The sequence below is a fragment of the Mytilus galloprovincialis genome, chromosome 2, assembly GCF_965363235.1.
Source record: "Mytilus galloprovincialis chromosome 2, xbMytGall1.hap1.1, whole genome shotgun sequence".
NCBI lineage: Eukaryota > Metazoa > Mollusca > Bivalvia > Mytilida > Mytilidae > Mytilus > Mytilus galloprovincialis.
Window position 1 is genome coordinate 68468800 of NC_134839.1, and position 109562 is coordinate 68578361.

At 31.6% G+C, this 109562-nt stretch overlaps 3 protein-coding genes across 5 annotated transcripts; all 3 read right to left on the reverse strand.

The window, feature by feature from the left end:
- Positions 1–9622: 9622 nt before the first annotated feature.
- LOC143064227 (uncharacterized) lies at positions 9623–13855 on the reverse strand. Its single transcript, XM_076236892.1, has 7 exons — positions 13701–13855; positions 13255–13297; positions 12826–13012; positions 12259–12412; positions 11867–12075; positions 10976–11130; positions 9623–9833 (listed from the first exon to the last, which is right to left on the reverse strand). Exons 1-7 carry the CDS (start codon positions 13747–13749, stop codon positions 9689–9691), a joined length of 942 nt encoding a protein of 313 aa, XP_076093007.1. The 5' UTR covers positions 13750–13855; the 3' UTR covers positions 9623–9688.
- Positions 13856–22602: 8747 nt separating this feature from the next.
- On the reverse strand, positions 22603–41641 carry LOC143064228 (sodium/glucose cotransporter 4-like). 2 transcript variants are annotated; one of them, XM_076236893.1, is made up of 15 exons: positions 41468–41641; positions 40181–40252; positions 39208–39312; positions 38473–38532; positions 37781–37885; positions 37158–37263; positions 35515–35595; positions 34938–35143; positions 32599–32734; positions 29093–29200; positions 28077–28227; positions 27282–27450; positions 25710–25925; positions 25307–25394; positions 22603–23046 (listed from the first exon to the last, which is right to left on the reverse strand). In XM_076236893.1, exons 1-15 carry the CDS (start codon positions 41552–41554, stop codon positions 22829–22831), a joined length of 1908 nt encoding a protein of 635 aa, XP_076093008.1. In that variant the 5' UTR covers positions 41555–41641; the 3' UTR covers positions 22603–22828. The 2 variants fall into 2 exon arrangements, with proteins under 2 accessions (XP_076093008.1, XP_076093009.1); XM_076236894.1 differs by lacking the exons at positions 40181–40252; positions 41468–41641 and adding an exon at positions 39604–39622.
- Positions 41642–57967: 16326 nt separating this feature from the next.
- On the reverse strand, positions 57968–90313 carry LOC143062380 (uncharacterized). 2 transcript variants are annotated; one of them, XM_076234088.1, is made up of 5 exons: positions 90157–90313; positions 61876–61972; positions 59714–59783; positions 59253–59360; positions 57968–58276 (listed from the first exon to the last, which is right to left on the reverse strand). In XM_076234088.1, exons 2-5 carry the CDS (start codon positions 61964–61966, stop codon positions 58054–58056), a joined length of 492 nt encoding a protein of 163 aa, XP_076090203.1. In that variant the 5' UTR covers positions 61967–61972; positions 90157–90313; the 3' UTR covers positions 57968–58053. The 2 variants fall into 2 exon arrangements, with proteins under 2 accessions (XP_076090203.1, XP_076090205.1); XM_076234090.1 differs by having other exon boundaries at positions 59277–59360; positions 90157–90312.
- Positions 90314–109562: the final 19249 nt, after the last annotated feature.

The following is a 109562-nucleotide window of genomic DNA, read 5'->3' on the forward strand; positions in this document are numbered from 1 at the left end:
TTTATAAGTAAAATACGGAAAAAAATAGAATTTTATTTTTACAAAATTTACTTCTGGATACTATCTTATGATCATTAGTATCTTGTAGAGAGTTGTCTTATTAACAATTATACCACATCTTAAGAGCAAATGGTAACTTTTAGAAATTTCTTTATAGTTAACCAACAACATTCAAACTTGATCTCTGTTTAGTGGTAATAAGCATTGTGTATACATGTTTCATAAGATTTGATTGAGGCAAACTATAATTGCAAAATAGAAACCAACTTTGTGACGACTAATGAACTGACGGACATGGATTAAACCTACTACAACGCCCCCTCCCCCCTCCCAAATTGCGGCGCGGCCATAAAAGTGTTTATTTTAGTTTTTGCCATTGTACCTTGAATCGATCAAATGTGTGCACAACGCGTGGGACATCGGAAATTTATTCTTTTTTTACACATGGGACACTAAAGTCTTGTATTCATGAATGATTACAACTTGTTGGGACTAGAAAACATTGATAATGACAAAGAAAAATAGCATTGGTATGTACTGCGCTGTTTCTAGTGTTGCATTTAATTAAATAAGACCATGTAAGGAATTTGTCTTCAAATTATTACTGTTATTAATCTTGCATTTATGCAAATATTCTCAGCTTAGTGGTTTCATTCCAAATCTCGGGATTAATGCAGTCTTTTATAAAGGTTACAGAGACAGATACAGAAAATAGGGGCGTAATTCATGTAAAGGTTAAAAAAACGTTGAGAATAACAAAATATTTTTTTTGAAATTTGAAACAAAAACAAGATGCTCCGCAGGGAGCAGCTTTATATGACCGCAGAGTTCGAAACCCTGAACATTGGGGCAAGTATGGACACAACATTCAAGCTTGATACAGCTCTGAATTTGGATTGTGATTAAATAGTTGACACAACAAAGGTTTCTGACACATAATGAATGTGGTCTCAGAACTTGAACTTAAAAGCTTTAAATTTTAAATTGGACATTACCTATTATGGTCCAATATCCAAAATCAAAATACATGGTTAGATTCAGCATATCAAAGAACCCCAAGAATTCAATTTTTTATGAAATCAAATAAAGTTCAATTTTGGACCCTTTAGACCTCAATGTGGACCAATTTGATAACCGGTCCCAAACATCAAAAATCTAAATACATGATTAGAGTAAGCATATATCAAAGAACCCCAAATATACAATTTTGTTGAAATCAAACAAAGTTTAATTTTGAACCCCAATTTGGACCAACTTGAAAACTGGGCCTATAATCAAAAATCTAAGTACATGTTTAGATTCAGCATATCAAAGAACCACAAGGATTCAATTTTTGTTGATATCAAACAAAGTTAAATTTTGGACAACAATTTGGACAAACTTGAAAACTGGGCCCGTAATGAAAAATCTAAGTACATGTTTTTACATAATTATCAAAGAACCCCAAGGATTCAATTTTTGTTAAAATCAAACTTAGTTTAATTTTGGATCCTTTGGACCTTAATGTAGATCAATTTGAAAACGGGACCAAAAATTAAGAATCTACATACACAGTTAGATTCGGCATATCAAAGAACCCCAATTATTCAATTTTTGTTGAAATCAAACAAAGTTTGATTTTGGACCCTTTGGGCCCCTTATTCCTAACCCGTTTGGACCAAAACTCCCAAAATCAATCCCAACCTTCCTTTTATGGTCATAAACATTGTGTTTAAATTTCATAGATTTCTATTTACTTATACTGAAGTTAGGGTGCGAAAACCAAGAAAAATGCTTATTTGGGCCCCTCTTTGGTCCCTTATTCCTAAACTGTTGGGACCTCAACTCCCAAAATCAATCCCAACCTTCCTTTTGTGGTCATAAACCTTGCGTTTAAGTTTTATTGATTTCTATTCACTTATACTATTATTATTATGCGTAAACCAAGAACAATGCTTATTTGGGCCCTTTTTTGGCCCCTAATTCCTAAACTGTTGGAACCAAAACTCCCTAAATCAATCCCAACCTTTCTTTTGTGGTCACAAACTTTGTGTAAAAACTTCATAGATTTCTATTTACTTAAACTAAAGTTATAGTGCGAAAACCAAGAAAATGCTTATTTGGGCCCTTTTTTGGCCCCTAATTTCTAAACTGTTGTGACCAACACTCCAAAAATCAATCCCAACCTTCCTTTTGACACACACACACACACACAAAACAAGATATAATGTTATCGGAATCTTGAACTTATGAGATGTATGTAGAACGACGCATAGTAAGGAATAATTCATAATTGATAAAATTATTTTGCTTGATAATTTTGATATGATAATCTTGCCGGTAATAGCATTATTATTTTACCGGGATTAGCACAATTCCAACTTAGCAGATGTATTCTATTTGTCTATCTCGGAGATCCTGAATTTTAATTGCGGGATAGTAGTACAACAAAAGAGTTATTAATGATATATTAATAGCTACATGTATATTTAAAGAGGATTCCATTATACTGGACTTCTGATATTAGCGATCAACAATTGACTATTATTATTTTTTTTAAGTCACCACCAACTTAAAATGTGTTCAATTTGCCTGTCCGTCTATCCATCCGTCCATCACACTTAAGTTTCAGTTTAGAAATGCTTTGACCAAATGATTCTATTATTGGTTTGTTAATATAATGTTACAGGTCAATTTTGTGATTTATGCTGGAATAACATCTTAGACCGGTGTGTGCCATAAGAAATTAAGAATTTTCTTACAATTGTTAGGGCCATATCTATCTTGCCTTGCCATATGCCAGGTTGGCCCAGTTATTGTAAACCCATGAAGTTCATCATCTGCTAACTTCCAAAAATTGATAATCAGATGATGAACTCGGAACAAAGTCAGACCAAATGCAATTATCTTTTTAAGTATCTACTTGTATGCAATATTTAAAAAAATCAACATACCCCATATCCCCCCTCCAACCCCAATGTTACATTATATATCACATTTATTGAAAAATCTGAAGGAAAAAAAACCAAGACAAGACTGTGAGTGAAGCAAAGAATGAAGCCATATTCCAATTTGAAAATAAAGACCCTCTATTTATGTATTTTTTTACATAAATTTCTATTTTTGCAGTTTTTAAGTGGATGTTGCTATGGATAATATGTGTTTCCGTGGTAACAATTGAAGTCAACAACACTTGACGATAGTAATTTAAAGTTTGAGTTGGCTTTTATGTATTTTCTTATTGGTTATAAAACAATTCAGGACATTTAAGCTCTAAAACTGCAATATTCTGCAAATAAAAACTGTTTCCAAGGAAAAAATCGGTTGCTATGGTGATAAAATTAAAAAAAATCCCACTCATTTTTCTATTTGATTTGGTAAAGTAGTATCCAAACTTCATTACTACAGTGCTAACTATTCTGCACACATTTGCACTTTTTTTAAAAACACCTGAGAAAATTTGATAATTTCGAAAAAATCCCAATTTCAGAAATGTTGAAAATATGCATTTTTTCGCAAAATTTAAAAAAAAATATACAAACTTGGTTGACATGCAATCTTCACTAAAATGAAGCTTAAACCAAGTTGTATAAATGTTACATATGAACATTAATGAAAAATGCATGATTCTATTCATAATCAGGGCCCGTATGCATAAAACATCTTAACTTAAGTATTCCTTAGACTAAGATTTCACTAAGAATTCCCTTAGTTAAGTAAAAATCTTAAGTCGTATGCATAAACTTACGTAAGTCTTCATTTAACTAAGGAATACTTAAATCGGAACCTTTCTTTAATTACCGTATGATATATACATGTATGAGTATATTTAGCTCATCGCTTGAACTGATCATCCGTGTAAAAGTTTGTTATGAATATTTACATTGATTGATCAATACATACTTTTATTAAGAGCTGGGTCAAATGGATGTCGGTATGTTAAACAATTCAATAACTAAAAACGGATGAAACATTAATGCATAAGAGAAACGATTTACGTTTTGATGTTTCCAAAACTTAAAACTACTCAATCTTTAAATTAATGCATCCTTCATGGATGTTATATTTTCTAGAGACAACAATATTATTTAAACTCTAACAAAACTTGCATGATAAAGGTTCCAATGGCGTATTACTCAATTTATTTCACTTGACTGGGCGGAGTTTAACCGATTCGCTCACAATAAACCAGTCCATCTATAGATAGGTGTTTTAGGATAAACTCATCAATGAAGTGTCCAGTCATTGTTTTTTTTGTTTTTTTTAAATTCCTTTGATGACACTGATAGGTGATCTGTTAGAAATCAGTAATAATTATAACGGCTATCATCCTTATCACACACATCTTCAAATAGACTGTCCTTATGCAAATTAAAACGTAAGCTCCGCCCGATCAGTTGAAATGACATTGGTAATAGCACTAGTGTAGCATTGTAAGCAAGTGCTTACAAATAAATTAATAAAACTTTTTTTAAATAAAACATTCAGCTGCTTTTGGACTGTCGTCCCCCCTTTCAGACCTCCTTCTTACTTTTTATTTATTGGTTTAAAAAAATCTATTTCGATTTGAAATAAATAGTTTTATCATTTTCTTTTTACAAAAAAAAAAAAGAGAAGGATCAATTTTCCACGAATCCATATAAAAACGAGGGCATTTTCAAAAAAGGTCCTACAATCTTAACTAAGACACATGATTAGATTGATATATTCACAGCAAGGTATTATCAACATCTAAGTGCAATTATTAATATTTTCGTTAACAGCAACTTATCACTGCATATATAAGGAAACATGAAAAATACGGTTAAGGTACCATAAATACGTTATATAAACGTCGATTCGCATGGCAGTGGCGGATCGAGGGGGTCATTGGGTTGGAACCCCCCTTTTTTCGACGATCAATTTATGTGCATGGGAACAAATTTAATAGTTGGAACCCCATTTATTCTGGGTTACGAACCCAATTGTAAAAATGGCTGGATCCGACCCTGCATGGGTTAGCAGTGGCGGATCCATAAATTTTCATAAAGGGGGGGGGGGGGGGGGCACTGACTGCCATAAGAGCTCCAATGATTTCCTAAATTATAAACCAAATTGTTCCTCAAAAGGGATGTTCGTACCCCCCCCCCTTTAAATGCACCACTGGCTATGGGTAGGTCTTAAAACTTTCCGATTTGTAAGTGTAACAAATTCTGGGAAAAATTTGCCTTAAATCTTTAGAATGAAACTAAATAATGGAAAATTTAACCGATGCCGCTCATACACACACGCATACAGAAAACAAGGTTTGGCATGCATGCAGTCTTCATCTTTCTTTCTTTTCATACTGTTTTTTTTTTTTTACTAACGGTTACAATTGATGCCACGAGGTGTACTTAAAACAGATTAACGTTATAAGTTATGTGTGTAAAAATGCACGTACAGAGTAAACAAAAGAAAATAATTTATTATAGCATGAAGTCCATGCGTTTAAAAACTGAGTACTCTTCGGTATAGAAAACAACGACATTGAGAAATAATGGTATGATGAAATTATATATCTACCCTCTGTTATCACTTGATTTGTTTATTATACGTGATTTTAAGAAAACTACGATGATCGTTAATATTAAGCGAATTATTAGTATTTTATTACTGATATTATTATTTAATCAATTAAATTTTATCTATGCTATTAATGATTTGCAAAAAAAATATTCTTTCAAATGATTTTAACTATTTCTGAAAATTTAAGGTAGCTCTATAGGTACCTTAGACGTAAGTTAATTGTTAAGCGTTTTCTTAGTATAAGGGGTTTTATGCATAACACTTAAGTTTTGTGGGCGGGACTTAAAATAACTAAGATTTTACTAAGGAAATACTTAGTTTAAGATTTTTTATGCATACCACTTAGATAAAAAGGGCGGAGTTTCCTTAACTTAAGTGTTTACTAAGGAAAATCTTAACTTAAGTAGCTTTATGCATACGGGCCCAGGCTCTAAAATGTGGTGATTTAGCTGATTTTTTATGATTTTACAATGCTTAACAACCCAAAAATAGTGTGTCCGTTACCATGGCAACCACTCATATTTTCACACTCAAAATTATTTTTTGAGCTTTATTCATTTATTGCTTTTATTAGTCCAATTATAGATAAAATCTGGAAACCCCCCATATATCACATGTATATGACACTCTGCCTGGTTCTTATAAAGAGCTGTACTTAAAAAGATATATAAAAAAATTATATATATGAGGAACAAATACCTCAATGACAGTGTTTTTCTGTTTTTTTATTTATTTTTGGTGCTTTGTGCCGATCTAAAGTCGTCTTTTCCAACAGAATGATTTTCCAGTTTGCTATTTTTGTGTACTTTTACATAACTTTCTACGTGAATGGGATGGCCACAGCTTGTGCCTGTCGTAATTGTGCCGGTTGTTATTTTGTGTAAATTTGATGAACTAATATCTCATGATTGGAGGTTTATTTTTTTGGTAATAATTATTTTGTTGCTTTGTGCCGATTTTAAAGTCATCTTTTTCAACTGATTTTTTCAGTTATTTTTGTGGGTGTGCTATAATAAAATTTAGATGGGAAATGGGGAATGTGTCAAAGAGACAACAACCCGACCAAATAAAAAAAAACAACAGCAGAAGGTCACCAACACTATATATAACACTACTTTGTCTAAAATCATAGTTTATTGTACGGCCTGGGTTTTTGCTCATTGTTGAATGCTGTATGGTGACCTCAAATTATAACACTTTAGTAAATTATCAAAAATGTATTTATCTCATCGGTAATCATATCACATCATCTTATTTTTATATCAGCAAGGTGCATTTTGAGGTACTGTAAATGACCACTACAATTTGGGTGCGTTTATTCTTCCACTGTCAAAACCACAGGTAGGCGATACAACTTGAATTAGATGGAAGTAAAGGAAGTCATACAGCACAGATGAAAATCTATTATAACAAAAACCAGAAAGACCATATAAAATATACTAGTACCAACGCACAGGAGTCATTTTCTTTTTGTTAACGATCGGCCTTTATCATGAAAAAAGTAAACAAATAAGTAATTTTAAATGAATGAAAGAAATGCTACCTTTCTCAGTTAGCGAAAGAGACAAAATTTAAAAGATAATAAATAGTTTTATTAATTCAGGTAGTCTGAAATCTTTGTAGCTACCCTTTTGCAGGCAGTTACACGAGGTTTTCCGTATGTGTTTTTCTCAGCCAGCACTAGTCTAATGCCATTGTCTGTATCTCTTCTTTTGGCCAATTGCAGTTGGAATAAATCCAGACCACTATCTGATATCTTTTTTTCCATTGCTGCTGAAATTACGTTTCTCTCTGTTAAAGGCTTTAAGGTAAACAGTCTTGCCTTGGATACCGTGCTTTGTTTTTATCAGAACCAACTATGCTCCGCTTCTTGCCGTCATAACACCTTTTTGATATAGGACACATTTCGTACCGAAGCTTTTCATGAAGATTGAACAAAAGCTATCATTATCCTTTAACTTCACGTTCCACATTATAGAAATTGTCCTTTCATTCAATAATTTATAGTTTGGTGTCTGTTAAACTTATATATCCCATCGAACTTGTCATATTGTCATTGCTGTATATAAGCTGTTTACGAATCTAAAATTCAACAAAGGATGCTCTACTCTAGGAATAGATTACCGTAGCTGTCTGTATTTGGCAACACTTTTTGGGTCATCAAATCACTTAAACTTCATAATTTATTTGGGTGTATAACTTTTTTGCTTAGAGCTGAACTAATGAGTCTTACATATGACAGATTAATCTTCTGTAGACGAAACACGAGACGTGAGGACATTTTAAAATTCTTTGTTGAATTTAATGTAATAAAGAATACCACAGATACAGATAAGTATGCTTCTTATCCTGACATTCATCTAAAAAATAAAGAAAAGAGTAGTCGACAAAACAAACTTTGCGACACTGAGAATGATGATATCAGCTTTTCTTGATAGAGGGTTACTGCTCACAAGGAAACTATTAAACCAAGAGTTCCAAATGGTGAAGTTGAAATCATCCCTTCGTAAATTTTACGGACGCCATCACGAGTTGGTTGACCGTTATGGAATAACCGTTTAACAAATGATATCGGATATGTTCCTTACGTCCCTCTTTTCTTTTGTTAACTTTCATTTCTATGTAGTAACATGCTAAAAGCTCCTGCAATTGGAGTGTCTATCTCCAAGTTGATAAGATATTCCAGATAATTCATTTCATCCAGGTTTAACTCACCAAAAAGGAAAATACCTATTTTAAGTCAGATATATGGCATTTGTATTTTATTTCTCTCCGTAAGTTGCTATAGTCTAACATTTTGTTTTGTCAGGTTATATGGATATCACTTTACAGTTCGGTACTTTTGTTAATTCTATTTTCCTCTCATGGTTTCATTATGAGACGGTTGCTATTACAATTAATCTAATAGACAATTGGTATGTAGTGGTAACGTTGTATTAATCCTTTCGAATGTTCTTCTTGGACTCCACCATAAAAAATATGTGTCATATATAGGTTACAGATGATATACTAGTATTTTGACATCATCGTTCAATTGAGAATTATCTCCTATTGAAAACTATTACCGATTTATACTTGACAACAGTAGCAAAAAGGATGCAAACTATGCAGCAGGATCAGTTTTTGCTTTCGAAGCACACGGTTTGTGTGTTTATGTTGCTTGAAGTCTTTGTTAATCTTTATAATGTTTGCGATTTTCTGTTCGTCGGTTTTTCATTTTTTTTACCATTCTCTCATTGGATAACGTTGAAAGAAACTGTTGAATGAACAAGTTCGATCGATTGACATTGCAGTAAGCAATCGATGTTACAAACTATTACTTCTGGGTGACTTACTATATATTGAAGTGAAATTTGATTCGTATTTAACCATCTAAAATACGAATACGGAAATACGGAAAGTATCTTGACAAGCTCATGCATTTAACGTTATTTTATCATTTTATTATATAATGATAATGGCATGTCACTCAATCAATCATCTACAAGCATGGCCTTGCATCTTGTATATCTTTGACATTAGCGATACTTTCAATAGTTTTTGCTTCTTCGTAATCTCATCGCAAGGCGTTAAGAGCAAATTGTTATATTTACAAATAACGAGTGGTTGTATGATTTCCAAGGACACAAATATCCACCATAGATCTAATGATGTCGCAGTTAACAACTTAAAGTCACCATGTACGGCCTTCAACAGTTAGCAAAACGCATACCGTATAGTCAGCTATTAACGACCCCGACATAACAAAGTGTAAATTTATTCAAACGAGAAAACCGTCAACATTAACAAGTACAAAACAATGATTGAAAACAAAGGATGAAATATAAGGTAAAAAAACCACCTCTGAATTACAGGCTCCTGGCGGGGTTTAACAACTCTGCCACTCATCTTGCAAGGTAATGTCTCGAAAACGACATAAGAACAAACTATTAAAACCTCGCAATGGTAGTAATATTTTATTTTAGTATTTGCAGTTAAGTAAAGTTTCAGTACACCAGAATGAAATAGGCCAGCTTCCAATTTTCATCCTTTGTGGATAGTTGTTTCATTGGCAATCATACCACAAGTTCATAATTTTATAAGCAGAAAGCACAAATTTGTTTATAATTTTATATCTTAATACGTTTTGAAAGTTTCATATAATTTATTATGATTCAGTTATTTACATGCACACTCTTAGACCACTAGGTGTTGATGGTCGGTTATTAGTGTAAACTTTCACCAACAAGTTATACAGCCATACATCGTGAGTCTTTATCCATTGTCTGTTTTCACTTTCTGATCTACATACGTGATTAAAACTACACCTGAAACAATCGAATATTTCACTAAATTACATTTATTCTTCGATCATAATGACACAGGACCAATTAAGAGGGGACGAAGAACGTATCAATTAGTCTTCACATGAACCTGAAGGGTCGAGTAAACATTAATGTGCTGTCATTAAAATCTCAAAGGAGAAACAAATCTTCAGTTTGTTCTTTGGCAACGAGACATTTCCACTCGTAGAATCAGTACTAAGTATTAAGTTTTGCCATTACTTAAGAGCAGTATGCGATGTTTGCTGTTTTTCGTACACTTGCATTTCTGAGTGACATGCAAATGAAAAAGCGAAATTGGCTATTTAATTAAATATGCTCATTGAGGAACACTCATAAAAAAGGTACACATTTTAAAAGAATGAAGCATTGAATACTGATATGATCATTAGTGACAGATTCTGCTGTGTTTAGCGTTTGCTGCAAATAATATTTTGATGTCTTATTTCTATGTTTGATTTGTAATTCAATGCCGTTTTTATAGTTTTCGAAAAAGTATCTGAACGAATTGTATGGCCCTATTAACAGGCTTGTTTTATACTAAAAATTCTTACAATACATTCTGTAACACAATACGAAAAACCAATATTTAACGTAAAGATTATCAAATGTTCATATTGTTGATTCTTTTGTACTTTTGTGGTAGTACGGAAATTATGTTTCAATGAGTTTATACATATTTCAGGTAATTAAAGTTGAGAGAACTATACCGACAGGATTGTCTGCTTCAAACTCGTTGATAAGAATAGCAATCTCAGTTTACTGTTATCAACTACCCATTCAGAAACGAAATTACTTGCCACAAATCAAGGGGTTTACATTTCTCAGTCGACACACACAATTTCAGAAGATGATATTACAGTTGGGCTTTTACTTACATATGATACAGTCAAAATGCAAAACAACACAATCTACGATAATCTACAACTGGTGGAGAAAAACCTTAGTGTTAAAACATTAGTATCGCTACTGACACAAACACAAGTTTCTTCATGAGAGAAATGTACGCATCAGGTCTCCAGAGACCTTGTGATTCCGATTATGTTCACTTCCTTCCTTTTCTGCTAATAATTTAATTTATTAGGTTTCAAATTAATTCAATGCATGTACCCATTTTAAAAACTTACTCATCCATTCCTACAGCTGGACTATGATAGCCACTTCGTAATACTGTATGGAAGAAAGACGATGATGCTTCAGCCCAGTACTCAGCTGAGTTAGCCGTACCATATCCATCTTTCCACACATGACGTTGTTTAATGTAATTAAAGATATACTGTAACTGCAATATAAAGTTTTTTTTTTAATTTTTTACCTTAACCGTAATGTACTCATTTTGATGTACTTGTCATTCTTAAAGGTTTGATGCCCTTTGATTTGTAAACGGAAACAGTAAAATATTATCAGTTTTAGAACGCCAGGCAAGACAACATAATCACTAAATTTTTTTTTAACTCTAACAACAAAACACAAAATGACATATAAGGGACCCTCTATGACGGGTTCAATGGTTTTTTTTTTTGCAAATTGTTACCGAATTTGTGCTTAAAATTTGATTGCATTACCTAATGTGATAAACAATCACTGTCGTTAACTGCTTATGTATCGTACAAGATATTTCTATAATTTCATTATTATGTGACCAAACATTAAAACAATCGTAGAGTGTAAAGTGTACCGCTACTTGCATTTATATCTGCAACACCTTATATTTCTTTTTAAAGGGAAAACGTTTTGGAGAATGTAATGTATATACATTTGACACTATCCGAACGATACACAATATTGAATTAAGTCAAGAGCAGCCTGAAAGGGACATTTGTAAACTAAAAAAACCTTTACAAGCAGGATAAAACAAGAAACACACATAAAGACAGGCACATTAGTTCATTTGAAAACTCATTTGCTCTTGGAAGGTTAACAATTATTCTTCCTCATAGAATCTCGATTTACTAGCCAGAGTTTATTATACCTTAAACACGCAAATGTACATTTGTTAAATTATTCATCATACGTACCCTGTTCCTGTCTGTTGTTGACATATATTTATGGACTTGGTGGGAAAATTCATGAACTAGAACATTTTCTTTGTGTCCATAAGGATCTTGGGCATTACAAACAATATTATCATCCAATACAACAGATCTTGTATTTGTCAGACCAGCGATGGAGTCATACTTTCTTCCATCAAACGTACAAGTATGTTGACATGAACCGCTACATGTACCTGTAAAAGACGAAAGAAGATATATATTTAGAAGGGTTGTGAAGGTAAATGAAAACTAATTTATGAAGTTGTTTTAGATGTATTGCAACTTCGTAAATTATTCCAAATAAAATCATTAAATTATCTTCCAAAAAAATATTTTAGAGAAAAAACATTAAAACTAAACTGAGTTCGTTAACCTACCACGACATTGTGCAGTATCTCTCAGGTTGGCGTTTTCAGGATAAACTCCCATTCCCTCTGACTTTGAAAAAATACCGACACCATGTGCTCTGGAAACAAGACTAAAGGTTGATGATGACATATGTCTGGTCATCAGGGCAATGATTGTACATGCCTGAAAAAGAATCAGGTCACTAAATTTTATCCTTTTATACATGTACTTTACTACTGACAACATCGAACCCAGAACTGAATATTCTCGGGAATATCAGAAAAATTTTCGACACATGCTTTGATTAAAACCGATCTTATTTATTAATTGAATAAAAAAAATATAAAATTTCAGTGTTAGATCATCTATAAATTTTTTTAATAAGCATATATTATGGGTTTTGTCTTCACTAAATGGAAATGCATATCAAACAAAGCAGTTATACAATGACATAATATAGGAACGATGTAAAATTCATAATTAAAACCGCAGTTACAAAACCCTTAACTGTTGAAGTCACTTACTTTTTCATAGGTCATTCATTTTCATTTGATATCTCGCGTGAATCTCAGCTTATAAAATATAAGGTGTCTTACCTTAGAAAGAGCTAAATCACTAACTGTTGTTGTTGCATCTACCGTTATACTGGCCCCAGAAGGTCTAGTTGCATGGATACGTCCAGCATGGTCCACATAGCGACTTTTGAATCCTACACGTGTGTGATGTTGTTGAAGTGAATGCGACGGTAGTAAAAACTGAACCTGAAGGTCAGGTGACAAACGGCTACAAATATACAAAAACATCTTGTTTTGTGTAATATTATGATACTATAACAAAGGCATTTGGAATTAAATAATTTTATTAAAAGCTCTTACAGTTTGTTCACAATGCCAATAAGAATACTAGCTTTATAACACAGAAAAAATTTATTTGTAGGATTTTCAATATCTAATTCGAAATTAAAAAGTTCACCATGAATTATCAAGTTTTTATTGTATAAATGTGATAATAAGGATAATACCGACCTAATCTCTTCATCTGACAATGGAGGCGAAGAACTCTGTACTCCTAAAAACAAAACAAATTTACATCAGAATATCAAATACTACAGTAAAAGTCAGTGTGTAATAAGTTAAGAGTACAATGCATTTCGATACTTTCAAATTCATATCAAAACATCGTTAGTTGGACAACTTCGAAAACGCACTATATAATATAAGGGCAAAAGATATAAAACTATTTTTCCGTATTAAAGTAATTGTTATTTTTTTATAACATACATAATGATTTTTTTTCTTTACGTTTATGTTTACAGTCATTTCTCAAAGAAGAATTGTTTTGATTTATATAACTTTATTCAACATAGAAAAAGCAAGAGAAAAAAAGATAAATTCACGTCAATATTTTAAAACAAATTTGTAAAAATGTAAAAGAAATTACATAGACAAATTATTGATAAACACTGACATACCAATTAGAGTACATAACGTAAGAATCAAAACACCTAACTGGACCACCATAGCGTTAGAAAAACCCTACCACGTCCCTTGAGTGCTCAGGTAAACAGAAAATTAGACACTAGTATGTCAATGGTTTTATATCTTGAACTACCTCTGTACTAAAATGTAGACATGTGAACTCAATAATATTCACCAATTCTTTATCTTAAGCGTGACCCGCGAATAATGGTACAGTACAGTTGATGACCGGAATAGAAAACAGTCAAATTTATTGAACATCATAGGATATCTGGAAAAGTACCCAGGCCAGCCAGGCTGGGATATATACAATTTAAGAGTCATTTAAGGTGAATCTTCAAGTGCAAATTCTATGGTTAAATGAAGAGATGAAAGATACAAAATGAATGTCTCTCAGATTGTTAAAGTTGATAAAGAAAAATGACTCGTTATCGATTTCCATTTGAGATTAATATCATACTGGTTGCATGCAAAGAAAAAACATTCTAGATACTGGATGTTTCCCAGCATTAAATGTTGGAAAAGAGCTCATATGGCAAAGTTTAATTGTAAAACTCTGACGAATTTAGATATGATGCTCCTGTGGAATGTAAAATAAAATGTTTGTCATGGAAACAGTTATACTTTTGTAAAGCTATTACTTTATCATTTTTATTTCAGATAGTTCAAAACATAATTGAAAAGCTTCGCGAACTGAAATATCGCACAGCCCTTGTTTTTGCTTTTTCATTAATAAAGATATGATGCCTAGCTTAACCTTTAATGTATTTTATTCCTGTAAAATGCAAAATTATAACGGTTGTGTAGCAGACATAACAGATAGATGAAGTCAAGATAGTTGTAGTACTGACATGCATACCATATCTTTTTCATTTTGAACCATAAACTCAAAATTTTAACACAATCTTTAAAGGATTTTTTTTTTCTTAAATCATTTCTTCGATTTCTAACCAGATTAAATCTTGACCTCATTTTTTATTACAGATATCCAAAACATAATCAATCTAAAATTGTTGAGAGAAATTGGTATTCGAAAAATACGGAAAGTGTGTTAATAAACACATTTGTTCCATCAGTATATTCATACGTTTCAAACGATATTTTGGTAAAAAAAATTTGAATCACGCAAGATTAAATAAATAAGAAAAGTAACAGTTTATTAAACCTGTTGAATATATGGTCAAATTTCTACTTCAAAGATCCACAACATTTTTCTAGTCAAGACCGGTTTGCTTTGCATTCCAAAATTATCCATATGTAGATAAAGTCATGATACTATATTTAATTTGTTCCATTGACCCTGTCTTATCTATTGGAACCGTTGCCATTTCCCTGTGAGGTAACATACAGTAGCTTTCACATGGATGATCCATGGGGAATTGCCTTTAGCTTGGTCTTTGAGCTCGTTTATCAAACTAGAGGCTCTTAAGAGCCTGTGTCGCTCATCTTGTTTTATGTGCATGTTAAACAAAGGACACAGATGGATTCATGACAAAATTGTGTTTTGGTGATGGTGATGTGTTTGTAGATCTTACTTTGCTGAACATTCTTGCTTTCTACAATTATCTCAATTTATAATGAACTTGGCCCAATAGTTACAGAGGAAAATATTTTGTTAAAATTTATAAAAATTTAAAAAATTAAAAAAATTATTAAAAATTGACTATAATGGGCAATAATTCAACTGACCTTTTTGAGCATGTTGACTTATTTGTGGATCTTACTTTGCTGAACATTATTGCTGTTTACAGTTTATCATTATCTATAATAATATTCAAGATAATAACCAAAAACAGCAAAATTTCCTTAAAAATTACCAATTCAGGAGCAGCAACCCAACAGCCGGTTGTTGGAATCATCTGAAAATTTCAGGGCAGATATATCCAGACTTGCAAAACAATTTAACCCCATGTCTGAATTGCTCTTTATGCTTTGGTTTCAGAGTTATAAGCCAACATCTACATTTTACCCCTATGTTCTATTTTTAGCCATGGCGGCCATCTTGGTTGGTTGGCAGGGTCACCGCACACATTTTTTAAAACTAGATACCTTATTGATGATTATGGCCAAGTATGGTTAAATTTGGACCAGTAGTTTAAGAGAAGATTTTTGTAAAAGAATACAAAAAATTACGAAAAATTGGTAAAAAATGACTATAAAGGGCAATAACTCCTTAAGGGGTCAACTGACCATTTTAGTCATTTACCTTATTTGTAGATCTTACTTTGCTGTACATTATTGCTGTTTACAATTTATCTCTATCTATAATAATATTCAAGATAATGGCCAAACAACGGTATAATTTCCTTAAAATTGCCAATTCAGGAGCAGCAACCCAACAACTGGTTGTCCGATTCGTCTGAAAATTTCAGGGCAGATAGATCTTGACCTGATAAACATTTTTACTCCCATGTCAGATTTGCTCTAAATGCTTTGGTTTCAGAGTTATAAGCCAAAATCTACATTTTACCCCTATGTTCTATTTTTAGCCATGGTGGCCATCTTGGTTAGTTGGCCGGGTCACGCCACAAATTTTTTAAACTAGATACCCCAATGATGATTGTGGCCAAGTTTGGTTAAATTTGGCCCAGTAGTTACAGAGGAGAAGATTTTTGTTAAAGTTAACGACGACGGACGACGACGCCGGACGCCGGACGCAAAGTGATGAGAAAAGGAGGTTTGAATCATGAAGTTAAAATTAATTTGTGTACTTCCTTTAAACATTTCAATGTAAAATGGATATTGATAATTGTTTGTCTCGTATCGATAATTATTCCTTTACGAAACAGACTATCAAAAGCTTAATAGAATTAGTCAAGACGTAGTAATTCTATGTAAGACATACTAATTAAAAATCCAACATGTTTAAAATAATGGTGGGTTCGAATAGAAAAATTTATAGAAATCACCGAAGAAATTCTACTTAAACTAAACTTTTTAAAAGCTTTTTGAAGATAGAAACTGTGGTTTCAAAATATTGATAAATATACTACATTTACCTATCATAGTCTATGATTTAAAGATCTTGAGTGGTACCAAATCGGAAACTGATGAAACACTGATATTTCACCCTAAGAGAATGAGCATATTAGTTTGAAACTCAAGTTAAGACATATATAACAAAAATAGCTTGATTTTTGAATTATGCACCACATCATTTTTCTTAGTTTTTTTGTTGTAAAAGAAAGACCACTCTTATATTAAACTAACTACAAGTTTATTATAAAAATTTCACATTTTCAAATTGTGTTGCATCATTTATGTTCTATGGTAACACATTTTCTGATGACTAATTTAATAATACATTCACATAAGCATTGAATTTGTAGTACTCTAAACTGCACAATTTGGGTATCAACCGACGAACCCATGCACAATTTAAGTTTAAACGTGTCTAAGAAAACATTCTTTAAATTTTGAAAATTTTTGTTTTAGAGTAGTGACTTAGTACAAAAAGACTCAGAATATCATGTCTAAATAATAACTAGACTTGGACACCTACCAGTCCTACATTATACACTTGTATGTATGTAAACTGCATTTTCATCATACGAATGATGCATCTTCGTGTGAAACATCTCTTGTTTTAAGTTTTTTTTCGCCTATCATAGATACACATTTTTACATGCATGAAATAGACCTGAAAGGTAGCACATGGATATTACAACTAGAAGTTGTGAACAAACAGACATTGCCTTGGCAAAAACAGGCAAACGAACAAAAGACAAACAAAAGTTTACAAAAGTTATTTTTCTCTTATAGTTGATGTGTTTCCCTCGTTTTTAGTTTGTTTTCTCTCAATCGATTGACGACTTTTAAACAGCAATATACTACTGTTGCCTTTATTTTACAAAACACAACATAGAAAACTAAATACAAATCAACACGAATTCCCACAAAAAAACAACCCAAAACACAAGTGATTTCAAGTGCCGATCTACATATGTCGCACATCCGTCGTGGTTCTGATATAAGTACAAACCGGGTGATAAGTATTTTTCGATATATCACATTCTAGAAAAAGGAGATAGCACTATGGTAATGACAACTGGAACGATTATTCTATTGTTTACTTTTTATACATTGTGACTGAGATAGAGAGGTTTTTTTATTTCTTTTCATACCACATCTTCTTATTCATATATCAGTCGCCATCTAAGAAACAGATATTGCATCATAGTCAAACAACTCGCGATGGCGTGCGTAAAATTTTTCTAATGGTTGATTTCAACTTCACAGCTAGAAAATCTTGGTTCAGTAGCTTTCTTGAAATCAGCAATCTTCTATCAATGAATTCATGTTGGGCAATGGAAGCTCGGGAATATCGTATCACTTGGAAAATATAAACTCCATATGTAGAAACTAGTGTGATGCTACACAGAAATTAAAAGTCACAATCTGAAATCCTCTCTTTTGTCGTTAAGTTTTGTTCTCAACCAAATCTCATTTTTGACTTCTAGTGGGTAGTCAAGATATGAGGCTGACTTAACTGTATCTGTATGAAATGGCAAAATCAAAAGCTCATACATATCAAACGAATGGAAAACAACTGTCATATTCCGATAGATGCGTTCAACAGTCACACCACTTTGAATAATGTAGTGAAAGAACTTCATCTATATAGGATTACATGAAGGTTAAGTAAATCATCATCTTTATTTCATTTTTACTAAGAAGCTACTGTATGCCTCTGTTTTTTTTATGAAACAAAACAGGACCTTTATTTATATTTGTCTTTTTGCTTAAACTGGGGTCTGCTTGTGTAAAGAATAGAAAAGTAAAATGTTCAGTACTGTTGCAAAAGGAAAGAGACTTAGATTGTATGCACATTCACATATCTTTGGATGTCTTAAAGCCCTAAAGAACGTAGTGTCTAAATAACTATTTTAACAACCCGGTTAGATTGATAATAAAATTAATGTTAATAATTTAGAAAAAGGTTTCGAGTAGCAATATGCGAACCAATATAACAATGCAAGGCCGTAACTACCCTTGAGGCAAGTGAGGCAATTGCCTCACTAAAATTTCGACACTGATTATTTTTTTTATACATATATATAAATATAATAGTCATTTGTTGTTCTGTCTCAACCTTAATTGCTATAACTTGTCATCATTCCTTTTAAACTATTCTTTCTGGATATAACTCAGCATCTCAACGGATGATGTTTCTCGATTACACTTTAACCTAGTAATAATCATCATGGATCTTTAGTTAAAAACAGGCTCTTGCAGAAAAAGGAAAAGCGACACTGAAGGTAAAGAAGGAATAATTCTAGTAAACTAGGTTTTTTTTGTGAACAGAGTCTGAGTATTGCATATAACTTCATTGGAACAATCCAAAAACGTTAGTAGACTGACAAATCAAGTACTGGTCTTCGGAAGGGGGCAGTCCTGTCTGCGTATTCACTTCTCCGTTTCACCAACTTTTGACAAATCAAGTACTGGGCATCGCAAGGGGGCAGTCCTATCTGCGTATTCATTTCACGAACTTTAAGCTTTCTCTTTACAGATAAATAAAATATAAATAATATGAAACATGAATGCATGGATTAGTTTTTACCCATGTTTCTTTAACCTTAAAAATTGAAAAAAATATCCCATATTCCAATTTGATATTATTGAGGAATGGTAGAACCTTTAACACAGGATTTTGTCTTTACATATTCGGGACCACGGAATTTCGTTTCTTTATATTCGGGGTTTCGGAATCGGACACCTCCAACCCCTAACCCCTAAATTTATAGATTCTGGAACTAAAATACCACCAACTATTTCCAGAAATAATTTGAAATTACGGAACTACATGTAAACGTCAAAAACTCCATTCCAATTCCCCTGTACCCATATCATATATACTTACTCTATAAATAGAATCATATACATGTATGTTATCTCATTCTATCCCTAGTTTGTCTACTCTTTGTCAGCATAAAAGCGAGTTTAATATTTTGTAACTGCGACTGTATGATGGTGCTTACGGGAAAGCTTAATTCCCTTTTGCAAACAAAAGCTGCTATCGAATTGCTGATGGAGACAAGGAATTGGAAGAAGACATTGATCATTGTGTTGATGATAATGTGCTACCTTTAGAAACACAGACTGCCCTGAAACGACTGAAAACTTGGAAAAGAGCATACATGAGTGGCGAGAGATTGTGCGGTCTTGCCATGCTCCATGTTCATCGCGATAAGGATATCAGCAGACCAAATCATGATTCTGAAACGATTTGACTGAACCGGCCATAGAAAAATGTGGCAAACTCTACTGAATCGATGTTTGTTTTATGTTCTGGCAGCAGACTCAAATCAGTGATATTTGGATGATTAACTTACATATAAATTTAAATAAAGTTGTTAAAAATCTGGTTTAGTAAAAGTCTTAAAATATGAAAAATTTATATAAAAAGTGTACAAATTCAAAACATTATCAAACTCTCTAAAAATGCCTAGAATGCAGGATTTTGCACCATTCAGTTCATACCCTCCAAAAAAAAATTTCGCCTCGCTTTGCTCGGCTCAATTATTTTGCCTCACTAAAATAAGATGCCTAGTTACGGCCTTGCAATGTTTGTAAGAACACTAATGTCATTTCAAATACAGAGAATGAAGATCCAGTTCTAAATCTTTGGTTGCAATTCACAAGGAACATATATCAGACCTATGATAGTTCAGGATTTCATCTTTGATAAGTGTAGTAGATGGTATATGTTGAGTTTCCAAGTGAATTGTGAATACCTCATTCTTTTTCCAAGCAGTAGATGTAAAAAGGCAAAAAAAAAAAAAAAAGACGTTGTTTGGGGATTTATCTGCGAGGACAATACCATATTTGTCATGGAGGTAAGAGAGATGCTTAGCAATATTTGGGTCGCTGAGATTGATTTAGCATGTGTATTCATTGACCCATTAAGTTTTTTCAACTCTAAGATCCGTGAACGACTTCATAGCTTTAACTAATTTGAAAGAGCATCTGCGTCTTGTTTTTTTTTTTTGGAATAAGCCCATTGCCTGGCATAATCCTTGACAGATAAGGTTAAGTGTGTGTGTGTGTGGACTATCCCGGAAATATCGTCATTTCATCAATAAAATTGAGTGAAGTTTAAGAAATAAAAAGTAAAATAACAAAATTACCGAACTCCAAGGAAAAGTCAGAAAAAACAAAAAAGTCTGTAATCAAATGGCAAAATCAAAAGCTTCAACACATCAAACAAATGAAAAACAACTGTCATAATCCTGACTTGGTACATGCATTTTCTTATGTATATAATGGTGGATTAAACCTGGTTTTATAGCTTACTTGCATTAAATTCCATAATATTGACAACGATGTGTGAACAAAACGAACAAACATTATCGGTAAAAATGTCACAATGCGGGTAAAGCAGTCAACATTGTGTTATATTCTTAATCACTGTAAAAACGAGAAAAAAATGTAATAAAGACACACAAAAAGGCATACTGACAAGGCACATTAGGTCTTTGTACCTTTTTGTTAACTCTGGTTTATCAGCTTTCTATTCAGACACTGATGACGTTTTACAAAGTATGAGAAGCAGTTACAAACTCTTCAATATCGATTAAGTTGAGAAATATATATCCCATATGCAGGTGAAGATGCTATATTGCTACTATTGTTGGGGAAATTGTTAATTTCAAAATTAAAATCGTCATGTTTGTCATAGATTATAGTTCAAATTAAAGCGACAGTACTTTACTGGTGTATAAATCTCAAAACTAATTTATAAACGGAAATTTATGAAAATGAATCAATTCAAAATAAGCGAGACCATGGACGTCGGCAGGGTGAGTGTCTCCAAATACACACAGAGTCAAAATGTAACAATCAGGAATAAACTCAACCGATAAACCGATAAAAACACAAACTAATCGACTTAATCCTATATCTGAAGATCTAAGATAGCTAAACACATGTCATTTTGTAGTTGAGACACTATCGTGTCGGTCAAACAATTTCGGATTGTAACCAAAAAAACCTTAAGTTGTGTTGATTTTAGTTATTCTTTGAATAACTCTGTTGGAGCAGTTTCTGTGTAAAGAGCACACCTTTGATAATGAAGTCCATTTTAAAATATACTATCACATGGTTTAACTTCTCAACAAAATGTGCATGTTAGAAGTCAAAGATCTTCTCTGAAATTGTCTTTGGTAATATCTTAAATTCTTTTAGACCGGAATTGACACGTGGTATACTTAGATTTTGTGATTTGTATTTACCTAAAATACCGTGTTATATTTTGCTTATGAAGCTTGGATCCAGCTGTTCAGGCTTTACTTTTACTTTTTTTTGCGTGTTTGAAATAATATAGAAGTGATGATTTATTAAATTATTTTTTTTCAGTTTGTCTAGAATAATTGTCGGAGATGCCTTTCTTTTTATGAATTTGTTCATGTTTGTCTAGAATGATATGATGAGGCATTTATTCTTTTTTTATTCTTTCCGATATCTCTAGAATGATTTAGGAGTGGTTTTCTCATTTTTGATTCTTTCAGTTATGGCTGGAATTTTAAGGAGAAATTTTTCACTTATTGTGTTTCAGTATGTATGAGATAATAAAGGAGTTTTTTTTTGCTTTTAATCCTTTTGATGTCTTTTGAATGATACAAGAAAGACTTTTCTTGTGTGTGTGTTTTTTTTTTGTTGCCAGTATGCCTGGAATGATGTTAGAGTGGCTTTTTCTTGTTGATTTTTTTCTTGTGTGTCCAACTCGAAATACATTTGTATTATCATTTCTAATTTGCAGTATTAAAAAAAATTAAAGATTTCAGTTCAGTAGTTAGTCCTTTTTGAATTGAGATACTTGATAAAATTAACATAATGCATACATATATATTTAAATATAAAAATACTTTACTGATAATTGACAAAACTAGAGCCTTGTTGATAATAAGTCATTCAGTTTTTATTTTGTATACTTAAAACAATCAAGATATATCCTTATTTTTTATTTTAAATACGTATTTCTGAAAGGTAACTATTCACTGTGAAATGTAAAGAAAACATATTCCTTTTGATTCGTTTTACTTCAAATTTTACAGGACATATACTTTTTAAATATTGTCAACAGCAACAGAACAATGAAAATTAAACAAAGCAATACAATTTAGTGATAAAATCCGCAGAGAAATGCAATTATGGCAATCAGAAATACAGCAAGCAGGTTAAGAAATATTTTCCATAGTCTTTTCTCTTGTAGAAATGTTTTTCTATCAGCTACTTGTATTTCTTGGGTCAGATGAGAATCGATGCTCCCAAACAGGAATACCACGAAACGTGAACACAACCCTCCAGAATGACGTTGATCACTGCTGTAGCATTCTTCTGTGATAAATAAAAATTGTGTACAGTAAATCATTAATACGATAAAAGATATTCTCTCTGTCTGTCGTGCATTTATATTTATAATAAACAGAAATCACAAAAATAGAACCTGTTTCAATACCAAAAGGGCTGAAATGTGTAGTGTTTACCAAGGGATAGCTTGATGCTCTATGCGTTAAAAAACTATGACTTGTTATTGCAGAGGAAAGTAATAATAAGAAAATTGAAAGTACAGAAGAGAAGACGGATCTTAACTAGAAAACTATACCTTCTATGAAAAGGTTGTTTGCTATAATACAGTAACACAAATTTACTACACTAGATTGTGTTTTTTTTTTTTTTTTTTTTTTATCAGAAACACTTATTCTAAGAAGTTTGGACAGACAAATCCATTCAAAAAATTTAGAGTGAAATGACCAAAACAAACAGACGAATACTCTTTGGTAGTAAGTAATCTGAATATTACATAATTTATAACAGACAATGGCCAATCCTAATGCACCATTCAATTAACTCGAAAACTGAAGCTTTATCAATTGTAAAAGCATACTTTGTTATAATAGTGCATATGTTCGGCTTTGCTTTCATGTTGTTTGCGTATATTTTGAAAGAAACGGGACATGTGGGGAGGAAAAACGGGGAAGAATGAGGTTTAAGTTACCACACTAAAAAAAAAACAATCTATAAATCTGAAAATATTTAACGCTCACCTTTACAATGTTCACAGACTCGATATCAATATGTTTTAGACACGCAAACCAATATAATTAATTTATGTCTACATATACATAAAAGACTAAAAATACACGTCAGAGGTCATTATGTAACTAATTAAACCTTATGTAAGAATGCTGGGTTTTCAATGGTTGATAGCCAGTGTATTTTTCACCAATTTACTGTTATCAAATAAATATCGTTTACTTTTTAACGACGCCGGGGTATATGCAAAAAGGATATGCCTTTTTTACCCTCTCTGCCGTGGTATTTGCCAAAAAATACTCTTTCCGACTGGACGCTTGTAACGTCACGATCATCAATGCGTTTTTGAAAGTTTACATTCGGTGTTATTAAACAGATATAGCATGTTCTTGAGGGGTATTTGCGAAAAATACCAGTCTTGAGCATGAATTTCCCTCGACTTACCGCTCGAGAAATTTAACATTCTCTCGACTGGTATTTTTCGCAAATACCCCTCCATAACATGATATATCTGTTTAAGATTCATTATCACTGTTTGATTAAAAACAAACCAAAAATAAATCCAAAATACCAAAAGTTTAAAATAAAACAATTCACAATACATTTCATCCGTCGAGGTCACTTCTGAATACTACCGATATTCACTTGACTTGACAATATAAACATAATTAATAATAAAAATAGATGGAGAAGCAGATGGAATTGTTCATGTGCAAAGTTGCCAGTTCCATTTGATTTCATGTCATAGATATAAAATAAGTAAATTATCATTTTAACTGTAAATTCAAGATTTCTTGTAGGCCGACCAGTAAAAGAAAAGTATTTTTTTTAATTTTAATGATGGCTTCCTTTATTCACTTTTCAATGTTGTTTTTTTTTTCTTTTTTCAGTTAACTTGATTAGGGCATGAGTAATCCATCTTCAGCGGAGGGTGAAGCTAGGTTACAACAATACAGAATCAAAGGAAGTTAAATTTTTTACTTGCAAGCCAATAAAACATTTGCAATGTTGGTTTTTTTTTTGTTTTTTTTTAATATCTTATTTTGACGAAATTGAACCAAAAACAGACTGTTAAAACGAAATATTCTTTCAATATTCTGCTTTTATAAATTTTTGAAGAAAAAACCGTATTTCATTTTTATTCTTAATCGCAACTTATTTCAGTTTAAGACTTGTCTTCAATACCGATATTTACAATTTTTCGATATAAATTATATAAATTCATATTTCATTTTGATATCTTCTTTAACACATTGTAATCCAACGTCATACCAATGGTTATCATGATAATTATGTGCTTTCCTATTACATATTATATAGTCAGAGAAACAGCAGAAATAATTAAGCAAATATGAGGCCTCAATGACAAAAAACAGAGAAATATACATACCCCCTGGGTCATTAAGCAGATAATCTAACCTGTAAATGCTATGATTTTATTATTATAAAGGGTCCTCTGTTTATAAAACAATAACACGCTTTCAAGTTTATTAACCTGATAAAAGCAATAGTCCATGCAAACGTACGTACATACATCTGAAAAATAATGTCTTTTAAATACCTTTTATTGTGATATGGTCTCCACCAACTTTGTCTTTTCGATTGACTGTATACGGGTCATATCGAGTCCACCACGTCACACCTACTAACTAAAATTGATTTACTTATAGCTTTTATATTGCAATCATTTTTACTTTCTTAAAGACTTCTAAAAAAGATGATAATTTTGCGTTCGTTGAAAAGAACTACTAGTACTTTTTACATTTTTGATTTTCTAACATCTATCGTGACACATTGATTAATACATGTAGTTCATGACGAAATGAGACTATAAACCTATAACTTTATCACCTTTCATATGAATATAATTTATATGAATTTGAAACTCATAACTGTTTTATAAAAATAAAATGACATAGTAGAAAAAGACGATTTATTGAATTCTGTGTTAAATTTGTATCTACCTCAGCTTCGGTTCTTTTAGTGGTAAACATGCTGATAACGACTATTGCGACTGCAGTCAATACCAATTGTAGCGGAATGAAATACATGGAGTGCAACTTGTATAAAACCTCTGGTCGGGTTTCTTGTTCGCCACATGCTGGGGCAGGATAAACAAATTCTAGTATAAGCCGAGTGCCGCCAACTACATGCCCTATCAATAATCCCCAGAAAGATCCCTAAAATATAAAATTTACTATAAACAAGAATAATTTTCTATTTCTTACAATATTTAATACTAATTGATGTTTCAAAACTAAATGTAGAACATTTGAGTCACATATCACTTACATAAAGTAACTGTTCGTCCTATCCCGGCATGGTCGTGGCTTATTTCCTTTTGCAAAACGCAAGCAATTATGATGTAACACATTTCGGCCAAAGGGTTCATTATCTTTCTAATTTAAGTCCTATCATTTTGCACTGGTTAACTGTTTCGATCGGTTTTTGTATTTAACCCAGGTTTGTTTTTCTCAATCAAATGTATGACTTTTGAACACCGGTCTACTACTATTGCCTTTAATTCTATTTGATAATTAGGTGGGGTTTTTTTTGGCTCTTAATAATTTTCTTCTTTTTATGTCATATTTTTTCTGTCCTCCTTTGTTTTACGAATTCTATTGATATTAGATTGTTTTAGAGCTAAACATACAAAACGCTAGGGACAATAATAATAATAAAAAAAAAACTAGGGACAAAAAAACACAAAACTCAATAGTAATTCATATATATGAAAATAGCGGAATTAGAAAAATAATTTTTAATGCAACTTATCTAACATACGGCTAAATCATATACCATTCCAAAGCATATCTGTACTATCTGTTCTTCCCAAGTTTTCAATATTTTATACGATGCAATATCAGCAAATCGAGACCAAAGGCCATGTATGGATACATTTTTGGCAACATATTTACCGATGTTCAAATCCTATAAATCGAATCAGAATACCACAGGATATAACATAAAAAAATAACAATTCACCTGAACTAAAAAAAGAACTTTATGGATTCTCCCGCTATTCATGTATCATTTGTTATGAGAATCGACACTTAATCGATCTAAGAAGATTTCGTATAAAATCTGCTTCATATATAAGTACAAAGACTATAGTTATCAATGGTACCAGGATTATAATTTAGTACGCCAGACGCGAGTTTCGTCTTCATAAGTCTCATCAGTGACGATCAGATAAAAATAGTTATAAAGCCAAACAAGTGCAAAGTTGAAGAGCATTGATGACCCAAAATTCCAAAAGGTTGCGCCAAATATGGCTAAGGTAATCTATTCATGGGAAAAGAAAATCCTTAGTTTTACGAAAAATTCAAAGTTTTGTAAACAGGAAATTTATAAAAATGACCACATTATTGATATTCATGTCAGCACCGAAGTGTTGACTACTGGGCTGGTGATACTCTCGGGGACGAAACGTCCATCATCAGAGGCATTGACCCAGTGGTGTAAAAAGTTATCAAAGAATAGCGACTACATATAAATATATAGTATGATGATTCAAATACATATGATTAATGTACCGCTTCAGTTGTCCCTTTCCAGAAAATAGATGTTAGAAACAAAACCCCAAGTGGCGATCCTAGATATCCTTCCACAACTACCATGTAAGTAAACAGTTTTCCTCCTTGTGCTGTTTTAACCAATGGTATCCATAGAATGCTTAAGGTACACATCAGAACAATAAATAATCTGACAAAAAATGAAGCATAAATATAGATTAGATTTGGTCACGTATGTTGGCTCTATAACTTTGCAATATAATAAATTAATCATGCAAAAATTGACAAAAACAAAACTAAAATCCACTAGTGTGATTCAATCTTATTTCGCTGTCGTTGAATGTAATTGAACTCAAAATCAAACAATGACTCACATAAAAAAGAGACTAAAATAACATCACAAAATCATTGGATATGAAAGATGTCTTTAGACAAATTGCTAACTTGAGATATTTCAAATTTCTTGAAACTATCTTTAAAAATCCACATTTGCCACAAGATATCTCAAGTTACTGATGTTATTGTAATGTTTGATATTTAGTATTTATTTATTTGTGTATTTAGAAATGTCTCGTGTTAAAACTATATATACATTGCTTCAATGTATCCTCTTTTGCAGCTATCCTACTTTAAAATTGAATGATTAATCCAACAATTGGTGATCACTTTACTTCTTACAATACTTACAATTTTTCAACAGACGGATTATTACTTTCAAAGAGACTTAAGTTTGATAAAATGTTTTACACACAAACAACGTCCATATAAACTCTAATTATTAATTATAATACGTTTTCATTAGTCATTTTTATTTACCTTCCAACTATCAACAATTCCTTCTGGGTAGATTTTGTCCTTACCCTTCTCCAAATATCCATAGTAAACACTGTACTAGCACTATTGAATATAGATGTCAGGGAACTCATAATTGCTGACATCATAGCTGCTATCATGAAACCTCTTAATCCTTTAAATTAGAACTGTACATTTGGACATAACGTAAATAATACGGAAACTTCCAGACCGAATTGCCCTTGTTTTTATACATTTTTATCATATCTCGATTTATAGATAAGTAAGGAATATGAAATGAAAATAGTAAACCATTCGTTTGATGACTTTAAACTTTTGATTTTGCCATTTGATTACGGACCATCCGTTTTGAATTTTCCCTGGAATTCATTATTTTTGTGATTTTCCTTTTTTAAGAGAATGTACAGTGTAACTTTATAAACCTGGTACATTGTATCTTTAATAAATTATTTAAAACTCTATTTAAAAGCATATGTAGATATCCTCACTAAGTAACTGGATTTATGAGGTTATGTGTAATCTTCTACTTCTCGTATATTTATTCCAAACAAGGACAAATTTATAGTCCCTTTTTACGTACAAAAAGGATCATTAAATTCGTTCAGTTCAAAAAATGAGAACATGAAAAATAAATTGTAAATCTGGAATATTTATATATGAGAAAGTTAAGTAGAATGAAAACTGATTCCAGTTCAACTATGAACTACAGAAATCGAAATTATGTATAAGTGTACTGTTTACAAATTTTTGAATTTTTTGAAATACTAAGGCTTTTCTACCTCAGGCATAGATTACTTTAGCTGTATTTGGCAAAACTTTTAGGAATGTTGGTCCTCAATGCTCTTCAACTTAGTACTTTATTTGGCCTTTTTAACATTTTGGGTTCGAGCGTCACTGATGAGTCTTTTGTAGACGAAACGCGCGTCTGGCGTATATACTAAATTTAGTCCTGGTATCTATGATGAGTTTAATTATTACACACAAAATAAATTAGAATAAATTATAAAAAAGATTTTTACCGACAGGCATCAGCTCCATTACTAGTTTTGGATATGCAATATTAGAACATCCAGATGGATTATCGCACACTTTCATACATACGTCAGGGTCCACACAAGCAACTTCATCTGAATAGGATAAAACATAATATATATATTATTCTTAACTTATATCTGATTTTGTATTCTTAACAATAAGTCCATTGTTAATTGTCGGAGGCAACTACATTAAGAATCTCAGTGAAAATTCGTATTGTTTTGGTGTAATTACACAATAACTTAAACAATTCTATATTAATATTCTTGTAATTGTTATAAAATACATCACATAACACCATTACAAACTTAATCCCTATTTATATTCAACTGTGATGTTACTTTTTGTGGCGTCGTCGATAAATTCGTGTGACACTGTGACAGTTCCTCACTTTATTATGCTGTTGTTTTTTTTTGTGTACTGTCGTAAAGTAATTTTAGGTGTTCATTGTTTTTCTGTGGTTACATGTCGAAAAATACTATTATATTATTAATTTGTGTATTTGTTCAGAGTGTTTTTGCATTTATTTGTACTGTATTCCTGTCATGTAATGTTGCCATTTAGCACGAGGTTTGGCTAGCCATAAAACCTGATTCAACCACCCATTTTTTCTTAAAATGTCCTGTACAAGTCAGGAATATGGCAGTTGTTACAAATAATTCGTTCTTTGTTTACGTTAAACTATGTTATGTTCAAGACATTTTAAGTCCATTGTTTTTTTAATTGATTTTGATGACGCATATTTGTTGACAGAGGCGAAATGTCAGAAACAACCTTAAAACATTATTTTTCTATTCGTAAAATTACAATTGTTTGTACTGTTTGGCTATCTCGTACTAATATGGAAAGTTGTTTCTTCAAAAAATGTGGCACATCTTTTTCTGTTCCTAACTATGAGTACGTATTTTCTTTACAACCTTTTGTGAATGTGAATGTACAATTAAACCCCTATTCTAACCTAGTACAGTGGTAACAGCAAAACATAAGAACACATTGAATAACAGTTTGAAACGATTATACTTATTAGACCAGTACAAACCACAAAACAAATAACAAAAAGACAAAAGGTGCAAAGCACCCTTGTACGAGTATACTCGCATTTACTAAATTCAAATTCAAAGCAAATTTCAACTTGTAAGTAAACTGAGTTTTCTATGACAACTTACCAAAGCAGAACACAGATTAAGTGTAAAGAAGTCATTCACAGTATGATAAACGCATGACTTTGTACAATATTCAATTACTATCGACAAGATAGTGTTAATAACTGTAAAACCTTAATATTAAGTTATGCTTGAATTCGTAAAAATGGTCTGTACTAATAAAAACATTTCTCACGGATCTTTCTATAGTACTTTTATTGATAACACCGAAGAGTAGGTTAATTCAAACGGGGCCATTTAGTCTTCTCGGGTGTAAACTAAATTTACAGCTGTTTAAGCAATACCCTTACATAAATAGAATATCATATACATTATAACGTATATAACAAGGTGTCTAACGATACAGGCATAGTATCAATATCTGTGAAAAACCTTAAGGTTAAGGTTGGTGTAGTACAGAAGTTTATTGGAAGTTTAAACTCTTGGAACTTTGGGGCCATATAAACGTTTAAAAATATGCCGCACACCCCTATATTTTGACCCTATGAAAAAAATAGTAAGGCAAATGAACTTTCCATTCTAGGATATATTTTTTTTCGAAACTTCATAGTACAAGTTGTACAGTTTTAGTTGTAAAAGGAGTTCATATGATAAATTGCATTGTCGATATTTAAAGAAATGCAACCTATATAGACACTGGCATAACAAACGTGCAGTCAGGATTCTACTTCGTCAAAATGATCTCCCCATTACGCCAGTTTATTTTTACAATCGTAGAAATGGAAGCCGTTGTAGGGATGACGCGCTGCTAATTTTGCTCTTGAAAACCGATAAATTTAGCACCATTACGATCCTTATATGTCATATAGATATAGGAAGATGTGGTGTGAGTGCCAATGAGACAACTCTCCATCCAAATAACAATTTTAAAAAAGTAAACAATTATAGGTCGATGTACGGCCTTCAACACGGAGCCTTGGCTCACACCGAACAACAAGCTATAAAGGGCCCAAAAATTACTAGTGTAAAACCAGTCAAACGGGAAAACCAACGGTCTAACCTATATAAAATAAAAAAACGAGAAACGAGAAACACGTATAAATTACATAAACAAACGACAACTAGTTGTATTTTAAAAGACAAATGTATCTAGTAGCTAATGAGCATCGGTTAATGATCTTGTCTGCATTGATTTCACTTAAAACTATTGTCTGATCGGTGAAATTTTCGAAAATTCATAAACATTTAAAAAAAAATTAATTAAATATTTCGTTGAAGGGCAGACTAAAAAAATTTCGGTGGTTGAAGACTATAAACCCTATTTATCACACACAAAAATTCTTTTTTTTTCGAAGATATGCATTTTCATCATCCAACTTAAAAGACTGTCGTCAAGTATTTTTAGTAAAAATAGCTACTCTGTTTTTGTGATTCATTAGAAAGGTATTTCACTTTTAGAACTGTGATTTTTTTATGTTATAAAGTCAATCTGTAGCTTTGATATATAAAAATAATAGAATCTGAAGCGAGATGATGTATCAAATATTCTTGCTTTGTACGTTTTAAAGACAAAATATTCAACTCAAACACGCCCTAACATAAAAAGGTGCACTCGATTTTCTCTTTTTGATACAATTGTTACCCATTTTTGGGTATTTTTCTTGAGTCACATAATGGAATGGCAGACACGAAAATTACTAAACTAATAGATTGATATGTTCTCCGTCTGTGGTAATTTTAAAAAAAATCGAAGGTTATGCATTTTCTACATCCAACTTGATAGATACCCGTGTCGTCGACTTGATATCTAATTGTTCTGCTTGAGTATGTAATAGATAAATTGAAAACTTATGGAAATGGTGTTTTTAAAATAAAACGCTTCGTAATTGAGAAGAAAATTGTCATTTTATTTGTTTCTATTAACTTTTAATTTTTTTGTTAACAGTAAGCATTTATCGCCTTCTCTAACAAAGAGCTTCGGTTCTTTTGTTTTATTTCAATCGGGTTTCAGCCTGCTTGTTCAGAGTTACACTGTAAGAGAGAGCCCAATGGATAATTAACAATAGGAAATAAAAAAATCCGTCTTATGTCGTAAAAATTTGCATAAATGTCTCCGTGCGAAAGATTAGGAGACACATTACGGTCTATGTTAAGACTTTTTTCAATTTCCTTTTGGGTATTCTGTATATCTACCTAACTGATATATTTCTTATACAGTAATTAAAATTCTCTAAAACATGTTTTTGCTGTTACTTGTTACAGTATAGAGGATCTAAATTATAGGTAGATTAAAAAAACGACATATTCTATATGTATTATCTTTATACTTTGATACCATCATACTAGTAATAATTTTTGTTTTAATTTCAAAATATTTGTTTATTTACCTGGGTATAGAATTCTGCTGATCATTCCAGGAAACATCAGTAAGAATAACGGCAAAAGTTTCAAGTATCCCGCTACAAGTGATCCTCCCTTTGCATGTGAACAACTTTTGGCAGCTAATGATCGCTGGACTATAACCTTCAGGTAAATAAATACTTTTTTTATAAACGAACATTTTTTATTTATTTTTCTGAAACTGGGTTAGAGTTTTTGATTTCTTACTTATGAGTAATGCTTTTCCTTATAAATAAATTCATCACAGATACAAGGATTAAAATTTTGTATTTTCGCCAGACGCGCATTTCGTCGACAAAAGACTTATTAGACGCTGGAATAAAATAAAGAACGAAGTTGAACAGTATTGAGGACTGAAGATTTCCTAGTGGTTTCGAAAAATACAGCTAAGGTATTCTATTCCTAAGGTAGAAAAAAAATTCAAAGTTTTGTAAACAGATAATTTATAAGTATGACCATATCCATGACAGTTCATGTCAACACATAAGTGCTGACTACTGGGCTGGTGATACCGTTGGTGAATATAAACTCCAACAGTAGTGGTGTCGAGCAGTGGTTGTAAATAAATCAATCACAGATATCAGGATTGAAATTTTGTTTTTGCGCCCGACGAAAAATGCGTGTTCTAAATAAAAGACCGACGAGCATTTATACATATGTAGGACTCTAAAGTGCGATGGTACTCTAAAGTGCGATAGTCACGCTAAAGTGCGATGGTCTACGCTAAAATACGATGGTGTCTCACGCTAAAGTGTGATGGTTGTTTGTTCGCTAAAGTACGATGGTATATCACGCTAAGCTAAAGTGCGATGGAACAAAAAGTTAAGATTAGAGGGATCAAAACATCGAGGTTTAAACATAGTTTTTGTTTTTGCAAAAGCTAGTATGCTAAGGTATAACATATGTGATAGGCTTCATAATTTACCGATAGGCTAAAGTGATTGTTTCTAAATTAAAGTCATAAGAAACCTCAAATTAAAAAAAAATATGCATATGTTTTTTTTATAAATAAATGGATAGTTTTCATTTTACAACTTATGTACATATACTTTTTTCTGAGGAAAATTCTTTAATTTGTCCACATTTAGAAGCAGTTTACTTAGTTTTGATTGCTTGCTTCCAGGAAGCAATTCGCCGACATATTTTCCGTATGCATAGTGACCTGAGCGTAACCCTCCTCGTAAAAATCCGGTGGTCGCAATACGCATGGATCTGTCATTAAAATAAACAATTATGTGATTGTACATGTTAAACATGTGCTCAATACCCATGTTTTTTGTTATTTGTTTACTATAAAGTGACAATCGTTAAACTTCGGCTTCAAAACACGGCATTTAATGAGCAGCCATATTTGTTAAATCATAACAGACAGAGAGAGAAAAAAAATTGACGATTATACGATATATTTGCGTAAAAAATTATAAAATCGTGCACAGAGGACTAAGTTTATGATATATACATGCATTGGTTCATGAATTAGATAAACATTATTTTTCACCACTCTCTCGTTTCATATGACTTTAAAAAGACTGACCAAAGTACGAAACAATTGCTGAAAAGGTAATTTATGTGTCGCAAAATATTATATTTTATGTAAAATGAAGCGTATTGAATATTTGGATAATTGGTGTAGATTGCCGTTACACTAATGGGAACACGTCCTCTTACAATCGTCCGTTTTACATTACAGATACAAAATTCGATTATTGTCGGAATATGTAACATTTATTTGTTTAATTTAAATGAGAGGGAAAAGCGATGTTTGCCGAGCTTAATGTTCTCCGTTTTTTGTAGCGACTATACACCCATGTTATATTTTCCTGCAATGTACAAACTAGACATTTGGATGAAAACTTGAAGTTCTTATGAATCAAATATTTGTTAGTTGTCTTCCGGCGTGTTCATTTTTAGTTTGTATAAACGACTGTTAACGTCATAATCCATGTGCGTTTCTTACGTCTATACTTTCGCAGAACATCGGACTTTAGCATATGGAGGAACCGCACTTTAGCGTAGACCATCGCACTTTAGCGTGACCATCGTACTTTAGCGTCCCCATCGCACTTTAGAGTCCTACATATATATATCTTCATTTTATAGTAAGCATACATGAGAATGTAAAATTATATTAGTTTAGTTTATCTAAGTTTTTTCTCTTATTTTTTGGTTTAAAAAATCACTCCTAATTTTTTTTTATTTATAGTTGGAATTTTGGCCTTATACAGTAATGTTTTTGTTGTTCTTAAATGTTTACAGAAAATATTATTTTTTATGTTTCAAACCCAAATGAAAAAGTAATATCATAATCAAATTAACTAATACACACTTGATCACAACACCAGTACCATAAACAACCAACGGATGCCTGAAACACAAGTCCTGGCCAAGGGTTTTCCTGTCCCGCAGCATCGAGAAAGATATGGAACGCATCTTTCCGTGGTAACCCACAAGTCGTGTTCAAATCACGAGTGAATGGAAGTGCTTCCATGTATTTCTCTTTCATTGCATTATAACCTCCAACATGAGTAAAACCTAAAAACAGGAAAATTAATTAAACATGATTTAAAATGTACTAAGTTTTATATTTACATATGCTATCATTTATAAATAGTTTTTTGCATACATCAAGCATACTCTTGAATCGATATGTATATACAATTGCTCTTTATGTAAAAGAATAGAAAACTGAATAAAAATGTATATAACAGTTTTATTAAACTATCTTAGATACTCTAGAGAGCAAAAGATGAATAAGGTTGAATTGAAATTATAAGGCAAAAATATATGAATTGTAATTAGACTTTTATAGTAAGGACGGAAGGCGGGTATTGATATCTATCACAGCAGTTATCATCTTACATAACTATCTAATGGATATTTTTAGTCTGATAACTCTCACTTACTTATTCCCATAACTATGATGGCTCCAATAGTCATGATTGATGTTTGTAGTGTATCTGTATACATAACTGCTGTAAGTCCACCTGCACATGATACAAAAGTACATTATTGCATTAATAGGAGAGAGCAGGGTTTGGCTTTCATATAAATTGCTGTTCAATGCGTTATTTTATCTAGAAATCACTGGCTCAGTAAGCCATTGCTCTATCAACTGGGCTAAAGCGGTTATCCACTAGCACAGCTATTTGCCGACTTGTTTCTTTATTATTATGAGGCTGACTTCATACAGGAACTTCTTAGGAAGAAAGATAAGAAGTTAGCAATATCCTTTAACTTTACTTTCCGCTATATAGATGAAGTTCTTTCACTAAATAATACAAAATTTGGTGACTATGTTGGACGCATCTATCCCATCGAACTAGAAATAAAGGATACAATAGATACAGTTAAGTCGGCCTCATATCTTGACTTACATCTAGAAATTGACAATGAGGGTCGGTTGAAAACAAAACTTTACGACAAAAGAGATGATTTCAGCTTTCCAATTGTTAACTTTCCATTTCTAAGTATCCACATTCCAGCAGCACCTACATACAGGGTATATATCTCCCAATTGATATGATATTCCCGTGTTTTCATTTCTTATCATGATTTTCTTGATAGAGGGTTGCTGCTCACAAGGAATCTATTAAACTAAGAGTTCCAAATGGTGAAGTTGAAATCATCTCGTTAATTTTACGAACGCCATCACGAGTTGGTTGACCGTTATGGAATAACCGTTTCACAAATTATATCGGATATGTTCCTTACGTCGTAACTACAATCCCTTTCCCGTTCATGAATGTGACCTACCGAATTAGACTATTTGACGGGTTTGTTATAACATAAGCAACACGACGGGTGCCACATGTGGAGCTGGATCTGCTTACCTTACCAGAGCACCTGAGATCACCCCTAGTTTTTGGTGGGGTTAGTGTTGCTTATTCTTTAGTTTTCTGTGTTGTGTCACGTGTTATACTGTTTGTCTGTTCGTCTTTTTTTCATTTTTAGGCAGGCATTGTCAGTTTATTTTCGATTTATGGGTTTGACTGTCCCTCTAGAATCTTTTGTCCCTCTTTTTTCTAGATTAGAGGAAACACCGCTACACATGCATGTTTGAATGTGTATTTGTTCAACAGTAAACTCACAATTGTTAAATAGATTCAACTCATTTAGTTGAATTTATATTGCCGACCATTCGTTGAATTGTATTAGATTATTATGTGGAAATGATCTTCACCTAAGCCGGCATGTACAACAGAGGAATAAACAGGGGCGTATTATATACAAAATGACTGATTGCGTGTAAATATGTTATTAGGTAATTATAAAAACATAATCATGTGTTTAATTTGTTTTTTTACATTACATTCAATTACATAATATTACAAACTTATTGAGGTAAAAAAAAAACAACGTGTTACATGCAATATTAGGCGAAGAGATTGTCTGCGCATGCTGTAAAATTATTATTGCAACTAACTCCTAGAGAACTGTAAGTTGGGATTTTTATGAAATTGATTACAAAAATACAAACAGTTGTCCTCAAATATATATTAAATTATTAGTAATTTTACAATGACATGTTATCCTATAGTTTATATACCTAAAACTGTGTACAGTCCGGTAATAAATAACAATATAGCAATCGATATATACATGTCCCATCCTAAAGCCATCTGTATGAACAGGGATCCGGCAAAAATACTGACCTAAAAATGAAATGTACAATAATATTTGTCTTTAAATTTTCATATACATGTGTAATAATTCATTTATTTTTCTTGCTATAAAATGAATTTAATGTTCTCACTGCGACTGGATCCTAGACTAGACTATTCAGGGGCGGATGCAGGAATTTTCGAAAGGGGGGGTGCTAACCCAGGGCAAAGGGGGGGTGCAAAACATATGTCCCGATACAAATGCATTGATCGGCAAAAATAAAGGGGGGGTGCGCACCCCCGGAACCCCCCCCCCCCCCCCCCCCGGATCCGCCACTGCTATTTCAATCGAAAGGTCGATGTCTGGACTTTTAACAACTGTCGAAAACTTTAATTCTTTGTGTAAAATAAAATACATTTATGTATTATACATTAAATGATTGACTCATTTTATTTTTGAATTGATATAAAAAAAATACATCCAACATATCAATGCATTTATATGTATTATTGTATTATTGTATGAATATGTCTAGTAACTTTGTATCTCACTTTTAAACACACTTACGGCAAGTTTAGTTAGAATATACAAAATGAGAGATAAAACACTAAGGTATGTCCGCATCCTTTGTCCCCCATGGCGTTTCTGTATGTACTCCGGTAGAGTATACACCTTTAATAACAAAAACAGTGACTATAGATTAACTTTACACAGAGAAATTCACATAAATATTACTTAAAAAAACAAGAGAAAAATGATATATGACAACCATTAAAATGTGCTTTGTATGTGCTTTTTAATAGCTATTTAAAATTCTCCTGGTAAAGTTGAAGTAATTCCTTCGACGAAATTTCGACAGTCGCCGACATGAACTGGTTCTCTTTCATGAAGTATCTGTCACAAATGACCACGGCTAAATTGTGGTATACCTGATTTTTCTTCACTTTGTTACTTATCATGAGCAATAAGAAGAAAGCCACGCGTAAAGCAGGATCTGTATAACCTTTGCAGTATATGAGGTGACTTCTATATTTTCGGAGGGATAAGTTTGCCCTATAGTATGTTGTCTACCTAGTGTTATATTAGGATGGTGTTTTGTCTCTAAGTTGTTTTTAATCCTAAAACGTCGTGAAATTATAAAAAAAAGTTGACTCCTTTAGAATCTTGTAATTTAAACCAGTTGACGTCTTTGAAATCTTGGGTTTTTTTTTAAACCTTGAACTTTTACACAAACATTTGACATATTTCATACAACCTACCCCAGCTGAAACGTAAACTGGTATAAATATCCATCCTAACGCCAAGATAAGAAAAATCACCTAAAAGATGGTAAAACAATTTATACTATTTTAATAAAATAAGAAAATGCTTTAATATAGGTTAGATCTACTTCGTTGTGTGGTTGTTGTTTGTTCATCATATTTGTTTTTCGTTTACTGTCTTGTGTTCTTTTTGTGTGCTGTAACACCACTGTCCCAGGTTTGTGGAAGATTTTGCGCCATCTAAATAGTTTAACCCCGCCAAATTCTGTATGTGATTGTCCCAATTCTAGAGCCTGTATTTCAGTGGTTGTCGTTTGTTGCTGTGTAACATATTTGTTTTTCAATCATCATTTTGTACATAAATCAGGCCATTAGTGTTTTCTGTTTAATTATTTTACATTTGTCATTTCGGAACCTTTTATATTTGACATACGTGGTGTGGATTTGCTAATTGCTGAAGGCCATACGGTGACAAACAGTTGTTTAATTTCTGGATCATTTGGTATCTTGTTGATTATAAATGTGTCTCATTGGCAATCATACGACACCTTCTTATGTTTATATTCATGTTCTTTTATAGGTGACATCAAAATATTGAGATATGTTCTGTTGTGACTTAGTTGTATTTTTTGTTAAACATTCAAAAGCTAATTGATTTAATTTTGCCTTTATACATATGTTAAACACGGTACAATAAATGCAAATCATGAATGACAAACAAATTTTACTTACAAACCATTCAAACAGAACCAAAGAAATACCAGATGCCGCTCCAGCCCCTGCTAATCCAACAAAATGTTCACTTCCAATGTTACTCGAAAAAAGTGAGGCACCGACCTGAAAAAAAGGTTAATGACACAAAAATGAATTCAGTATATCTGATACGAAAGAAGTGGGTCATTTTCCATGAATGTAATATCACAAGTTCACATAAATTAATATTTCAGTTGAAAATAATAGAAATTGCATGACTTACACGTTGACAAAGCATGATTTGCATACATCAAACATGTACTTTCCAAAGTCTTTTTTCTGTTACAATTTTGGCCAAAAACATCAGTAAAATGACGAAATCTGTAATAATTTAACTGGTCATTGAACACATCAGAATAATAGTGTACGTCTTACTATATTTTGCCTCGTTTTTTTTTTACTTTCGTGTGACTGTCTACAACAAAGATTAAAGCTCTGTTTCTTTGCTTTCGATTTGGTACTGCATTTGAAAGGTTTTTATGTTATTGATTTAAAAAATACCATTTAAGCTAATTTAGTGACAAAGTTATATATGAACAATTCGACAGGTTTACTTTGTTATCACATAAATACATGATGTATTACCATGATTTTTATATAACCATCCCTAAGTGTAAATAAGTATATGCGATCTAATATTACCGTTGGTCTGTATGTTTAATATATCAAAATAATATGTACTACAAATTCGATATGATAAACTATAAAGTCTAGACATAATGTGCATATCTAGGACAATCAAATTATAAAAAAAAAAAATACAATTGTGGCCTTCGGATGTTTTATGCTATTTGGTCTGCTTGTTGTCTCTTTTACACAATCCCTATGTTCATTCTTAATTTTATTCAAACTTAAAAGACAAATTAGGTTAAATACTTGACGACTTTTTGCTTTCAATGTGTGGTGCGATGCTCTACAGTGCGTAACGTCACTATCTACAGATTGAACATACCGCAAACCATGGCATAGAACGACCAGCCAAAAAGTAATTTTTCACATTGCCTCTGTTTGGTCGACATAAAGTCTGAAAAATTTCTATACAATTAACATCAAAATAAAAAAATGTGTTTCCTAACTTCTCGATATGACAAATAAACATATACAATCTACTTACATTCCCCTTCTACAAGTTTTAAGTTAACTATACGTGAAGGACAGTTTTTGTCTGTACAAGTAGGACGAAGAAGATAAACAGCAAAAAACATTACATGGTCAAGAGAGCCTGATTTTGTACATTAAGTATTATTTATGTTCCTGTCCCAAGTAGCCTATTATAATTCAGTGGTCGTCGTTTGATGCTGTCTTATATATATTTTTCGTTTATGTTTGTCTTGAATTAGGCCGTTGTTGGTTTTTTTTTCGTTTGAATTGTTCGGGCTTTTTTATCTGTATTTATATTGTATGTTTCTCTCTAAACTTGTATTTAGTTTTTAGAGAATACAGTATCTATCTATCTATCTATCTATCTATCTATCTATCTATCTTTATAGCTCACTATATGGTATGTGTTTCGCTCATTGTTGAAGGCTGTACATATTAGCTGTAACGACATCATAAGCAGTGTTCAGTGAGAGGTAAAATATAACTATCGGAAGGAAATAGATCCAGAAGTGTAAACATATACAATATTAGATAAATGTCAGAAAAATATGAACATTTTCGTATTAGCTTAAAAACTCTTCAACAGTTTTTTGCCGAATACAAAAAAAAAAAACCGATATTTTTCTGATATTGCCCTTCTATTGTTTTTATACTGCAGCTTAAAGTGCTACAATAAAATTATATGAATATGTCATCACAAAAATAAAGCGTATTTTCCATCCCTAAGCGAACCCCAAACTTCGAAGAAAAGTGACGAGACACGAAACCGACTTAACACGATGCATCACTTTGTTACTATATTAGGTAGATAAAGACAACATGATGTGTTAAAGATGCAATATAAAAGTTGATAGTAAATGTGTTAAACTGTAAAGTATTGTCATAAGTCAATGTTGTTATCGAAAAAAAAACTTTCTTTCTTAACAATTTGAAAAGTAAAGTGTTTTCTAATGTCCAATACGTGTGATTCATTAACAAAAACTACACTATAACATTTTTGTAAAGATTTGAAGTTATTTACAGTAAATATTTCCGAAGTTCACCTACATGCGTAACGTTATATTTTCATATGGAATATCCTTAAAGTAATATAATTCCTAAGTGCTATATATAAACGAAAAATTTAATAAAAACTTACCCATAATCCAACACCTAAAACAGATATAAAATATAAAATGACTACCAGAATATCTGCCCAGTGATTTAATCCTTTCGTGTATGCCATTTCACTGGTATGCTAAATGTAGTACTATGAAAATAGTTTCACTGCATAATTAAGAAACGTTATCTAGTTCAAGTAAACACATTATCTAAATGTAATTTATTTCCATATGAAATACCGAATATAAATGCAAATATTATCAAATATAACAGCATGTACACTTACTACAAGATAAACAATGTTGACATTTTAATTCGACTAAATTAGGTTTGAAATTATTCCCGATAATTGTCAAACTTAATTGTCAGTAATCTATCGGTATAAACATATATTCGGGGCCATTTATGGTTGACTATGCGGTATGACTTTGTTCATTTTTGTAGGCCGTACGGTGACCTGTAGTTTTTAATTTCTATGTCATTTGGTATCTTGTGAATAGTTATCACATTATCATACCATATCTTCTTTTTATATAATATCTATATTAGATTTTTATTATTATTTTATTCTCAAAGACTTTAAGTTGTTGAGACTTCAATATTAACACTACTTTAAAGCCTAGTTTTTGACTTACCGAATTAGACTATTTACCGGATTTGTTATAACATATACAACACGACGGGTGCCACATGTGGAACAGGATCTGCTTACCCTTCCGGAGCACCTGAGATCACCCCTAGTTTTGGTCGGGTTCGTGTTGCTTATTCTGCTTGTTTTGTCATGTGTACTATTATTTGTCTGTTTGTCTTTTTCATTTTTATCCATGGCGTTGTCAGTTTATTTTCGATTATAAGTTTGACTGTCCCTCTGGTATCTTTCGTCATTCTTTTGTCGATTGGTCGAGATCATTGGGCAAGTGCATGCACTATCATCGTTGTATCTCATCAGCTTTGTATCTCAGCAGCTTGGAATTTCGATGTGGAAATGGTTCTACAATTTGAAGGTTACAATCTTTTAAGGAGCCTGTGTCGCTCACCTGATATTTTTATTTACAATTGATGCATGAAATAATGCAATCATTATACTTTTGCTTTAGTTTCAGAGATATAAGTAAAAAAAACTGCGTTTTCAACTTTGTTTTATTTTTAGCCGTGTCTGCCATGTTGGTTGGCAGGCAGGGTCATCGGACACAATTTAAAACTTAATACCCTAATGCGGATTGTGGCAAAATTTGGTTAAATTTGATTCCGTTGTTTCTTGAGAACACTTTTATAAAAGATTACAAAAATTTACAAAAATATTGTTAATTAGACTTTTAAAGGGTAATAACTTCTTATCGGGTCAATTGACCATTTTGGTCATATTAACTTAATTGTAGATCTTTCTTTGCTGAACATTATGGCTGTGTACAGTTTAGCTCTATCTATAATAGTATTCCAGATTATAACCAAAACATGCCAAATTTCATTAAAATTACTATTTCAGGGGCAGCAACCCAAGTCTTGTCTGATTCATCTGAAAATTTAAGGACTGATTTATAATAACCAGATTAAAAGTTTTCCCTGTTGTCAAATTTGCTCTAAAAACTTTAGTTTCAGAAATATAAGCTAAAAACTGCATTTTACCCGTATGTTCTGTTTCTAGACATGTCTGCAATGTCGTTTGGCAAGCGGGGTCATCGGACACATTTTGTTAACTTAATACCCAAATAATGATTGTGACCAAGTTTGGTTGAATTTGTATCAGTAGTTTCAGTGGAGAAGATTTTTGGAAGATTACAAAAATTTGTTAATAATTTACTATAAAGGACAATAACTCCTGAAGGAGTCAATTGATCATTTTGGTCATATTGACCTATTTGTAGATCTCACTTTTCAAAACATTATTGCTGTTTACAGTGTATCTCAATCTATATAAATATTCAAGATAATAATCCAATACTGCAAGATTTCCTTAAAATTACAAATACAGGGGCAGCAACCTAACAACAGATTGTTCGATTTGTGTGAAAATTTCAGGGCAGATAGATCTTGACCTCATAAGCAACAGTGATATTTGCTCTAAATGCTTTGTTTTGGAGATATAAGCCAAAATCTACATTTTACCCCTATGATCTATTTTTAGCCATGGCGACCATCTTGGTTAACTAGTTTGCCTGGTCGTCGGACAGATTTTACAACGAGATACCCCAATGATGAGCGTGGCCAAGTTTGGTTAAATTTGGCCCCGTAGTTTCAGAGGAGAAGATTTTTGAAAACGTTAACGGAGGACGGTGACGACGGATGACGACGGACGCATAGTGATGAGAAAAGCTCACTTTGCCCATTAGATCAGGTGAGCTTAAAAGGAGAGAGAGACAGATATAGATGATCATTGCATAAAGCTTACTATGCACTGTTGATTTGCTGAAGTTCTTGAGCACCGTACAGTGACCTGTATTTGCTATCTTCATTCGGTCTCTGGTGGAAAATTGTCTCATTGGCAATTATACCACATTTTTTGTTGTCTTGCCTGCAACTGTTACTTTCCGGCAACGTCTGCTTCACTTTTTGCATAAAGCTTTCTTTTCAAAAGTTTGAAGACATGGATGACTCAAAGGAGTTGCCTGTTGTTACATAGTTTCAATCTGTTGTACGTCAATTGTCCTTGATCTTGTTTTCATTGTTTAGAGACAGTTTAAAATAAAATATATTTTTTTTTGTCATATGAAACCCCGCCACATTTTGTCTGTATGTGCTTGTAAAGTAAGAAGCCTGTAATTCAGTGGTTGTTGTCTGTGCGTTACAGATTTTTCTTTCATTTTTTGTTACATTAATTAAGGCTGTTAGTTTTCTTGTTTGATTTGCTCCTTCTATCCAAAAAAAAAAAACCCAACCCAAAACACTAATTGAAAATGCAAAAACAGGAACATTAGAAATGTTTAGTTTTGAAAACTGATGCAATAGCTGAACATTTACGACATTTCAAAACTGTGTCATCACAATAAGCAACATAAAACGGAATTTTGGTGGTGGTTTTATATCAGGTGTTCCAATACGGTAACTAAATTATTGAAAGAACTGTACATGATAATGTTTTATTTTACGAAATGATACATTACACTTGTCTTGTAAAGAAAGCTTATATACAGAAGTTGTGTGTGCACTATTACCGAAAGTACCCTGTATAATGATACTATTGAAACAGTTTGTTCGAATAACTGTCATTCTTCGGAATATAAAACTTTGAATTGTTAGGAAAACTAAGGATTTTCTTATCCCAGAAATAAATGATTTTAGCCGTATTTGGCACAACTTTTTGGAAGTTTGGGTCCTCGATGCTCTTCAACTTTGTACTTGTTTAGCTATTTAACTATTTTGATCTGAGCGTCTCTAATGAGTCTTATGTAGACGAAACGCGCGTCTGGCGTATTAAATTATAATCCTTGTACCTTTGATAACTATTTACAAACTAAATAAAATGACGACCCCACCAGTCAAGATAGATATAAGAAATAATGATAAAACTCCCTGTTATAGCATTCGATTTATTTAACTTTGTGACCATATAATTTTTTTTAACTTGTTGTATGTTGGTCCCCTTGTAATGTCTACAATGCTACCTATTAAAGTTTTTACAAAGTTACATAGCAATAGAAAGTTCAATATTTTTTCTTTCTTATCTAACATGGTTGAAATTTCATTTAAACATGTTTTAAAAAGTTAATTCAATCAAAATTATGTCAATTGTTTTACATTCTAATTGCAGGGCCTTCTTTAGCTGACTATGCGGTATGGGCTTTGCTCATTGTTGAAAGTCGTACGGTGACCTATAGTTGTTCATTTCTGAGTCATTGTGGTCTCTTGTGGCGAGTTGTCTCATTGGCAATCATACCACATCTTCTTTTTTATATATGTTGATTGTTATCTCTGTTCTACTAATTATTTTTGCATAACTGTTGTAGTTCTGTGTTTGCTATACGACTTCATTGTATTGTTCCATGTTTACTGTCATTATTGTCGACCTATAAATATTATTTTGTTATGGCATTATATTTGCTATTGAAATAGAATATTCATTCATTCATTTATTCATTCAATTATTTTTTTCGAAAATAAGTAACTATTTTAATCAAATCAAAGTGATTGAAACAAACCACATTTCAATACTTCCCCATCAAATATTCATTAGTTCTGTGTCGAGGCGATACAAAGTTTCTTCATGCTTAATGTATATTCCTTTGCATGTTTGCATGTTTATAGTTATGGTGTATTGATATCTCTTTTACAAAGTGTTTCTTTTATAATCTGTAAGTTTATCAATATTTGTTTATTGTCTATGATTTTACAAGTTTCCTAATGTGCTTTATAGTTGTTTAGGTGTTTGCATTATCACACTATTTCAAATAAACTTGTCGAGCAAATCATGACATCATTTGTTATATTTCTTTGCGTTTTATAGTCTTTAATGGATCACCGCCTGCATATATTCTTTGATGCAAGATCAGTTACCGGAACACACATCTAGGAAAGAATTGACCGCTAATTAGTGCTTATCACGAAATAAGAATTAATCTTTTGTTCCGTGTTTATTACATGTACCTAAATTTACTTTCAAAACCAACATCAATAATCATACATTGAAATTTAGCTGATACTTTTTTGTATGTTTTGTCTCCATTTAGTTACGTTTATATTTTGTTCCTCAATTTCACAATTTTATGACGTCAATTAATACATCATTACACTATTGCCTTAATGTATAAATCAATCAGTATACGTATAAAAAGTTATCAAAGGTACCAGGATTATAATTTATTACGCCAGACGCGCGTTTCGTCTACATAAGACTCATCAGTGACGCTCCTATCAAAATATTTATAAAGCCAAACAAGTACAAAGTTGAAGAGCATTGAGGATCCAAAATTCCAAAAAGTTGTGCCAAATACGGCTAAGGTAATCCATGCCTGGGATAAGAAAATCCTTAGTTTTTCGAAAAATTCAAAGTTTTGTAAACAGGAAATTTATAAAAATGACCACATTATTGATATTCATGTCAACACCGAAGTGTTGACTACTGGGCTGGTGATACCCTCGGGGACGAAACGTCCACCAGCAGTGGCATCGACCCAGTGGTGTAAAAAGTTATCAAAGGTACCAGGATTATAATTTAGTACGCCAGACGCGCGTTTCGTCTACATAAGACTCATCAGTGACGCTCATATCAAAATATTTATAAAGCCAAACAAGTACAAAGTTGAAGAGCATTGAGGATCCAAAATTCCAAAAAGTTGTGCCAAATACGGCTAAGGTAATCCATGCCTGGGATAAGAAAATCCTTAGTTTTTCGAAAAATTCAAAGTTTTGTAAACAGGAAATTTATAAAAATGACCACATTATTGATATTCATGTCAACACCGAAGTGTTGACTACTGGGCTGGTGATACCCTCGGGGACGAAACGCCCACCAGCAGTGGCATCGACCCAGTGGTGTAAAAAGTTATCAAAGGTACCAGGAATATAATTTAGTACGCCAGACGCGCGTTTCGTCTACATAAGACTCATCAGTGACGCTCATATATAAGGATGGATTTATTAAAGAATTTACTTCAAACAAACAATCGAAATTAATAGGTTCGGTTAAATAAAACCAAAACGAATATAATACCAACTCAATTCAATCAAAATCATCATTGTATTATAGTATGGTTTAAAATTATTATACTAGTATATATTATAGTTTGGCCTCTTATGTTTTAATACCAATACACCAACTTGCACCAGGTATATATAGTATAATAAACATGCTCATAAAACTGAAGACATCTTTTATGCATACTATATGATTTACAAATTAATACTGATTTATACCTTTTACTGATAAGATGACATTTGTATTTGTATGCGAATGGAAAACCAACCCAGTTGTCAGCACTTTTGTACTGCATTGAAGTTTCATAATGTTAATTTTCAGTAAAAGTGTTCATAAAATGTTAAATAATCAGAACTGTAAGATTTGTTTACCCCCACGTAAACTTTTTCTGAGTCGTGTAATGCACAACTATTCAGATTGTTTTATCAATAATATTCAACTTAATATTTGATTTGTACTTTTTTTATTCGAGTGTTACCGATGAAGAAAAACAACGCCCATCTGGCGTACAAAACTATAAGCTTGATATCTTTGATGTAAGTATTTACAGTCACTGGGTCGATGCCACTGCTGTTGGGCGTTTCCTCGAGGGCGTTTCATCCCCGAATGATTAACGAGACGATTAGAACATACCCATCCCTTCTCGTCCAATAAAAAGTCAGTTTTTGCCCTCTAATTTTCATATTTCATAGTTTTCCATGCTCTATGAAATGCTAGACATGAATGACTTTTCATTGTCAGTTAATTATGAAAGTGAACTCGTAATAGCTGCACTAGCAAAGTGTACAATCCCTTAAGGCATTTTTCTTGGGAAAATAGCCGACTGATTAAAGCTGAAAGAGCAAAGATTAAAATAAAAACTTTTTGAATTTTGCAAAATTTCATGCATTTTCTAATGGTACACATATATAGAATAAACAACAAAAAAATTGTAATGATAAATAAAATGATATTTATTTAATTTATATACCTTACATTTGAGGGAATTATTTTCTTTTTCTTTCAAAAAAACACAATGCCAGACTGCTGATATATAAAGCAAAAGATTGTTTTCGGGGAAACACAATACATTTAAATTTATCAATAAAAAGTAAGCATTTAATGTTGAAGGGTCTGAATTCAAATATTCATACAGAGAGTTTTATATTTATAAAAAAATCAAATTTCAAAAAGCGGATTTATATAACATTGTGTTGCTTTTTAAAACAAAAAAAATCTAAAGATATATAAGTATTAACTTTTACCTGAACCAGAAGAAAAACAATTTATCCTTCACAATCTATGTCAGTGCTATTTCATTTCATCCATTGAAAAGATCATTACCTATGTTTTATATTTAGTTCATTATAAAAAGTGAACTCTTATTTAGGTTTGAATATTACAATGGGAAAGGATAGTTTTGTAAGGTCACTCGAAAGTGTGAATATGTTCTAAATTGGTCAGACAATACTTGGTCATGTTTTATGAAGATTTCAGCCCTCGGCTTCGCCTTGGGCTTAAATCTTCATAAACATGACCAAGTATTGTCTAACCTATAATAATACCATGGCAAATTTAACCAATTCTAAATAAATGCTATTCTTATTTGTACTTTATTTAAACAATAATTAATATGGACAACAAAACACACGTTTGTATTGAACTGCAATATGTACATTTTCATATGCATTTGTTATTAAGTGTATTTCATAGCATATATGTATATACCTGCAAATCAAAATGCCGATACACATTTTTCATAGAAATAAGTTATACTAGTGAGCGACAAAATGTAATCGCAATACTACATTCAAATTATATATTGAATGGTAATTTCGTTTTTGGGTAACACACATTTGCTATTAATAGAAGAGTGCCACAACATAGAAAACTAAAGACTAAGCAACACGAACACCACCTAAAACTGGGGTTGATCTCAGGTGTTCCGGAAGAGTAAGCAGATCCTGCTTTACATATGACACCCGTCGTGTTGCTCATGTTATTACAAACGCAGTAAATAGTCTAATTCGGTAAGTATTTACAGTCTTCCGTTGTTGTTGTTGTTTTTTTTTTTGTGTTTGTGTTTTTTATAGTAGTTTTTTTATCATTATTTAGCTGTATATGTAATATAAATTGGAAGAATGAAGTAATAATTGGACTGGCGATATTTTGGAATTAGGGATTTGACCACGTGCATGCATTTCTTCCGACAACGAAAACTCGTCTGTTTCTGATGGAGCATACATGTGTTAAGATTTTCTTTAACTATATCAGAACAGTAATTCAAAATTCAGCTTGTCATAGACCATTACAAAAAGATGAATTGATGGGTGGTCATGACCCACGTAAGTTCCCTTCAAAATATCTCGAATATAAAGGAATATCTTTTTTAATACTTGTTATCTTTTCATTGATTAATATAAAAACAAAAAATCCAAATGCCTCTATCCAAAAGCAATTTAGTCCGCAATTGACAAATTTCATGTCGTGTTCCTAAAGAACATAATATAAAAAATATATAAAAATGGACATTGTTGACAGTAGCAAGAAAATTAATTATTGATTAGACTTTATGATACAATTAACTACTTATCCCAAATAATGTCCGACCCAATAACCCTATGTTATAATTAACTACTTATTCTCATTTATGTTCAGCTAAATACTGATGACCAAATCAATTTGTGAGAGAATTTTCCTCTTCTAGTTTGAATTGTAAATGGATATCAATTGGATCGCTGTAATAATAAAATTACTTTATATCATTTGTTTTGTAAATAGTTATCAAAAGTACCAGGATTATAATTTTATACGCCAGACGCGCGTTTCGTCTACATAAGACTCATCAGTGACGCTCAGATCAAAATAGTTAAAAAGCCAAATAAATACAAAGTTGAAGAGCATTGAGGATCAAAAATTCCTAAAAGTTGTGTCAAATATGGCTAAGGTAATCTACTCCTGGGATAAGAAAATTCCTAGTTTTTCGAAAAATTCAAAGTTTTGTAAACAGAAAATTTATAAAATGACCATATAATTGATATTCATGTCAACACCGAAGTGCGGACTACTGGGCTGGTGATACCCTCGGGGACGAAACGTCCACCAGCAGTGGCATCGACCCAGTGGTGTAAATAGTTATCAAAAGTACCAGGATTATAATTTTATACGCCAGACGCCAAACTAAAACGTTTAAATATAAACATGTTTCTTGTTTAGGAGAATAAAATTGTCATCGTATCAAGGTGTTGCTGCTCAATAGCATTTTGTTTTATATTTCCGGAAACTTGCTACGAGCATCCTGTAGCGTTACAATAAACAGCCAGACAATAAGTCATATTGTTTAATCATAGCTGAAATCTTTATTGTTGCAAACGTTTTCCCTTGTTCCTTTCTCATACAGCTTTCATGGAAAATAAAGATCAATTGATTAACGTTTAAAATGTATTATTTCAAATAAACTTAAATCAAAGCCACGTATGACATCTAAATAGATTATATCGTCTTCGTGGTAGTACTATCTGATCTTAGATATGCACCCAGAGTGTCCGTAGGGCCTACTTTTGCAGGAATTACGTCAAACTTTAAATCGTCCGAGTCTAGAAAAGCAGATAATATATTTAACAGATCTCATCAAAGATGTGCTAACAAAACCAAAAACCACAATACTTGTCTAAGCGCTTTCTAGATAACAAACTACTAGTATCAAAATAACATGACAGTCTTTGAACAAAGTGGTATGTTTAGGATCTATTGGTTCAAGTGAAAAAACAAAAGTATGAAAAGGAGTCTTCAATATATACTGTCGAACATGTAATATGTAAAGCATAAATTGTATTTTTCAACTATTTCTTTCAAAATATATATTATGATAATTATAGAACTTCACTTGAAAGTAGTAAATACAAAGGTAAATAACAGGTACAAAAACAATTTTTCTTTTTGGAATCTGTGTTATTTAACGCTATAACCATGACAACTAATGCCACCATAATATTTGACATATAAGGAACATATCGATGACAAAAAAATGAAAATGAACTTAGGTGAACAACAAATACTTAACTAAGAAATGTCTCGGTATTGGAAAGGCAGAGTTTTATCAAGGAATAACAGGAGGTTTGATTCTAATTTACCAGAAACACCAAGTAAACATTTACCCGATAATGACTGGGTTTTAAACATCAGTACATGTATAACTATTTTGCTTCGGAAACATTAACATTTCTTTCTGACTGTACAATCTGTAAAGAGGGTATCTACATCTACATTGGTAATCTGTGAAGATAAGGTTGAATCATCACACGAATATGCACATTAACACATTTTACAGGTATATAATTGTCTTAAACAAGTGTAGGCCAGATCGATAACTTTTTTCCGAGGGAATCTTTGTTTTGAACTAGTGGTCATATATGTTTTTTAAAAAATCGGTGCTATGTACACACCGTACTCACGTGAAGCAAGAATTCTTAATTATACATGTCTACGCAAGAAAGGAAGATTTACTATTCGGAAGCTAAAATTATAACATTTGTCACACAGATTTGTGTTGAAGCGTCTTTTGTTGTCTGTTGATAGTTCCGGATCTAGTAAGTTATGAAGCAGTTTCTGTGTTTTTAAGCAGTGTTATTATTTTTTTCTTTTGCTCACTTGGAAAGATGAAACTAGGGAAATGAGCAAGATTGATGACTTAAAAAATCGGGATATAGTATTTAAGAGTGAGAAGGATAAAACAAAGAAGCCAAGACCAATAAGTGTTCCAACGAAGTATTTGTATTAAAAACGTAGAGACAAGTTCTTAAAAACACAGGTAATAGATGCTAATTACAATCTGTACTCACGTGAATGTATTAAGAAGTAAAGTGAAAAAAATGCTGCTTATATTTTAACTATTTAAATAAAGAACATCTTCTGGGATGTTCTTATCCCAGGCAGATAACCTTAGGGGTATCAGGCACATTTTCTTTGAATTTTTGGCCCAAATGCTCTTCAACTTTGTACTTGTTTTGGATTTTGAACGTTTTTGATCTAAGGGTGCGCCTGGCGTATTTAATTATAAAAATGGGACCTTTTGATAGCTATTATTTGTGCGTTTATCTGTCCTATATGTTCTATTTATTTGCATTGTAGTCCTGTTATGCAATGTTGTCATTTTAATTTTTATTTAACATTGCCATAAAAGCGGGAAGTTTGACTAGCCTAAAAACCTGGTTCAACCCACCAATTTGTTCCTTTAAAATGTTCTGTATCAAATCAGGAAAATGTCCATTGTTTTGGTGATGTATTTCTGTTGTGTCGTAGTTGTAACACGGATTTGTTTTTTTTTCAATCGATTTATGAATTTTGAACAGCGGTATACTACTGTTGCCTTTATTTATGATTCTATCAAAATGTTAGAATTAAAAACAGTAATCTTAAAGATATAGAAGTTGACTTGTGTAAGAAACATAAGATAAGCATCCTTTATTCTAAATACCATTTAAGCGTTGTTTTTTTTTTTATTATAAGAGACAGTTAAACACATGACATCCCACCAAAAGTGGCATTTTGCAGGAATTTGAACGCTTGCAAGTCACACCAATATTGAACATCCTTGAAACTGTAGCTGCTGCCCTTAACATCTGAAAATGTGAATTAATTCAGGTGACAGTCAGATCTGCTATTAATCTGTTAAAGGTTACTGAGGCTTTTTATAATTAAATTTTATAACTGAAAAATTATATTTTTTTCATCAATTTGTTGTATGTATATGAAAAAATGTCAAGTTCTAATACTGTGGTTACTTTTATATAAGTGGTACCAATTTTCATGGATTGAGGAAAAGTTGCATTTTCTGTGGATATTTGATTTTTATGGTTTTGCCAAAGACTGCATACTGGCCTATATAAAGTTTGTTGTTCGTTGAACACTTTAATTCTTGGTTTACCAGTACCCACGAAAACAACGAAAATTGGTATCCCTTGAATAATAATGAATCCACACTACACAATTGTATGCAAAATTACTGAATATTCTAAAAATAATATATATATTTCCAGAGCAGATCTGACGTTTGACAACATATGAACACAGAATATAGTATCGAATTCATAACAGTGTGGCTATGGACATTGATTGGCGCACTTTAATATCCCATTGACTGGGACAGATTAGGTGAACGTTCGTCTATAACGCCCATTGCTCACGACGTCCTTAATATAAACATTTAAACCGTGGGGTCACCAAAGGTTCTCAACGCCTATATAAAATAATTGGAAATACTAATCAGGAATTTGTGTTTTGATTTATATTGATTAATTAAACGTCCTTTACTTGTGTTTTTGTTATGTTTCGACAATCAATTTTCATAATAAGATATCGCAAAGCCATGTTCTTTCAGAAAAAAGAATGACTTACTGAATGCATGTATTGATTGATTATCTTTTTCGGATTTAACAATTGCGATTGTCGAGTTATGTAATCTTTTAACTTTTATCTGGTCTAATTTTATTTTAGAACGAATGCATAATCCACCTTCAAAAGTTGTGCAAATACGAAACATAAAGACAAAATATACTTCTGCCCTGTCTTTTTCGTACTTGAAAGTTATTGGATAGTAAGAAAGCTATTTGGATTAAACCTTGTGAAATTTGCATGCATTTACGTTATTGTATTGGCAAAATGTATCATTTGGTGTATATAGGAAACTTAAACCGTTCTGCTATACTGCTACTATACTTGTGAAAAACACTTGGCAACAGAAACGCATTCATCTTATCTATATAAAAAAATCGACCCATTTACATAGAAATGGACGTCTTCGTGCATTTGTGATCGCAAATAAAGTATGTTCCGGACCTTATGAGTATTTGGACCATATTAGTATACCCTTATGGTCATGATATATGCGTATGGTCCAAATACTCATATGGTCCGGAACACATACATGATATTCTGTGCGTTGTCGGTCGTCTATTATTTTTTTTCTTTTGTTGATGGATTTGACGTCTTTCTGTGAGTGATTATTTGTTCATGACTTAAAACTTACTTGCAAATAATTTAAAAACAAGACTTGATTTATAAAAATGTCCAAACAAACCATGATTTTTTTTAAACATACATCACATCCATTGCAAAAGGCTAAAATTCGCCTGGTCTTTAATTTCAACTAAGTGAGTTGACTAAATTAATGTTGCGGACCATTTTCCAATTTCCATGCGGTATCCCTATTTTTTTCTCGCTCATCTTTTATGTTTGTTTTTTTTTCATTCTATAACAGTGTGTATTTTGCTAATGGTCGAAGGCCATACGGGGACCTATAGCTTGATAACGCCTGTTGGTCCCTGGAAAGAATGTGTCTGATTGCCTATCACACTTCATATTCTTATTTTAACATGCAGTTATATCTATGATAAGAATGAAAATTGAATTGTCATTGAGACAAAAACCCAACCAAAGAGCAAAAAAAAAAAAAAGAAAAAAAAAAAAGCCCAAGGCAACATGTAGATCTTTCGTATCAAGGGAATTGCTATAAATATATTTATTTCAGGTTAATAGTATTAGGCCATACTCAGTTATAAAATAGATCTTGTCGTCAACTTTTGCAACCAGCTTCTATGTTTCTATAATGCACTGTTCATCTTTTTTGGGCTTCGACTTTTCCATTGGACAGACAATTTTGTTTTCGACTGTTTTAAAAAGATGCATTTTTTTTAAAAAATCATACAAGTAAGGAGTCTCTGGCCTTTGGTAGTGTTGTATGTTAATTAATGTTTGTTTATTTATTTGTTTAGGAAATAAGTATGACGTACATTTTCACTGAACTAGGACACTTTTTATAATAGTTTTTCGATATCGCTCGGGCAAAAATAATCACGAATATAATGCCGACCCATGTTAAAACTACAATAAAGTATAGTTTGCATCAATTATTTCTTGAACCTACCATTTTTTTGTCTGTGTTGGATTTGTGTGGCATTGAAAAAAACGGGTATAAACTACACAGTGCAGCTTCCAACAAGAATACAAGATTTATTGATTTTCAAAATGCGACCAAAATTAAAAATTTGCTCGCAGCGGAAAAAATTCAACAGTTTGATTTTCATTGAAATAAAATAATTGTTATGATTTACACACCGTTACTTTTTCCAATATAAATATTCGAACTATTTTGTTTGTTGTTTCCTTTATAAATTTACATCATTTTTAAAAAGACCACGCGTCTTCGATATTTAGAAGACTATAAAAGCGATGTTCATTATCTTTCTTCTGCTGTAAGTTTAATTTAGTTATTTTGTGTCATAATTGCCATCTCGTATGTTTTAAATTTGAATAAAGAAGATTCAGGTTGTCTTATACGTCAATGATACACACAAAAAAAAAAACGTTAACAAATAAAATAAGGTGCAACATTCAATCTCCATGAAAAGAATACATCACATGGATGTAATTTTTGTAAGAAAAATACCAATTTCGTGAGAAGTTGTGTGTTGGACTTGAAGAGCCAAGGCAAACTGACAAATATCTGAATGAACGAATCGATTTATGGTATATAAAAAAAACAAAGCCCACATGGTTAGCATTGAATAAATACATGTAGAAGGCCACTCTTAAATGATCACAACGTAGAAGTTTTTGTTCTCTTAATCAATAAGATATTTTCTGAAATAACGCGGGTCCCTATTAACTTAAAAGTTTTTTTGTTTTTTTTTTACCATGAATAAACTTTTTTTTTTTATTATTATTTATTGATATCATCTCTGGACATTAATATTCTTAAAAGCGAAACTGTTGTAAGTGATGGTATAACAATTATTTAAAATAAATTCCTTAAATGATATGTGAAAAGAAAGTTTCATTTTATGTATCAAAATGTGTAACAAATGATTATTTAAATCCCCACTTGAAGGCCTCCGATAGACTGAGTGAGCATAAAATCATCGCCCACGACAAACAAGTTAAAGGTAAACTTTTCAGTACAATTACTAATAAACGTTTTACTGTCGACCACACTGTTATGAATTTCGTTCTATATAACACATAATTAGAGGAAGAAAAGGGACCATCAGTCAAAAAGACAGTTAGTAAGAATAATTTACAAAGATCTTACAGAATTTCTTGGATATTAATTTTGGCAAAACCATAAAAATCAATGTCTTCCAGCATTACCGAACTGAACAAAGAAATAACACGACGGGTGCCGTTTACGGTGCAGGAAATGCTTTCCTTTCCGGAGCACCTGATTTCACTCCCGATTTTTAGTGAAGTTCGTGTTGTTTCTTATTTATTACATTTTTAAAACTGTTGATGTAAATGTCCTTTGGTTTTGTGGGTCTTTGTTTACTCCTTGGTTTTGATTGTTATTGTCTTCTTCTTGGCTATATTAGAATTATAAATACATGATTTATTTGCCGCTTCGAAGGGCTAACTGGGATATAAACTCGTCTTAGGTTGGAAGTAAACCCTGTACTCAGGAGATAGACGTTTGCATAAACTCCAGTCAAATTTCAATGCCAATTGCAGGAGAGTGGAACGCTCTCTCTGTCTTTGCGTAAATCACATTTGTAATACATACAACGCTTCAAGGGTTCGTTGATAACGTTATACAAGAGAAAAATACAGCTTCATAATATGCAATTTTTGCAAGTTTCAGGGTGAAAACTTGATACCCACCCTCCAGGTCAACCAATTTTTTCGGACACGCCGATTTGACACATTTTAATGTTTGTTATCGTTCTGAATAGGCCATTACTGTTTGTAATTGAATACTTATTAAATATCTATAACCAAATATATCTCATTTGTGTATGAGAGGCCAAATAAAAAGCAGTTAATTCCCTGACATCGTCTTTCTTCTTAGTTTGGGCATCACAAGTTTGTTGTTTGCATTTAAACATTCACACTTTGAATTTCCAAGTTAAAGAACATCAATTATATTAAAAAAATGGGTTTTCATTTTTGATTGAGTAGAAGTAAGTCATTTTGATAGATTTTTTGTGGAGTAATTTGCACTATTTATATGTAATGATGCTTTTAAGAACACAAATACATATTGGGAATCTAATGGAGTGAGAGAAGAAACTCTATTCATAATCTCACGTTGATATTCCAAAAGAACATAAAACTTTAATGTTGTTCGTTATTGTTTGTCTGTATGTGTTAATTCAAAAACAAATTCAAATCGGAAGATTCCTTCTCAAGTGGCAAAACAAAAGCTCAAACACATGAAACGAATGAAAAACAATTGTTATATGTTTTACTTCGTGCATGCATTTTTGGCGATTCTGATCACTGAAAAATTAATAGGAAATTCCTATAAAAAAGCGTATGCTTTTATATTGAATTGCCTAGTGAACTGTAAATTATTTTTAAATAATACGACATATTTACATAAAGGAAAAGTATCTTAATATAATCATGAATTTAAGACAGGTGTTTTATAATATTTGGGGTTTCTGGAAGGTAGATGCTGCAAAATGATTATAGACTCATTAAATGTTTTAAATTATTCTACTCTGTATTAAAGATCTCACACCAAAATACTAGTTGAAAAGTTTCTACGTCTTCTATTTGTACATCTGAAAAATTTCTGATCGCCTAATTATTTGACGTATACATACTTTTTTTATTAGTTATAATTATTCCTAAGGTTTTGTATAAATTATAGATTAGAATCGTGATATATTGATTGTTTGGCAAACGAATTTCTTATGGTTGTATCATTGAAAATGTTCAAGTGTCGCCTCAAAGATTATAATAATTTGTTTTTAAACAAGTCATCACAAACACTGCTTAACTGTCATTTTGTCTACAAAAACATGTTTATTATATTCACCCCAACCCCAAAAAAGTCAATCAGTTTGATGAAATAAAGTGTAATATTATATACATCATGGCTAAAAAAATATGTTTGACTTGTCAATTTCAAGTAAAATTGAACAAAGCATATAAAAGAAATAAATCATTTATTAAATGAATAAGTACAAATGCAATGATTAGTGTCACAGCTTTGGTTTGATTTACTTCGAAACATTTTAGTTCTTGCAAGAGTTACTCCTTTTGTCGCAAACCGGAAATCTTTCACAGCAGTCAGCATTTCTTGTGCATGGATAACCGTACCAGCAGTCGATGCAACGTTTTGCGCTAGGATCACAAATATTGTGTTTTCTACAGCAATCGTTTGTTGAAGAACATGGACGCCTGTAACACCACATGTTGGGTAGTTTCATCCATGGCTTGTCACGATTTTGACTATAACTGAAACAAAAACAAAACAAGAAATATAAATTACTGTCATCAAATTAATCGTGACCTGTAATAAAATGTACATATGTCATGCACAGTATAATTGTAAGAAGTGCCTATGAAGACCATGAGTAATGCAAAACTTTTTGATATTGAAAAAAAAAATACATCCGAATAAAAAAAACGTAAATATTCATTAACATTCTGAGTACATGTATAAACATTTACTACTTTATGAATAACACGATTTAATATGAATAAAAATTTGATATACGTCTATGAACCAGTAACGTAAAAACTTTACACAGTTCAAGAATTTATACACGTAATTTGATAGTTCATCTATAAAACAACAAATATTTTAAAGTAAAAAGATAGATTTATAAGAAAAATAAGACTACAAATATGTCTATAGTTATAAGAAAATGAAAAACTGAATCAAGAATTCACATGAAAGAAACAGCAACATGCAAAACTCAAAAATTCTTATTGCATTATTTGGATAATTCTTCGTATAATCATTTTTTTCTACAGTAACTCAAAAACTCTTCAGCAATATATGCTTTCACTGATAGATTTTAGTCCTGGTATCTATGATGAGTTTATATGCAACTTAATTGAATTAACATTTGTATATATGTTGATTTGCAAAAAAAAATAAAAAATAATCAAGTTATTCTAAAAAACATCTTTCTTTTGTGTAACGATGCATTTCACAGATTCTATTATATTCTATGTTTCCATATGCGAGTTTCATTTTGTATATAGATTCAAAAGGTGAAAAGTGAGAGAGAAAATGTATATGTTTGTAGATAAACACGCCGTATATTCTGGTTCATGCACATGCACATGCATAGTCAACAAAATAAATTATAATATAATTGCGACTTTCATGTTTCCGAAAGTCTTATTTGATAAAAGCAAAGATATCACCAAAAGGAGTACCGAAAGAAATGTGTAGATGATGCTATTTGGTGTTTGTACATACTTGTTAGAATACTTGTAAATGTACCTATAATGTTTTCGATATGGCCGGTATCTTCTTCGTGATCCGTATCGGCTTCTTGGTCTGAAGCTGTACGATAACATGGCGTATCTAAAGAAAAAAAGAGTGTAGATGTAACCTACGATAGTCGATTATCGATGTATATATTTCAGTTTCCACGTATCATTTTATGTTCAATAGTTTAATATTGAACTTTCTTTATATTTTGTGGTTTGTTATTTTTTTCTCAATAATAAGAAAAGGAAAATCAAAATTAGAGCATCAAAACCGAGCCTTAAATGTGACGCCTTTGGATAAAACAAAAGTATTTAAAAATTTGTTCATATGATTAATAATATATTTATAATAAACGGTACAAAATGAATAATAGTAATTATCTACTGCATGAATTCAAATTTTAACATAAAATATTTAAATTTAAGACAATTCAATCAAAGATATACCTTTTGTCTGTCGGTAGAGATTCTGTTTCCTGTTGGTCTGGCAAGTAATTATCGTAGCTACTCTGATATGCTGCAACAAAGCAATAGCAGATAAATAGGAAATTTCAAGTAAAAGTCAAATGAAGTAATATTTGAAATTTTATAGATAAGAGTATACACATGGTCAATCAGACAGTTTGGTTGTAGGACCAATGATTTGTAACGTACGACAAAACTATGTTTGCACCAATACATGTTTTCATTTATTTCGTTATCTCTTCAACTTTGTACTTGTTTGGCTTTTTAACTATTTTGATCTGAGCGTCACTGATGAGTCTTATGCATACGAAAAGCGCGTCTAGCGTATTAACTTATAAGCCTAGTACCTTTGATAACTATTTACTGTAAAATGGTTAGAAAGGCGAACTGTATTAATTTAATGATGATTATACGACGATAGTTTTAGATTAATGGCATTTTAGCGTGATACATATAGAAAAAAACGTGTGTTTTTGTACGTAGAGTTTAAAACAAACATAGGGAGCATGATTAATCTTGACATGTCTGGAATGGAAAGATGATCGTGTCTTAATGTCAAAGTATTCTTAGAAGAATCTTGTCTATACAATTATACTTATAATCAAAAACACGTGCACTTCAATTAGTACATACAAATTAGTCTCTAAAGAAGAGTTTTCTCAGTGGCAATCATACCACATCTTCTTGTCTTTATATTTTATGTATAAGGTGGTACGTTAATCCGAGGCGTTATATTCCGGCCGCTCACTATCACTTACTTTGTGACAAGGAGTGGATGAGGGCGCTGTTAACTTAGGGTTTTAGATTTATGTTTTATATGATTTTTCTTTAAAAAAAAAAGCTACATGAGAGCATATTTTAAGTTATTCTTCAACCGAAGCAGTTTTTAAAAGTGAGTAATAATAAAAAAAATGCTATTTAGCATTAGATATTATTATTCTAACATTATTTCATAAAGGAAGGCTATTTGTTTTCATTTTCATTCTAAAATAAGTATAGAATTAAGATGTCATCATTGATTGATAAATAATTTTGCTGATCAAAAGTAAAAATGAATAGGTTTACAGTTGTTGCATTGGCAATCAAACATTATCTTTGTATTGTATTAATGAACGTTTAAATTAAATGATGGGAATTGGCAATTGTTAAGTGTGATATGCTAATGACAGCAAACATCCACTGTTAAAATCATGACTTTTATGCGAGTAATTGGAAGACAAAGTAATACTAAGTTCAAAACAGGCTTTTCAATGACAAACCTTCTATGTGTATGACTTTCTTTAAGGGTTATCTCAACGCTTATTAGTGGGTAGCCTTACGGCAAAACAATCAACATGATCTATGTTCCTAATTGCAATTACAAACAATTGCTATTGTTATCAGCAGATGTGTGTCTACTATTCCTATTGCTGTTGCAAACCAATGGATTTTGTACTCATATCATGTGCAGCAGATAACCGATAGCGGACAAAATGATGTGGACTAAGTCGTTGTGTGTGTCGTCCAGTATAACGAATTGCAATATTTTTTTACAAGGTGCATTATAGCAAAGATACAGTAAAACAATTTTATTGTAGTACGTTCACGTGCAAGTAAAACTCATGAACAGGTAAACATGTTTTACTTAAGTGCCTTCAAATAATAGTTTGTTTCTTTCTCTTTTGACCTTTAGAATAAGTTATTTCGCCGATCACGATAAAATGGGATAGATTCAGTACATTTAGACTACCTAAAACTTCGGATACTATGCATGATGAGTGTGTTATAAATTATATTACAACACAACAGTTTATTAAGGAAGAAACGAAAGATAAGGTAGATTTTTAATATTTATTAGATTGGTCATATGTTAGTGTCCGCCTTAGAATTTACAACATATTTATATAAATACATTATGAGTAAAGTTAACATGAATGTCTGTTTCTTGACAAAAGGAAAAACAAAGAATTTAACAAGGAAAAATGCTTGAAATATTGTCTCTGATTTGAATATTAATTACTGGTATTTATTTGATAATTGTGCAAAAGGGGATACACGAAAAGCTTCAAAATAAGAGTTCCTTTTAAACAATCAAGACTGTGACAAAAAATCCCTTCAAAAATGTGTAATAGTAATGAATGCAACTACGACGTATTAAAACATACCTGTAATGAAATCATTGACTAAAAGAATTATGATCCCTATTACTCCAAAAATATAAGTCGGAGTATAGTTTCTCATGAACGGCAACTTCATCGTGATCTACAATAGAAATGAAATTATTTTTCGATCAGAATGCTATAAATCTATATTGATTTTATTTTTAAACTTAATATTTCCCTCGGTGCCACCTATTACATTAATAATGGAATACAAACTTCGGCAGATAGTATTATATTCACGAAATCAGCAGAAGATTTAAACGTATTTGGTTTTCTCAATCAATATAAATAAAACAAATGTTGAATCATAAGACTGAAATTTAGACTCAGTAGTTTGAATATTTCATAATGCTATTTCGTATTCTTTTCCACCTCCACTGTTTCTTAATAGATGTTTTACGATGTAGCGTGTTCGATAAATTTTCTCAAAAGTGCCATAAATTATGTTTATATCCAATATCACTTAAACGAATAAATGAAAACAACAATTCACTTTTTGCTTTGTTTCCATGGCAATAGGTTAAGTTTTGATACTTAATTTGTCAAACAATACCAATTCAAAAATGGGTGGCGGTGATCTTAAAGTGGTCATCATTTGGAACATAAAAAAGTTATCTTTTTATTCGAAATCGATACTTCAGTGTGTAAACTGTCACTTGGACGTTTTACTTTCGGATTCTTAATGTTAAAATAGATCTTTTGAAATCTGTGAATATAAGAATAAAATGCGTGTTTTTTTTTTTAAATTTATTCGAAATAAAAACAAGTCACTTGCTATCATTTCTTATACAGTTTATAAAAACCGCAGTTTGCGATTATATAATATTTATTTTGTCACCACTATGCGTACGTAAATATACATTTAAACGTTCAATCTTAATACGAAGACGTGGTAGGAGGGCCACTTAGACCGTATATCCATTCAATTCACACAATGTATAAACAGTAACTATAGGTCAAAGTATGGACTTCAACACGGTGCCATAGCTCCCACCGAACAGCAATCTATAAGGGCCCCCAAAATGAATAGCGTAAAACAAATCAAACAGGAAAAACAACGGTCTAATCTATATATATATAACAAAACGGCTATGGATCATACCAACAAACGACATCACTTGTGCATTAAAATGCAGCGGGTTTAAACGTTTAAACAGGCGTCAACTTTCACTCTTACCTTAGACAGAAGTGTAACATTACCCTTCAAAAGACACACGAAGATAACCACTGAAAGGGCTTAACTCGACCAAACAGACGTGTGAACAAAACAAGTACATTGTAAACATACATTGAACCAATAAGTTTGATCTATGACACAATATAGAAAAAAGATTAAAACATAGGCGCCTGTGTAACACAGACGTCAGAGGTAGTAAAAAGTTGTAAGGAGAGTGACAAAATACAACTGTAACATAGGACAAAATGATATTAAATAAAACAAAGTACATAGGTAAATTCAAATATAACAATTTTGTTGTTAACAGTGCGGAAGTAAACATTTTTAACAAGATAAATACATTTGTTGTTCAGTGTACAGAAGTGAAAGTTTATCGTCATACTAAATATTTATCAAAGGGGGTTCATATTAAAACTAGTGAGATGAATTATAACAAAAAATAAAAAATCATGAATAATTGAAATGCTATACAAATTGTGTCAACAGGTCAAATTAGCACGAAAGAACGATTTCAGAGTTCTCGTAGTTACTGAAAGCTTGTTAAAAACCAAAAACAATTAAAGATTAAAAATCATCTATCAGAGACTTGAATCTATTAAAATTCATATCAAGGATTTGTATTTTAACGTCATGGACAGTCAAAGAAAACATGACTTGTGCAAGGTCAATATAAAAGCATCGACAAGCAGTAGGAACTTTCGGATTTAACATTATGATAAATACGCATCATGTTATCTACAATACTAAAATAACGAGGTCCAATTTGTCAGCCGTCATGGGGTAAAAACGACAAATCAAAAAATTCATCTTCATATACAGATAATAAAGGACAATGGTGTAGATTAAAAATTACACACCTTCAGACCCTTTTGTTTTCCACATAATTAATGTTGCCAATAATTAACAAGTTCGGGGTCGAGTCCGATACCGATACCAATAGTATATTCACTTGTTACCAATTACCTTATCTGTACGTTCCGCATCTGATAGGCGCACCACCAAACGGTGTATTTAGGATTTTGCTATATACACGGGTCATAATCACAGGGTTGACCCTTCTAAATTCAATCATTGTCAAATTGTTCCCTATTGTAGTATTTTTACCAGTAAGACTTTCTAAGATAACAATACGAATACGAATCTGGACTTTAAATAAGGCGTATAGGTACAGTTTTCAATTTGTTAGCGAGCATGCCGTAAAACAGCGAATAAAAGAATTCAACTTTATTTATAACTAATATAGGACAATGCTGTTGATTAAAAAATACTCAATTCCAGGACCTTTTGTTTTCCAAATAATTGATATTACCAATAATTGATAAGTTCCAGGTCGAAGGGTTCAAACAGAAAGATTTTGAAAGCAGAAAGTGTGCATCTTATAATCGGCATGACTTTATCAGATGATAATGCCAGTACTAAAATAAGCCTTACGCATAGTTATATACTTTAATTCAGTCACGGACCCGCGATATCACGGGTGTGTTCTAGTATATATAGATAAATACAAAAACGTGAATGGATATTTATACATCACAAAAGCAATTCAAAAAAAATATTAAAAATAGTTATGTTTTAATTTGTTGATGACAAAATCGATGTTAATGCCAATGTTAACAATATTCAAAGATCGTATTATAACATTACTTAGATAACCTTTACTAATAAGTTTGTTTAAAGGTTCGATGATTTTCCACGGATCTGATTTCCGCGCTTTTAGTACAAAAGAGGGTCAAAAGATACCAGAGGGATAGTCAAACTCATAGATAGAAAATAAACTGATAACGCCATGGCTAAAAAAAATAAAAGACAAACAGACACATGATAGTATAAAAGACACAACATAGAAAACTAAAGACTAAAGTATAAAAGACACAACATAGAAAACTAAAGACTAAGCAACACAAACCCCACCAAAACTGGGGGTGATCTCAGGTGCCTTGAAAGGGTTAGCAGTTCCTGATCCGCATGTGACATTCGTTGCAATATCACATTAAGATTTAGAATGTGAAATACCGGTTTTATACAGACAGCCAAATTTAATAATGAAATATTTCGTCTATGAGAGATTTCACTAATTGTTTTAACCACGGATTTAATAATTTACTAATGATGCATTGATATGTTCGTTTAAATTTATGACATCACTATACACACAAATACATAGGCACTTGAATGAATATCCCTTAATGTTACAATACGTGAAACAATACTATACTAAACCTTTTCCTGAAAGGCTATTTGAGATAGAGATAGATAATAAGCATAACCTTTCGTTGAATTTTTGTAAAGTTATCATTTTGAAATAACAATGTACACTTTACTACATTAAAGAAAGACTCGTCGATTATAACAATGATGAAGTTATTGAAGTAATGTGGAAAACAGTGACACCGCGAGTGGGCAGTTATACCACACTGAGACAACTATAGAACTATACAACCCTCTTGGTCATACAACATAATAATTGTTTTCTCCTTTACTTTAATTTGTCGATTACTAAAAGACTGCTCTCCATTATGGAAATTGTCTTAATGTCAATCACATTTCAGATTTATCTATTAAGAAAAGAAGGAATCATGTTCAAATACAACAATAACACGAATACTTTCTAAATTACATTACAAGTATAAAGTAATAGCTTGAATGTTTATGTAACTGTTCGCTGTTGTGTCTATTGAACTTTACATTACATGCAGGCTTGTTTAACTCAGATTTTACATAGCTTATATACCTAAATGGAAATAACAATTGTAATATATCATAACATCACATTCCCGAAAGTGAATATGATTATATAAAAGAGTAAATCTCAAAAATAACGAGTCGAGGAAAATTGAAAACGGAAAGTCCTTAATCAGATGTCAAAATCCAAAGCTCAAAACATCAAACGATTGAATAACAAATGTCTTAATCATAACTTGGTTCAGGCATTTTTTTTTTATGTAAAAGATGATGGATTAAACCCGATTGTATAGGTAGTTTTTGGTAAATTAATATATTAACCACTTGTATGACAGATTCATAAAATTCCATTGTATTGACAACAATGTGTGAACAAAACAAACATATATCATAGGTAAAAATGTTACAGAGTGGCAAAAGATATTGGAGCGAAATTCAAAATTAAATCTATAGCATTATGCATCTAAAGTATTAATAAATGAAAACTAAGGTAAGAAGCCAACCTCAGTAATATGATAATGATCTAAAACTAATTATACCAGCAGATCTCAAGCATTGTCATCACAACTTTAAAGTATAGATAAATAAAGTATCGAGCTGTTCATTTGCATGCAAGTTCTAATTTTCAACTGCCTAAAAAAACCAACTCCATCAAGATCTAATTATAAAACTGCAATAATTCTAGGATCATTAAATTGTTTGGCGACGTACAGATCTTCACTTCAGAAGTTCACACAAAAATTGAAACTAACAATGCTTAATATTTGCTCTCAGAATCTATAAAAGTCATGACAAATCCCTGGCTTTTATTGTCTGTATTTCACATGGGAAATCAGCTTGAGATATATATTAGCGTGAAATGTGCAGGACTTAATGGTATTGCAAAGTATCTTTACCATTTGTTGACCCATTCATAACATTTTTCTTCAATGTCATTTATTTCTGTTGTCAGTTCAGTTAAATTGCTATTAAGCCTTCAAGCTGCGCTTAAGCAAACATTGTTCTACTTGAAATGGATATTGACAAATGTGTACTTTAAGTATCTAGTTTTATGAGAAGATGTCAATGGATATAAAACTTAAGATCTGTTTGCTTTATCGACGTTTTTTTCCCATAAGTACAAATACAAAGAGAGAAGAAAATAACCAATGCAACAGCAACGGTACATCAAAAAAGCATGTATGCTAGAATGCATTTTAAATATATAGAAATGAAAACATCGGCAAGTATGTATCATTAATTTTACTGAGCATGTTACGGAATATTGAAACAATCTTTAAGATAAAATTGAAAATATTAATATACATTTAAGATTTATATAAGAAGCATTAAACAGTTGATACTGTTTTCAAACTAGAAATTGCACGTTTTACCTTAGGACTAGAGACATTTTGTACATTATGTCAGTGATGATACAATTACGACCAAGTTCGTGATGTGTCACCAAGCCTAAGTGTATACATGTATATAGTATTACACTTTTCAAGACTCGTGTAATATATCATAGGCAAAACATCAAGTTAAATCATTGGTTGGTTGATACTTTAGCAAAGAAAAATTATCTTATGTACCAATTATGAAATGGTAAGTGAAAACACAACGTATTTTTTAGGCATCGTTGAGGAGGAAATCTTACTTAAACGAGATAATCTATAATTAAATGACTAATTTTGCTGAATTAAAAAGATAAGTTGAATTATGTTCACTATTTTATTGTACACGGTGCATGAACACATCATACAAAGCAAACGCAATGGCACATCTAAAATGAACCGTACATCTTTTGATTTTCTAGGGAAAGGATCCGTAACTGAGGCTGCTGCAGTCACAAATTTAAGATTTATACTTTTAATGTTATCTATTAATTAAACGATTAAGCAATTTCAAAAATGTCTTTTTTATTCATGTGTTTCATGTTGGATATCATATTTCATTGATTACGGCAATGCTGAATTTCAAATCAGTGCCACAATTACAAATTTCATAAATGGTAACGCCATATTATCATCAAAGCATGATATATTTTTTGTTCTTGGTATAAAAGTAGAGGATCATTTTCATTTCGGATAAAAAAAAAAACTTTGTCCTAAATAGAATACGAGATCATTATAAATTCAAAGATTAATAATGCAAAAGATTTGCTGATATTCGTATTAAATTCTCACATCGCATATTGTCAAATGTCTGTTCAAATTGCGCAGTCAGTCTGAAAATCATTCTAATAGCTCTATTCGATTTCATTGCTTCCGTTTCATCAAAGTTTCCAGATTGTCTCTTCGTTGACAAGACATTTAATAATAATAAAAAAAAAATCACGCCACTAAAATACATGCGATCACTGCATGTAATATCTAATAATTCCATTTTTTTTTTTCAAACTTTAAAGATTTTCTATCAGTTGAAAATGAAAATTGTGACGTCACAATTAATTCTTAATAGTACGAAAACCAATGCGACGAGGATACATGTCATTTAAAAGCATGCGAACACTGCAGTATTTTTCATCCCTCCGCGAAAAAATAAAGTCAATATTTGTATCTTTTGAAACTGATTAAGCTCATACGTAAATACCCAATACTTTTGTACTAAACAAGAATACCTTGGCGTTTTTTTATTTAATTCTTTTTATTTTTGGCAGTGTGAAAGCTGCATTTACAAAACTTTTAATTTTTCGAAAAACTAAGGATTTTCTTATCCCAGGCATAGATTACCTTAGCCGTATTTGGCACAACTTTTTGGAATTTTGGATCCTCAATGCTCTTCAACTTTGTAATTGTTTGGCATTATAAATATTTTGATATGAGCGTCACTGATGAGTCTTATGAAGACGAAACGCGCGTCTGGCGTACTAAATTATAATCCTGGTACCTTTGATAACTATTTACACCACTGGGTCGATGCCACTGCTGGTGGACGTTTCGTCCCCGAGGGTATCACCAGCCCAGTAGTCAACACTTCGGTGTTGACATGAATATCAATAATGTGGTCATTTTAATAAATTTCCTGTTACAAAACTTTTCATTTTCGAAAAACTAAGGATTTTCTTATCCCAGGCATAGATTACCTTAGCCGTATTTGGCACAACTTTTTGGAATTTTGGATCCTCAATGCTCTTCAACTTTGTAATTGTTTGGCATTATAAATATTTTGATATGAGCGTCACTGATGAGTCTTATGAAGACGAAACGCGCGTCTGGCGTACTAAATTATAATCCTGGTACCTTTGATAACTATTTACACCACTGGGTCGATGCCACTGCTGGTGGACGTTTCGTCCCCGAGGGTATCACCAGCCCAGTAGTCAACACTTCGGTGTTGACATGAATATCAATAATGTGGTCATTTTAATAAATTTCCTGTTACAAAACTTTTCATTTTTCGCAAAACTAAGGATTTTCTTATCCCAGGCATAGATTACCTTAGCCGTATTTGGCACAACTTTTTGGAATTTTGGATCCTCAATGCTCTTCAACTTTGTAATTGTTTGGCATTATAAATATTTTGATATGAGCGTCACTGATGAGTCTTATGAAGACGAAACGCGCGTCTGGCGTACTAAATTATAATCCTGGTACCTTTGATAACTATTTACACCACTGGGTTGATGCCACTGCTGGTGGACGTTTCGTCCCCGAGGGTATCACCAGCCCAGTAGTCAACACTTCGGTGTTGACATGAATATCAATAATGTGGTCATTTTAATAAATTTCCTGTTACAAAACTTTTAATTTTTCGCAAAACTAAGGATTTTCTTATCCCAGGCATAGATTACCTTAGCCGTATTTGGCACAACTTTTTGGAATTTTGGATCCTCAATTCTCTTCAACTTTGTAATTGTTTGGCATTATAAATATTTTGATATGAGCGTCACTGATGAGTCTTATGAAGACGAAACGCGCGTCTGGCGTACTAAATTATAATCCTGGTACCTTTGATAACTATTGTGCCCTTTTATAATCCTATATCTTCATGGCGTATTTCTGAACAAAATGACCAAATTATAATTTGCTAAACATGCATGTAAACTGCAATTTTGATAGAACTTTGCCCAAGAATTTGTTGAAAAGTGAAATTGAAAATGTCCTAATTCATGTATGTATCTAAACAATGAGATTTCAGTTATGAGAGTGAAACCGACAGGATGGAAGTTGACTATTTATACCTCTTTCAATTAGGATTGTTTTAACACTGACACACTGACTGATGCCATTGCCCCACAATATCAGTTTGATGTGGGTTGCATCGACATAATCGAATATATAATTTCGAGACACGTATGCTATGAATAAACAAGTACTACCAACAATATTTTTAACATTTATATTTTGGGCGATAACATGACGTTATTTAAACGTCATATATCAAATAAAATCATTGTTCTATACTTTGATAGCAATCGATATCCATTGAAGGAAAACATTAAATATTTAATATCTTCATGAGTTGGAAGCAATCTTAAAACATAAATTTTAACTTTAGCAACAAAAAATCGAAAAAAAAATCAGCACAACGCATAATACGATAACAATCTCGTCGATATAAAAAGAAAAAAATTCCTTTTGAGACAGTTACTAGTAGATCAAAAAAAAAAAACTCATCCGTTAAAATGAAATTTATAATAAAAAATTATAAAGTAACATGATCCATGATTTTATTCAGAAGCTGGTCATCATTTCGATTTGTTCAATTTGATTATTTGACGATAAGATATTGTTAACCATGACTTTGAATTCGAAAAGTTGTTAAAAGATGATCTTTTAAATGTATGCATGTAACTTCAGACGTTTGTTCGAATGTTAGCATTGTAGATAATTTAATCATTAGGGGTGTTTTTGTCCACAAAAATAGACACTGTTAGAACAATTACTTCAATTTTAGGGATGCCATCACGAGTTGGTTGACCGTTATGGAATAACCGTTTCACATATGATATCGGATATATTCATTATGTCGTAACTACAATATCCGTCACTTTTCACGAATGTGACCTACCGAATAAAACTATTTACCGGATTTGTAATAACATAAGCAACACGACGGGTGCACATGTGGAGCAGGATATGCTTACCCTTCCGGAGCACATGAGATCACCCCCAGTTTTTGGTGGGGTTCGTGTTGCTTAGTCTTTAGTTTTCTATGTTTTGTCTGCTGTACTTTTATTTGTCTGTTGTTCTTTTTATTTTTAGTCATGGCGTTGTCAGTTTATTTTCAATCTATGAGTTTGACTGACCCTTTTAGTATCTTTCGTCCCTCTTTTATAGTTATCCGACTATTTTGTTCATTTGAAGATCGGAATAAGGGAAAGAACAAACTAACGATTAGGAGAAACAGAATATAAATATGACAAAAAAAATATAAAGCTTTTGTTTTAAATATTCTTCATAGTAAAGTTGGATTCCAACATTTCGTCAGTACCTAGAATGACTCTTTGTTTCATAGATATGACCAGATCGTGAGATTTGAAATTGGTAACCACGCATATGCAAAAAGTTCTCGTAATGTGAAACAAAACGTAGCACCTTTTATTTGTTTTTGTCCTTTTGATACATTATTAAACAATATGCATTTCTAATGATATTGATTTATCACTTAGGTGCTGATAACTTGTAATAATATAGGGTTATTGCATGAATATTGGGGAATATTGTCCCGAGAAGAATTTTATATTGCACGAGCTTGCGAGTGCAATATATGTTCTACGAGGGACAATATTCCAAAATATTTATGCAATAACCCTTTTATTGTATAGCAATATAATATTTGAAAGTAAAAATTGGTTTAAACTAAGATTTTGTCGTTAATGACGTCATGAATTTTGAAGATTTATTGCATTAGTGCAATATTAAAATTTATTGCACGCTAACTTTTGGTTACGTTCAGTGGAAAATATTATATTGCTATACAATAAAAGGTGATACAACAAAGTTTTTTTATTATAGTATTGAAGTATCATATTTGCCTGTGTAGGTGTGTATGTTTGATTTTAATACATTTTTATTTCATCAGGTGCTTAGTTAGCAACAGCAAAGTGCAAGAATTAGAACGATTAAATTTTTGATATTCATAGCATTTATTTGAAAGCATTCATTTATCAGTTTAAAAAACTCTTGCTAACGCTCAGGGTAAAATAATCGAGTATAAATGCTCAACCCATGGTTAAATGAAAACAAATCTACAGCTGCCATGAATTATTTCTTAATTAGGGGCAAATACATCTAGTTATTCTGCTATTATATGTCTCACTGTTTTTCCTTATTCAGATATCGGTGCAAATCCAAACAGTCATTGTAAAAACGTACACCATACTTATATGTCCATTATATTGACCTTGACATTAAACAACAACCATCAGTACATAGTAGCATGCGATACAATATTACAATATTGAACAGTCTTTAGTTAATCCTGTTATTGCATCCTTTTATGTTTAGATTACATGTATTTGCTTTTACACAATGGTGGTGCTATAGTATCTTGAGAGGGAATATTGGGAATAATCTACTAGTTTTGTCAACGAGGTGTGGTATATTGCCAATGATACGACTATCTATTGAGACAAAAAGACCAAAGATGTGAACAAAAACTCCTGTTATTCCTTATTAAAAAAAAACATTAAATAAAGGCAACAGCTGTATACCGGTGTTAAAAAGTCATAAACCGATTGAAAGAAAAAAAAATCCGGGTAACAAACTAAAACTCAGGGAACAAGACTTTAAAGAACATGTTGTTAAGCTGTTGCCCTGATACTGAATTGAATGGACATGATATCTTAAAAGTCATTACTCAAAATCGTAACTGTATTCTTGGGAATAAAAAGATGTCAGAAGATATGTAAAGGAAATAAAAACCACAAGACGGCGATGAACATACAACATGGTTAAATAAAAACTATACTGACAAAAACACAGAAATCCACAAAATACTATAAGTAGAAAAATTTATCAGTACACTTTTTACTAAAAAGCTGATGTTTAACAAAACACTATCATGTTTCACACTAAACAGGCCAGTCAGGAATTTTGAAATTACTTCTGTTTGGGTCATACCCATTAAGATATGAGTTTAGGTTATCCCTCCACGGAAACCTCAAAACGACATTATCTTCAAGATGCATGCCTTTATTTCAACTTTGGTTTCTAGAGCTTGTATTCTGAATAGCACAAGTTCAAAGGAACCACATCTACACTGCAGCATTGTACGAATACAATAATTACATTTACTCTCAGATATGGATTTCAATGAGAATGTAAATTATTCAGAATGGAAATAATTTATACATGTTTTATTTTACATTGTTGTCTCTTTGACATATTCCCAATTTCTATTCTCAATATGACCTTTTTTATGAGTTATAAATGTATTGTCTTATTCAGTAAAACGCATGTTGTATTGATATATGATAAAAACAAACAGATATATTAGATAAAGATGTCAAAATTGGGATACAAACTGTGTGACTGAAAAGAAAGCCTTTCAACGATAGTTATTATTTGTTATTTTTATGAAATTGGGGGAAAGTAACAATTTTAAAATTTTCTCCTTTTTCAAAAAATCTGGTATTGAGATGATCACCTATGTCAAACTTAAAAGTCTATGAATGAGGCAGGGCAGACGAAGCCTGTTGTTTCTTTAATATTCTAGTTCTAGAGAATATATGAGTGGAACCCAATCATAAAAGTTGGGAGTTAATGCAAAGAACATCATCAATATTTTTGAATTTGAAATCAAATGATCTGTCGTTTTTTAATTGGTTTTTGACAAGTGCCTGAAGTAACTTCTACTAATATGAAAGTAAGACGAGATCAGCAAGGAGAGGAACACAGCTCTTTCCCATAGAAATGCAGATAGTATTTTAATGTTGAAAAGTCTTCCTCCAAATTCAACAAATATGTTGTTGTTAAGAAACTCCAGCATACTGATCACTTGTTTCTCTGTATAGCATGTTTAAACGTTTTATTCACCAGTAAAAACAGTATATGCTCTATGTTATCCAGAGTACATTCTTGGTAAACTATTCATTTTTGGAACCTGTCGGGGTACTTTTGGAGTTCTTCTTATTCAAAAAATTTGTTTGTTACTTTGATTGTCTTAATAATTGATTTGTGAGGTTTAGCATCGGTTTATTTTTCTAATAGTGCCATCAAGACTCAACAGACTTAATTATACACAATGCAAGACCCTAAATTCCAAAGGGAACTAATAATTAAATTGACAAGAAACACAATGTGACAATTGATGATAAGTTCATGGTTTAAAGTTTTTATGATTTTATTATCATGAAATTTAAGATTTTAATCTTGAAACAAAATAAAAATTCCGGAATCAAATTGGATAGACTTTGTGTGTGTCAACTATGTCGTTTTTCAATTTGTAAGTCAATAACTAACTTTGAAATCGGCTGTTTAGAAATACAGTATTTTACAAATATTCAAAACTATTTCTTATTCAAAATCTATTCTACAAAAATTTGTATTCAGAATAAAGATAATTAAAAAGTAAAATCACAAAAATACTGATCTCAGAGGAAAATCTAATCGGAAAGTCAAATGACAAAACACATCAAAAACGAATGGACAATATATGACTTGGTACAGGCATTTTCAAATGTAGAAAATGGTGGATTAAACCTGGTTTTAAAGCGCTAAACCTCTCACTTTGATGACAGTCTCATCAAATTCCGTAATATTTACAATGATGCGTGAACTAAACAGACATAATAAATAAAATAGTCAAAATATGGATACAAGGCAATTTATCATTGTGTAATGCAGTTACGAAAGTCAATGAATAGAATTGCAAGGAACTTACTCTTTATGTATTGAAAATGTCAAGAAATACATGGTAAATGGGAGGGGATTTCAATTATTCTAACTGATGGACAAAGAGATATTTAAGTTAAACATGCGGTAGAACAGTAGATACATCGGACTAGCGGTTTCTGAGATCTTCCGCGGACAAGTTCAAGTGGGACAAACTTGAAAAGGAGAGAGAACAAGATTAATAAGATTAAAGGGGCACTAGCAACGAGATAGATAAAAAATAGTATGATTTTTTGGTTCAATCTTTAATGAAAGTGTAAAAGTGAACTAAGAATTCGCTTTAAGAATCCAGTATGGTTCAATTTTGTCAAATTAATCTGAAAAACATTAATGCAACTTAAATGTGAATAATTCAGCCTCATTTGATCCATATACAATTATATCAATTTAACCCCTTTGCTAGAGATGAATAACTCATGCATTGTGCGTTTTAAATTATTAAAAGAAAAGAATGTCAACATTGAAAGTTAAACAAAGGTAAATCATTTGATTTACTAATTCAATCCACGAAAAAATCATTCTCATAAAGGTAAAACGGTGATTGACATTTATTTTGAACGGACCTAAAAAAATCCATTTACACGAGTTCACTTTCCATTTATATCCACAATTATGTTTATATCGCTTAAATGACCATCGGAGATTTTCGGAGGTCAACTTGAAAGTTAATTAAATGGCGTCAAAACTGAAATACACACGAAACGAAGCTACATATTATAGAACCCATGTCCTGTAAATAGTTTATTTCAAACTTTTTATAATTTGGATAAATGTTTCACATGGTTATAACTCGAATATAAGATTTTGAGTAAATCGGTGAACATGAATTTTACAGCTAGTGCCCCTTTAAAGAACTGAGGAATACAATGTCTCCAAAATTCGTTGTCGAGGGATGATATGCATATGCTTCATATTATCTTAAAAATTATCAAATGAAGAAGAAGAGAAAACTCTGACCAATATTGTATATGCGAGACTAAATGATCCTTTGACAGTTAACAACCCACATGGATACTAAGTCTGACAAAACGTATGGTATGTCAGCACCAGTGGTTGCCTAAATCTTCTACTTCCACTATAATTGTAGAATCAAGAATAATCCATGTTTCCATTGTTAGCTTCACCCTACTCAACTCTTCATAAAAGTACGTATTGCAGGTTTATGATGCAAAATACGTTAACCCTGCCTGAATAGCTTTGCCCGGAAATAACCGACGCATAAATAAACCAACCAACGTTGATAAGTTTAAACTGAACTTATCAAGTCATCTTCCGGTTTTATGATGAAACAAAGAAAACACAATTGTTTCTATTCTGCAGAATACACAAATAAAACCCCAAAAAATCGATTATCAGATTGTAATTGACAGATTAATTTGTAGATGATATTTTACAATGTCAATATATAGACAACCTGCTTATTTAATATCTAATCGTTAATGGTCCCAATACATGTAAATATGTCCAGAGAATAAAAAAGCTGCCGTTATCTATGAACTTATTTGTTCCAATAGATATGGTAATCCACTTAATCTGGCTTTGTACTCTCATAATCGACTGAACAAATCCCTACTGGCCTTGCTACAGCTTTCAGGCTCTTAATTTAATTGTATGAAAGCATAAGAGGATACAAATACAATAAAATAATGATGACATACTTAAGTTTAAACATATTTTATTGTCAAAACTTTCAAAAATGACAGTTTATAAGATACTTACATGGTGTTCTCCAAGAATGGGAGGTGATTTTTCTGACTTTTTTTTTAAAAAAAAATACGCATCGACCTGGGTTTTTTGTAAGATGAAAATAAGCCTAAAATATTATTTCAATGTGTTTTTTTTTATATAAAGGTCAATGTAACATAGAGTAATAGACTGTTATAAGCACGTAGTTTTTATGCACTTATCACAAACAAATGACACATTTCAGTTGTTCTTTGAAATGTATGTCATTTGAAAAATGTTCTGTTTAGCACAAATAAATCAGAAAAAACGTTATACGTTTGCAATATAACCTATTTCCAAAATGAAACTTTGGCAATTTCCTTTTACATTTCAGGAATTTGATCAGGTGTGTTATCACTCATTATTTCTCTTGGCTGCAGGTGAAGACTTTTTATAATGTTTTGTGTTCTTCTTCCGTCCTATAAATGTGTATAAAAATTAAAAGTCGATGTGTTTTATTTGTTTTCATTCAAGTATAGGATCATAAGATCTTACATCAAACGTTTGACAATTTCACAACTCTTTCTATGACAACCATTTACTTGCAACAAATTTCCGGTAATGAAAGACATTAAATGCAATTATAAGCCGTGCTGCGAAAATGACGCAACACAATTAAAACCCCTAGTGATTAAAATCAATATTGAGTTACGTAACTAAATTCATAAGTCCTAACTGAAGATTTTGTATTTTTATTTGTCTTCTGAGAATAAAAGGACTAGTTCATGGAATATTAACGGAATAATTTCATAGGATTTTCCATTATTGTATGTTATTTTCTACTATAGTTCAATCGAATGCGATTTCTTTTTCAAAATAAGATAAAACGAGAATAGAACTACCACTTCTCTAAAGCTTGACTTAAAATTTATATCTGACTGTCTGTTTAAAAGCAGGTGGAAGATAAAGCTGTTTGGTAATACCGGAAAGAAGCAAATATTGTTTTCTGAATAAAAACAAAATGGATGAAACGTTTATGTTTTCTACCAGGTAGCAAACGGTTAAATTGAAATTGTTTTATGAAATGCAAGCCCTAGAATACTATATAAACCAGAACATATGTAACTGTAAATATAGGTTATGTTGGAATGCTTCCACATAGAAATGGCAGGTTCACAAGGAAAATATAATTATATATGAGTTAAGAACTTATAAAGAGGCAATCAAAGGATTAAGACTAAAGTTCGTCATCACCACGCGCTAGCCGTTTCAATTTTAGCTGCAATAAATATGACATGAGTATTAGATATGATTGGACTGACTTATAATTAAAGCAGGGAGTATTTTGTTTTCGTCTGTGTTAAGAATAAATGTTTCTTCTAAAATTATTGGCCCACTCAATCCGTTGTGTGTGTATTTATTTAGTATTTTTCCGGGGAAATATAATTTATTATAATTATTTCTTGTTTTGGCCTGGATTTCTGTATCTCCGAGTACCAATATATCGTTTTTATATCATTATGCTATTTCACTATTCTCCCATTTAAGGGGAGGTTTGGTCGCTCACAATCATGTGTTGCTAGCCGAATTTCATATTTGCATGTCCCAAGTTAGAAACCTGTAGTTCAGTGGTTGACCTTTTGTTATTGTCTGTTATATTTGTTTCTCGGATATTGTTTTACATAACTTGTGTCCTTTATTTTTTTTTTTTAATTATTGCTTACATATTGACAATCATTTCACAATTCCTAACTTTCATTCTTCATGATTTCAAACAAAATATTTGTATGCATTGTTTCAGCAACGGACATTATGGCTCCTTATTATTTCAAAAGCAATGTTTATTATAACTATTATTAAACTACCAGTTTCATTAATACATAATGTATTGACCATCCACACCTAATGACCATTGTTGTATTCCTTTATGGCTGATCTGAGTAACATATTGTTTTGATAAATTATGTTATCAACTGATTTGATTCATGATTAGTGACGGTAACAGAAACCCTTTTATGCATTAATCAATAAGATGAACGAAATACAAAAGCTTAACTTTGGTCCCGTATGTTTAATGATGGACATCATGTAGGGAAATACTTAATACAGTCTTTTTCTAAAATCAGAATCATTGCACTGTTTAATATTTATATAATAAAATACCATGTCTACAGTATTTGACAGTTTTAACCTTCTTATGTAATATCATCTTTCGAAATGTTCATGAAGAACACACAAAGAACTGACCACTACAACATGTTTTGTAAATATCAAACTCAAAAGATATTAATATCATATTGAAAATAATGAATGTAAAGGCGGCCGATTTGTTTTACTTTTTAGTCTTTTAACATGAAACTAATTTGAATTTCTATCGTATTTCAATATAATATCAAATGCATATAAAGTGGGACTGATCTAATTTGTTTTGTAAAATTATAATAAAGTAGACATCAATGATTTTTATGCTTTTACACGTAACAATTTTGAAAAGGAGATTAATCAGACAGACAAAGGGCACCTGCTTCCACTTTATATAATACGACTTTTTCGTAACTGGAAAACAGTGTTTTATTAATTGGTTTTCATGCAAGATTCCTGGAAAATATCAGACTTAAAATTGTTTCCTGATATTGCTAGACAAGAGAACACTGTTGACTTATAGTCTATAAAGATGAACAAAAATCAAAAAAGAATTCCGGAAATGGTCGCAACAAATGCAGTTTGAATGGTTTTACACTAGTAATTTTTGGGGCCCTTTATAGCTTGCTGTTCTGTGTGAGCCAAGGCTCCGTGTTGAAGGCTGTGCATTGACCCATAATGGTTTACTTTTATAAATTGTTATTTGGATGGAGAGTTGTTTCATTGGCACTCATACCACATCTTCCTATATCTAGTTGAGTCTGTGACGGGATTTATAATGTGTATGAACGTTTTCATCTAACCTAAAATACTGGTATAACAGGGGGAAATAATTTAAGAAACTTAAAAACATCCAGCATGTGGGCTCAAAATAATTTGTCAGTAGATAAGCAATATTGTTTAACAGTAACAGTTTACGGTAGTATCTTAAAATCAAGCTAATCGTCCATATGGAGTGTTCAACTGTGATATTGAGCTAGAACATTTTGATATCTTTTTTACAGTCATTTTATACTGGATTTGCTGTATATTTTTCTTAGCTTTCCTCGTGCTGAAATGTACGTGTGTCTGTTTGTGTTTAATTGAGATAGGCGTATCAAGGAGAGAAAAACGGGTTTTACAATTATTTTCTACCACTAAATAGATACCACTTTATATGACCCGTGGACAGCCCACGAAAAATGACTGAATTGTTACACTGTCAACACTTTCATTAATTACTTTAACTCATAAAGGGATAACCGGGCTTATAAATTATTAACATCAGACTATAGCATGACGATGTTACTAAAATTAGCGACAAGAAACGTAATTACACTTATTGTATGCGGTGTTGTAATTACAGCAAAGTTTTCGTAGATTTAATAGATATCTTCATTTTTATTAAATATTTCGTATATAATTAGTTATGGTTATATCAATTATCTCACTTTCTGCTTTTAAAAATATTTTTGTCTTATAAAAGATACTAGTAGACATTTTAAAGTTATAATTTGTTTCCAAAATCAGACTGAATTGGAAACAGAAATTGTGTCGTGTGGATGAATACATGTATATATGTATGAACCACATCCATAAGTTTACACACACATTTAAGAAAATTAGATCTGAAGAATGTTCCAAAAGGATGACAAAAACAATAAAACAGGCGTATATAACAGGCTGTTGTGTAGCTCATCGTTACTGATGATAGTTCAAATTTGGTAATAAGTCCCATTCGGGGATGACACAACCGAACAAAATCGAAAACACAAATATTCCATAAAGGGCAACCAAATAATGATGGCGACCATAAAACGTTTGAAAGAACACTTCTACTTCACTGATATTATCTCCATGTTAAACATTGTTCCTATAAGCAACAACACTATCAGTATAGTCGTGTGCTCTGTAATTCTACCGATTGTGTCTTATTTCCGATTAAAACAACTTGCATCAGCGGGACGTCGCTTGTCAGGTGAGTCATGCAAATGACTTTAACTTTAATCGGAAATTGAAGGAATCAGATGCAATATCAATCCAGTTCTGTAGAATACTTGTTCAGAAATGCACTCTTTTTTATGTCAGGCATTTCTCTCATTATACTCACTGGTCATTCAAGTATTCAACTGCAAATACAAAACATTGCCCTTATTATCGATTTTACATGCTATATCACTTCAAAAAAAAAATTCCAACGACATGGATATACATGGCGAAAAGGTTTAATAAAAATTGCATATCTTACTTTACACTTTTATACCAACGTTGATATGTATCTTTAATATTTTTCAAGGCCAAATATAAAGTAACAGAAGGTATTGCATTGGACATGAATTATTATACTGTGCAAATCTCATAATTTTGAAATATGATTTTAAATCTATAAAATTCAATCAAAATCCGCAGTAGTGTTGTTTGCATTTCACATGGGAAATTAAAGTGATCTATAGTGAAGCAACAATATTGTAAATCCTGCCGATTGCAAACCTATTAATCATATCATAGCTACTGTAAAATTTACTTCCGATCAATTTAATTGCAATTACACCTCCAAGTCATGATTAACTACAAACAACTATTGATACTCCTGAATTGGGAATTGACAAATTGGTTCTTTTATTGTGTTTTTTATGAACAGAAGACTCTAAAGTGTTTCAAAGTGTTTCTTAAAATTTAAATTCAGTCTGAAACTGAACAAAGTGGAATTAGTATCAATACATTTTTGTATGTATAGCATTATAAAAGATAGGTTAAAGATGCCCAGAGGAACATCCAAACTCGAACGTGGTAAATAAACTGACAAGGCCATGGCTAAAACAAGAAAACGACCAATAGCCAAACAATAGTAAACAAGACACAACAAAGAAATCTAAAGACAGAGCAACCCGAACCCTATGAAAACATTGGGTTACCGCAGGTGCTCATGAAGGGTAAGCAGATCCTAGTCCACATGTGACAGCCGTCGTGTTGGCTGGGAATCTGAAATCATCTGTTTTGTCTGAAAGTTTTATTTATCAAACGACCTTCATGGTCAATTTCTAGATGTTTTTCAAGATATGAGGCAGACTTAACTGTATCTGTTGTATCCTTTATCTCTAATTCTTTAAGTTTTATGGGATATAAAATAGTTTTTGGTGTTTTTATAAACCATACGGGGAAAAAGCTAACTTCTTTCTTTGCTATTGATAGTTTATTTTTACTGTATTTTCTGTTCCATATTATAAGCATGTATTTCAAATAAAATAGCATAGAACAATTCCAATGCGTTGTCAATATATGCTCAGATATGTTGTCTGTTGTAATAGAATAGTTTTCAAAATGTCAGTGGCAGATATGTTTTATTCAATCATCGTAGAGAAACCGCATTAAGATGTAAATCCACATTAAATCTAAAGTAAAAACACGCGATATTATTAACTTTGAAGAAAGATAAAAGAATAAAATGGTATTGATATTAATATGAATGCTTTAAACAAATAAAATAGAATCTTATAGTTTATATCACTATACAAGATTTACACACCAATCCCAGATGATTTCTGCTTCTAAGCAAATTGGAAGTAAAAACATCGTGAATAAGTTTTATGCATTGACACCAAAAGTTAGAAATAACATCAATTGATTAAACATGTATTCATGTGCATACAAACATTTATTTTTGTATTTATGAATGACAGAACACAATAAGTTACAAAAAGGACTTAAAATCGCTTTGCGCGCATGAAAATAAAACACAAATCCCCTAACCTCACAACTCACTGTAAATACAATGCAGTGTATACAATACAAATACACCGACCGTTTTAACAAACAAGAAAGGATAAACAAATTGAATATAATTACTAATCATTTTACTTAATTTTGATTACTGATTGCATTAGAATTTATGCATGCCCAGACATACTTTCCGAGCGCTATTTTCTATATTTTCTTTTTCTATTTTAAAAATATTATTCAACTTAACTGATTATGATTATAAACATTGCACAAAGTCGTTAATGTTAAGACTTTACAAAGTTACAGTTTAATAGAAATGACTTTTGAAACCACTTCAAATTATCTTGAAAATTGTGATTCAATAGTAATCAAAGGTACCAGGATTATAATTAAGCACGCCAGAGGCGCGTTTCGTCTACAAAAGACTCATCACTGACGCTCATATCATAATAGTTATAAAGCCAAACAAGAACAAATTTTAACAGCATTGAGGACCCAAATTCCAAAAAGTTGTGTCAAATATGGGTTAGGTAATCAATCCTGGGATAAGAAAAGTTTTTCGAAAAAGTCAAAGTTTTGTAACAGGAAATTTATAAAAATGACCAAATAATTGATATTCAGGTCAACACCGAAGTGCTGTCTACTGAACGGGTGATACCTTCGACTCAGTGGTGTTATTAGTTATCAAAAGTAGCAGGATTATAATTTAGTACGCCAAACGCGAGTTTCGTCTACACAAGACTCATCAGTGACACTCAGATCAAAATTAATATTTAGCCAAATAGTTATCAAAGGTACCAGGATTATAATTTAGTACGCCAGACGCGCGTTTCGTCTACATAAGACTCATCAGTGACGCTCATATCAAATTATTTATAAAGCCAAACAAGTACAAAGTTGAAGAGCATTGAGGATCCAAAATTCCAAAAAGTTGTGCCAAATACATCTAAGGTAATATATGCCTGGGATAAGAAAATCCTTAGTTTTTCGAAAAATTCAAAGTTTTGTAAACAGGAAATTTATAAAAATAGAAATTTATAAAAATAGAAATTTCAAACTAGTACCAAGTTAAAGAGCCTTTTGGACCCAAAATTTTAAAAAGTAGTGCCAAATACGGCTAAGGTAATCTATTCCTTATTACATAAATTTCATCGGTGACGCACAACAGTGCCATGTAATTTTTGTTCTAAGAGTAGATTGTTTCTTATTCTTTGAAATTTAAATGAAGGTCATAATAAATTGTAGGAGTGTGAGAAAGGAAACTATATCAAATATTACGCTCATGACGAATGATTGTTGGCAAACAAAAGGCCACTATAGTTAAACACTATTGCAACAATCAAATTGACATTTGATAACAGCGGTTTTCAGATAATTGCAACAAGAATGTTAATATAGTTTGTCAACACTTTTCTTTATAGAGCTATGCAATTCGAAAACCAATTACACAAGGAAACCCGTTAGTTTTATTTGTAAAACAAGAAGAAGGCTGAAATGATTTAAGATGAACAATTAAATCATGCCATGCAGTTGAAGATATAATTCTGGTGTAGATTGCTGTAACTTGTCAGTGCAATACCAACCAGCAAACATAATTTAAAGAAATTTGTTTCAAACTGGAATACTTTATTCTTTGCTGTTAGTGAGTTACATGTTCTATTCTAATGAAACTCAATAAATGCATTGTCAAAGTTGATATTATAATCATTTCCATTGCAAGTTTTGTTTATGAGTCTAAAAAATTATAAAACAAAAGGTCAAAAGCGAACGGCTTTATTAATTTGAATGATGGAAATCAAACTACAATTGCAAAGAAATATTTTGAAATCTGTATAAACCAATTGTAAACTCATATTTTCTTTTTATTTAGAACTAGATTTTGGGCGCAAGTTTAAGTCCGAGTTTAGTTTACTGAAAAAGTATAACTAATAAATATTTGACATAAAATATTAGATACCAGTAAATTAGAAGAACGTGTTATAGTTGAAGTTTGAATTCAATGTTTAGTATTAATTTAATTTGATCTCCAGTTTGGGCAATACTGAGTTTAAATTCAAATCTGTTTAGAACAAAGTAAAGAGATTAGATTTAACTGTAATTCAGGTAGTTCAATATAAAAGTCAAGTTAAAGAAATTTAAAGTTCCAGTAATGAATAGTAGAATATCACTTTCTTAGTAAATTGAGTAAATGCAAGTGTTTCAAAAGCACACGTTCGAAAGCGCGATAATATTTGACTTCCAGCTGAATTAAGATCTATTCAACTGTTATGTCTATTTGCATTTCTTGCCCAATTTTTCAAATTGCACGAAACTGTAAAAATTGTCATACAAATGGGAGGTTTGGCTTGACATAAAACCAGGCTTAATCTACCATTATCTCCGGAAAATGCAAGTTTAAGAACATTACATTTGTTCCTATGATTGATTCTGGACATAGTATATTTTGAATAGATGTAATTTATTATCATACGATAACGATTATAACTGAACACAAAAAGGGGAGATTTTGCTTATTAATATTAATCCCCCTTTCCCGCCATTTGCAAATTATTCTTACACATTTTGTTTTCGACTGTGTCAATATCAGGGTGGTAATGTTGTGTGAACTAGACCCCAGTGTACACATAAATCAAATAGTGAAAAGAAAATGCATTAAATACTTATAAAAAAGAAAATGCATTAAATATTTATAAATGTTAACTTTTTTGTAATTTTTTGTATCGCATCAATATAGCCTTCTTGTGCTGATGTGGCATAAAGCAACCACCAATCAATCAAGCACATACTGTCATCCGTTCCATTGATTTTTTGTACGCCTGAATATAGAGTTTAACCATCACAAGTTTAAAAGTAATCTCACGATCAAAGTCAATAGATGAATAACTGTTCAAACAAATACCACAGAAAGCCGTTTAAACAATCACAGTGAAACATAAGTTATTAAGCAAATCATATGTTAATCATTGTACTATATTTTGTTGTAATGATATTATACATCGTCATCTATTTGAAATTTCAAGGTTCTGCTGTTAGCAAATACATTAATGATAATAATAGTAATAATTAAAATGTCAATTGTTTTTGAACAATTGAGAGGTCTTTCCTTTTCGAAATGTAAAGTACATGTTCCAATAGGCGTAGAATGCATTGAAAAGCTCTCAAACACACATAAAACCGTTAAAAAATGACAAAAACAACAATTCGATAATTTGGGCATGACCTTGACTTTTGACGTTGTAACCTTTGTGAAGGTCATTGGTCCACAATGTCATTGTAAAAGACCCCATGGGTCTAGGACTTTTCGTTCAAGAGTTAAAGCTAATTTTACCATTTCAGAAACCGCTATCAGCGGTTATGCCCCTTAAGAATATGTCAAATCCTTTCAGTCAAAATGTAAAAAAGTTGTGCCTCAGTCACCTAAACATTTTTCACTGTTTACTATTTCCGTAAGATTAACCGTTTTTGAGATATCGACTAAAAAGTTGAAAGGTCAAAGGTCAAGGTCAACCTTAAAAACATTTTATAAAGGTCAAGGTCAACATACACATTTGACCTTGAGGTATTTTTCAAAGTCACATGAATTGATGATGAATGGTGAAGATCCTAGGTGTCTACGACTTACGGTTTCTGAGTTTTGGTGGCCAACCGACACCGGTTAATTTTCATAGGGGCATAACCCTACCAATGAGTCGTTGAATCCTTTCGATCCAAATGTGACGAAGAACCAGGGTCTGTTCCTGAACAAATTTCACCCTTCGTTTTTATCTACCTATTACGGTTACGGTAACAAGGTTTTTGGGTTTCGGAGGGATTACTCCGAACCGACAAGATATTTCGACTCACAGGATGAGTTCCGGATAGGTATTCATGACACCGATACAAAGTGTGAACATGAAAGCGACACTTCTTACGGTTAACGCGGATAAATTTGTCAAAGTTTGGCGGAAAAATAATAATAATAATAATAATAATAATAATAATAATAATAATAATAATAATAATAATAATAATAATAATAAACAGAAGAAATACAGTAAGGTCTTTCCCTTTTGAAAAAGGAAAGACCTTAATAATAATAAAAAGTATATTTTTCATAAATGATTTTTGTTCTTTTGGTTATCAAAAAAAGTTTATATTTATTCAAAACCAAATGGGGTTTGGTGACGAGCTAGAAAGTTATGACGCATTAACGTCTTTAACATTGTATCGTTGTTTACAGATTAAGAAATTTTACGTTCCATTTTGTTCTACATTTCAATTATAACATTTGATTAGAAGAATAGAAAAAAATATATGGATGGCTGCATTCATTTGTATATCTGGTGGAAAATTTATTAACAAAATGGTAAGATGCTCTAATTTCTAGATGGAAACTGTCAACATAGGTATTGATTTTACTAATTCAATAAATGGATAACCAGACTTATATTGTCAATATCAGACTAAAAGATGACAAGGATAATGTCCCTAATGCTAAGACTAAAGACAGATAGTGAATGTGTCAAATTGAAAACATAATTTTGCACTAGTAATCCGATAATAAAAATGATCAAAATCTAAATCACTTTTCATTCCACCACGACAGACTAATCAGCGGATTTTAAAAAGTCTCATTTATTGATAAGCGACAAGATATCTGATTAATTGTTACTTAAAGTAAAATAACGAAAACACCAGACTCCATACTCCATGGAAAATTCAAAACAGAAAGTCCCTTAACAAAAGGCAATATCGAAAGCCCAAAAACATCAAATAAGTGGTAAACAACTGTCACATTCATGACTTGGTACAGTTATTTTCTTCTGTTAAACAATTGTAGATTAAACCTGGTTTTATAGCTAGCCAAACCTCTAACTTGTTAGAAAATCGCATAAAATTCCTTGTATTTACGACTGCAAATAGTACTTATGTTTTTGAACACAAGTTACATTTTATGATGAATACATGTAAATGTTGGCATACAGAAAAGCGCTTAGGAAGCGTTGAATTAGTAACGTGATGTTTTCAAATTTTACAGTCACCGATAAAAGCTATACGTTTTTAACCTGCTCAAATGAAAGCTTGTCACCCAATGTTTTGAAATGCAGACTTAAAGCAGAGACAACAATTGAGAAGATATTTTATAAAGTCATGTCATTAACATTGAATGGGTATATGGTCTTGCTTATCCAAATTTGTACAGAATTTCAATTCTGAAAAAAAGCAATCAAAGACATATTTCACTTTTGTTTCAAGCTCAAAATAAAATAATTAACGTTAGTTTCATCTCACATTTACATTTACGTCGCGATCATTTAACAATATAACAATAGCCCTTATCATCAATCTACGTTGAAAGGGCCAAGTAACTACGAAGGTGAAGACAGATTTACAATGTCTTATCTATTCGAAGGGACTACAAAGTGTACGATTGTTCTAAGTTATTAAAAATAATATAAGTAAAAATAAATAAAAATCAAATATTGTGTGCTAACAAATTGTGTTTCATTTAAAATAGTTAATTGCAGGAATGGGATATTTCAATTCATGAAAAGGTTGAATGAATAATTTGTATAATGCTAATTTGCATTTTTTTTGTGCGGTTTCAGTCTCCAAATGGTTTTTTTTTTTTTATAAAATTTGATTGTGACTAAAATACAACTTAAAGCTATAATTCGTCGTTTAATCATCTGCATGAAATATTGTTTAACGTTATAATTATGTCATTACATTAGTTGGCAAACTCACGAATAAATTGTCATAGTAATGTGACATTGACACAAAAAACAAATGAATTGTTTCATCCATTCAGCTGTTATATGTATGACTAGTTAAGAACCCATTTGATCGACTATATTAAGTTCCACTTATTACCTTTGATTGAATTGCAACCAACAACTGCTGTTTTTATTAATTATTGAAAGGCATACAACACGATTTCATGATGTTAGATAACAAAGATTGCTTATGTGCCTAATGTGGTGGAATCAAATGAGTAATAATTTCCATTTATGATCGTAGAATGGCTTTTTTTAATTGCAGTAACACTATTGTGTTACGTAAAATAGTATTGCTTTTGGAATAATAGTCCTAATGACTGAAAGGTAGAATTACACGTTGCACATTATGTATATGAAGAGAAACAGAGTCTCTGACAAACTGTAACAAATGACTATTTTGGAACTTATATACAACAGTGACAACTGAAAATTGCCTGACATCTATGCACTTTTAGTACATTTTCAAACAAGCTTACAAATACTAAAGTCAGATTTAGTATTAGTATTTCAGAAATACAAGGACAAATTGATAGCAACTAAATTATATGAATATCAAACCCATTATAAAACAAGTATCACTATGAGAAAGTCAGGATTCGCAAGCGGTAAATGTGATAACATATTAATCTTGATTTTTTTTAACAGAACCTTCAAGGGGTTTAGCATCCAGCCATTTTTTACACTAACATATCCATATACGGGAGAGAGTTAGTGTCAAAAGTGTCATGGCAGCTAGCTATCCACCTTTGTTACTTAAATACGTTTTTAACCAAGTTTTCTCCATCAGTACTGTGCTTTAAAGGCTAAACGGAATTAACATGAATATTAAAGAGTACCAAACCAATAACCACCGACTGCTCCGAGAAAAGAGATGAATACAGACTAACATATGGTTATGATAATGCAATTTGAAAGTCTCGAAATATGATATTAAAACAGTTTTAAATGGGTAAATTCTTATCTTTTATAAACCATATGTCTTGAAGGTAAGTTTATAATAAAATAACTACACAGTCCAGTTTACAACAGAACTGAAACGTTACATTGCATGGGTTTGATATCAAGACGTTCGAATAGATAAACCCCTTGCGCTTTTTTCAGTGTTTTGTAAACCGCAAAGGTGAGTGAAAAGTGGAAAGTTAAATATATCAATCCGGAACAGTCTCGAAATGTTTGTCAAAACGTCAAGCGAGAGCAAATAGTGCCAACTAAATCTGGATCGAAAATGATGTGAAATGAATATTTTTGTGTGAAAACTTTCGAAGATTGTAAAAGTCCTCGCACGTCATTTTAGCTATTTACAGAATATAACTAAAATAACATCGACAATAGAATCGTATGGGATAACTCAAGGGATCAATGCGCATACATTATTAATGAGGTATGCGAGAAACTTGTTGAAAATCATTATCTATAAAAAAAAATCACTTTACTTTTATTCGTTTGTTTTTGATTAACACAAGAAAACTTAAAACATGCAAAAAGAAAGGATCAGCAGTGGTATAACTCTCACCCAGGAATTATGTAGAAATTTTAAATAAAACCAATATCTATCAGAAAATCAAGAAAAAAACTGATAAAAGAGCCACAAAAAACTTAAATATGTGTTAAAAATTTTGTAAAAAAATTCTACAAATAAGTCAGGAGTCATGTCTCCAATAATCTTCGATAATTATGAACTGACGTTACAATTTGTCGTGCGAATGTTAAATGTTTTGCACTATTCCCTTCTGAAGAACATGCAAACATTTACAAATTCTGTTGCGCATATATATTTGAATAGTTTAGATTTAAGTACAGAAAAATTTACTAAAATAGTTCAGTACGATTACATAACTGTTACACAATTTAAGCACTTTAATTTTTCAAAACAAGATTTACAAAATTTTAAAATATCGGTAAGATACTTCGCAGTATTATAAATGTACAATAAATACAGAACCTTTTTACTGCTATAATTCGATAGAAAAATTAGCGATAAAAGTACAAACTGTTAGTTTTACCTTTTTCTAACGATTTCAAATCTTCCGTTGGATCATTTTAAAACATGGTTGCACAATAATTCTGGTTCCTGGATTTTTTTCCCCTTCATTTAAGACTTTTATTTGCAACTGCCTTTTTTGTATGCAGTTCATTTTTCAAAATAATTGAACTATCAGCCGTTTGTAAGGACCTAGATGACTTCTTATTTAAGCATACTACAATCTTTTAATTTTACTTAAGCATTACAGTTAATTTATGCAAAAAAATGTGTGCATATTTTTCAGAGTATTCAATAAAATCACCAACTTTAAACGTCTAAATTAAGGCTAAAAGCTATAAAATAAACTAGACACCTTACCTGTTGGTGTTGACAATCCAGAGTTTTGTATTCATTGATTGGAATGACAGGTCGTAATGTGTTTTAATTCTCCATCATCCTGAATAAATCTGCAACCTACAGAAATCTATTGGATAATACAACTAAAATAATTGTCATTAATCACGCTTACAAAGAGGCATCATAGCTGATTGTACAGATATATTATTCCAATCAAATGTCATTCAAAAATATTAATTGCAAATGTCAAACAATATCAAAGATAACATGGCAAATTTAAACAAATAAAACAAGAGTAAGTGGGAAACATAGAACTGGCAGCGTTATCTTTTTCATTTTTAGCCATGGGGTTGTCAGTTTATTTTCGATTAATGAGTTTGACTGTCCCTCTGGTATCTTTCGTCCCTCTTTAATAATTTAACTAGATATTTCTCTGATATAGTTTAAATCATAAAAGAAACGAAGAAAATATAAAAAATAAAAACATTTGATAAATGGTCAATTTTGACATTAAATAAAGAGTGTCATCACAACAGAGGTGAGATATTTGCAGAAGGAGTTTCTCGTACCTAACCAATGGCAAGTTGTACGTTAAATTGAAAAAAAAATCTATAAGGAAAAAGTGAAAACAGTTATTTTCTATATTTTGTAATTACTTTTCTTTCTAATTTACCAAATACATCTTGTGGTGATAGTGTAGATGGACAGACGATATAACTTTGATATTTTATTGTTTCTGGTCGCAAATTATCGGAATTACCTCTATTATTGCATCATGTTATTACTGTCAAGGTGTGGCGTTTAATGTATTATCTGCCTACTGTTGCATGTAAGTTGTAGGAGTAAGCTTTGTAACATGAAATTGACATTTACACAACCTTGAATGAATCGCAGAGCACAGTTAATTAAGCTCATTGTTATAACTGAAGTCCTCAGCCACGTACCCGGAACTGATCAAAGTTAGATTATTGATGGAGAAACAAAATTCATTTGCTGTCACTAGACCATATACAACAGAGTCTATGATCTATTCAATGTTAGATATAGCAATAGTTTTAATGTTTTTTTTTTGTTATTGTTTACGCCTTGAATTCTATCTGAAATTGATTCATAGTGCATGGCCTGAATTGTTGAGTACAATACAAAAGGTTAACAAGTAGAATACGTTTTGTGACTCATTCGATGGGTTTTAATTGGTTCTATTGTTCCGGTACTCACGCGAAAATCGCAATCTAAAGACTAAATCATGCATGAGCGTCACTGATGAGTCTTTTGTAAATTCTACGAAACATGCGTCTGTCGTACTTTGTATCTTTTCCAAATTAGTATGATGTGTTATATTCTTCGAGAGGAATTTCGTAATTAACAACTATTATGATTGAAGAATGTTTTATCAGAATTGTTTCGAAATTTTGCCACTGACTTAACTATAAATTTTTATCATACGTATTGTCATTTTGATATTTATTAGTGCTTCAGCATGTTAGTTGAATAAGTTGATGATTGAAATCCATTTTCATCATGACACAGTCAACTGTGTATCTATTAAAATCAAAATAATGACCAGGGTTCAATTTTGACAAAAATGCCTTGATTGTTGACAAGAAAGAAGTAATTTTGTATTTAAAATAGTTATATAATACGACAATTCTTCTATGAAACATATGTAGTATTTTTGACGGAATGAAAAAAACACTTAAATTGTTGGGCCAATTGTAACCCTTTGTAAAACTTTGGACTTGTTTGTATTAGAATCATGTCCTGACATCTGTTTTAAATGCCTCTATCTTCAAAATTGTCTGGATATGTGAATATTTGCATTGGTAAATGTCAAACATTGTCTTCAAGTTGCTGTCGTGCTGAATTTTGCATTATATCTTCATAATAAGAAATTCTCCCAAAAACGTTCATCTTTATTTGTCATTCGAAAGCTTCTTTAATCAGAAATAACACGATGTTTTGATTTATATCAATTATATAAATCAAAACATAAAGGTTATTCTGATTAATTTTTCGAATTATTTTATAATTAAAGGCGTTAAGAAACCTTTGGTGACCCCACAGTTTAAATGTCTATCGTAGGTACGTCGTGAACAGTGGTCGTTACAGACAAACGTTCACGTAAATTGTCTCAGTCAATGGATGAATTTAATGTGTCAATCAATGGCCACAGCCACACTGTTTTGAATTTCATTCTATTTGACTTGGTTGGCATATATCATATTTTGATAATTTCTAATTAAATTTGATAATTGATTTTTATATTCTTCTATCATTCAAAACTTCCGATTTAATATTGTGTTCTCCGAAATATTTTAACTTGACTAGTTTCTCGTCAACTATGTTTCATAATCAAAGCACATATCTCAAGACAAAGGCATCCTAATGGCTCATTTTTGCTATGCTTTAACAACCACTGCACACACAACAAGCTTATTTGTCAAAGGAAACACTTATTACATTTCTTAAATATGGCCATTAATTTCAAATGTATCATATTTATCGAAAATTTAAAATTTTAATTTTAATTGGATCTTTTGCAGATCTTTATGCGTAGTAGAAAAAAAATATTCTTAAAAGTACAATGTAGGCTCCAAAGTCTGATTAAGTTCACGAACGGTTATAATTTGCCTATGACTTTGATGTTTTTTAATCAGGCCAAAAAATACAAATTTCACATGTGGTATTACTTAAAATACATAATAACTTCATTTTGGCCAATTTTGGCCTGAAGTGAACCTTCTCAAAAATGGTTGATGTGCCTTTTCCGATCTTATTATCTTTTGGTATCGTTGGCCCCAACCTACGATCCAAAAAAATCTTTCTGAATCAGGTCTTGCAGCCAAAGTTAACTTTTCCAAAAACTGTTCTATATTATTGAAAAGTGGAACAAAACTGACACTAGAACACATATAATGCACAATCGAGCGGCCAGAACTACGTACATATGTATTTTATAAAGTGATTTGTGAACAAGAAGATACGTTGTATTAAAAGCTATATCCCATCTAGTTCTTTCTAAATTTTGTAGCCTTTGGCCAGATTTTGAAAATATCAAATCTTAAGGCCAGTTTATATTCACGGGAAAAGAAACATATAATTGCTGGTAGAGAGATGAGACAAAGTTTTAACAAACACACATTACATATGAATAATACGACATTCCAAATTTATTTTAAATCATCTTGATATTCCAGCAGCACCTGCATACGGTGTATGTATCTCCCAATTGATACGATATTCCCGTGCTTCCATTTCCTATCATGATTTTTTTTTGATAGAGGGCTGCTGCTCACAAGGAAGCTATTAAACCAAGAGTTCCAAATGGTGAAGTCGAAATCATCAATTCGTAAATTTTATGGACGCCATCACTAGTTGGTTGACCGTAATTGAATAACCGTTTCACAAATGATATCGGATATTTTCCTTACGTCGCAACAACAATCCTCTTCTCTTTCATGAATTTGACTTACTGAATTAAACTAATTACCGGATTTGTAATCACATAAGCAACACGACGGGTGCCACATGTGGAGCAGGATCTGCTTTCCCTTCCTGAGCACATGAAATCACCCCTAGTTTTTGGTAGAGTTTTTGTTTATTCTTAAGTTTTCTATGTTGTGTCATGTGTACTATTGTTTGTTTTTTTTTCATTTTTAGCCATAGCGTTGTCAGTCTATGTTCGATTTATGAGTTTGATTGTCCCTCTGGTATCTTTCGTCCCTTTTATGATACAAATAAATATATGATAATCTTACATCAATTGATCATTTAGACAATGAAATTATAAAACTATACTGAATATCATGTTCGAATACAGTTTTTAAAATGAAGTACAAAATGAATAAATAAAGCGTCGACAAAGCTAAATACAATGATGTAAAATAGCATAAATAATGTCAAAAAGATTTGTTTTTTAAATTTGAAAGTCTACTGTGTTTTAATTTAGAATAGAAGATGAAGGCGTTAAGGAAAAAATACATATTAACCTAGTCCGTTATTTGAACATTTCACACTTAAATAGTAAGAACATATTCTTACAACATCGATTTAATTTCAAGTCAAAAATCGTGATTCTCTGCAGATCTTTCTGAATTTATTTTTCATACATATTTTATGAACATTTCATAGTTTCATGTACTATTAAATCATATGTCATCATGAATTCCAAATTTATCCTCCCTTGGGAAATTAATGGCTTAATGTTCTAACAAAGTGTTCGCTTAGCTGACACTTTATCTGTTAACTAAAACAAATTTGAATTGCAATTATAATCTAGATCGCAGGCTTTAATCATACTGTCATATTGCTATGAAAATAAACTCAGCAAGATTAAATTTACATCTGGTGCATTTTTTTCGAATGCCTGCATTTTTGTAAACTTTAGGCTTTTCTACCTCAGGAATAAATTACCTTAGCTGTATTTGGCAAAACTTTTACCAATGTTTGGTCCTCAATGATCTTCAGAGCCATGCTTTATTTGACCTTTTTAACCTTTTTTTAGAGTCGATCGTCACTGGCCAATCTTTTGTAGATAAACACGCGTCTGATGCAAATACAAAACTTCAATCCTGGTTTCTATGATGAAATTATTATTGAAGTTGTAATCTATAGCTATATATTCATTAACAAATATATAATTAAAATTTCACACAGTGGCCACAATCTTCTACTATCAAGAAGGAGACCAACTACAAAATAAAAAAGAAGGTGAAATTGAGTTTTCAGCGTTTAAAGATACCTCTGTGTCTGATAATTCATACATATTAATTCTACCATGAATAAAACAGCAACCATATGCTTCCTTTCTTTGGACTGTATTAATCAAATACGAGCACCAAAGTTTTCTCAGTATAAAAAAGAAGATATGGAATGGTTGCCAAATGAGACATCTCTCCCCAATAGACCAAATGACACAGAAATTTACAACGGAATCTTAAAACGGAAAAGACATACTGCTTAGTTAACGAAAAGAAAAATGTAAAACAATTCAAACGAGAAACTACATTACTCAACAACAAAAGATAACCACTGAATGCTTTTTTGTGTTTCTCTGATATATATGAAGTGGCGGCTCTGGAATAAAACATCCCATAATAGTGTTATAGCGCTATTGTAATACAATTGTTTTTGGTACTCTTGTCCTTCATTTTTCCTGACTATGTAGTCATTTTCTTATGTAGAAAATGGTGGATTAAACCTGGTTTTATAGCTATCTAAACTCCAATTATATTCCATTATATTGTGAAAAAAACAAAAGATATAATAGGTAAAAATGTCAAAATAGGGGTACAACAGTCAACATTGTGTTTTAATCTTAATAACTATGAAAACAAACAAATATGTAACAAAGAAACACAAAAGGGCATATAGACAAAGCACATAAGCAAAATTTAAAGACAAAAAAATTGTACCATACCGTACAATCACACAATGACGGTATGTACAAGTACCGAGCCACGTCAAATGGATATCACCTTAGATTTTTGTAGGGTTTCACGTTGCTCAGACTTGAGTTTTCTGTATTGTGATTTGTGTACTATTTTTCATTTTTGGTTTTTGTTGTCATGGCATTTTCCGTTTGTATTCAACGTATGTGTTTGAATATCGTTTTGGTATGTTACGTCTTACTTTTATGAGAACATGTCAAATATAAGTAGGTCTACATTCTTCTATTATGATGGTAATTGAAGGGAAGGTTTATAGTGTTTAAGATAGGAAGTACATGTTTGTAAAACCACAGCTTAATTATTTGAGATGAACATAAGCTGTTCGTTAATTGTTCAAATTAACTTCACTAAATCGGCCATTTGGTCAAAAATTTTAAATGAAGCATTGATTCAAGCCTGGAGTACGAGAACTTTTGTATTTCTTCTTTGTACTACATACATTGTTTATTATTACTCTTATACATAAAGGCAACAGTAGTATAGGTGGCACGGTAGTATTTGCATTCCAGAATTTAGGTTGCTCTTTTGTGTACCCTACTTAGGTAAATGTATCTAAACAGTGTGATTGGACAAAAAATACAGTATCAACTGAACATACTTTCCCAAACTGAGGGATGAATCAGGTGTAGAAAAATATGAAATAATTTTACATACAGATGAAAATGAATTTTTGAGAATTTTTTTTAATTTTGTATTCACTGCACCATAAAAGACCTAAAATTACTAGTGGCCTTAGGTTTCTAAAAATAGCAAAAAAAGTAAACGGTCATGATACATATTCAAATTCATTTCTGAATAGTAAAATGAAAGTACTTCAGTTAAGGGTGAATGTAGATTTTTTTGCAGTGTTAGAAAGTGGTGAAAATTCTAAAAAGGCTATCATTATCCCTAAGGGCCAGGAAATACTACCGTGCCACCTTAAGGGGGATATATATTTTTACACTAAATCAATGAAGGAACTTTTTTTACCTATGCAATTTGTAAGTTTATCAATAAAAAGTTGATTAAGGGCAACTATGATAAAACAAGCCTTAAATTCCACCCCTGAGAGTAAAAATTGCTGATTCAGCAAATTTTGCCTGATCTGTAGGTAATAATGTAAAAATTTTCATAGAAAGTAGAACTTCATTATTTTTATGTAACTTGCAATATATTTTTAATTATAAATGCTCGCTTTAACTTTTCGCAGTGTCTGACACATGTGCAACCACTGAAATTTGAGACGCGACATTCTACGGTTGCATGTTCATCCTATTATTTTCACCAAAATAAATAAATTGCATAATTTCTTATTTTTTTCAACATAAGTACAGCTATACTAGCTCTCTTAAGGTTTAATTAGTAGTTCTGATGTTACATGACACCAGTAGGAGCTGTGGGGGAACCAGTAAGTGGTTAAGGGGTCCTTACTTATTCATTTAGCTCTCATATTGGTATGAAATAGAGATAGAAATAGGGGTTTCTGTACATTGAATAGACATTATTTTTGACAAAGAATGTATTTATGATGCTATATCAGCAAGATTAAATGATTTATTCATTTTCCATGCAAATACCATTAGTTGTTAAGATTTTCTGACAGTGAAAAGCACAATAAATGCAAATTGATTATGTAAGGGGACATAATTTAACTTAATGCATACATGAGAAATAGACAAACAGTCAACTTAGAGATGTATTCTAGTACATGTATTGTCAAACAGGTTACGGAATAATAGTTAACTGCAATCTAAAGACTCTTGTTGTATTGCCCTCATAATCTGAAAATGTTTAAAGTAATGTAAGGCATGCTGTAAAATGTGGAATGGACTTTAATATCAGTTTTCATGATTTGGTGATTAAACTGTTTCTTTTACTCAGATTAACCATAAACAGAGTTGGCAATCCAATAATTCCTCCTAAATCACCATGTTTGACTTCTGTGTTGATTTGAAACATCATATATTTGGGTTTTGTTCACTTCTTAAGTAAAAATGGTAAGATGAAAAAAAGTGAAAATCTGCCAGATGGGGTAGGGATGTAATGTTTCATTTTTTTTTATAAGAAATGAGTGCAGACTAGTATTCTTTATTGTAATATGTTCCAAAGTAAGAAGTCTATGCATCATAGGTGTCATGACTGGTTTCAAGTTTGTTATGTCTTGGTTAAGGTGGCACGGTAGTATTTGCATTCCAGAATTTAGGTTGCTCTTTTGTGTACCCTACTTAGGTAAATGTATCTAAACAGTGTGATTGGACAAAAAATACAGTATCAACTGAACATACTTTCCCAAACTGAGGGATGAATCAGGTGTAGAAAAATATGAAATAATTTTACATACAGATGAAAATGAATTTTTGAGAATTTTTTTTAATTTTGTATTCACTGCACCATAAAAGACCTAAAATTACTAGTGGCCTTAGGTTTCTAAAAATAGCAAAAAAAGTAAACGGTCATGATACATATTCAAATTCATTTCTGAATAGTAAAATGAAAGTACTTCAGTTAAGGGTGAATGTAGATTTTTTTGCAGTGTTAGAAAGTGGTGAAAATTCTAAAAAGGCTATCATTATCCCTATGGGCCAGGAAATACTACCGTGCCACCTTAAGGGGGATATATATTTTTACACTAAATCAATGAAGGAACTTTTTTTACCTATGCAATTTGTAAGTTTATCAATAAAAAGTTGATTAAGGGCAACTATGATAAAACAAGCCTTAAATTCCACCCCTGAGAGTAAAAATTGCTGATTCAGCAAATTTTGCCTGATCTGTAGGTAATAATGTAAAAATTTTCATAGAAAGTAGAACTTCATTATTTTTATGTAACTTGCAATATATTTTTAATTATAAATGCTCGCTTTAACTTTTCGCAGTGTCTGACACATGTGCAACCACTGAAATTTGAGACGCGACATTCTACGGTTGCATGTTCATCCTATTATTTTCACCAAAATAAATAAATTGCATAATTTCTTATTTTTTTCAACATAAGTACAGCTATACTAGCTCTCTTAAGGTTTAATTAGTAGTTCTGATGTTACATGACACCAGTAGGAGCTGTGGGGGAACCAGTAAGTGGTTAAGGGGTCCTTACTTATTCATTTAGCTCTCATATTGGTATGAAATAGAGATAGAAATAGGGGTTTCTGTACATTGAATAGACATTATTTTTGACAAAGAATGTATTTATGATGCTATATCAGCAAGATTAAATGATTTATTCATTTTCCATGCAAATACCATTAGTTGTTAAGATTTTCTGACAGTGAAAAGCACAATAAATGCAAATTGATTATGTAAGGGGACATAATTTAACTTAATGCATACATGAGAAATAGACAAACAGTCAACTTAGAGATGTATTCTAGTACATGTATTGTCAAACAGGTTACGGAATAATAGTTAACTGCAATCTAAAGACTCTTGTTGTATTGCCCTCATAATCTGAAAATGTTTAAAGTAATGTAAGGCATGCTGTAAAATGTGGAATGGACTTTAATATCAGTTTTCATGATTTGGTGATTAAACTGTTTCTTTTACTCAGATTAACCATAAACAGAGTTGGCAATCCAATAATTCCTCCTAAATCACCATGTTTGACTTCTGTGTTGATTTGAAACATCATATATTTGGGTTTTGTTCACTTCTTAAGTAAAAATGGTAAGATGAAAAAAAGTGAAAATCTGCCAGATGGGGTAGGGATGTAATGTTTCATTTTTTTTTTATAAGAAATGAGTGCAGACTAGTATTCTTTATTGTAATATGTTCCAAAGTAAGAAGTCTATGCATCATAGGTGTCATGACTGGTTTCAAGTTTGTTATGTCTTGGTTAAGGTGGCACGGTAGTATTTGCATTCCAGAATTTAGGTTGCTCTTTTGTGTACCCTACTTAGGTAAATGTATCTAAACAGTGTGATTGGACAAAAAATACAGTATCAACTGAACATACTTTCCCAAACTGAGGGATGAATCAGGTGTAGAAAAATATGAAATAATTTTACATACAGATGAAAATGAATTTTTGAGAATTTTTTTTAATTTTGTATTCACTGCACCATAAAAGACCTAAAATTACTAGTGGCCTTAGGTTTCTAAAAATAGCAAAAAAAGTAAACGGTCATGATACATATTCAAATTCATTTCTGAATAGTAAAATGAAAGTACTTCAGTTAAGGGTGAATGTAGATTTTTTTGCAGTGTTAGAAAGTGGTGAAAATTCTAAAAAGGCTATCATTATCCCTATGGGCCAGGAAATACTACCGTGCCACCTATACCGCTGTTCAAAACTCATAAATCGATAGAGAAAAAAAAACAAATTCGGGTTACACATTTAAACTGAAGGAAACGTATCAAATATAAGAGAACTACGAAACAACAGAGATACAACAGCGAAATGTAACACACACAGAAACGAACTATAATGTAACAATGGCCATTTTCCTGACTTGGTACACCGGGAGTTGAGTTTATTATTTTTTTATTTACTCACATTGTCAAATTGTTGAATTTAATTTTTCTGGTTATGATAATTAATGATCTGATTCTGTATTTTAAGAGTAACAAGTGAATGACAATTTTCTCAGGCGTCAAAGATAGTTTCACTAATTTTTCATTTGAACGATCAAAATAATTATGTCTTTGATAAAAAAAAAAACTTCTGAAAAAAACCTTGTCACAAATTGATACCTTATTTTAAGTTGTTCCGAAGCTTGTTTTTGAGTCAGCAAACTATGATTGCTCTTTAAATTTGTATAGGGGCGATGAAAGAGCTTTACATTTTGATATAAATCTGTCAATTGACGAAGACTTATGATGTTTCAAAATTTATTTTGGGAAGATTTTGGTGTTGAGTAGATGTCACATTGACGTATAACCAGCATCTCCCTTCAATCATATTCATATTTTGGTATGGATATTTGGATTGTCCTTATCACCTTAAATCTAATGTTGCAACTTATATGTGGTTAGGAACGAAAGTCCTAATTTAATGGAAATACTTTTTAAAAAATGAGAATAGAAATGGAGAATGTGTCAAAGTAACAACACCCCGACCAAAGAGCAGAATAGTTATCAGAAAACAGATCATGGCATTTTAGTAAAACAAATAAATAATTATTTCTTATGTACTATTTACATGCAAAGAAACATTAATGTATATGCCTCGGACGAATAAAATTTATGAAGTGTTATTCTCATTTTATTAGAGGATCAAATAACATTGTTCGTATTATGGAGTATTGGTATGCAAACTATACCCTTTAAACTTGCTACATTTTCAAATTGATTAAACAACAAATACAAATACTGATCGTGAGATTGATATTCGATTCCAATTTAAACCTTGTTTAAGTTTAAATATCCGATGCCACCAAATAATTGAATCTGTCTTGCCGATGTTAATCTATTTCTTAAAAGAGCATTTATTTACTTCTGTGATCGTTTTTTACATTTAGAAGAAAATCAAACGATTTCCTGAATCAGTTCTTTAATCACTTTTAAGAACAACTTTAAATTGTAAAATTAGTATAAATAGAATAGATAATATGAGTTGAATCTCACCGAGGTTGCTACGATAGAAATAATTTAACAAAGACGTTTACTAAACAACAAATAGTTTTTTGAATGCATTTTGATGTGTTTCAAAGCTGACTTGAATTTTATATGAAGTTAAATGATTAAAAAACTGACAAAGAAAAATCCTTATGGGGCAGGATAATTGTTATCGTTAATGTTAATACTGAGACTGGATTGACACCTCTGCGGATGAATTGTTAGTCCCGATTCATGAAAATCTGGAGTGTGTTAATACAGTCTGCTGTTACAAAATTATCAAAGTTATCAAAGGTACCAGGATTATAATTTAGTACGCCAGACGCGCGTTTCGTCTACATAAGACTCATCAGTGACGCTCATATCAAAATATTTATAAAGCCAAACAAGTAAAAAGTTGAAGAATATTGAGGATCCAAAATTCAAAAAAGTTGTGCCAAATACGGCTAAGGTAATCTATGTCTGGGATAAGAAAATCCTTAGTGTTTCGAAAAATTCAAAGTTTTGTAAACAGGAAATTTAGAAAAATGACCACATTATTGATATTCATGTCAACGCCGGAGTGTTGACTACTGCAAAAATATCTTAAATCAAAGAACATATCTTCCTCGTGCAAATCTCTGATTCATTGTCCGTTTTGTTTTTGGTTTATCATAAAACTGAGAAAGGAATGGGAAATGTATCAATGAGTCAACAATCCCACCAAAGAGTAGAAAACAGCCGAAGGCAACAAAATCCCGCACTCGGAGGTGGGCTTCACCTGGGGATCTAAACAAAAATGTATACTCCTTCAGTGAAAATGGACGGCAAACTAAAACCCAAAACACATAAATAAACTGAAATTAGATAAAAAAAAAAAAAAAATAAAAGACCAACAAGACTAACAGAAGCCCCTGACTTGGGACAAGTGCAAAAATGCGGTGGGGTTAAAAAATGTTCTGTGAGATCTCACCCCCCCCCCTTTCCCTTCCCTCTACCATTAACCAATGTCGAATATACAAAAACGCAGCAGTACGCACAATAAAAATCAGTTAAAAAATTCCGAGTCCGATGTCGGAATAGGAAATAAAAAAAACTAGGCAAAATGACATTGAAACATAAATTAAAAACAGACTACTAGCAGTTATTGTCATGCTAGTTTCATAACTAGAAAGACAGGTATAAAACTAGTGATATGGATAGTTAAACGTACTGTAGGCTTTAAATGGCTTTAATTTTACAGATCCAAAACAAAGAAAATGATATTATCAAGACAGTGTGTTTTATTGCACAAATCAGCTCTGTTTTAAACACCTCTAAATAATGTACTTTGCTAATACAACCAATTGGTATCTGGTGAACTGAGAGGTGTGCACTGAATCGTTACAATTACCGGAATAAGTCAAATTTTGATAGATCAATTGATATGTCAAAGGTGTGTAGTCACGCAACTTATTTCTATCTAACAATCCCAAGAAAAATGTGATACATTGTAATTATTTGTAATATAAATATATTTGTTTTTCTCATCATATCGCCATAATATATGAGGACATTTTGCTGTTTAACATAGGAAATCAAATGCATATTCAGGAAGAAAACATGTAAATGTCGTCGGCGGCGTCCACAAATATTCACTTTGTGGTTAAAGTTTATGAAATTTTAAACTATCCTGGATTTTAACAAACTTGCACAGACGCTTGAAAATCAAAAGCTAGCATTGAAGAAAATTTTGTTAACATTTTGTAGAGGGGGGGCAAGGGGTTTAACTGTTATGTTGTTATGGGGCAATTTAATTCTTTGTTATCTGTTATTTTGAAAATATATTTGCTGTTAGCTGTTATTGTCTGATTCTTTGTTAGCTGTTATTGGGCTTTTAGTTTTTTTGTTATCTATTATTGTGATAATGTATTTGCTGTTAACTGTTGATGAAAATTGGAATGTTAGCATTTTTTTTGACAGTCAATATTCGGTATAAATTGAAGATCATTGGCCATTGGGGTCTACCACTACTAATATGTTTGTCCCGTATTCAGAGAAGGATTCCATTAACATATACCCATCACAGAAGTGAGGTCCAGGACAATTCAAGTATATCTTATGATTATCCTTTGTAATAAATTCCATTTTTTTTATGAATGTGTATTTAGAATTATCTTATTTTTTGTATGAGAATAATGTTACTTGTTTTCCGTACGAACATATTAAATTAAAACAATTCTTGATATGACAAAAAGGAAAACATATGGCCAGGAATATCTGACAAGGATCTCAATTAAGGACTTGGTCCTAACAACCACTTAACCTTTTATATAATATGGTATATAGACTCAGCTCTGTGATTCTTTTCAAAGCAGAACCAAATGCATTGTACAATGAAAGTTCCAACCATGAACTTGGGTCCGAAGCTGCACATAACTCATTACAAACAAAGATTTATTTCGTTTCAAGCCATTGTTTCCCTACTAAACTATGTATTCTACTTACTAGTACACTTGGTACAATCAAAAACCTCAGCTGATAAAAAATTGTTCAAATAAGGCCTTTGAAAATAGTGGAATAAATTGCTTTTAGAGTGTCAAAATTCGTTCGAAGTACTTGATAAATTGCATGCTTATAATTGGTGCTTTTGATTTTTCTACCCTATATACCACTTTGCCTCATAGTTTTATTAAGAAAAATTCACACACCTCATTAAATGGTCATTTAGAAAAAGTCAGAATATTCAAACTCTTTTAGGTCACTTTTTTTATTAGCAACAAAGGAAGCTTCAGTCAATATATATAAACAATACACCAACGTTTCATGAGAACTGCTGAAAACATTTTTGTGTTAATGTCTGAAAACTGGAAAATCACCCCTTTTTAATTAATAAAACCCGTTAACTCGGAAACGTAAAATCTAAAATTTATAAAAATTGAAAGTTACCTCATGTTAATAGATATAAACAATTCACCAAAATTCCTTGCTTTGTGAAAGCATTTTTGAGATATTATCAGAAAACTGAAAAAAAGCACCAATTTTATTGAATAAAAACCCATTACCCAGAAACTTAAAATCTAAAATTTATAAAAAAAAAAAAAACCAAAAAGGGATCTCACGTCAATAGATATAAACAATTTCCCAAAGTTTAATGCAAATGGTTAAAGAGTTTTTGAGTTAATGTCCGACATGTTGACAACAGACGGACAACAGTATACCATAATACGTTCCGTAAACGAGCGTATAAAAAATATTATAATATATTGAGTAGTAATTTAAACACATTCTAGATACATAAATTAATACTAAAAACATAGTCATAAAAAAATGGAATGCATTACAAAGGATTATATCCGTAATAAGAAATATTGATTTGTCAAAGACCGAATTATTTTAATATTTCATTTACTGTTATCTGTTTTTGTCAATTTTAATCCCTTGTTATCTGTTATGAGCCAAATCAATTTGCTGTTTTGCTGTTATTGGGACCCCCCTTGCCCCCCTCTTTGTACCTGTTTTCTGTATTTTACTTATAAATGGACTTCGTTTTTCTTACAGTTAACATTACATACAGTATGCAGTAAAAGTCTTAAAAAGATTCATAAACTATCCTGGATTTTTACCAAACTTGGACAGAAGCTTCTTACAATCAAAAGATAGTATCGAGAGGAAAATGTTTTCCTCATTTTGTTGAACCTACGATTAACAGCAAAAGTAGTTGAGATGTTTGATGTGTCCAGAGCTTTTGATTTTACATCTTGATAAAGTAATTTTCGTTTGAATTTTCCTCGGTGTTCGGTATTTTTGTCTTTACTTTTTACCAAGTAGTAAAGTTAAGATAGTTATCAAAGTAACCAGGATTATAATCCAATACGCCAGGCGCGCGTTTCGTCTACATAAGACTTATCAGTGACGCTCAGATCAAAATTGTTATAAAGCCAAACAAGTACAAAGTTGAAGAGCATTGGGGACCCAAATATCCTAAAAGTTGTGCCAAACATGGGTAATGTAATCTATTCCTGTGATAAGAAATTCGTAGCTTTTCGAAAAATTCAAAGTTTTGTAACAGGAAATTTATAAAAAAAAATATCATATAATTGATATTAATGTCAACACTGAAGTGCTGATCTGACTACTGGGCTGGTGATACCCTCGGGGACAAAAGGTCCATCAGCAGTGGCATCGACCCAGTCGTGTAAATAGTTATTGAAGGTACCAGGATTATAATTTAATACGCCAGATACGCGTTTCGTCTACATAAGACTCGTGTTAATTCCAGCTCTTCAAAAATTGTACGGACATTATCTCAAGATGAACTATAGAATATCTGCTTCTCAGATGACGATGGAGATGTTATAATTGTCGGAACCAAAATTCCGTTTTGATACTCTCGGAGGTGACTTCATCTAATTTGTACTTGTATGAGCACCATTATTTTGTTTTGGTTTTTATCATGATTTGTTTCTTTGTAGTTGACTTATAAAATTTAACAACGAGTAACTACTGTATATATGATAATTTTGCTATATTAGACACTTTTGGGTATATTCAACGCACTATAGTTTTGGAGATGACTTGGTTTTCGTACTGATACAATTTGAATTCCACTATATATATATACGACTGCGTGTTTTAAGTTTTTATTATGATAAGCTTGATATCTTTGTATACATATACATAATTAAGGGTATCACTGGCGTAGTACTCAATACTGATGTGCATGTCGACATAAAATGATAAAATTATTCCAAACATTAAGGTTTTTCTACCTCGGGGCCTAAGAGATTTTGGACAACTTTCAAGATTATTGTCAAAAGTCCATTGTCGTCGGGAAATGCATGTGCGGAATCTAATAGTTGGACTATTTTTATGGACTTCCCCTCTTGAATTTGCCTTGGAGTTCGGTATTTATGTGAATACATTTTTCGTCTGCGTCCTACTATGCATCTTTCATGTCGATCCAATCATGGCAGTTGAAAAGACAAATCAATTAAGAAGTTATAAAGTATTTAGAATCCAAAGTTCCAAAAACTTCAACTGTCAAATCAGCTTATACGATCTATGTCTGAGTGTAGAAAAACCTTTGTAAGTTGTATTTTGATTAATTTTTATAGTATATAAAATTAGATTTTAATAACAGATTAATTTGGATTGAAATATATAACGCACGACGTGGTTCCCTTTCTTCAATATTGTCTGTTGATACGTATACAATGAATGTTATGTAGCAAGACTGTGCAAAGTGTTCCAGAAAATAAATGTGTCTTCAAATATTGATAAAAATCTGCTATTGTGTTCTGGTGTTGTTTTATAATTTAGGTAGCACTAATAAAAAACTTCATTTTTTTTGCTTTTGTTTTGGTTTTTGTCGCAACACAATATCACTAACCAATCCAGTAGAAATTTGAGGAAGAATCCTTCAAACTATCACATCACTTGTGAATCTGTTGACAGTGTGGGTGGATTGATCGTTACAATGTCTTTATTACTCAAACCACTGATGATATTCAACTCTCCTTCATCAATTGCAGTCGGATATTGAATATCCCCTTACCAAATTCCTTGAAGATTCAAATTTTCTAATGGAATGTTGTTTTACATGCCATCTTGAATCAGTCACGAATTTTGTTTCATAATTTCAAAATCTGTGTTAGTATTCTTTCTTCAAAATATTTCGTTGTTCTAAAAAATATATAGGTATAGGAATATGTGATGAATGTCAATGAGACAACTCTCCATCCAAGTAACAATTTATAAAAGTAAACCATTATAGGTCAAGAAACGGCCTTCAACACGGAGCCTTGGTTATAAAGGGCCCCAAAAATTCTTAGTGTAAAACCAACGGTATTATCTATATAAAAATGTATTCATTTATTTTATATATCAATTTGCTATTCAAGACTTCTGATACATTTTCCAATAGTCGACTGTATATTTGTCTATGTCATGTCAGACTACTCGTAAATAAGTCAATACGAAGCTGTGTTCTCAATAATCATGCCTTGTCTTCGTAATTCCTTAGACCTTTTCGCTTATCAAATCAACTGTAGATATGTTATATGGATATCTCAAGCACAATCTCAGAATCAGACATTAAAGAGATCATATATATATATATATCTATTGTGGCAATGTCCGAGTAGTTTGCAATTGCTCTTCAATTTATAAAAACGAATTTGTTGATAAGAGTCAGAACAATTTAATGAAGGAAAAAAACAATTATATATATCACAATTTCATTACCAATGACGAATGTCAATCAGCAATATATTTATAAATTTCTCGACAAACAGGTGAATAAATTGTATGTTGCTATACATTAAAAAGGATATTTGTGAGGCAGTGGTTATATTAATAACGCAGTTATACAAATCTATGTTTAAACATTGTCTTAGGGGAGGTTTTATACTAAAAAGAGTTGCCTGTACCAAGTAGGATATATGACAGTTGTTATCCATTCGTTTGATGTGCTCGGACTTTTGATTTTGTCATTTGATTAGGGACTTTCCATTTTGAATTTTTTTCGGAGTTCAGAATATTTTGTGATTTTACTTTATACATCTTCCATTCAGTTACAGAAGCGCCTTTCAATGTTTAAACAACCCTACTTCGTATTGAATTTCGGAGACAATTAAAGTATGCAGTGTCTGTGTAGTTAGAGTAGTAATTTGTATGAGAGATAGTTTACTATGACATGGCATTAAATAGTGTGTTGACTTATGAGTTTGAATATCCCATTGGTATCTTTTACTTCTCTTTTACTAGAATTTGTTCTTTATGACGATTTAAGAAAATCTCCATTTCATGTGTTCATTACATTTTTCATAATTTAGATGACGTAACAAAATATGCTTGATTCCCGAATGTAAATATAAAACGTTTGTGTTGAAAAACTTTTTATTTAATCTTAAGAAGCATTCTTTATATCGTCGATAGCGCTTTATCCAAATTGTTCTAATAATTTATCTGCGTCTAAATCATATTTATACATGGTAACTCTGTAATTAATGGCTCTCATTTTATGTAGCATTGTCTCACCTACCTCAGGAATAGATTACCTTAGCTGTATTTGGCAAAACTTTTAGGAATTGTTGGTCCTCAATGCTCTTCGACTTCGTACCCGTTTGGCTTTATTAACATATTTTGGTTTGAGCGTCACTGATGAGTCTTTTGTAGACGAAACGCACGTCTGGCGCAAATATAAAATTTCAATCCTGGTATCTATGAGTTTAATCTTATCATTTGCAGCTGTAGTATTTACTTGACTTTCTTGCATCTTGTTATTTACATTGATAAGTATTGATTTATGAGGAGAAACTGTTTTCACTCTTGGAGAATTCCACAATTTTCATAAGTCGGGTTTTTAATGAGTTTAAATAAGCTTATATGATTTTCAGTAGTTGTCGTTTGTTGATGTGGTTTATAAGTGTTTCTCTGTTGTTGTTTTCTTATATAGGTTAAATAGACCGTTGGTTTGCCTCCATGGCTCCGTGTTGAAGGCCGTACTTTGACCTATAATAGCTTTCTTTTACAAATTGTGACTTGGATGGAGAGTTGTCTCATTGGTACTCATACCACATCTTCTTATATCTAATATATGGGTCATTTGTATCATTACATAATCTGAAAAGTCGGAACAATTAATTAGGTAATGTTTAGTCTTTCAGTCAGTTTTCATACTTATCACTGTGGTAAATTGAATACTGTTTAAACAATTCGCTTGCAGCCAATCCAGTACTGTTAAGTACCTTGTCAGACATATTGTAACTGAACAGTCTAGACAAAAATGAACAGATCTTTTTTATATACCATGTTATACTAATCATATTTTCTGTTAACAATTTTCCTTAAAATCAAGTTCAATAGCACAGAGCACAATAGTATGTCAAAGATAATGATTTCAGGCAATAACTACTAAAAGAAATTGATCAACACAAATTTGTTAAAACTATCATTGAAGAGCAATTACTCCAGGTATCAAAGAGTCACATTGCCTTATTTGTAGATCCTATTTTGCTAATCAGCTTTGCTGTTTACGTTTTTTTTCTATCTACTGAGAGCCAAATTGCCAAAAAACATTTTGAGGGGCAACTACTCCTGTACGTTCACTGATGATTTCAACCATGTGATTTTTATCTTTCCTTTCTACTGTAATTAAAACATTATAAGATTATAGCAAAAAAGAAAAATGGGTAAACATAGTCTTTTTAAGGCGTAATTCTATCAGAAGTTGACCAATGGTTTCTGAATTTTAATATATTTGTAGGTTTCAAAACTAGGGTCAATTTTTTTTTAAAGGCCAATATTATAACTTTAACACGCCAATAAATATTCACACACTTTTAGGATCATATATGAGCAGAGATATTTCTTAAAGTTTCTACCTACGACAAATGTATGGTGATGGCAATAGCAAAACTGACCTGTTCCCCAGATGAGCTAAATAAGTGAACCTTGAAATCATTAAGTAAAAAAAAATAACGT

Coding starts and splice junctions, on each gene's coding strand:
- LOC143064227 (XM_076236892.1), bottom strand. CDS start 13,749: ATGGTGGTCCAGTTAGGTGTTTTGATTCTTACGTTATGTACTCTAATT. Junction 12,076..12,258: donor AGATACTGCACAATGTCGTG/GTAGGTTAACGA, acceptor CGTCTTTTACAG/GTACATGTAGCGGTTCATGT. Junction 11,131..11,866: donor CAACAACAGACAGGAACAGG/GTACGTATGATG, acceptor TTTATATTGCAG/TTACAGTATATCTTTAATTA.
- LOC143064228 (XM_076236893.1), bottom strand. CDS start 41,554: ATGGCATACACGAAAGGATTAAATCACTGGGCAGATATTCTGGTAGTC. Junction 37,264..37,780: donor ATATTCTAACTAAACTTGCC/GTAAGTGTGTTT, acceptor TTTCATTTTTAG/GTCAGTATTTTTGCCGGATC. Junction 32,735..34,937: donor GGTACTGGTGTTGTGATCAA/GTGTGTATTAGT, acceptor ATTTACCTGAAG/GTTATAGTCCAGCGATCATT.
- LOC143062380 (XM_076234088.1), bottom strand. CDS start 61,966: ATGAAGTTGCCGTTCATGAGAAACTATACTCCGACTTATATTTTTGGA. Junction 59,361..59,713: donor TCTCTACCGACAGACAAAAG/GTATATCTTTGA, acceptor TTTTTTCTTTAG/ATACGCCATGTTATCGTACA. Junction 58,277..59,252: donor ATTTACAAGTATTCTAACAA/GTATGTACAAAC, acceptor TTTTTGTTTCAG/TTATAGTCAAAATCGTGACA.